Here is a 144179-nt window from a genome sequence, read left to right on the forward strand (position 1 = left end):
AGAACTGTGATTCTATCCTCCATTGCCTAAAATTTAATTTAAGCCAGCATTTTGTTGGACTTACACATTTTTCAACTTTTGTCAGTCAATTAAATTTTTCTAAGTCCAAAATAAAATTATAAAATTATTCTGGACTTAGAAAATTTTTCAGCTCTTTTAAATCCATTGAATTTTTTTAAGCCCCAAATTTTTTCTTATATATGTTTATTTTATCCTGAAGGTTTTGAAATTTCAATTAAATGAATATTTATTTGATCCAATCGATATTGCACGCCTCATAAGCGAAGCGTTGAGGTATATATACATATAGTGCTCTACTCTCAACACGTCAAGGTCAAGCAATTTTCTGGCCTTAAGATGACTCTATTACGTTGATATTTCATCGATAGGATAATATGAGTACACGTATATCAAGAAAAGACTTGAGAAAACTTATTTTATGTTTTTTAAAGAACATTGGTTCTGCTACTTTAAAGAAAAAACGAGTTTGAAAAAAATTTTACTTGGACGTCCGGATGTCTTTATGTATTAACTCTATTGGGATGTAGTCAGAATAACTGCCGAAAAAATTATCGTATCGAGAGCGGTTTTGTTTTATTTTGTTCAGAATTTTCTTAAGATGAACCCTTTCGATATTCACTATCGTAGTTTCTATCGTTTTTTTAATATTAAATTAAAAGTGATGACTGATAGCATTTTTGTATACAAAATCCCGTGTATATTTTTTTCCACTGATGCTACCTCTGACGGATATTTTTGCAAACCTCATATATATAGATATATTCTGTTATGAGCCTTTTACCGGTGCTGCATCCAGGCGGCTTTTTTTTTGCACAACTCTTTTTTACTTTCTTTCTATTTTTTTGACGTCAAATGTTGACATAAACCGTAGCGTGATAGTAGCAAAAAAAATTTTTTTTTTTTTCGTTTTACTCTATAATTGAGGGATACAAGTTATTTGGACTTCAAAATTAAATAAGCGTTATGAGGCGTGCACTTTTGGATTTTCCAAACTTTTTAAGTATTTTCTTAATAATATAACTATTTTGAATTAACAGTTTTTTATATTTTTCCAAAGTTAGTAAAAAAGACAAAAAAATGTCGACTATGGTCTAAATAAACTATTGACCACACTCTTATAAACCAACAAAAAATTGTGTTCAGATAAAAATTATGAAGATACGTTGACTTTTTAGAAAAAGTAATTAACTCATCAAATAAAGTAAAGTAATTAACTCATCAAATTTATTTTTTTTGATTTAATAAATTTTGATAAATTAAAATAAATAGATATCTAGAACGATGGCTTAGTTAAAATGTTTATTATTTATTGTTAATATATTTTAGGGCTGTACATCTAAACCGGCTTAACCGATTAAAAAAGTTAACCAGGTTAATTAGCTGGTTAGCTGGTCAGCTTAGCTAATTTAACCGGTTAACTTCATTAGCTTGGCTAAGCAGCCAAAGGCTTAACCGGTTAACTCAAATTAGCTAGGCTAATTAGCTGAGGGTTTAACCGGTTAAATGGTTAATTTTTTTTTTTTTTTCATCTATTCGCTACTTTATCTTAGAAAATGTATAGGAAATATCATATTTCTTTAATTTTAGACCGAAAAAGCTATAACAAAAAATTTATACTATTAGTTCAAAAAAAATTCTCTACAATTTTTTGAATTATTTAACTAAAAATAAATCGCGCTACTAATGCCAAACGGGCGTATCTCAAAATATACGCCCTTTTGGCTCTGTAGAACCAAAAAGGCGTATTAAAAAATTTTTTTTTTCGGATAAACTTGGGAATGTTACAACAAAATATATCCAGAAAAAAACGAAAATAAAATTTTTTTTGACATACGTCCTTTTGGCTTTAGTAACGCGATATATATTTAATTGAATAATTCGAAAAATTGGAGTGATTTTTTTTTGAACTAATAGTATAAATTTTTTGTTATAGCTTTTTCGGTCTAAAATTAAAGAAATATGATATTTCCTATACATTTTCTAAGATAAAGTAGCGAATAGATGAAAAAAAAAATTTAACCATTTAACCGGTTAAACCCTTAGCTAATTAGCCAAGCTAATGAAGTTAACCGGTTAAATTAGCTAAGCTGACCAGCTAACCAGCTAATTAACCTGGTTAACTTTTTTAACCGGTTAAGCCGGTTTAGATGTACAGCCCTAATATATTTTAATACAATTAATTTATTCAAGCTCTTCAGTATTAATTGACACAGGTATAAACATACGATCACCAATTTCCATTGAAATCCAAATTGATGTTAGAATCGATTCTGACATCAATTTTTTTTATCTTTTGCTAACGTGATTGTTTATACTTGTTTTATCTTTATACTATAAATTAATTTACAAATATGTGTAACGTTTTTTATTTAAAAATTCGCGACTATGGCATGTCAATTGAATCGGATGGATCCAGGTTCAAGCCCAACAGTCACCGGGATTTTTTCATCAATCATAATCATGTATACTTCCTCCAAGTAATGATTCTAATACATTAGATCACATTTCGGATCTAATTAAAAATGTGTTATTTTTTTCGCAATATAATTTTTTTTTCAGCAATCCAATCAGTGGATTCTCATATTCACTTTTCAATTTAGTGGATTCTTATAATCACTTATCAATTCAGTGGATTCCCATATTCACTCATCAAATCAGTGAATTCTAATATTCACATATTTATACAGTGAATATTCACTAATTCTGCGTGGTACGATTGTAGCATTGACAAAAAGTGGATATCCACTTGAAATTAGTGAAAAATTACTAATTCTTGTTTAAAAAGTACCCTCTTACATTTATTGTTTGATATAACGTTTAAAATATTTTTAGATAAGACTATTTGCTGACTTACCCCCTTATTTTCTTATTGCATACGAGTTGATCCTAGCCTTTCCGGGTTCCAATTGGTTCTATTTCTTCAACTTTATTCAATATTTAGACAATACGGTCAGGCTGCTACCAGCCTACTTTGACCCTGAATGAGTGGAAGGATCTAAGAATGATGTTAAGGTTTTGGGACTTAAAACACAACTGATCTTCTTTGGGCTTCGTCGCAGGTCTCCAAGGAAAGAAAGGGCAGTTCCCGCATTTCTCTAGATGGCGAAAAGTTCTACACCAACGTTTTTCCATTTCTTTCCAAAAAATCGTTGTCTCGAAGCCGTATACTATCCCTTCCTCAATAATTTTCTATGTTGCATTTGCTGCGGATCACTCCTCCTTGACCCACCGTAACTGACCTATCCACCTCAGTTACTATGCTTGTTAATAATAATGCTTATAACTATTCAAAAAATTCCTTATTCATTGTTTAAATTTTTACTTGTTTATTTAGGTTTACTGTTTACTTTAATTATTATCTATTTTAATGATTATTTATTTAATAATTTTCGTTTTTCATTTCGATTACTATTTATTAGGGCTGTACATCTAAACCGGCTTAACCGGTTAAAAAAGTTAACCAGGTTAATTAGCTGGTTAGCTGGTCAGCTTAGCTAATTTAACCGGTTAACTTCGTTAGCTTGGCTAAGCAGCTAAAGGCTTAACCGGTTAACTCAAATTAGCTAGGCTAATTAGCTAAGCGTTTAACCGGTTAAATGGTTAATTTTTTTTTTTCATCTATTCGCTACTTTATCTTAGAAAATGTATAGGAAATATCATATTTCTTTAATTTTAGACCGAAAAAGTTATGACAAAAAATTTATACTATTAGTTAAAAAAAAATCACTCCAATTTTTCGAATTATTCAATTAAAAATATATCGCGTTACTAAAGCCAAATGGACGTATGTCAAAAAAAATTTTATTTTCGTTTTTTTCTGGATATATTTTGTTGTAACATTCCCAAGTTTATCCGAAAAAAAAAATTTTTTAATACGCCTTTTTGGTTCACCAGAGCCAAAAGGGCGTATATTTTGAGATACACCTTTTTGGCACTAGTAACGCGATATATTTTTAATTAAATAATTCGAAAAATTGGAGTGAATTTTTTTTGAACTAATAGTATAAATTTTTTGTTATAGCTTTTTCGGTCTAAAATTAAAGAAATATGACATTTCATATATATTTTTTAAGATAAGGTAGCGAATAGATGAAAAAAAAAAATTAACCATTTAACCGGTTAAACCCTCAGCTAATTAGCCTAGCTAATTTGAGTTAACCGGTTAAGCCTTTGGCTGCTTAGCCAAGCTAACGAAGTTAACCGGTTAAATTAGCTAAGCTGACCAGCTAACCAGCTAATTAACCTGGTTAACTTTTTTAACCGGTTAAGCCGGTTTAGATGTACAGCCCTACTATTTATTTAGTAGTTTTACTTATTTTTTAAATTACTCTTAATTTCAATAATTTGTACTTCTTATTTTAATTTTAATCTGTATTATTAACAGAATTAAAGATAATAGAAAAAATTTTATATCAACATAAGCGCTGTTTTATTGCGAACACGTTGATATAGGGTTGGCTGCAAAAAATTTGGTCCTAATATAGGTTTGCGAATTTTAAAGATTTAAATTTCAACGCGTGTGGAAATGAGTGACAGAGAGATCCGAAGTAAGTATACTATGTAATAATAAAGGACCCAAAATTGCAGTCGTGTCTGATGGGACCCTGAATATAAGAATGTGCGCATGCTCGGTACGTAAACTATGGGGGGTAGAGGTACCTCTACTACCCTCTATATAGTGAACAAGCAGAAATGTTGGGTCCTTTATTATTACAGTAGACTTACCTCGGACCGCTCTGTCACTCATTGCCACACGCGTTGAAATTTAAATCTTTAAAATTGCACGGGAAAAAATGCTGGAGTAGAATTTACCACACCAAACTAGTAAAAATTTTACTACACTTTGTGGTCGCTGCAATGACAACTGTAGTAACATAAGCTACAGTGTGCGTGATATTTTACTACTATAGGAGTTCTGCTTACTACTGTAATGTGGTAAAACTTTGTAGTTTCCACAACTACTCAAAGTAGTATAAAATACTTATTTTGTGGTTTTGGGAACCACACAATTTTATATGAATTGGTATCTGTTACTATTTTTGGAGTATACAATACCAGATTACTTGTACAATCTACTCCAATATGTGGTAAAATGATTGAAAGAAGAAAATAACAGCGCCACCTATAACTTTTTTACTCCATTCTGTAGGTATTCTCAACTTGTGTCATTGTATTTATTATTATAAATAATATTATAAAACATTATAAATAATAATATATATAATTAAAAATATTTATACACATAATTAAAAATCGAGGCGTGCAATTATAATTTATATAATTTAAAAAAAATATATATATAACAAATATAATACAAAAAAATTTGTTTTGTATTACCTGTCATTATTCCTTTTGCTTACCTCACCTACAACTTCTATTAAATTTTATTTCTATGCTCTTATCAGTGAATCGTGATTTTAATGAAATTTTTCTAATCATTGCCTATTGAGTATTTGTTATTTATTAGAATTATAACTTTTAAATCGATGTTTTTTATATTTTCTATTAATAAAAATTAATACTTAATTATTCTAAGTCTATGCTTATACGAGAATTTATTAATTACAAATATATTTTTAAAATTATCATTATCGGGTATTGATAAAAAGTAGGCTTTTGAAATTTAAGTCCTTATTATTTTAAGTTATCCATTAATAAATTCATTTTTATATCATTTTAATTTGATATACTATAAGTCTGAAGAATCTAAGATTAATTTTTATATTTTTATAACGTTTTCAATATCATAAAAACTAATGATCGTTATCTAACAGATATTTAATTAATACATTACGAATAAAATATATTCTACTATGTTGTGGAGTAAAATGAACCACAGTGGTTGTTTAATGCTAGTTCTTATTACTACTTACTGTAGTAAATGGTACTACAGGTTGTGTACCACAGTGTACTAGTAACTGTTACTAAACGTGTAGTTATCCTATATATTACTAGTCAGTGTAGTAAATGGAACTCCATTTGTAGTAAATTTAACTACACATTTTTTTCCGTGTGGCAAACCTATATTAGGACCTGTTTATACCTGGCAACCTAGTAGTTTGTCCACGTAAATAATAGTCAACCCAACGTCTGCACATTCTGTATGTTTTATACTTCAAGTCAGAATAAAATTTTCTTATTATTTTGATGTTGCAACGTTTTATGAAAAATCATTTTTTAAAAAATAATTGAAAATATTCTGTCCAGGATTTTTTTAGGCAACCCATTTTTTATATATTTTCTAATATACTAAATTAATTATAAAATAAGTAGGGGTGTGCGAATCTTGTTCGAATCGAATCGAGTCGAATAGTTAGATTCGATTCGATATTCGAGTCGAATATCGAATAGTTCGAAAGATTCGAATAGTTCGAAAGATTTGAATAGTTCGAAAGATTCGAATAGTTCAAAAGATTCGAATAGTTCGAAAGGTTTGAATAGTTTCGAAACTTTACCGAATCTTTGGTAAATAGGGGAGCCTGGGGCACGAAGGCCCTCCAAAAAAATTCGGTAAAATTTTTTTTTTATCTTCCGTCAAGTTATGACCTCTATAATGGTTTTATCATATTTTAGGCCAATATGTGATATGTGGGGTAAAATGGACCACTCGAAAAATAAAATTGTAACGAAAAAATTATACTGTTTTTCATTTTCCATCAAGTTATGACCTTTAGAATGGTTTTATTATACTTTAGGTCAATATATGATGTGTGGGGCAAAATGGACCACTCGAAAAAAAAATTGCAACGAAAAAGTTATTTTGTGTTTCAATTTCCGTCAAGTTAATTTTTACGTTACAATTTTTTTTAAGGGGCCCATTTTACCCCACATATCACATATTGGCCTAAAATATGATAAAACCATTATAGAGGTCATAACTTGACGGAAGATAAAAAAAAATTTTTACCGAATATTTGAGGGGGGCATTCGTGTCCCAGGCTCCCCTATTTACCGAAGATTCGGTAAAGTTTCGAAACTATTCAAATCTTTCGAACTATTCTAATCTTTCGAATTATTCGAACCTCTCGAACCATTCGAACTATTCGAACTATTCGAACATTTCGAATCTTCGAGGCGAATCTCGAATCGAATTGTTCGATTCGATTCGCCTCGAATAATTCGAAGTTTCGAGTATTCGCACACCCCTAAAAATAAGTTTTATTCTACTATTAGCTCGGTGAAGGTCGATTTTAGTTCGGATCTTAGACTATTCGTAAGCCGTGCTGTCAAAAAGCAGTGGCTGAATAAATAGTCCTAATTCTTATGGAAGAGCTAATTAACTTAATTGAAACTCGAAGCTTTCACTAAGGTGAGATGAAAAATATGATGTGTGGCTCGGAATAAAAACACAATTTCAGATTCCGTGTGATGTCGGCCCTCCGTCTCGACTAGGAAAATCAACTTCACCCTCGTCGATAATTATGGTGATCACAGATTTTTGAAACTGAAATTCTTTGATTTTCCAGGTATTCCAGTCAAATAATTAAAAAATTCCCTGACCATATGTAGTAATATAGAATCATTGGAAATATTTATTTAATTCAAAATAAAATGGTATAAGTCAGTTCGATAAATAATCAATCGTTGTCGTTAAATGAAACTTTATTTCATTATTTGTCAGTGATCATGGGTTGTTTTTATTTAATGAATGAATGATTTTTTATTTTTTATTTCAATTCTGTTTTTATATAACTTACTCTACAATGAAATATAAATAAATTTTTCATTATCACTAGAATAAATTTCATAAATAAAAACGTTTTATAGAATACTAATAAAATATTAATCAAGTACGCGAATAAATATAGTGAAACTTATTAGTTCGATACTTATGTAGGGAGCCTGGGGCACGAAGGCCCCCCTCAAAAATTAGGTAAAAAATATTTTTTTTATTTTCCGTCAAGTTATGACCTCTATAATGTTTTTATCATGTTGTAGGCCACTATGTGATATGTGGGGCAAAATGGACCAGTCGAGAAAAAATTGTAACGAAAAAATTAACTTGACGAAAATAAAAAAAAATAACAATATTTTCGTTACAATTTTTTTTGTGGTCCATTTTACCCCACATATCACATATTGGCCTAAAATATAATAAAAAAATTATAAAGGTCATAACTTGACGGAAAATGAAAAAAAAATCTGTCTATCGGTTGACCCTGCGGGCCAGCCCTACAACTTCCCGCTGTTTTCGAGCTCCTTGAGCTCGAAAACTTTGTCGTGAATACATTTTCGAGCTCTTCGAGCTCGAAAATACTTTTGTATGCCGTTCTTTTCGAAAAAAATAGTTTTTTACCGTTTTTTCTCCAACGATATCTCTCAAACGAATAAACCGATTGAGACGGTTGAGGTGGCAATCGACGCGTTTTATCAAGTTCTAAAGCTGGTCAAATTTTGAATTCGATTTATAGAGTCGTTTATGAGATATTTAAAAAAAAAAATTTTTTTAATTCTTTCGACAACGGTTTCTCTTGAACGAATGAACTGATTTTGATGGTTGAGGTGGCGTTCGACGCGGATTTTAAAGCTTTAGAACCCAGTCGATTTTGAAATCAATCCATCGAGCACATTAAAGGTTATCAAAAAAAAAAACATTTTTGAAAAAATTTTATTTTTGGAATATCTCTGAACGAGCCCTACCGATCAAATTAAATTTCTCACAGCTTCAAGATACTGACAAGCCGCGTCAAATAACACCTTGAAGATCAAAATCGGTTCATCCGTTCAAAAGATACAGGTATTTACATACGTACGTACGTACGTACATGCATACATGCATACACTCGGAAATCATCTTGAAATTAGTCAGAATAGCTTCCTAGGACCTCAAAACGTCGACATCTGATAAAAACTCGATTTTCGAAAATCGGGGTGAAAACAATAACTCCGAATTTTTGAAAATTTACAATTTTCTTAGCGGGAAGCTAAAAATATTTCTGCAATTTCTTTTTTTAAATGACTGCATCCTTTAGTTTTTACCTGTATCGAATAAAACATTGATGATTTACACAAATTTGTTCGAAGAAATAATTTTACATTCCGAGGCAGACTGTCTTTGTCGAACACAATATCACTCTTGAGGGATTTGAGGGTAAAGAAAATGTATCTTAGTATGAGCAAAAGTTGTAATTACTCGATTACCCCAGGTAGAATTTCATTAAGGTAGTTGTCGGGTGATGGACATAGTGTCAGAAAGTTCTAAAATTTTTTATACTTGCTAAGGGTATTAAGATACAATTAGCATTAAAATTTGAAGTCGATTGACCATCTTTAATTTAAAATATTTACAATCAAAGTTCGTATTATTATCATTGGGGAGTATGCGTTTCAAAAAGTAATAGTACACGGAAAGAAAATTCTAACAAAATTTACGATGTTAATATCGTAATCGTGGACTAGACTTTTATTAGCGTCAATTTTAAAATATTTTATTTCAAAATTTACTATGTGGGTTATATTTTTTACTATTTAACATCGCAACTTTAACAAAGACTTTTAGGATTAAAAATTACTTCAAAAATTACAATTTAACATCGTAAAAATAAAAGAAATAAAAATTACAATTCAAAAACTATATTTATTCCTATATTTATCTTTCTATGTACTTTTGAGTAAAATAAATATTACAGTGCTGCCTCTGTTATAATACGATGTAAGCTATAAAAATTACGATATTGTATCGTAATTTTTAAATATTAACTGCGTCCTCCGCAAGAGGCGCTCTCATGACTTATGAATGTTTATTCAAATCGTTTATATGAACCTTAAAAACCATGTAAAGTGTAGGCTCTTCGGTGGCCGAGTGGTCCAAGGCGTCGGACACCTCGCACTCAGAAGGACTCAGGTTCGAATTAGTGTTGCAACAATCGCATGAAATAATCGATTGTTGACAATCGATTATAATCGAACTGAAATAATCGATAGAGCCGATTAATCGTTTGCAAATAATCGATTTTTCGAATAATCGATTATTTCAAACTCAAAAAAAGCGATTGTTTCTTGAAACAACTGTATAGTTGCACAATCGAGTGTATAACAATCGATTATGACAATCGAATTTTTGACGAATTTGAATAAATCAATTAGGTTATCAAAGTAATAATCAATTAACATGTAAATATCGAAGATAATTTTGTTATGAACATAAAAAATTTTTTTGACAATTTTTTTTTAATAATAGATTTTTTAAACCCAACTTTAAAGTTGCAAAATCGTATAATAAACAATCGATTGTGAAAAAATCGATTTCGTGTTTTTAAAATATCAGTTTTGGAAATGCTAACAATAAATTTATTGATAGACAATGGTTTTTTCATAATTTGTTTTAAATATTTAAATTTTTATTTTTTTAATAATTGTTTTTGTTTCTAGGATTTTAAGACAATCGATTGTTCAATAACTCCAACATTAAAGTTGCGCAATCGAATCGCTAACAATCGATTATTGTAATCGATTGTAGAAAAAAAATTTTTTTTTAATAACAATAAATTTCCTCTAGATATGTGTTTAATGTGCTCATTAAAGTAATTGAAAATTATTGCAGGTATTGATCTACGAAATTAAAAGAAAAACAATTTTTTTAAATATTTTATAAAAAAAAATCGATTTTTAAAAATCGTATTTTAAAATTTTAATCGATTTCCAATCGATTAATCGAAGCACATAGAATCGATTTAAAAAAATCGATTGTTGAAACTAAAAAATCGATTATTCGATTAATCGATTGTTTTTTTGCAACACTAGTTCAAATCCAACGTCCGAACGATTATTATTTTATTCTTTTATTTAAAATTTCGCTTCAAATTTTACGATATTCACATCGTAATTTATATTGAAGAGCTTAAGACTTCGTATTATTTGTCTGAAGTATTATTTCTTAAATGAAATTTCCAACGCTACATCGTAAAAATTACGATTGTAAAAGTCTAGTCCACCACTACAATAATCAATAGGACAAATTACGATATTATTATCGTAAATTTAATTAGAATTTTTTTTCCGTGTATATTACACAACTAGGGCAGTAAAGTAAGAAATGTCTCGGATCACATGTAATTGTTGGCCGAGGCGAAGCCGAACATGTGATCTGAGACATTTCTTACTTTACTGCCCTAGGTGTGTAATATACTATTTCTAGCTTTATAACGAAATTTCATGACTTTTCCCTGATTTTTCCAGTACATTTATAATTTTCTGACAATTCCAGGTTTTTCAGAAATGTAGCCGACATGAGTAATCGCATTATTTTATCCCGTGCAACACAATATCCTATTATTTTGTAAGTCACTTCACTAGCTATTTCTCTAAACTATCCTGCTATTATTTTCTCTGCTATCCATTATAATCTCATATTAGAAGAGTCTTAATATTCTTAAACAATTATTTTATTAACTTTTATTACCTACATAATTACAACTGAAAATTAATCAATAAATTATATATAGTTTCTTAATTTTATACTTTAATTAGTTGCAGATTGTTTGAATTTTTGCATTCTCTCTTCAATCACAGGCCTGAAATGTCTAATCAGACCTTGTACCGGCCATGCAGCACCATCAGCTAGAGCACAAATTGTATGTAATTCGATTTGCTTTGTGAGCTCCCAAAGCATATCAATTTCATGTTCTTCTGCGTTTCCTTGGACAAATCTAGAATAAAAAAAAAGTGAATAAATACAAAAACTAGACGTAATTCAATTCGTTCTGCCTTCAAATTATTCATTTAATACAAAATCAGTCACACACGTAAAATAATGTCGGTGTTAAATTTACCACCTAAACTAATAATAATTGAACTACACTTTGTAGTAATCGTATCGACAAATGGTGTAGCATAAATGACAGTGTATAAGATTAATCCCTACGGTAGTAGTTTTATTTACGATTGGACTGGGGTAAAAATTCGTAGGCTCAGTAACTAGTCAATGTGGTATGGAAAACTCATCCTGTGGCTTCTTTAACCACACAATTTTATAAGAATTAGTTGGTATTAAATTTTTAGAGTAGACAATTTCACATAATTTGTACAATTTACTCTAATGTGGAGTAAAATGACTGATAAACTAAAACAACAGCACCACTAGGGTGTGCCATTTTGAGGCGGCTTTTTCTTTCAACAAAAAACAGGCTGAAAACTTGGGAAGGTGAGATCATGACGTATAGAAAAAAAATCTCCAAATTTTGTGCGTTTGACATTTTGAATTAACCCTTCAGCACCCGCGCTATGAGTTTTTCTCTCACACTTGCCTTCAAATATTTTTTTCTAAGTAATTTCAAATGGAATGACCTAGTGAAATTTTTTTTATCTTAATGAAATTTTATGCTTTTTATGATTTTGAAATTTAAAAATTATTTTTAACATAAAAAATATTTTTAAAAGATTTATTTTAAAAAGCAATGAGACTTTTTCTCATCACGCGAGTAATGTTTTACGTTGTTCTAACGCGGGTGCTGAAGGGTTAACTGCTTACAAATCCATTTTAAATATTCAAAAACTCTTTATGCAAACAATATGATATAGATCTAAAAATTTTTTAAACTTTTTAAATAGCATGAAAAATAATAATTTCTAAGTAATATATATTTAATAAATAAATAAAGGATAAAAAATTAGAAACTATGATGTGGAGTAACAAAAACCACTGCTGTCATTGACCAAGGAGTTGTTTTAACCAACGACAGTAGTAGATGTGACTACAGTTTGTGTACCACAATAAGCTAGTAGTCACTACTAAATGTGTAGTGGTCCTTAGACTGGGCTAAAAAAATTGACTATTTTTTTTTTCTTAGCTACATCGAGAATATTATTCAGAATGATAAAAAAAATATTTTATGAAAGTTTGAGCCCTTAATATTAATTTTAAGAGGTCTATCATCGCTATTTTTAATTTTAATTCATAATTTGATGATTTGCGTCAGAACTGCTAAAACATTGGAGTAAAAAAAATTCATTTCTACTTATTCTTATGTAAAATTAAATTCCCTACAAAAGAGGTCTGATTGAAAATTTTTGTCAGACAAGCCGTTTTCGATTAATTAAGCTTAATAAATTGATATACTTTTTCGATTTAACATTTTTACTTTTGAATTTTGTAACTGACGAATCAATAAATATCTAAAAAAGACCATGACAGATTTTTGAAGGAAATTTAATGCTTTACAAAAAAGGTTTCTTTACATTTTTTGCTAAATTCACTCCTTCGAAAGTTATTTGAAGTTGAAGTTGAGTCAAAACGATTTCAATAACCTGAATAACTAAAAAATAATTAAATGGTTTAATTTTTAGCTTATATTATAATACAATATTAAAAACTGAAAATATGTTCTTTTCCGTAATTTATTTGATTTTTTATCACAATCGATTGCCTAATTATTTTAATTTCTTAAAATTATCAATAAAAAAATAATAATATATTTTCATTGCAACTATTTATTTATTTATTTGCTTACGAATAAACGTCCTTTTATGCCAAATTATATTACATTAATACTTTTGTTGGAATAAATAATTTTATGGAAATATTTTTAATTTTGTTCTAAAGTATAAAATGTATTATTTAATTATAAGGTAATTTTTATTAATAATTTTAAGAAATTTGAAAAATTAGGCAATCGATTGTGAAAGAAAATAAAATAAATTAAGGAAAAGAAAATATTTTTAATTTTTAATATTGTTTGAAAACATTTAAGCTAAGAATTGAACCATTTAATTATTTTTTATAGGAATAAAAATTTAAGTACTATTTAATTTTTTCGTTAAATGAAATATTAATGACTTTCAGCTAGAAAATAAAAAGTAATTTTTCAAATTTTAAATGTCCCGAACGAGCGCGCGAGCAGCTTCGTCATACATCGTCACACTTCGGCAAGTTTCGGCGTCGGGACAGCTGAGGTATAAAAAATAACATCGAGTTGACGAGAAAATTAATTAACATTTAAATAATTTACAAATTACAGCTCGTAGGAACTTAAATGAGGGCTCATTTTATTCATTATTTTTTTTCTTTAAGTTTTATTAAGGGTTTTTTTATCCATGTGCTATAGTTTGTTAGATATTTGCGTTAAACCGGAATTTTGACCATTTTGTTATAAAAAAAACATATTTGCGACGCACTTTTTTGTTGGATTTTTTCGGTTGTCGTAGTTTAAGCATATTCTGAATTATTCTGTGGAAAAATTAGTCGGCCAGGAATTATCACCAGCAAGAGTTACTTTTTGGACCTAACTCGACTGGACTACTTGTCTGACGAAAATTTCCAATCAGACCTTTTTTGTAGGGAATTTAATTTTACATAAGATTAAGTGGAAATGAATTGTTTTTACTCCAATGTTTTAGCAGTTCTGACGTAAAACATCAAATTATAAATTAAAATTAAAAATAGCGATGATAGACCTCTTAAAATTAATATTAAGGGCTCAAACTTTCATGAAATTGTTTTTTTGTCATTCTGAATAATATTCTCGATATAGCTAAGAAAAAAAAAATTGTCAATTTTTTTGGCCCAGTCTAGTGGTCCTATATATTACTAGTCAGTGTAGTATGTGTATTCCCGATTGTGGTAAATTCAACTACATCTTTTTTTACGTGCAATGAATAAATGTAAATTACTAACCGATTCATTATTTTGTACATCCAACTGATTCCCTCGCGGCAAGGAGTACATTGGCCACATGATTCATGCTTATAGAAGCTAATGAGTCGTGCAATCGCCTTGATTACATCAGTCTGTTTATTCATCACGATTACAGCTGCAGTACCAAAAGAACTTTGCACTCTGACAAGATCATCAAAATCCAAAAGAACGGTATCGCAAACACTATTATCAAATTCAATGAATTATAAATTATTTAATTTCTATTTATAAAGTTATTAATTGTTTTAATATTAATGTTACTTCTTTGGAATAATAGGAGTTGACGATCCGCCGGGAATAACACCTAGTAAATTATCCCAGCCTCCAATAACACCACCAGCATGCCTTTCTATCAGCTCCTTCAAAGGTATTGACATTTCTTCCTCTACCGTACAAGGGTTGTTAACGTGACCTGAGATATTAAACAATTTCGTTCCGTGATTTCTTGCTCGGCCAAATGAAGCAAACCATGTACCTCCTCGACGACAGATAGTCTGAAAATAAATTTATTGTTAAATTATCTGTTTCAGTTTCATATTACATTAAAATAACTTGTAGTCCAGTCGAAACTCCGAAATATGATGCCTATAATATCAGCCTTAAAATATAAAAAAAAAAATAATAACACCGTAAAAAATATATTTTTCGCAAATATCTCATAAACAAACAAAAATTGTAAAACAAACTTTCAAACTAAACTTGTAGAAAAAATATATTCGCATCAAAAAGCATAAGAAGTTTTTTTTTGATCTACAGAAAATAACACGTAACAAATTTTGTAAACCAGGTATACACTTTTTTTCTACTTCAGTGGCATGTCCTTATAAAAATTCAATATATTTAAGCTTAGAAATTTCAAAAATCTATTACGGATTATTTTTTATAGATATAAAGAAAATTTCTTACAGAAAAAGATTTCTTGACGCAAATAATTTTTTCTTGCCCCGAGAATTTTTTCGCATTATAAGGTAAAAGACCCAGTTATTGACCCTGGCCCCGTTTCTGAGCTTTTCAACTTTTTTCTTACTTACTTAAAAAACTATAACTTTAAAAAGAAAATCAATTTTTTCTTAATTTATTGTAATTTATTCTGAGCCTAATTAATGGCAATTTAAAAAACATAGAAAATATTAACTGAATAAAAACAAATATTTTAGCCATAAGCGGCTGAGGAAGTCATTTTTTAAGTAGAGTCTAAACAATTTACGTTAGAAGGTACGAAGATTGAATCTTTGCACTAATTATCATGTAAGTAAAAAAATTTAACTAAAAATAGATGGATGGATCGATATTTAATTTAAATTTATTTTAATACATTTATAAAACATATTAAAACGAGTTTTGTTGTTGAAATTTGAGGGTCAATAACTATGCTTAATTTTAAAGGTATGGTGGAGTTGTTGACCCTAAAATTATAACACTGCGAGCAAAGTTGTTTGTTTAACTACATGTCTATAAAATGTAAAAAAGATATTTATAATTTTCTTAAATTGTTTTCTACTATTATTCACAATACAAAAATAAATTAACATTTAATATTCATTTTTAAAAATAAAAGATCATAATTAGATCTTGAAAGTACATATTCTTTGAGTGATAAAATTATTGTAAAAATAATGTCGATTTCGATAGTATTTAAATTGTTATAACTCTTTTAGTTGAATAATATTTTTATTAAGACAAAATTAATTTTTTTATTGTTTTTTTATTCAAGAGTTTAAACAAAAAGACAACGAGCTACGATGAAAAATAATGAGAACAGGCGCTAGCTAAAGTGACTTTAAATATTTATATTTTAAATATTGAAAAATTATGTTTTTGTAATAATAAATATTTAATGTATTTATCTAAACAATAGTTTTAGTTTATTGAAACATGGTAAGTACTTCATAACCTAATCGTGGTTTGTGTAATGTGAGGGTCAGAAACTAGGCCACTGTGAGGTTCAGAAACTGCGACCTGAAAAATTCTGAGGGTCAGAAACTAAGTCTCTGTGTCAATTTTTAAAACGTCGATTCAAATTATTAATTCAATTGAAATAATTATTTTACGCGCATGACTTCATTTGAAAAATCATAAACTTGTCGATACAATTATTGTTTTTCTCATTAAATTAAATCTTACATCAATTATTATAGTATAACCCCAACCGGCACTCTAAGAAGGTCAGAAACTGGGCTCCTTACCTTGAATTGAATAAAATAAAAACTTTTTTGGGGCGAGAAAAAATTTTTTGGGGTGATAAAAAAATTCTGGCGCTACTAAATTTTTCTAGTCTTAAAAAAATTTTTCTCTTCAATTTATAATGCAAAATATTTCTTGCGCCAAGAAATATTTTTTTCTATACATACTTTTATATGTGATTTTTTTTCTCCACAAGTTTTTTTTTAAAGATTTTTCCAATTTTTTTTTGTTTAGCCAAATATTTGCGAAAAATCCGTTTTTCTTGGGGATACTTTTATTTTTTTCCCATCAACCCTTAGGATGATAACTTTTATATTTTGAAGGGTGTTTGTGGGTGACATCATAAACCTCCAACCAAATTTGCACCCTTTCAAAAACGTCTCCTCTTTCGTAGTTTCGACTGTACTATTTACATATATATACATACCGGCGCAACAGCAACGGTTTCTACATTTGTTACAGTAGTAGGGCATCCAAAAAGCCCAACATCTGCTGGAAACGGTGGTTTCAATCTTGGTTTACCTTGTTTTCCTTCAATGGATTCAATCAAAGCTGTTTCTTCACCACATATATAAGCCCCAGCTCCTCGCTGAACAAAGATATCAAAATCATAGCCCGATCCGCATGCATTTTTTCCTATTAGACCTGCTTGGTAGGCTTCAGCAATAGCCACTTGCATGTTCGAAGCTTCATTGTAAAACTCTCCTCTAATATAAATATAAGCCGCACATGCTCCCATGGCACGACCGGCTATCAAACAACCTTCGACCAATTTATGAGGATCATGACGCAAAATTTCACGATCTTTACAAGTTCCTGGTTCCCCTTCATCTCCGTTTATCACCAAGTATTTAGGTCTTCCATCTGAAGGTTTGTTCATAAAAGACCATTTCATTCCCGAAGGAAAGCCAGCACCTCCACGTCCTCTTAAACCAGATACTTTTATTTCATTTATAATCCAATCAGCTCCTTTAGAAATAATTTCCTTGGTTTTGTACCAATCTCCTCTTTTCAATGCTCCCTTTAATCTCCAGTCATGTCTACCATATAAATTTGTGAATATTCTATCCTGGTCATTTAACGGACTTCCAAATTTCTATAAAAAAAAAAAAAAACATTAATTGATAATTTACAGAACAGATGTCACTTAAACTGTATGAGTTTTTTAATATATAATTAATTCAATAGTTAATTAATTGTAAATAATTACCTTCCCCTCTGGCGCAGCATCCGCAAAACTTTTAACTTGTTGGTTATTTAAAACAACACCAAGAAGACCTTTTAAAAAAAATTCAAATTAAATTATGTAACTTTAAAATGTCAAATTATTAAACAAATATACAATACAGATTAGAAAAAAAATAATATATGTGAGTTGAATAATTTAGGTATTAAATAAGAATTTTTGTGAATAATTTATAATAGCAATGACCATAATAATAATAATGATGATGATGATGATAATAATAATAATAAAAATATTATTTACTCACTTAATTGTCTTCTTGGAATCTGAGAACAGCGAGTGATAACACCCGCCATATTACAAATACCAACGAATACTGCTGCACTGCTGTTGACTGAAATTACGTTTCAGTGAAATTCATGGTTCGGACGATGCTGCCCCCTATAGATGGTTTTTCATACTGATTAAGACAGAAACAGAGAGAAGACGGAGAGGGCTAAGCCCATTAAAATTTTCGTGTCATTACTAGTGATGCCATCTACTCCGAATAGGTTTTTGGAACTATTTCTAAACGTCAAATAGTATTCCGAGTAACTGTTTGAGAGAAGAGAGAAGTGATTCGAGTGGACAAATATCCGGTTATTAACCGGTAAGTTATTTGGCTATTTAACCGGTAAAATATTAATTTAAATGATAAATATCTACTTGCGTCGAATGTGTATATAGTTTAGTATACTAAGTTTTAAAAGCAATTTGGTGTACTGAATTTTTTTTTATTGAAAAAATTATTACAAAAAAATAAAAAATAAATTGTATTTTTAAAAAACTTGATAAACTTTAATTGCAATTTAAAAGAAATGTTTTTTGTTCAAATTTAATTATTGAAAACAAATAAAAAAAAATTAAAAACGTCGGCTAACTTCAGTAAAATAAAAAAAATAATAAATTGCATGCCGCAGATTCGAACCTGGGTCGATGAATCTCATATTCTTCTGTTCAACCAACTTTGTTATAACAGAACTCTACAGAAGGTCGTATTTCAATACTAAAGCTGCATTTGACAAGATCCGCGAATAACCTTGATCAATGTTTCACTTTTATCATTTTTAACTATTTATTTATCAACTCAATAATATTGAAAGATAATAGATAATTGCTAATAATTTTTAGTCTACATTGTACACATCTTCAATCGCACATCAACGCCACCCACGGAACAAAATTAACTACTTTTGTTATTTATCCGGTAAATAACCTGCTGAAAATTGGCAAAATAAGTAAAATATTTATTTTACCGGTGAATTTTCTTCCCTAGAAGAGAGAATGAATGAAGTAGGTAAGAGAGAAAATCATTTATAGTTGTGAGTTGCCCTGATCTGATAGCCACACCTTACTCTGTAAGGTCTGCAATAGAGTGGGCCGAAAATACGCTTTTTTTGAATTTTCATTATTAATACCAAAAACATTTTTCTTTGTACAAAAAAAAAATTTTTCGGAAATCAAAAAAAAATTTTAGCTCAATATCTTAGGCTCGCCAAATCCCGCTAAAGTTTGAAGTTGATTAAAATTTTTTTTTCAACACATTTTGATCGGAAATTTAATTCTCTACATGAAAGGTCCTATAATAAAATTACGTAAAATTGATAGTTACTGAGATAATTGCAATTTTGTTCTAGAAAATATAATTTTTCAAGATATGATCACTTTTTCAGAGTAAAATATAAATTTTATCATATAAATTTCATGCAAAATCAAATTCCGGTAAGCTTGGCTGGATAACCATGATTAAAAATATTTATTGAAAAGGATTGAAAATTATTTCAATTCTTTTCAATCCCACGGATGTTTTGGAAAGTATTGAATGGAATTGAAATTTCGATCATTTGAATACTTTATAATTCTTAAAATGGAATTCAAAAGTATTGAAAAGAATTCAATCTTTCATCATTTCAATACCTTCCAATATGGAATTATTTTGGTATTAAGAAGGATTCAAAAAGATTCAAAAATTTCGATTCATTTTAATTCTTTTCAATCTTACACACGATCCGAATTATCGGACTGTTTTGGTATTAAGAAGGATTCAGAAAGATTCAAACATTTCAATTCATTTGAATTCTTTTCAATCCTGTACGGGACTCTAAAATTCGAAACTTTTTTTGTATTGAGAAGTATTCAGAAAGATTAAAAATATCAATTCATTTGAATCTTTTCCAATTCCACGGAAGTTTAGAAAAATTCTTATATTATTTTGGGATTGAAAAGTATTAATTTTATGTCCAAATGAAAACCTTGGGGTATAGAAAGTATTCAAAAGGATTCAATGCTCATCTTTTTCAATACTTTTCAATTATTATTTTTAATCAGGGTATACTTTCCTTCAAGTTGGCTTCAGAATACGGCAGTAGCTTGAAGTTAACTTACGGTTAGGGTGGTTATCAGGGTGATTTTCAAACAGAAAGTAAAATATTATCGACAGTAAACTGAACAATAATTCTCGATTGTAGGCCTCATTAAACCAAATCCAATGAGTAGGAATAAAAAATATATTTGCCAAGTACTCCCTGCTTAAAAAATCCGATAGATTCTTATAGCTGCATGTATAAGGCCCTATACAACTATAGCACTTCTCATAGAACTCATTCATCTTTATACAATTTTCTATAGGAATTTATGAGAATTTAATGGATTCTATGAGATTTTCTAAACAGGGCTACGATTATTGATATTCATAGATAATTTTGAGATTACGAAGCCTTTTTAGTATTGAATGTACCAAAACAAATAACAACCCTGATTAAAGAAAGCGATTCACTCAATAGTGAATTTATATCTATATAGTAGTAAAATTGAATCATTTTGAATTATTTTGAATCATTTCTAATCATTTTGAATCGTTTCTTTTAATCAAGGAAAAGATGTTAAGAAATTTGAAAATTCAAACTGGTTAAGAAATACGGTTGGAATTCGATTAAGTTTAATCGGAATGAATCGGTTCAAATCGGAAAAGGATGAAGAAATTAAAATATAAATATTTTTAAAAATATAGGGATTAATTTTTTTGTTTTTGAGGTTTAAATAATTGGATGAATGAATTTAAAAGTTAAAAAATAAAAAGTATATATTTAATTTTATCAGTGGACAGCATCGTGAATCATAGTTTCAATTATACAAGAAAATTAGAGACAGCTATCAGTGTTTGCTTATGATTCTATAATAATTATATAGCTAATTTTTATAAATAATAATATAATAATAATAATAATAATATACAAATTATCATAGTACTTTTTTACAAATTTTTTAGATTTTTCATTTTTTGGCTTAACTTTTTACTTTTATTACTTGTCTCTTTGCGAGCTTCTCTATTATAAAATCTCGTGATAGCGAGACTTTGCACCAGATAAAAGATCCATTTTATCAACGATTTTTATGACTGCTGATTTTTGGTCGTTAAAACTTTTTTTTTTTTATTAATGATTTTCGAATCCTGTAGGCACTACGCGAATTAAGAATTTTTTTCCTATACGGAATTCCTTGAAAGCTTTTGAAACGTTTCGAAGCTTTTTACGTGTTCTCATAAGTTTTTTTTCTAATTCCCTATTTTTGTTTAATAACTCGATAATTTTTTGATCACTTTGAGTACATGATTTTGAACCAGAATCAGTAAAAGATGATGATGGTACTTGAAGTTGAGATATTTCAGAAGGATCTGCAATTGTTGTTGAATTAGAAGTAGATGGTTGTAGCGCTGAATGAAGTGCACTATTATTTGGAGAGATAAGTGAAGTGGCCAGTGGTAGTATTCGCTTTGTAGATGTAGCAGTTACATCTATTGATCTGTCATCCAATAGTATGTTATTATCATTATTGTTATCAGAAAGATAATGAACTGGTACAACATTTTGACGTTTAAGAGATTTTTTGTCAGGCCGGGTGAAATCGCTATCAGCAAAATGGTTTCTACAAATTCCGTGCCGTATAAGTGTTTCGTGAGTCATTTTATCCAGCGCTGGATTGCCTAAAAATTGATATTATCTTTATCGATAAAAAGTCGATTTTATTGAATAGCCTCAGTCAACTATTAGTCTAAAGGCGACAGAGAACTGTTCGTAAAATAGTTTAGTCAATGAGATATTTAAGGCTTATTTTATGTTTTTTGGTATGCTGATTACGAATATCAAGATTATTTTTACCGACGTCCACGCATTCAAATGTTATAAACTAATTTTATAAACAATTAAGAAAAACTAAATTGCTCGAGATGAAACAATAATTTTGTTTAGGTAATTTGACATATTTTAAGAAGTGGTCTTATAAGTTTTTCGAAAAATCAATCATTTCAAAGTTATAAATTTTTGAAAATTAAAAAAATTCATTACAAATATTTAATTGTATAGGACAAAAAATGATTGAGCGTCTGGTAGAATTGAAATATCACGCTGGCCTTTGACGAGAACTTTTTTTTATAACTTGTGTGCAAATGTGTGCAAATTTGTGCGTGTGTGCAAATTTGTGCATGTATGCAAATGTGTGCGTGTGTGCAAATGTGTGCGTGTGTGCAAATTGGTGTGTGTGCAAATGTGTGCGTGTGTGCAAATTGGTGTGTGTGCAAATTTGTGCGTGTGTGCAAATTTGTGCGTGTGTACAAATGTGGGCGTGTGTGCAAATTTGTGCGTGTGTGCAAATTTGTGCGTGTATGCAAATGTGTGCGTGTGTGCAAATGTGTGCGTGTGTGCAAATGTGTGCGTGTGTGCAAATTGGTGTGTTTGCAAATTTGTGCGTGTGTGCAAATTTGTGCGTGTGTGCAAATTTGTGCGTGTGTGCCTAAATATGTATGTGTGTATGTGTGTGCATATCAGCTGATCAATAATGTAATACGCGAATTTTTATTTCGATTTTATTATGTGGAGTTATATTTTATTAAGAATATTTTCAAAACTCCGCTCCGGAGTGAATTTCACTCCGGAGGGATTAAATTAATAGAAAATTATCTACTCCGCGAAAACTCCCCTGCGGAGTGAATTTCACTCCGAGGGAAGTGAATAATTAAAAATTCATTCCCTCCGCATTCACTCCACGAATTTTTTAACGTGTAATAATATGTATATATAAAAATTATTAATACAGTTTGAAATATTCTATGAAATGAATTTAAATCTCATTTTAAATATATCATATGCATAAGAAGAAGCAGGATCGTACTATGGACGCGCATGCGCAGTATCGTAATTTCAATCCGCCGTAGTCAACGTTAAAAAGCTGTACCGCAAAATCTCGATTACGTGTAATTAAAAGGAATTTTTTACAAATTTAAAATTTTTTAAATAAACTAGACCAATGAAACTTTTTAAAATAACTAAAATAATTTAAAAATCTCAAAACTAGATATGTGTAATGAATTTTCAAAAAATAAGAAAATCGAATATTTAAATTTAAAAATATTCTCAACTTTGAAATGATTGATTTTTTGAAAACTTTATAAGAACACTTTTCTTTCATTTATCTTTTTTTAAAGATGAAATAAGCCTTAAATATCCCACCGACTCGAAAATTTTCTGGACAGAACTCTACCGCCTATAGGTTATATATAACGTTACAAAAAAATAATGTTATTGAGGTCTGTATGAAAAATTTACAACTACTGAACTTACTGACTCAAATTTAATCAGATTTAGAATATAGCGATCAAATAACGCAAAATTTACAACACAAGCTATTAAAAAATTTAGATCAAACTTACCGCAGTTTTCTATCCATTGTTGCTGACGAGTAAAATTAGATGGAAAATGGAACAATTTATCAACATTGCGACGAATCCCATTACTACATCCATAATAACTGCAACGATCTATCGATCGTTCACCAGGTAAATTTTCACTCATCGACTTACTTTGAAACAGAAGCCAAATACAAGAAATTAAGGTTCGCGAGTCAAGATACTTTGAGGATAGAAAAGAAAACTCTTTTGACCGCTGTTTCCTTCGGTTCGATTTATATAAGTTGAAGGTGTCATGACAAAATACCCCCACTTTTGGTGCTTGTCAAAACAGAGGTTGAAGTTGTCACGACAAAGGTATCTCTTGTCATGAACGAGTAAAATGCATATGAATAATAATTGAAATAACAATAATTATAACAAGATGGAAGTTCCTATTGATGTAAAGAATGTATATATATACTCTCAAAATAACAATAATTTTAGATAAATTTTAGTGTTTCAAGATTCTGTTATTTATCAGAGATAATAATAATAAAAAAAAACTAAGTAAATGGGCATGTTCGGCCGAACTAAGTCCTGAGCAAATTTCCTAAGGACTTAGTAAGATTTGGTATAGTAAATATACTTTTACTACACAAAATCTTACCAAGTTTTCTCAGGACTTAGTTCGGCTGAACACGCCCAATATTAAACTTTTTGTTTTACAATTCCGTTATTTATTGAAATGAAAAAAAAAAAAAAAAAAAAAAAAAAACATTTAAAAGCAATTTAAAAAGGACAACAGAAAACGAAGCTAATAAATAAGTATTCAAATTAATTCATTTAAATAAAACCGCTAAAAAAAAAATCGACCTTATTAGCTCAATAATTAATGAATTTATCATAAAATATAATATAATGTGAACTAAATTAGTAAAAATTACCGTACGGCTGTTTGTTAACTTCCCGCTAAGAAAATTGAATTAAAGGCTTAATACTAATTTACTCTCTGATATTTTGTTTATTTACAATATCAATTAAGTTCAATAAGACAAATCTTGTCCATTAATTCGCAAATTTATTGATTACGATGATTGAGTAATCATAATAAGATTCTTAAGAAAAATCTACGCATGGTCAAAGTTTTCTTTTACTCGACTAAGATATTTATGTATAAAATATCCCTGATTAAAAAATCCGATTGAAACCAATGAATTCCGATTGAAAGTCTATCGGATTTCAATCGGATTCAATCGGAACTCAGCGGTTTCAATCGGAGTTTTTAATCAGGGTATCGCAACTACGATGAAAGATACAAAAAATTTATTAAGTTTTGAGGGTTCACCAAAGGGCTGTTGTCTTTCATTGATTCAAAGAAAAATTCAGTATCTAATCTCAAAATATTTACAAATTTTTGTCAGTAATTTTATAAAACATTGCTACACTGTAAAAAATCCGGAGTGAATCCGGAGTTTTAAATAAAATCATTCCGCATGCGGAGTGAATTGGGAGTTTTTTTTTTAGCGGAGTGATTGCGGAGTGACGCGGATTTTATTTCACTCCCAATTCACTCCGGTCCGGAGTTTTAATACTTAAATAAATTTATACTAATTTATATTAAACTGCTAAACAATGTGTGTGTGTGTGTGTGTGTGTGCGAGTGTGTGCAAATGTCCGCGTGTGTGCATGAGTGCAAATGTGTGTGTGTGTGTGTGCAAATGTGTGCGTGTGTGTATAAATGTGTGTGTGTGTGTGTGCAATGTGTGCGTGCGTGTGCGTGTGTGTATAAATGTGTGTGATGATTTTAGATGATTTTAGATTAAATAATTTATCTTCATAAAGAATACTTCTGATTTCGTGGTATCACATAATTAATTAGCAGAAAAGAACGACAAAATTCTGTTTACTTATAATTACTTATTATACATGAAATAGATTCACTGTATAATAGAGTAGAGTTGAACCGAATACATAAATAAAACGCAAAACGTTGATAGTCTTATAGCGAGGTTTCTGCGCAAACGCTGTTAAGCACAATAGTAGGGGTATCTCAATTCCAAGAATTTTTTCCCCTACAGCCCCGAACTAGTCTTAAAACGAGGTCTTACTGTATTTGCGCATTTTTAGCTCTACGCATGACACCTGGGGCAAAATGGACTAGCCGAAAATTCTGAAAAAATGATTTTTTTATATTTTTATCGTCAAATTATAAAAAATTTAATATACTTATCCATTTTTCGGCTGATTCTCTATAGCTGGGGCAAATTTGGCCACTAAAAATATTCAAAAATAATAACTTTTTTTTTTAATTGATAAATTTTTAACTAAAAAGGATCGGGCATCAGAGATGAGAGTTAAAAGTACTTTTGTTCCAATTGTTATAATTATTTTTGATGAAAAAAAATAACGTTTACTTTAACTCGAAATCTAGATACGTTGATAGGATTTTCGGGAATCTTTTACTGTTTGTATTCGATACTTTTTCAAAGGATTTAAATACTTGAAAAATAAAAAAAATCTATTAGCCAGGTACGATTTGAGAAGGGTTTTTTTTGTGATAGTTTATAATAAGATAGTAGAAAGCAAATATTGTCGGGCACGGTCCTTGAAGAAATAGCACCTGCTGCAATGTAGATAGCAGATTTCCCTTAGTTGTAAAATTTTATGGATTGGAGACATCAATGGAGTTCAAATATTGCTGAAGGAACTCGTTTTTTTTTTTGTATTTTTTTTTTTTTTTACAATTTCAAAAGTGCATAAAGTGAATAGACAATTTTTCAGTATTACTTGCAATACCGTATAGCATAAATTTTAACAGGCTAAGAGATTTTACCTAAAATTTAGAAAAAAAAAATCTGGGCGTCGGTTGGCCCTGCGGGCCAGGCCCAAAACTTCCCGCTGTTCTCAAGCTCAAGGAGCTTGAAAACATCACTGTGAATATATTTTCGAGCTCTTCGAGCTCGAAAATGCTGTTACATGCAATCATTATATTATGAGCCTTTTAAGCTCTAACAAGTTACGTTTTATGCTAGAGTTTGAAATGTTAAGAATCGAAAATCATTAATGAAGAAGCGGCTTTTAAATTTTTATCATCGATTATGTTCTCTGAAATAAATGTATTGAGGCAGAAATCAATGTCAGTGATCAAAATCGTGATTTGAATAAGTTTTGACTTAGGTCAGAGCAATAATAGATAGAATATCCGAGAAAAACATTAACGATTGGGTTTTTTAAATTTTTTGCTGACGATATCTTTAAAACTAAGGAACAAGTTTTATGACATTATCTGATAATCGAAAGAGACTATAAAGAGAAAGAGTTGGTATGATTTCACACATTTGAGCACATTATATTTTGATTTATCCGGTAAAAATAACATTTTATGTTATTTTTTTAACTTTTCAGCGCCGATATCTTTTGAACTAATCAACCGATTTTGACGTTTGAGGTGGCAATCGGCGCGTTTTCTTGAACTCTACAGCCGATTAAATTTTGAAATTGATCGGATACGTCACTTCAAAGATAATCGAAAAAAAACGGTTTTTACCTTTTCTTTCGCCATCGATATCTCTCGAACAAATTAACCGATTGAGATGGTTAAAGTGGCATTCGACGCGGCTTATAAAGTTCTAGAGCTGATTAGATTTTGAAATCAATCGTTCAAGTCGTTTCTTAGAAATCACTAAAAAACTAAAAAAAAAAATTTTTTTTTTTCATTAATTCGCCAATATCTTCGATTCTACTTAATCAAATGATCTGAAATTTTCAGGAAAGTTGCGGGCCAACAAGCTCTTTCGATTGCCACATCAACCATCCAAATCGATTCATTAGTTAAAAAGTTACAAAGAGTTTACACACACACACACACACACACACATACATACATACATACATACATACATACATACATACATACATACATACATACACTCGGACATCATTCTGAAATTAGTCAGCTTCCTAGGACCTCAAAACGTCGACATCTGATGAAAACTCGACTTTCGAAAATCGGGGTGAAAACAATAACTTCCCAATTTTTCGAAAATCGTCGATTTTCTTAGCGGGAAGTTAAAAATGTGTTCAACAAACTCTACTTTTTCTTTTTATTTATACATTTATTGTCATATACAATTTCAAAAAAGATAAAGATGGAAAATGTAAACTGTCAAAAATTCTCTTAAGTGTATCTTAGACTTTTGAAGTGGAAACAACTTTCGAAAGATAAGTGAAGTTAATAAGGGTTATTAGGGTTTTTAAATTATTTAAAAAAAATTTTTTTTTTTTAATTTTTTTTCTGAATAAGCAATATGTCAAGAATATTGTGTACAAATTTGAAATCAATTCGAGTAAAACTAACGGACTTACGGCATTTCAAATGACCGGCCGGTATATCTGATTCTTATACCTGCCCGACCTGCCCCTACATACCCCTAGTAGAAATCAGCTGCAATTTTCTTTGTTCTTCCGAATCCCTTTCTCCGGCTGTGTGTCTTTCAAAGGATGTAAACTGATGACTTAATATAAGTATAAAAATTCATATTCTTTGATTGATAGTTTATTTCAAATTTTCACGAATAAAAAACTTTAAATGGATTTTCCCGAAAACGTTATTTTTAAAGTCCGTGAACATCATAACTCAAAATGTACTGAACCGATCCCTTTGAAAATTTGAACATTACTTCTTCACATAAATCAACAGGTAACTACGAAGAGTTTTTTTTTGTTTTTCATTTTTTATATTTTTTAATAACAAATTAACCGCGATTTTTTTAGCTAAAATCGCGTTTTTCACTTCCAAGTGCTGCAAAAAATCGAAAAAAAAAAAAAACTCTTCGTGGTTGCCTCGAGAAATACATCAACTTTAAAATGCATATCAATTTTTTTTTTCCAATGATCCGGTAACGAGTTATGATGTTCACCGCAAAACGACTTTTTTTCGAGGCGCCTCCGGAGATTCAACGTCACCAGCTTATTAATCAATATTTTTCATTGAAAATTTTTTCTGATATTCTTTAAAAGTTGTACAATAATATGTGATTAAGTTTAATGAAATTATATTACTCATCTCGCCGGGAAAAAATCACAAACATATGCTTTTTTTCGCCTTTAAAACCCTACCCCCCCCCCTTAATACTGCGTTCGACGGAAACATTTAACGATAATTGTACTTTCTACAAATGCAAAAAAAAATCCATACAAAAAAAGGGTACTTGAATTTTATAGCTGAGATGAAAAATGGTAGAATTTTTGAAAAGTTGCGTAATGTTGGGGACAAACACAATAGTTAGATTTCTATGAAATCTACTAATAAAAAAACTTGGAATGATATTGCCGTTGGTGAGACTCTAAAATAATTTTTATTGCGTGAAATTAACCAATTATAATTATATTTATACTCTTATTTTTCAACCAATTTCATGCACAAAACCTCGTGAACGTGTACACGTATTTTATTTTTCAATTTAAAAAAAATCAACAGTTATAAATACTAGGGTGATCCAAAAAATAACAATTTTTTTTTTTTCTCGGAAACAGCTTCAAAAGTTTCATTCAGATAAAAAAAGACGCCTGTGAAAATTAGAGCTCTTAACATTACCATTAAGAGGTTCCTCATCGCACTTTTCTATTTTCCATAAGAATAACATGGAAAACATTTTTTTTACTACTTCTGATTTTTATAAGTAGCTAACGATGTGTCATATGAATAATTGGCAGGCATATTTTGCTAGGGAATTGAATGCTCTACGAAAAAAGTTTCTTGTTATTTTTTGATAAATCTGTTTGTTCAAAAGTTATTTAAGGTTGAGTTCAAATTCGTATTGAATTTTGAGATCGTTTTACTTTTCCAGCGAAACTATCAGACTTATTACAAAATCTCACGAGAACTTTTTTGTAGACAATTTTATTCCCTAGCAGTTATTTCCAATAAAGTTTTTTCGAATTCCGTATTGTTTTCTAGTTATTTTCATTTTAATGTCAAGCTCTTAAAGTCTATCAGAATACTATTTTTTTTATGAGCATGACATTAAAATAAAAATAACTCGAAAACAATGCAGAATTCGAAAAGCTTTATGAAAAATAACTGCTAGGGAATAAAATTGTCTACAAAAAAGGTCTCGTGATATTTTGTAATAAGTCTGATAGTTTCGCTGGAAAAGTAAAAAGATCTCAAAATTTAATATGAATTTGACTTCAACCTCAAATAACTTTTGAACAAATAGATTCATCAAAAAATGACAAGAAACTTTTTTTGTAGAGCATTCAATTCCCTACAAAAACATGCCTGCCAATTATTCATATGACACATCGTTAGCTACTTTTAAAAATCAGAAGTCGTAAAAAAATGTTTTCCATGTTATTCTTATGGAAAATAGAAAAGTGCGATGAGGATCGCCCTAGCAGACCTGAGTTACCGTAAATTCACCGTATTTTTACCGTAAATCTACCGTAAAATACCGTAAAATTCGAGTAGATTTACCGTAAATTACGGTAAATCCACCGTAAATTACGTTAAATTCACCGTAAATTACGGTAAACCCACCGTAAATTGCGGTAAATCCACCGTAATTTACGGTAAATCGGTACTTTACGGTGGATTACCGTAAATTACGGCGGGTATACCGCAAATTTACCGTCGAATACGATAAATCTACCGTAAAAAAATTCGGGTGGATTACCGAATTACCGTAATTTACGGTGGATTACCGTATTTCCGTATTTTACGGAAAATCCACCGTAAATTACGGTAAAACCACTGTAAATTACGGTAAACCCACCGTAAATTACGGTATTTTACGGTGGATTACCGTAATTTACGGTGGGTTTACCGTAATTTGGGTCCGTTAGGGCGAACCTCTTACCCTAGCGGATCCGAATTACGGTAAATACAGTGATTTACCGTAATTTACGGTAATTCTGCTAGGCACCGTAAATTACGGTAAATCACTGTATTTACCGTAATTCGGATCCGCTAGGGTAATGTTAATATTAAGAGCTCTAATTTTCACAGGCGTCTTTTTTTTATCTAAATGAAACTTTTGAACCTGTTTCCGAGAAAAAAAAAATTGTAATTTTTTGGACCACCCTAATAAATACTGTAAAATTGAGATCGATGTATAAAATTTTGATTGATTCAACATTTAACCACATTTTTGATATTGTTATATATATTAATTTATTGATAAAAAGAATTTGTGAAAAATCAATCATTTTATAACACTGTAAATATTAAATTATGTTCAATAGGTCTCTTTATACAACAAATAATTACAAATTTTTATAATATACTTCATTGGCAATAATTATTTTAATGTTAGTCTTATATTTTTTACACTATATTCATGAATTTTCAAGATATAACTTTATGACTTTTTTTTTTACATATTTTTCGGCTTGAAGTCTTTAAATTTAATATATAAATTATAATTTAAAACAAATCTTAAGCTTATCAGATCTAGAAACGCAAATTAAACTTCGAACTTAGTATGACGACTAGTTTCTTCTTGTTTTAATTTAATTACATTGTCAGTTGCCATCACGAATTCAAAATTATGAGTATTAAGTAAATATGCAAACAAAACTTTATTCGTTAACATGAACATTTTTTAATTACAATAGTCTGGATAATATACAAATATTTTAAAGGGAATATAAAAATAAAAATATCTGGAGACAAGTGAATACTTTTTTTGCTAAATTACAAGTTACTGAATAATTAAAAAAAAAAAAAAACTCATAATCTTAACGGGACATTCTGCTGTTAAATTGCAAAAAGATTTATAAATTACTTAAAGTTTTTAATATAATGCTAGACTTTTTAAATATGCTTAGTTTTTTTTTCTTAAAGAAACATCTGAAGGGCCAGTTTTTCAATCCGATATTAATTTATCGTTGTTAGTATATATATGTACTTTGCTATAGTACACGGAGAGACATTTATGGTAACCTTTACAATATATTATGGGAATGGTTCCCATAATGCCCCGATGAAAAAAGATTTTATACAATTGTATAGAATTATATACCAATTATATATGGACTATATATAATTATATATAGACTATATATAATTGGATAGAAAAAATGGCCCGATCCAATTGTATACAAGTCTATATAGAAATTGTATACAATTCTATATAATTATATACAATTCTATATATTGCAATTATATAGGATTGTATATAATTTGTATAAAATTGTATATAATTATATAGAATTGTATACAATTTCTATACAGTTGTATACAATTGGATCGGGCCATTTTTTGTATATAATTTTATACAATTGTATAAAATCTTTTTTCATCGGGCATGGTAACCGGTTTTCTTGAAATGTTGATTATAGGAACGGCACCCATATATTGTAGTTATCATTACTATAATATTATAGTAATTGTTACCATAATTATATGGTAACCGTTCCTATAACATTATGGTAATCGTTACTATAATATTATGGTAATGATTACCATAATATTATGGTAACCATTACTACATCATTATGGTAACAATTACCATAATATATAGTAATGGTTACCATACATTATGGTAATGGTTACCATAATATTATAGTAACGTTTACTATAGTATTATGGGAACGATTACCATAACAATATGATAATCATTACCATAATTCTTTCACATGCGATATGGGGACTGTTACCATGATTATAGGAATTATTCCCATACTTACGGGAATTTTTCCCAGAAAGTATGGGTCTGTATTCCATAATTTCAAGTAATCATTACCATAACGGTATGGGATGATATTTCATAAACGTACTAGGAACGGTTACCATAAATTTCTCTCCGTGTACCGGAGCCTTATTATAAATATAGTACTTTAGCCTAGTTATTTGAAACAATAAAAATAAAGAAAAAAACATTGTTGCCGGAGAAAAGATCCTGCCCGGCTATTTTGCATATACAAAAAATGCGTTTCTAAACTCTTATTTTAAAGAAGGATCGTAGAAACTGTGTACCAAATTGCAAATCAAAATAGTTAGAACTTTCAAAGTTATTATTAAAAACGCAAATTTTCAAATAATTGGCCATAACTATAACAATTATTAATATTTTTATATGAACATATTTATATGTAGGGAATAAAAAGACACATTTTTTGAGCTCTTGTTAAGTTCGATAGTTCAATTTGCAAAGAAATAATACATGCAACAATAATAATAATTGTTCTAGTTATGGCTAATTATTTATAAGTTTACGTTTTTGACTTAAAAAATTAATAACTTTAAAAGGTTTAAGCATTTTGACATAAAATTTGGTACAAAGTTAAAAATCAGAGTTTAGACGATTAGATCTGAGCTGTTTGTTTACGCGGTCGCATAGTTTTTTTCCGGTAAGAATTTTTTTATTGTTATTTATATTATTTCTAACAACTTCACAAAATTTCAAAATGTTACAATCTTTTTGACGGCAGCATGTGCTTGAAATCCTTATTGGACTTTACTATTACATGTAAATCTCGGATTGAAAAACTGTTGCTAAAGCTTTGAATATTTTGTTCTTTTGTAAACATACTCGAAATGTACGATATTTTTTGCGTTATATTCGACAGCTAAAAATATTAGACATGACACAGTGGGTAATAAAGATACTCAATCGTTCGAATTCTGACGTCAGCGTGCGTTAAAATGTATTTTAGTCATGAGGAAGCATGACTATCGTGCAAAAAATATTGAAGTACATTGTTGAGCCACCTCTTGACAAAATTTTTTGTACGCGCTCTTTATTACCTGCCGTCTGTGGACGCTCATTGGCGTACTTTTCGAGTATTGCATACAAAAACTTATTATGTATATAATACATTTTCGTACAAGACGATTGTATGTTAACAACCTCTCCTCCGGCTCGGGTGTCAATCGTCACAACTTACATCTTATACACAATTGTACTAGACATATAAACTACTATTAAACATGTGTTTTCAAATCATCTTGGAATTTTGACTAAATTAAATAACAAATAGATTTTATCATTGTACTGAAAAATGATCAATTTTTAAATCGGTATCAACTTGACATTTCATGAAATTAGTGTACAAAAATAGTTTAATCCCGTGTAAAATAATTTAATAAAACCGTACGCGGAGAAATTATTCTTATTTGAAATTCTGTGGTGTCATAGTAAAGTCAGACCATGTTGGCCACCTGACGGAAATTTAAATAAGCACATGGGAAAATTACTATGGCCACAGTAAAACTGACTGATCGTATGCCAAATTACTGTAACCATTGTCGATTTTACTGTGGCCATAGTAATTTTTGCATGTGTTTATTTGAATTTCCGTCAGGTGGCCAGCATGGTCCGGCTTTACTATGACGCCATAGCATTTCAAACGAGAATAATTTCTTCCTGTAGTATATTGTGTGACCAGAGATAAATCAAAACGATTTCAGACCAGAGTAAAGTTGACTATCCGAGTCCTAGGCGAGTGCTGACATTACCTGCAGTCTAAAATCGTCTTTCATCTTGTGTCACTCACAATATTTTTCACGATTACCTGCATTGGAACTTCAACTTTCAGTCAGCAGCTAGTCAGAAACAAATTAATTTAAGACCAATGGTGTCATCAACTAATAGCGTAAGCGTAAATTGTGATTTGCAATTTATAATTAAGCGAAAACTATAAATACTATTTATTATTTACACTTATTTTCATAAAACGTAATCACAAAGTCAGAACTTTCAGTTACACAAATAAAATTTAAGGTCTGAAATTACTATTAAACAAATGACAAGTATCAGAATTTAAATTACGAATGCCTTCAGTTAGAGGGCAGTAACATTATTTGTTTCTTCCCAAGGGACAAAACTTCTTCCCGAATCTTCTGCCCGCTGACTGAAAGCATTTTCAGTTTCCGCGATTGCTAATATTTGTTCGCGGCATTGGACTGAAACCAGCTTGTCTCGACTGACTGTAGAGTCACCGAAACTTACGTTCGATGCCAGCGATGGTATCATGAAAAATATTTTTTTATCAATTTTGAATGGCTACCGCAACTTAAAATGAACCTCGGTAACTACAACGCATCGTAATGTGCAAAAAAATTAAACTTTTATGTACTTGAACATTGAATATAAGCAGTAAGAAATAAAATTTTGAAAAACTCTTTAAGCTCAAAAAACTGCTAGACCGACAAAACATACCTTCACTGAAAAAATAATTTTTGTCCGACGATATCTTTGGAACGAATCAACCGATTCGAGCCTTTTGGTGGCAATCAAAGAGCTCACCAAGATTTAGAATTGATTACATTTTGAGGTGAATCAGGCAAATGGTTTATAAGTTATACAAAAAAAACCTAAAAAAAATGTTTTTCAATTTTTATTTTTCGTATAACTTGTAAACTACACGGAAAGAAAATTATGGCAGCGGTTCCCATAATTTTGTGAAATTTTTTCCTATACCATCATAGGAATAACGACCATAAATTATGGGAGCGGTTCCTATAATTATAGGAATGTTTCCCATAATTATAGGAATAGTTCCCATAATTATAGGAATAGTTCCTATAATTATGGGAATGATACCCATAACACTATTGGAATGGTTCCTATAATTATAGGTATGGTTCCTATAATTTATAGGAATACTTTCTATAATATTATGGCAATCATTCCCATAATTTATGGGAATGGTTCCTATAATTTATAGGAACCCTTCCCATAAATTATAGGAACCATTCCCATAATATTATGGGAATGGTTCCTATAATAGTATGGGAACTATTCCCATAATATTATGGGAATGATTCCCATAATGCAATTGGAATGGTTCGTATACCATTATGGGAATCATTCCCATAATATTATGGGAATAGTTCCCATACTATTATAGGAACCATTCCTATAATATTATGGGAATGGTTCCCATATTATCATGAAAAAATTAATTTAAAGAAGTGTGGTAATCACTTCTACAATACACAGAAATATTTTTAAACATAAAAACAAAAATTCAAACATTGAAAAAAAAAATCGTATTTGGCAAAAAAACATTAAAATTTTTAACAAGAATTTTTTGTGAGCACAAAACATTCAAGAAAATTCAAATTTTGGGAAATTTCTACACTATTGTGCAAAAAAAAAATTTTATGATATTATAGGGATGGTTCCCACAACATTATGGGAATAGTTCCCATAATATTATAGGAATAGTTTCTATACCAATATGAGAACCATTCCCATCATAGTATGGGAATGATTCCCACAATGGTATGAGAACTATTCTCATACTATTATGGGGATGGTTCCCATAATATATGGGAACCATCCCTATAGTAGTATAGGTACTATTCCCATACCATTATGGGAACCATTCCCATAATGCATAGCAAAACTTCCTATAATTTTTTTTCCGTGTACTCGACCGATCGACTTCAAAATCTCATCAGTTCTAACTTTTGGTGAGCTCTTTCGATAGCCGCCAAAAATGCTCCAATCGGTTGATTCGTTCTAAAGATATCGTCGGACAAAAAAAGTTTACACACACACGGCCGGATGTCGACCCGGAAATAGTCGGAATTGTTTTCTAGGACCTCAAAACATGGAGGTCTGATGAAATCTCGATTTTTTCAAATCGGACCGAAACCAATAATTTCCCTTTTTTTGAAAATTTTCAATTTTCATTGCGGGAAGTTAAAAATAAGCTTTATTTTATTTAGTTACTCAAATTAATGTTCCCAATAAAATTGTATAATTTGAGCATTTAACAGTCGAATGTCCTCTGAAATGATAAACTAATTTAACGATGGCTATATCACAAAAGTAAAAGGTCAACTAAATTAGTACGCGGTTGTGTAAGTTTTTCGGGAAAAAATTCCATTAGTTGATCGAATAATTTCGTACGACGTTGATGAAATTCTTTCGCTAACATATCTGAACTACTCGTATCTAATGAAATGTCGGATGATTTTGGTGTGTGTCTTAAAAAGTCTTGTTCGTAAAAGAGCACAGATGTCAACAATTGAAAATCCTTGGTTTGTTCAACATCACTATGGTCAACAATTTCGGAAATATCTTTCTGTAAATACTCAAGTGCCTTCATACTATTGCAAAGAGCAAGTTCTTTAAATTTATGTTTTCTAATAATGAGTTTGCATCTCCTGAGAATTTGATCTTGTTTTGGTCTACAAAGTTTCAGTTGCCAAAAGTCATCAAGTCTCAGTTTCGGGAAATAAGTACGTCCAGGATTACCACCAAATAAATAGTGAACTTTTTTGACGTTATCATAAACCAGTTGATGAGCAAAACGAGGACACGGCTCAAAGTCTTGCATTTTATTCCAATATTTTTCACTGACATTTTCATTGCGATAGACACATGTCCAAGTATTACTTTTTATTTTATAAACCCAAAATGAATTTTGAACATTTTCTTCGCGCTTTTCTTTGTTTTTACTTAATCCTGATAGAACATAAATTTCCCCTAATGTAGAATCGATTGTTGCTCTTTGAGTATAACCCGCTGCTGGAATATGATTAGAGTCGTCGCTCTCAAAATCTTGTAAGCTGATGTGTTCTATTCTACTGGTATCAACTTCAAATGTAAAAAAATCATTAAGATATTCTTTACTTCTCTGACCAGCGAAAATATACAATTTTCTATCGATCGGATGAAAAAGCATTGAATGGCCCACTCTTGACTTAATCATTGGGACATTTAACGGACTTGGTCTAGCGATATCACAGGCTAAAAGTTTCCAAGTATTAGTTGGTACGTGATAAGAAAAAAGGTCAGAGAAAACAGGTTCGGCTGGACTCAACGACATCCCGACGGCATGATCATCAACCCCACCAGACATTGTAAGAATCCGACCACCAAATATATAAATTATTCTATCTACAACATCCATACACATTTGATGATCAAATATAAGTTTCGGGCCTCCACTAGCACTTGTGTCTTCAGATATTTGAATCCATTTATTTGATTTTATATCGTAGACATAAAAATCACTTTTTAAATTATCAGAACACCGGTATTGTGTATCTAAATACTTTCCTAATGTGAACAATTGTTTTCTTTCAGGATCAAGGCACATTTTATGACAAGACCGAGCACCCGGTCCCCCTACACTTTTAGTATCTTGGCAAATAAGAGTCCATTTGTTTTCCTTTACATTGTATGACCAGAAATCAGACAAATCTTGATTTCCATTCCATCCACCAAATAAATATAAAATTTCAGCTGCCGAATCAAAGACCATTTGATGACCTCCTCTCATACCTGGTTTCGGATCATCGCACTTAACTTTTTTCCATACTGCGCAGTAGGGTTGATTGTTTGTATATTCATCTACTAATCCAGTCGAAACAGCATTAGTGATAAATCGTTCAGCTTCAAGATAATCTCCTTTATTTACTAAAATATCGTATAAAGCTGATAGTCGTTGATCTTCTAACTTAACATTAGTGACTTTCCCAAGAGTTTGAACTATTTCTGGCTGTTTTATACAACGGAAATATTTCATACAAAGTCTTAAAATTTCATTCTGGAGGTACTGATTAACCCACATGAGGCTGGGATCAACTACTTCTGGATCATCGATACCAGTTAGACGAACGTACCAAATACTAAAATTGAAACTCGGTCCCCATGATTGAATAGGCATTATTTTTATGTATCTAATCGGGTAGTAAATATCGTCCATTCCAATTTTATGTTTTATTTCAAATGTTTCTGCCACTGAATCATTTTTTAAACTTCTATAAATAATCAAAAGAAATACAACTTTTAAAATTATAGTATATTAAATGAATATGAATTAATTGAACTGTACTGAGAAAAAAAAATATATATTTTCAAGAAAAAATTATTGATTTGAGTGTTTTAGTTACTTAAATATAGTCAAGCAATTATTTTCTTTAATCAAGTAAAATAATTACTTTAGTCAAGTATTTTATTTACTTGTTTAATACTAAGAAAAAAATTTGTTTCTGCAAAAAAAATATTACTAGACATAGTTTTTTTTTCTAGTTTTATACTTTAGTTTTATACCTTAAGGGGAGGAAAAAGGTCTGAGATACAAAAATAAGAGCATACTTTTGTGATTTTTTTTCAGAGTACCTTCTTTTTAAAAATTCTTAAAATTTGTGACATTATGAAGCATCATTCCAAAAATATTTTGCTAAATTTTCATAAAAAAATATTGAAAAACAAGCCAGTGGTAGTGGGGAGAACCGAGTCACTTAAAAAAAAAGTCTCCATCCGGTAGTCAGGATAACTCATGACTGCTTCATCAAAAATCATAAAACCCAAAAGATTTCTTAGGTTCATAAGTTTATCTTGGATTTGAACAAAGGATTTTTTTTTCAATTACTACTTATTTTTTAATTAAATAAAAGGAGCAATTTTTGGTAATAGTCAGAGTTTTTTTTATTGCACCTTTACCAAAAATTCAAAAATGAATATTTTGTTTATTCTTTCGTTCAAATCCAAGATAAACTTATGTACTAAAAGCAGTCATAAACTATCCTGACTACCGAATGGAGACTTTTTTTTTTTAGGTGATTCTCTCCCCACTACCACTGGCTTGTTTTTCAATATTTTTTTATGAAAATTTAGGAGAATATTCTTGGAATGATGCTTAATAATGTCACAAATTTTAAGAATTTTAATAAAGAAGGTAAAGTAAAAGACCCAGTTATTGACCCTGGCCCAGTTTCTGACCTTTTCAACTTTTTTTCTTACTTAAAAAACTATTACTTTAAAAAGAAAATCAATTTTTTCTTAATTTATTGTAATTTATTCTGAACCTCATCAATGGCAATTTAAAAAACATAGAAAATATTAACTGAATAAAAACAAATATTTTAGCCATAAGCGGCTGAGAAACCCCTTTTTTTAAATAGTGTCTAAACAGTTTACGTTAGGAGGTACGACGATTGAATCTGTGCACTAATTATCATGTAAGTCAAAAAATTTAACTAAAAATAGATGGATAGATCATTATTTAATTAAAATTTACTTTAATACATTTATAAAACATATTAAAATGAGTTTTGTTGTTGAAATTTGAGGTTCGATAACTAGGCTCAATTTTAAAGGCATGGTGGAGTTATTGACCCTAAAATTATAATTTACTGCGAGCGAAGTTATCTGTTTAATTACATGTCTATAAAATGTAAAAATAGCAATATTTATAATTTTCTTGAATTATTTTCTACTATTATTCACAATACAGTGATAAATTAACATTTAATATTCATTTTTAAAAATAAAAGATCATAATTAGATCTTGAAAGTACATATTCTTGGAATGATAAAATTATTGTAAAAATAATGTCAATTTCGATAGTATTTAAATTGTTATGACTCTTTTAGTTGAATAATATTTTTATTAAGACAAAATTAATTTTTTGATTGTTTTTTTATTCAAGAGTTTAAAAAAAATGACAACGAGCTACGATGAAAAATGATGAGAACAGGCGCTAGCTAAAGTGACTTTAATTATTTATATTTTAAATATTGAAAAATTATGTTTCTGTTATAATGAATATTTAATTTATTTATCTAAATAATAGTTTTAGTTAATTGAAACTTGGTAAGTACTTCATAACCTAATCACGGTTTGTGTAATGTGAGGGTCAGAAACTAGGCCACTGTGAGGTCCAGAAACTGCGATCTGAAAAATTCTGAGGGTCAGAAACTAAGTCTCTGAATGTCAATTTTTAAAACCTCAATTCAAATTATTAATTCAATTCAAATAATTATTTTACGCGCATGAATTTATTCGACAAATCATAAACTAGTCGATAGAATTATTATTTTTCTCATTAAATTAAATCTTACATTAATTATTATAGTATAACCCCAACTGGCACTCTAAAAAGGTCAGAAACTGGACCCCTGACCCTACTCTGAAAAAAAAAATCACGAAAATATGCTCTTTTTTCTGTATCTCTAATCCTTTCCCCCCTAAAGTAAGTGATGCTTCTAAAAATTTATTACTAAAGTGAAGCAACTGTTTTCTTAAAATAAAAACTATTAATTTAATTTTAAAAAACAATTACTAATTTTTAGGGCTGTACAATTAAGCCGGTTAAGCCGGCTAAAAAAGTTAACCAAGCTAATCAGCTAGCTGACTGTTCAGTTTAGCTGGTTAACTTAAATTAGCTGAGCTAATTAGCTAAAGGCTAAGCCAACTAAATGGCTAATTGAATATTTTATCAAATATCTATATATTGTATCTACATTCAAATATTGTAATGGTAAAATTCGATTGGAAATTGGTTTATCATTTATTATTTAATACCAGCAACAAAAATAAACAATTTAATTGAATACATAATGTAGATCTAAAATTTTTGGAATTCATTATTTCAATGATATCTCTGTTTTGATAGAGAAAAATCAATAAATTCGCATTTTCTAGCGACAAACAGCTTCTTTTCGGAGAAATTAAGTTGCCTGCAGTTGAAAAGACCTGTTCCGAAGGTGTGCTGGAAGAAGGAATGCCTAAAAATTTTCTCGCAAAACTGATCAAGATCGGAAATTTGTGCCTTTTCGAATTCCATCAAAGTAATGGATTGTTTGCCTTCGGAATGGTAGTCTCTGATGGTATCAAGATAAGATTAAAGAAAAACTGATGGAAATGACAGAACGAGTTCCAGTAAATGAACCTGATTCTAGTAAGAATCGAAGAGAAAATGATTTGGAGTAACTTTTTGATCCTGTACGCGGGTTGTCTGGAAATTTACAGAGAATGGCAAGACTGCTATTAAGAAAGAAATAGGAAAATTTAACCGAGAGCCTACACAGAAAAAAAAAATTCTCGACTGAAAGTAAATATTCTTGATTCAAGAAAATTTTTTTGGAGACCTAAATTTTTTCAGATAAAGTAGAAATCTTCTCCGACCAAGACGAATTTTTTTTAACCAAGACAAATTTTCTTGGCTCAAGAAAATCTTGACTAGGTTCCCGAAAACGTTTGTCTTCAAAAATATTTTCTCTACTCAAGATATCTTTTTTTTTCTGGGTACCATTCCGAAGGCAAACAATCCATTACTTTGGTGGAATTCAAAAAGGCACAAATTTCCGATCTTGGCCAGTTTTGCGAGAAAATTTTTAGGCATTCCTTTTTCCAGCATACCTTCGGAGCAGGTCTTTTCAACTGCAGGCAACGTAATTTCTCCGAAAAGAAGATGTTTGTCGCCAGAAAATGCGAATTTATTGATTTTTCTCTATCAAAACAGAGATATCATTGAAATAATTAATTTAAAAAATTTTAGATCTACATTATGTATTCAATTAAATTGTTCATTTTTGTTGCTGGTATCAAATAATATATGATAAACCAATTGCCAATCGAATTTTACCATTACAATATTTATATGTAGATACTATATGTAGATCAGGGTGATCCAAAAAATAACAAACTTTTTTTTTTTCTTCCAAACAGGTTCAAAAGTTTCATTTAGATAAAAAAAGACGCTTGTGAAAATTAGAGCTCTTAATATTAACATTAAGAGGTTCCTCATCGCACTTTTCTATTTCCTATAAGAATAACATGGGAAAAATTTTTTTTACGTCTTCTGATTTTTATAAGTAGCTAACGATGCGTCATAGGAATAATTGGCAGGCATATTTTTGTAGGGAATTGAATGCTCTACAAAAAAAGATTCTGATCATTTTTTGAGGAATCTATTTGTTCAAAAGTTATTTGAGGTTGAGGTCAAATTCATATTAAATTTTGAGATTTTCTACTTTTCCGGCGAAACTATCAGACTTATTACAAAATATCATCAGACCTTTTTTGTAGACAATTTTATTCCCTAAAAGTTATTTCGAATAAAGTTTTTTCGAATTCCGCATTGTTTTCTAGTTATTTTTATTTTAATGTCATGCTCATAAAAAAATAGTATTCTGATCGATTTTAAGAGCTTGACATTAAAATAAAAATAACTAGAAAACAATGCGGAATTCGAAAAAACTTTATTCGAAATAACTTTTAGGGAATAAAATTGTCTACAAAAAAGGTCTGATGATATTTTGTAATAAGTCTGATAGTTTCGCTGGAAAAGTGAAACTATTTCAAAATTTAATACGAATTTGACCTCAAATAACTTTTGAACAAACAGATTTATCAAAAAATGACAAAAAACTTTTTTCGTAGAGCATTCAATTACCTACAAAAATATGCCTGCCATTTATTCCTATGACGCATCGTTAGCTACTTATAAAAATCAGAAGACGTAAAAAAAATTTTTCCCATGTTATTCTTATGGGAAATAGAAAAGTGCGATGAGGAACCTCTTAATGTTAATATTAAGAGCTCTAATTTTCACAAGCGTCTTTTTTTATCTAAACGAAACTTTTGAACCTGTTTGGAAGAAAAATAAAAAATTTGTTTGTTTCTTGAATCACCCTAATAGATACTATATATAGATACTTGATAAAATATTTAATTAGACATTTTGCTGGCTTAGTCTTTAGCTAATTAGCTCAGCTAATTTGAGTTAACCACCTAAGCCGAACAGTCAGCTAGCTGATTAGCTTGGTTAACTTTTTTAGCCGGCTTAACCGGCTAAATTAAACCAGCCCTAGTATTTATGGAAATCCAATAAATAGTTACTTGAATTCAATTTTTTTTTCTCTCAGTGTATCCATAATTAATAACAAAAAAATTACCCTTTCAAAAGTTCTGTCATATTTTCATGTTCCATTCCACCAAAAATAATAAATTTTTTTATGTTGCATACCAGAGCTTTTTCAAATTTTCCAAAAGTAAGTGATTTAACGATTGACGGGCGAGGAAGCTTGAGAACTAAATACTGAAAAATTAAATTTAACATATGTAATTCATAATAAAAGTTATAGTTACGTTTGTAAACATACTCATTGACATGACAAAGTTATTGTTTACCTGTGGATAATGATCATGATCAGACGACCAGCGAGAGGATTGATCTTGAGGTTTATCAACTAGTATATTCCTACATAAATTAGAAATAAAAAAGTAGAATTATTTGACAGTAAATTACCAGTCGTTAAAGTAAAACAAGTTGCAGCAAGAATTGAACTAAGTGCTAAATTAAATTCCAGCAAAATAAACTTACTCAGGTAAATATGTCGGTGAATAACTTGAACTTTTGAAAATTCTGTACTCCAGAGTTTTCCAATCGAACCCATCATCAGATATATCGGAAGACGCCATATTATGTATGTGACATAACTTAACCTTCGATAACTACAAGTAACTAATTACTGATAACTTGTTCGAAACTTCTCGACTTGAACAGTTAATTCATTCGGCAAATTCTGAATTCGTGTTTTTAAAAATATTTTAAAATTACTATCAATTTATTTTTACAAATGTTAGTAAATTTCTCCCAAGAATCACCTGACACACTAAGTTAGAAACTAGTCTTTAAATAAAATTAACAATTGAATTAAATTTAAATATAATGGATGTTTGTTAAACGAAGAATGAAAATAATTGCTTATTATACATTTTGAACTTTTATCATTTTATGAAAAACAGTTTAGTAAATACTGTATAATAAATAGAGTGATAAAAAGAACAATCATGAACGGTGTATACATATATGTATAGATTATTAGGATTATTATCAGAGCGCTGAGCGCACCCAAGTGACAGCTCTTAGAATTTTGTTGAAATTTAAAAAATAAAAATAAACAAAAATACAAATCACACAAATATTGGCTGTACGAGTTCTAATCAAGGGCCAGCTGGGCATTAAAACCTAGCAAGAGGAAAAAAAAAATGTTGGAAAATCCAAAAGCGCACACCTCAATCACTCATTTTATTTTTAATCATTACTTTTATTACATAATATTAATGTATTTTTTTTTCTTATGAACTTTTATTCAACTTACAAATTATCAATTTGATTTTTTATTTCGTATTTTCAGTTTAATATTTTTTTACTAACATTTTTTTTAAATATCCCGCCTTTTGTCTTCTATGTGTCATTTTTTTTCAAATATATTAATACGCTAGTGCTGCCATCAGTAGTTGATATAGAGAAACAATGAAAAAAATAATAACAACAGTAAAAATAGCAGCTAAATTTTTCACGAATAATCACTTTTACGTCGTTAATTAATTACAATTAAACTAAAAGGATTCATATAGTAATTTTCATAAGGGTTCTTGTGATAAAAAATACAAAGACAATAAAAAAAAGTTAGGCCGATTAATGGTGTCTATCGAGAGTTATCGTGCTTACGAAGATTCATACGTAATAATTGACAGCACTAGTTTCTTGGATTAAAATAATAAATTTAAAATCAATGAATTAACAAATCGACTCAAAATTGGGTTTAAATTATTCCTTAATAAATTATCTGCACGCGAATACATAATTTAATCTATTTTTGGGCTATGAAAAGAGTGTAGAAATGTTTTTGTATGAGTGAAATTGTCAACGTGGAAGAACCGTCAGTAAAGCACCCCTAGCGCTTTCGCGCTTGAGGTGTGCAATAATGATAATATATTTCCATATACTTATATTCAATTAAAAGTTTTATTTTATTTTAATTATACAAGAAAAATTTTTTAAAAATGATTGTTCCCAGGCAGCATTCTAGTCGAAATGACTGCTTTCCCTGATTAAACAACTGAATTCGACCGAATTAAAAATTTTAATTCTGTTATATTCTGTCGAATTTTGCAAAACAGAATTCAACTGAATTGAAAATTTGAATTTGAATTAAACAGAACAAAACCGATTTAAAAATTTCAAATTCGTTTTAATTCAGTTTAATTTGGATTCAGAACCAGAAATTGGAGAATTATTTTCGAATTAATCAGAATTAAACCGAATAGAATTATTTAAATTCGTTTTAAGGAGGTTCATCGGATAATCACTTTTTTTACAATATCTTTCAATTTTTAAATACAAACACTTTGAAGTGTCCTGTATACGTAGGAATTTTTAAAAATAGTCCTTGCGGTACTAAATTTTGAAATATTAACAATTAAAAATCGTACATTTAACATGCATTCCCTATGTTGACCGTAGTTAGAGTGAGAATTTTATTAAATAACAATCATACTTTTTTTACAACATTTTTTTAAAAGTTGAAAATTATTAATTCAATTTATAACAAGAAATTTTTTTCAATAAAAACATAAACGAGCGGTATTCATTTTTTTGTAATTAATTTTTAAAGTTTGTTACTTTTAATGATTTTCAAGCTTTTTCCCATAACCTGACAAGTGAGAGATAGTGACTTGGCAACGTTGCAGTGCGCGGGAAGTTTAAAACACAGTAGAAACCCAACAGATTTAAATAATTATAAAAACTTTACGGATATAGGTCAAACATAAGGTTACCGTATAGGGAAGGGTAAATATATATTATATTTAAAATAATAAAAGGTATAAATTATAAATAACTGCAATACAAATATTTATTATTTGTTATCTCCAACTATGTATAACCTCGAAATTATTCAAAACACTTTCTTCAACACATGCTCAAGGGAAAAAATATTCTAAGTTAGAATGCAACGTAGCCAAGTCTGAGAAAAGACGCAATGGGATCATTTTTATACTTTTGCGCATATAAGAGGATGCACAAAAGTGTACTGTATCTCAACCACTTCTTATTGTACTTAAAATGTTTTACACGAGAGAAATCGTTCTAAAAGTTGCGAACTACTGCTACCGATGAACCTCCTTAATTTGGACAAATTCTGGTTTTCCTGCCGAATTAGACAGAATTCATTTTTAAGTTAGGTACCGAATTAACAGAATCTATCTGAATTAAATAGAATGAAAAAAAATTTAATTCTGTTTAATTCGATCGAATTCAGTTGTTTAATCAGGGTTACTTGGTCTTGTTGACGGTGTCCTCAAGAAGTCTTATGATCACTTCTTGAAGATGTCATGTTTAAGAACTCTTAATTAAGAGTTCTTGAAGACTTCATAAATAAGACGTCAGTTTTGTGACGTCTACATGTATTCTTTTTTTTAACTTCTTTATGAAGTCAAAATTAGGAGCTCCTTAAGACGTATAGTAAATTCACACAGAAATCTTATTTGCAAAGTCAGAAAAAAGAACTCATTGAGAACTCTTTTTAAAGACATCTTACTGAGTTCTAAACTAAAAGGGTTCAGATAGTAATCTTCATGAGGGTTCTTGTGATAAAAAATAAAAAGACAAGAAAAAAGTTAGGCCGATTAAAGGTATCTATCGAGAGTTATCGTGTTTACGAAGTTTCATACGTAACAATTGACAGCATTGGTTTCTTGAGTTAAAATAATTTATTTTAAACGAATAAAATAATGAATCGACTTAATATTGGGTTCAAATTGTTCCTTAATAAATTCTCTATATGCTAGTATACAGTTTTATCTATCTTGGTTTAATAAAAATAGTGTAGAAAGATTTTTATGTGAGTAAATTAGTCGAATAAAATTAACCGTTCATAAAGCACCCTCAGCGCTTTCGCGCGTAGATGTCATCACTTTATTTTATGACCGTCATGCCAATTTTATTTTTAGTACTTGTTAGGTAGATAGATACATGGAAAAAAAAAGAGAGATAGATAGAGGCAGTCAGCTGTTAGAAAGAAAAGAAGCTGGAACATTTCATGTATACATGTGAATTTAATGTCAAATTATCTGTTTTGGAATTCGTTAATTATAATTAAACGGGAAGGATTTAGACCGTGATTTTCAAAAGGGTTCTTGCAATAAAAAATACAAAGCTAATAAAAAAAATTAGGCCGATCAATTACACAGGTCTACAAAAAAAAATTTTTTGTTTGGTGCCACTAATTCTAGGTTATATTTTGGTTAATTAGCCCACAAGATGTCGTGCGATGCTGTCAAAATTATGAAGCTACGTTCAGGTTTGTATCGATCGATATAATAACCTAAAAAACGTATTTTATCATAATTAATGTCATTATAATCAATAATTTTTTTTTTAAATTAATACTTTTGATATGCCGTCGATATGCCACCATTTAAATATAGTGGAAACCTAAACATGCAAACCTTCTCAATAAGACAATTCATCGATAAATTGAGAAAAATATAGATAGCCCGAACTGGGAATCGAACCCAGACCAATTCGGTATCGCGCCGAGTGCTCTACCAGTTGAGCTATCCGGCACTATAATGAGAACGTTTTCATCAAGATTTAAAGGTGATGGAAGATAGATACCAAGGTCGCTGGGATGAGCATATGATGGCAGATTACTGTTGGAGTATTACACGGGAATGTCCTGAAGACATCCATCGGAGAAAATCTAAAAAGAGAAGCTTCTAACCTGTGAAATAAAATGTGTAATTAAATGTATTTAACTGTTTTGAATTAAATGTTCTTTTGTTTTTTAATAAATGAAAATCTCGAAAACTATACGTAGCATTAAAAAAGGAAGTATCACGTTTTTATCAGGGTTACCGAATGTACTTGAAATCAGTTTTACTTTTAGCAGCACCAAAATCATTGTAGACCTGTGTTTTGTTTATTGAGTTATCGCTCTTACGAAGATTCATACGTAACGATCGACAACACTGGTTTCTTGAGTTAAAATAATTAATTTAAAATCAATGAATTGAAAAATCAACTCAATGTTGAGTTTTAATATTCGTTAATAAATTCTCTGTTTGCAAGTCTACAATTTAATATATTTTTGTGACAGACACTTGAAATGTACGACATTTAGCGCCTACAGCCGGATGCTAAAAATATTAGATAAGATACAGCTGGTAAAAAAGATACCTAATCGTTCTAATAGTGACGTCATCAACGGATCAAAAAATATTTTTTGGTTACACGTGCGATAGCACGTAATAATTATGAACACTAACCACTCATACAAATAATGGCAGCATTTACAATAAGTCACCAGTCGTAGACAAAAAGCTAATATTTAAATATCACAAAATGTTCACCTGAAATAGACAACGAAACGTTAGCTATTTGATGCTATTTTTTCCTAATTGTCTGCTATTGATTTATACAAATAGAGAGGTTATACAATCTTAATATTTAAATTTATTTTTAATTATTTAAATATAATCTTAAGTCATTTTAAGGCATTTATTATTTTTTTGAGCGCACTTTGATGCATAACAATCAACATGTTGAACACGCGAATGACAACAACAAAAATGGCAGCGTAAATAAGATAGTCATCAAAATGCTGTAAACAAGATACTATAAAGTAATACAAACAACAATGACAGCATTTTTCAATTGTCAGCTGACAAAATAAAGCTAACATTAAAATATAAACAAACTAACAACTCAATGTTATCTTTTAAATAACATAAAAAAGTCGACATTAAATTAACATTTTAGGATGACAAATTGTCAATTGACATTAAAATGGTAACGATTATTTATTTCCAAATAGTCATGATGTATCACTTCATTTTATGATAACTTATTTACTGAATTTTTTATAATACGTTTTGTTAACATTTTTTTGGTAAATATTAAAAGTTGACTCTTTAAAAATTCCATTTGTCATCATTTTATTAACATTTAGGAATACCCGAAAGTTGACTTGGAATGGGCAACTGAAAGCTAATAAAAAGCGAGCCAGCCACTTGGAAATTGGGATAATTTCTTGGAAATGAAATTTTTATGTTTCGAAGCGGGAAATTAAAAAATTTCAAATTAACAATAATCAGTAATTTAATTTTAATGTATTGTAATGTAATAATTATGTTTAAAATGGAATGTAGAACTATGCCCTGATTAAAAATACTCATGGAAAAGTATTGAAAATTTTTTCAATTCTTTTCAATCCATACGGAGATTTTGAAAAATATTAAATGGAATTTAAATTTCGATCATTTGAATACTTTCTAATTCTTATAATGGAATTTAAGAGTATTGAAAAGAATTCAATCTTTCATCATTTTAGAAAAAGATTCAGAAAGATTCGAAAATGTGAATTTATTTTAATTTATTTCAATTCAAGTCATAATTGGAAATATTTTGGTATTGAGGGAAATTCAGAAAGATTGAAAATGTCAATTCATTTAAATCTTTTTCAATCCAACTCTTAACCCGAAGTATGGAACTATTTTGGTATTGAGGAAGATTTAAAAAGATTGAAAACTGTCAATTTGTTCGAATTTTTTTCAGAGCTACTCGTAACTCTAAAATTCAAAACTTTTTGGTTATTGACGAGGATTCAGAAAAATTAAAAATATTAATTTATTCAAATCTTTTTCAATTCTTTGAAAGTTTAGAAATTCTTATATTATTTTTAGATTCAATATAATTAAAAAGTATTAATTTTATGTCCAGATGAAAACCTTGTGGAATAGGATTTATTCAAAAGTATTCAATTCTCATCTTTTTCAATACTTTTCAATGAGTATTTCTAATCAGGGCAACCTTAACGATATTTTGCAATATTTTATAAAATATTATTTATTAAAACCGATGTCTTTATTCGCAAATACTTCACATAAATTTATCAAGAAAAATGTGCTCACTTTTCTACAAATTATTTTTATTAGATAAATATTAATTTGAAAAATGATATACTTCTAATGAATAACAATTGACGTAAATGTAAACACCTCAATAAAAAACAAAAAATAAAGCATATACTCATAAGTCCGTATTTGTACACAAACGTTCTCATTTCTACGAAAAAAAAATTGAAAACAAAGTCATGCGGTATTTAAACAAACAACAAAATAGTTGACTGTAATTGCACCACTTATTGATTAAATTAAATCTATTTACACATTAGATTTGTAGCGTATATTAGAAAAGAGTAATACAACATCCTAGAATACGCGTGCCAATTACGCGCGTCACAACATATATTGATATCGCGTGATATTATTTTCAAATATTGAAAACATTGCCAAAAAAATAAAACTATAAAAGACAACGTTTGCATTCGTTTAAACTCAGTAAAGTAAAAACAGCAGCAACAATTAATATCTTATTTAAATTTTTAAAAAATATTTTTTTACAGTTTTCATTGTTTTGAAAATTTGAAATATTTGTTTATAATTTTAATAGTGATTTAATTTGAAATTAATCATAATATTTTTCAACATATTGTGTTTTTTTTTCCAAGTGAACATTTTTTTTATCAGCATTAATGAAAACAAAAATAATTAATAGAGATGTTGGAAAACTGATTTATTTATCATTAAATAATAAAATGGTGTTACGTAAAAATTTTAGATATTACAGACAAGGTGTAACGTTGAAAAGGTAATAAATAACAAAAAGATACTTGTGCTATATACAACTATATATATTCATGCATATATATAAAGAATTAAGAAGTCAATTTAGTTGGTTTCACTCTCAATGACGAGATAGTTAATTTTATCTTTTATCTATGATTGTTATTACTAACATATTTAGTAAATATGTACAGTCACTTTTGTAGTTCTACGAAACGTTTGATAAACATTAGGTTACACAGTAAAAAATATTGTGTTAAATTTTTTGTGTTGATTGTTTTGTGTTAAATTGCCATATTTAACTGTGTTACTAAAAATTTTAAATCGATCTACTATTTAACACTTTAAAAGTGTTACCTGGTACGCAAATTGAATTATCAACATTTATTAAGTGTTTCTTTATTAAATTTATGTTGGAAACTCAATCGATAGTCACGGAAGAATTAGAAAAATGAAAATGAAATCGACGTTTTATGAACGTCAAAATTTAACTTAAAAGTTTTTTTTATTAACATATTAAAATTACTATTTACTAAAAGCTGAAATGTTTATCATAGTAATCAAAAAAATTTAGTTATAATTTCGAATTATTTTGTGTAATGTAAAGATTATTTTTTCGCTAAATAAAAATGTGTTTTTGTTTTTTTAAAATAAATTAATTTTACTATTTACTCCTGGTATGAAATATTACGTGATTTTTTAAAATCTTTACTTTAATAAGAACATTGTTTACAATAAAGAAATAGTTAAATGTTAAATAATAATTGTTGTCACTTTTGATAACCTCAAAATAATATATATATTATTTTTAAGGAATATCTATAGTGCAAAAATATGTAAAAGTTAACATTTTTTTTATGTTGCCACTGACATTTAAAAAGTGATGAATTTATTTCTCGTATTACCCGAATTTTGTATTTAAATTTTAACACAAATTTAGTCTTTTAAATTTAACACAAATAGTCTGTGTTAAAAAATAATACAATTATTGCGGACCGTTTCTAATACAGATTATGTTTATTTTAACACAATATTTTTTACTGTGTAGGTGATATTTAAAATGAAAACTGCCCTGTCAAAAAAATCCATATGGAAATTTAGCTTAGATTCTTATGTGGGTTTACATATGTGGCGTTTTCGGATGGATTCCCATATGGTTTCCTTTAGGAATCCAGCATAGGTCCCCCCTGATTAAAAATATTCATAAAAAAGGATTGAAAATTATTTCAATTCTTTTCAATCCCACAGAGGTTTTGGAAAGTATTGAATGGAATTGAAATTTCGATCATTTGAATACTTTCTAATTCTTAAAATGGAATTCAATATTGAAAAGAATTCAATCTTTCATCATTTCAATACCGTCCAATATGGAATTATTTTGGTATTGAGAAGGATTCAGAAAGATTCAAAAATTTCAATTCATTTGAATTCTTTTCAATCCCATACATGACTAAAATTCAAAACTTTTTTGGTATTGAAAAGTATTCAGAAAGATTAAAAATATCAATTCATTTGAATCTTTTCCAATTCCTCGGAAGTTTAGAAATTTTTATATTATTTTGGGATTGAAAAGTATTCATTTTATGTCCAAATGAAAACCTTGGGGTATAGAAAGTATTCAAAACGATTCAATTCTCATCTTTTTCAATACTTTTCAATGAGTTTTTATCAGGGCCGATATAGATTCTCACATGGGTTCCTATGGAAATCCACATGGAAATCTGCACTATGTCAAAATAAAAATCCAGGTACTTACAGTTTCCCATGTGAAGTTCCCATATGGGAATTCAGATACCCATATGGTTTTCTACAAGGATTCCCATAGGGGAATGACAGTTTTTTATGTGGGTTTCTTACATGGGAATTTCGAAACCCACAATTTCCTATGTGGATTTTCCACATAGGAATTTAGATACGCAGTTTCCTATGTAAAGTTTCTATGTGGAAATCTAGGTACCCACAATTTCTTATGTGGATTTCCCATATGGAAATCCAGAAACCCATGGATTCTTATTTAAATCCATACACTCCTATATTAATTCTTTTGGAGTCTTATATAAATTCATACTTTCCTTTATGGATTCCTATGAGTTCCCATGCAATTCCACATAGATTTTTTTGATAGAGTGATTATTGAAAACTTCTATTGGACTGCTGTGTGATTGTTTGTAAAAACTACATTTTTTTTTTTCACACAAATTTACAATAATAATTTAATAATAAAAAATATTTTTTACAGAAAGCTTACAGATGGTGTAACAAATCGAAATGATAGTAATGTAACCGAAAAATTATCACATTCTCTGAATATTTTAACTCAATCCAAAATCAGAATGCAAAATCAGTGGAAATCATTAACTAATTCAAAAAACTTTTTATCTATTTTGGAATACAATAAAAATGTTCAGTTAATATTCAATAAATACTGGATGGATGTAACTAAGAAATTAGTTTACCCTTTTATAAAAAATAACAAGAGAAATTTTTCTGATAACGAATTGACCAACAAAAATATTGATCATGAAAAGAAAGTAGCTATCGTTCAAAGAGATAATAAAATACCAAAAACAGTAAACCAAGAAACTGATGATAAAAATATCGATGGTAAAAGACAAGTTTTACAATCATCGGTTGTCACGTCAGATCAATTATTACAAAATACCAAAGACCAAATATTAGCATTACCCCAATTATTGAGTGATTTCTTTATAAAATTAAATCCTCGAGTAAAAGAATCCTTGCCATTGACTACGATTCCTAAATGGAAGACTTATGTCAAAAGTAATATCACAAAAGATAGTATTCTATCAAGAACAAAACATATATTAAATAGTATAATTATCGCTGAGTCAAATACTTCGCAAATAAAAAGAATAGAAGATTTTTTAGCGCATGTAGAGCAGTTTCCAGAAGCAAGATATCATGCTATCAAAGAAGGCGCAGTAAAAACACTGTTGCGAACGAGACAGAAATCGAAGGATGAGAAAGTAAATGGTAAAGCGAATAATAAATTTCTTTTTACTTATAATTATTTAAATAATAACAAATAATATATGACAATATATTTTTATTATAATTAGCATCTATCCGAGAAGCTCTTGCAGTAGTGGGATACATCGATCCTCTTCCTTGCCGAGGTATCAGAATTCTTTCGATTGATGGGGGTGGTACGAGAGGACTACTTGTCATTGAAATGCTTAAGAAATTGGAAAAATTAACCGGACGCAGAGTACATGAGATGTTTGACTACATGTGTGGAGTCAGTACGGGCGCAATTCTTGCAGCAAATTTAGGTATTTTTTAATATATAAAATTATATAATTATATGATTAATTTTAATGAATATACTGCTTATTCATGCTAACAGTCATAAAATGGAATGACCCTAATAACGGTACTTATTAAAAATATATAAAATAATTATAGTAAAAATTATTTCATTTTATTTTTATAACAGTTACAAAGACTTTTAATGATGATACGTTTTAATTAACAGGATCACCGAAACGAAAATCTTTAGATGAAGTTTCTGATTTGTATAAAGCACTCAGTATGAAGATTTTTAATCAAAGCGCACTTCGTGGAACAAGTAGTTTAGTATGGAGTCATGCATATTATGATACTGCATTGTGGGAACAAATGTTGCAAGAACAATTGGGAAATGAAGATCTCATAAAAACGGCACGTGATCCTCATTCACCGAAGGTAATTATTCTCTATAATAACTCATTGAAATAATAATTTATTTTTTGCACACCTCAAGCGATTAATTCACTCACGTTAAATCATCTTTACACTTTTTTTATTACGCTCTAAAATGGGTTAAATTGTATACTAGTACAAAGATAATTTATTAAACAATAATTTCTACCTGGTATTAAGTCTTCATTATTCCATTGATTTAAAATTAATTATTTTAATCCAAGAAACCAGTGCTGTCCATTATCGTGTATGAAATCTTCGAAACGACGATAACTCGAAAAATATAATAAATTGGCCTGATTTATTGTTACTAGCTTTGTATCTTTTGTCGCAAGACCCCTATTAAGAATTATTAATAAAATTTTTTTTGTTTATTTGTAATTAATAAAAAACTTACGACCGGTAGTTCACGAAAAATTGAACTGAAAGTCAAAACTAAAAATAATGAAACCAAAAAAAAATTAAATCAATAAGTTAAAAGTTAAATAATAATTAAAGAGCAAGCTGCAGTCACTATGTGACTGCCCAAATATCGCTAATAAATTTATAAAATACTCAGAAAAAAAAGATTTCTTGCCGCAAAAACTTTTAATTTGCACCGAGAAATTTTTATGCATTATCAATAGAGCCAGGATTTTTACGTTAATTTAAAAATAATTAATAATTAGTGGTGTGAAATTTTTGATATTACGGGGAAAATATTGGTCTTATGAAAAAAGTTTTAGAACAAAAGTTGTGGGAAATTTAATTTTATTAAAAAAATGTCTCTTATGATTTTCTTATACGATTAATATTTTCACCGTAATTTCAAAATTAAGATTTTCATAATTAACAAAATTTTGAATCATTCATTATGAATCTTAATTTCTGAATTACAGTGAAAATATCGATCGTATAAGAAAATCATAAGAGACATTTTTTTAATAAAATTAAATTTTCTACAACTTTTGTTCTAAAACTTTTTTCATAAGACCAATATTTTCCCCGTAATATCAAAAATTTGAACTGTTCATTTAAAAAATAAGGCAAAAATCTTGTCCCTAATTATCAATTAAATACAAAAATTGTCTTGGGGCGAGAAAAGTTTTTTTTTGGTCAAGAAATAATTCCTTGCACTGAGTAATTTTTTCTAGTTCTAAATAAATTTTTGTTTTCAATTCACAATGCGAAAAATTTCTTGGGTAAGTAAAAGTTTTCTTTAGGCGAGTAAAGATTTTTTGTGTCAATGAATCCTTTTTTTTTCTATGCAGACTTTTTTGGCTTTGAAAAGCTTCCTAAAACCAAAAGGGAGTTTAAAAATCTGTCATTACTCTCTTAATAATATAGATTATCATGAGCGATTGAGGTGCATTTTTGTTTTCCAACATTTTTTTTTAATGAATTATTTTAGTTTTCAGCTATCGCAACTATATTCAATGATGCGCAAGTAGCAGCATATATATTTAGAAATTACACTCTACCACCACGTGTAGAGAGCCAATATATGGGCTCTTATAGACATAAGTTATGGGAAGCTGCAAGAGCATCAGCAGCTGCTCCGACTTATTTTGAAGAATTCAAACATGGAGATTATATTCTAACTGATGGCGGAATAATAGTTAATAATCCTTGTGCAGTAGCTATTCATGAAGCTAAACGTTTATGGCCAAATACTCCCATTCAATGTGTGGTATCGTTTGGAACTGGTAGAACGCCACCAATTATTCCGAACAGTGAAGGCAAAATGAAAGAAACTGTTGCGTCTAGTTGGAAAGATAAATTTTATAAAATTTTAGCCAGCGCCACAGACACAGAAGGTAGTGAATTAATTTACATTATAATTCAGATGGTTAATCAGGATAACGAATCAAAAATTAATTGTCTTTTTATTTTAGGAGTCCATATAGTATTGAATGATCTTTTACCAGATGACGTTTACTACCGATTTAATCCTTATTTAACGGAAATGGTGTCTATGGATGACGTAAGACCCGATAAAATGGCATTATTGGAGCAAGATGCGCAGATGTACATTCGAAAGAACGAAGATAAATTTAATCAAGCTGCGACAGCGTTAAGTCAAGAGAGATTATTGTCCCAGAAAGCTATGGATTGGGTAAAACTTCAAAAAGAGATAATAGGATTTTAAATTTATTTATTATAGAAACAAATGAAATTGCATTTTCTTTATAAAATATTTATTTATTTATCATTTATTTGGCCATTAAGTCGAAGTTTATAAGGCCATTTATAATACAAAAATAATAACCATAAGTTATTCTAACTGTGATATTAATCAGTACGTTTATACAATTCAACTTCTTATTTAGAGTCTGTTACTTTAGATTCGAATAATATATATATATATATTGAGTTATTGAAAAAAGTTATAATATAAAAATAAACTTATCAAACATTGTGTATTATATTAAAACCATTTGCTCGATTTTTTATTAATCCTTACTCTGTATATTCGGATTGTTTTTTTGGGCAATAAAAAGATCGAAAAAATTATCAAGTTGGAGTTCGAAGGTATTATTAAAAATATTTTTTTAATGATACCTTGATACAGCCTGTCGAATCAAGCTGCGAACGAGTATATTACACACCACGGAAAAAATATCAGTGGAAAAATTACAGTTTTTAGTACAAAAACAGGACCCTCGTATAAAAAACTTCAAGTACAATAGAACCTCTATAACTCGAACTCCAAGGGAGAGACAAAAAAATTCGAGTTATAGAGATTTCGAGTTAGGCAGCAGGAGCTGTCGAAATTGATGTGTGTTGCAGTGAATCCTAACTAAGTCTAAAGGTATGATAATTTTACAATCGCCAACAGAAAACCTGACGTCAGCTATAAATTCCATTACCATTTTGTAGAGCTGGTAATCCTAATAAGATACTTACGGTAATAATTTTAAATTCGAGATAAAGAGGTCCAAGTGTATTCGAGTTATGGAGGGTAAAAATGTACAGAAATAGCTTGTAGGGACTCACTAATTATTTCGACTTATAGAGGGTAAAAGTTTCGAGCAACGGAGGTTTTGGGGCTTGGAGGGAAGGGGATGAAACATTTCTTCGAGTTTAGGAGGTTTTCGACTTATCGAGGTTCGACTTACAGAGTTTCTACTGTATTATACTTTGCACTGTAATAATGGAGACAACTTCTTGTTATAAAGTAATTACAAATATAGATACCAAATTTTATAGCTTCTAATGTATTTTTTGTTGAACGAAACTTTACTATGCATAAAGCGTTATTAAAGACTGAAAAAAGTCTTATGTAGAACTGTAATAATTACTTATTTTTCACCAGATCTGTATGTGAAAGTTTAAATTTTTGCCTCTGTGCGAATAATGTTTCTGTCCGTTAACTGAAGGCATTCGTAATTTAAATTCTGATACTTGTCATTTAGTTAATAATAATCTCAGACCTTTAATTTTATTTACGTAGATGACAGTTTTGACTTGGTGATTAGGTTTTATAAAAATAAGGGTGAATAATAATTAGTATTTATAGTTTCTGCTTAATTATAAGTTGCAAATCACAATTTACGTTTGCGCTAATAGATGATCACTAGAGTGGTCCAAAAAAAAAAGTTTTTTGGCTATCATTCCAAAAACCTCTAAGGTATAAAGAAAATTTCCTCCAAAGCGCAGCTTGATATCTTAATTCTTCAAGAAGGGTCATTCCATGTCAAATCGACCAATAATTGGAATCGACCCCTTTCGATTTGGACGAATTTTGGTCAGAAGTTTTCTCTCATCATATAACGAAGTTCTGCCAAGGGAAAAAAAATTAAAAAAATTTTTTCAAAAGTTATGCAATTTTGAAAATTTCACTAATTTTCCTGTTTCTTAAACTTATTCTTCCAAGATCTCGAAATGTATTACAATTACTCTAATGATCTGAGCTAGGTTTTAAAGAGGATACTTAAAGGTACCAAAAAAAAATTTTTTTGAAAAAAATTTTCAAAAAATCGCTTTTTGGGAAAATTTTGAAATTTCCAAAATTGCAAAAGTCGATGACCGCCATCAAATTTTTCGCTCAAATTCAAAAGATAGTAAATCACGTCTTAACTGATATAAATGTACATTGACTATCAAATAAATTTAAACGACAATTTTACTATCTTTTGATTGACTTTTTTGCCTTAAAATAAATTTTTGAGCCTTAAAATTAAAAATTACAAGTGAATTTATCATTTTTTTTATTCAGTCAATGCCAAAGAAAGAAAAATTTTTTTCTGTATTTTCCATCAATCAGTCTTGTAGGAAATTTAATTCTCTACAAAAAAGTAGTTAATTAGTTTTTTCGTAATCCTAATAGGTAAAAAGGTATTGAGCTTTAAATATTCGCAATAAAAAAAAATTTAATTACATATGAAGAAAATTAAATTCAGTATCCATCCGCAAGTACTAGCTTTAATTGAAAAATATAATGAATTTGGGACAAAAGATGAAAAACAGACTACGGATTATTTCAGCCGACTTCACCTTGGTCTGAAATCGTTTTGTTTCATCCCTAGTCACACAATATACTATTTCGTGACAAGAAATTAGATATTGTCTTTTTTAGGGCACGTTGAAAAAATCTTTACGCAACTTTGTCAAAACTATAAAATTTATTAATATAAAAATTAGAAATTTTAAAAAATTAAAATGTATACTTAATTAATAATTCGGATAATATTTGCTATAATATCATCCAAGTCACCACGCTCATTAATTATTTCTAAATCCCAGTCATTTACATCATCTAAATCGCATTCAGTTTCGCAATCGTCAATGCCTGTAAAAATAAAATAAATAAACAGATAAGAAAAAAATATTATAAGTATGATTTTATACTATGATCAAATAAAATTCACCTGGTGTAAATTTCCACCCTCGCTGAGATCTTATGTCGTCATTACATTTGATTCGGATAGTTTTACAAAGTTCTCCATATACTTCTTTGAACCATTTAATGTCCGTTTTACGTCTAACGTCGCTGATTATCCAGATTTTTTTACTTGGTGCTAAACAAATCTTAATATCTGTCAATACTCAATTCAAATAATTTTTTATAATAAATTATTTATAGTTTGTTACCATTATACATTTCAATAGCTGCTTTACAAAAATAACCGTTATCTTCACGTCTTTTATCTTCGCCCCATTTTATCATTTCGAGTCTATACTTTTCTTTATACTCTCCGTCACTAAGTAATTGATTCATGTCTAAATTGAATGACTTTGCCCAATGACTTTTTATGGGACCCGAAAGTTTAATGATAATACTTTTTTCAGAACCAAGCCTGCATAACCAGAATTACTTAAAAATTATGTATTCATAATTACAATAATAATAAGACAGTGCCCTCCACTTTTTTAAAATTTTAAATGGCTTTCAATTGTCATAAGCGTATCAAAATTTAATCAATTGATGAAAAAAAATTAAAATCTTAATTGAAAAAAAGACAACGTAATAATTTCACCGAGGTATAGATTTTAAAATAAATTTCAGTAAAATCTATGAGTGTAAATGTAGCAGACATCAGAAAAAATTTTAAATTATAAATAAATAATTTAAATAAATTGAAAAATAATAATTGTAAAAAATGCACTTATTAATTTCAAAATTTTTTAAATGCACATTTTCAAAAATTTTATTTTTTAAATTATTTACTCTATTTATTTATAATTATAAATTTGTCTAATACATTCACACTCATTAAAAACTTCATATCAATTTTACAATTCAAATTTTCAAATTTTTTAGACTAAAATTTATTTATTTATTTATTTAATTTTAATGCCAAAGCAAAAGCCAAAGATATACATAATTATTTATAATAAAGTACACGTGTATGAAGTTTAATAAACATTATAATTTGAAATGATTTAAAAAATAACAATATAAACTCTGTAATAAACTAATGATAGAAAGAGAACGAAGTCTAATCATTTAGGAATAAACATACTAGGGTTTAAGAAGATAAGTTTGAATGCTCAAAATTTAAATGGCTCAAAAATTAAGTACAAGTTTAATAAATCTGTAGCACAAATTTTTAGTGGCCAGGTTCATATTTATAGTAAAATATCACGTTCCAATTTCACAAAAAATTCAAAAGCTTTACTTTATTGAATAAATTTTGTTTAACTCCTAATTGATAGCTCCCTGGTGAAAATTTTTCGGACTTTTCTCTGAAAAACTCTGGAGTCTTTAGAACTTTGGAACTGAGTTTTTCAGAGAAAATTCCGAAAACTTTCCATCAGGGCTGTAATTATTTTTAAATCCTATATCTCGGCGAAATTACTACTACGTTGTCCTTTTTTCAATTAAGATTTCAATTTTTTTTTAATTAATTAATAAAATTTGAATACCGTAATGCTAGTTCAAGGTCATTGCATATTTTTAAAAAGTGGGGGGGGGGGGGTATTGTCTGAGAATGTCCTTAATTTTACCTTTTCTGCAAATTATCAGTAATATAATCTTTCCCTGATTTTCTTTTTCCACAAAATAATAAAATATGATCTGGATTATTTGTCATAATTGAACCTAAATATTTTTCCGTTGATGTTTATTTCAAAGTTTAGATGCAAGAAGCCTGAACGCAGTAATAAAAAAAAATGGGTTAGATTTTTTGTGAGCCCAATCTTCCATCGGTAGAGTGCGTTATTTTTCAGAAAGTACTCGTTTAAATCACTACGCGGGAACTGTCGTTTTGTTAAATTTGAGGTGAAATGTCTTTTCTTTTCCCCATACCTCCCATACTCAGAGAAATTAATGTAACTATCCTTGTTGCATTCATACAGTAAATAGGAATTCAAAAACAATTACTCTCCGAGACGGAAATAATAATTTTTTAAAATACTAAATTTTTAGCTCTCTTTTAAAACTTGATAAAACACTACTCTATTAAAAAATCCGTGTAAGATTGCATGGGAACCCATAGGAATCCATGTGGAAAAAGTATGTATTTATATAAGAATCCATTAAAACTAATATAGGGTATGGATTTATATAAGATTCCCATATAGGAATTCATACAGCTATGGGGAACTGCCAGGAATTCCAACATTGAAATACTCCAGCGATTCCAGTCTAAAACACTAAGAACTATAGTTAAAGCGCCATCCCTGATTAAAAACTCCGATTGAAACCAATTAATTCTGATTGAAAGTCTATCGGATTCAATCGGAATCCAGCGGTTTCAATCGGAGTTTTTAATCAGGGATGGTTTGTGTCAAACAAGATAATACACAGAGATCTCGGAATTCCAACCGTAAAATCTGAAATAAAACAACTCAGCATCAACTATGAGACTAGATTACTGTATCACCCCAACACTCTAGCAACAAACCTACTGAACGTCGAATAAATTAGCTGAAAATTGAAAAGATATAAACTGTCAGATCTGAAAAACCGATTCAACTAATTAAATACCTCGCAAGCCATAGAGTTTACCTCTAACACCTGTAATATATGTATCATCCCAGATAGCAAAATGACGTCTTGAGAAGTTCTGAATGAGTTCCTATTTATGATTTGGACGTCTTAAAATATGTTAAAGAAGTCTTTAAGAAGTTCTCAAGATATCGAATGCGCCACCTAGCGAACTCAGTAAGACGTCTTTAAAAGGAGTTCTCAAAGAGTTCTTTTTTCTGACTCCGCAAATAAGACTTCAGAATGAACTTACCATGACGTCTTAAGGAGTTCCTAATTTTGACTTCAAAAAAGTTAAAAAAAGCATACAATAAGACGTCACAAAACTGACGTCTTATTTATGAAGTCTTCAAGAACTCTTAATTAAGAGTTCTTAAAAATGACACCTTTAAGAAGTCATTATAAGACTTCTTGAAGACTCCTTTAAAAATACGTCGTAAAGCAGTCATTCTGACTTGAATGCTGTCTGGGATAGAAATTACTTAATGTTAATTGGCAGATTGTAGTATAAATTAATAATAATAAAAAAATATAGGAAATCCACATAGGGAAATTCAATCACCAGAGCAAAAATAAATAAAAGATCGAACTGTTTTTACATTCCACTTTTTATAAATGTAACCATATCATACAAACTTTCTTCTGGATCTAGTAGATTTTTAATGATACTGGAGTTAGCCGACGTCTAATAATTTTTGGATTTCTTACTTCTTCAATGTTCTTTCAATGTTCTACATGTATATATTTTTTTTTGTGATTGATTTGTTAAAAAAATAAAAATTCGAATTGTTAATCGCTACTAACTTCAAGATCATGATTTTTGACTAGTTAGTTAGAGCAATAACAACTATGAACAAAAAACCCATCGTGACCACAGATTTTGAAACTGAAATTCCCTGACTTTTCTAGGTATTCTAGTCAAATAATTAAAAAATTCCCTGACTATATGTAGTTATATTTAACCATTGGAAATATTTATTTAATTCGACCATGATGGAAATTTATTTATTTATTTAAGTAAAAAACGCCAATCGGCAATATACATCAAAAGTTAACAATATTAGAATTTTTAATAAAAATTTTAATATAAATATTGAAAAAGAAATGAGGGTACAACAAATCTATGTATGCTGATTGAGATGCGCTAATGGAACCGCAGTAGACGCTGTTTAATCGCAGATATAAATGTGTTTATAGAACCGCCCTGGAACACTATTTCATTATGTAGCGAGTTTATAAGATTGGCAATCCGATTATGTGGGCCATTAACTACATAACTCTTGTTAGACTTAGTTGTTTTAAGCAAACGGTTTCGCCTCAAATGTAGACCCGTGACCACTAGTTCGAAGCAGCTTCTAATATCAGGAGTATCAGTTAAGTCGAAATTTGTCGGACTTTTTTCTGAATAGTTCTGAAAAGTCTTTAAAACTGAGTTGTTCAGAGAAAATTCAGTTCAGTTCAGTCAGTTCAATAAATAATCAATCATTGTCGTTAAATGAAACTTTGTTTTATTATTTGTCAATGTTCATAGTTTTTTTTATTTATTAAATGAATAATTTTATACTTTTTATTTTAAATCTGTTTTTATATAACGTACTCTAATAAAATATAAATAAACTTTTCATTTTCACTAGGATAAATTTCATAACTAAGAAAGTTTAATAGAATAATAATAAAGTATTAATGAAATACGCGAATAATAAATATAGTGAAACTTATTAGTTCAATATTTGTGTATACTTTTAATGTTTATGGGTTTTTTACTCGTCAATATGCATGTTAATAGCTTGAGGATCCTGACGATTGGTTTTTACCAAGGCTTTATTTTTCTAACAGCCTCTTTACTTCTAACTGCTTCATTTTTTCGCTATTTGACAGAAAAAAAAATTTATCGGATTTTTTAAATAAAATTAAAAGAAGGTAAAAATTTTTTCAGCTTGCGACGAAAATCCCTGATATTTCCAGAAATGTGACTACCATGCTGGCAATCTAGACTTGATTTCAAGAATGGTGTAAGTGAAACAAAAACATACCGTTCGTTTCTCAGAACCACAAAGAAAAAAGACCGTACTGTTTTCAATTTCATTACTCCTTCCATTGAATTTCTCGTTAAAACTTTTTCATAAATTTATGTAAATATAAACATATCATACAAACTTTCTTCTGGATGCAGTAAATTTTTAATGATACTGAAGTCAGCTGACGTCTAACATTTTTATGATTTTTTTCAAAACGATAAATTATAGAAAAATCGTATTTCAAAAAAATGCACTTATAGTTTTTTTAATTTTCTGTATGTGCCTTTTTTTTATTCAGTTGTTGAAAAAAAAAATCCGAATTGTTAATTGTCTGCTGACTTCAAGATCATGATATCTGACTAGTTTGCACAACATTTATGAACAAAAACCTCCCTTAGAACAACTTGCTCACAACAATCAATATCTCAGCTGATTTGTATGATGATAAAGAAATTGCAAAGGAATTTAAACACTAAAATGAAATTCTTACCTGTAAGAATATTTAATTGTAATAAAATGGATAAAAGAATGAAACTGTAAACAAATTTGATGGATTTCAAAGTTTATTTTTAATTATAAACATATAATTATTTTCCTTTTGATTCACGAAGAGCTTTACGTTCTGCTGCTCGTTTCAATTGTTGTTTGGGATTTAAATTATGCTTTTTAGCAAATCTCTGGTTCCTTAAGAACTTCAAATCCATCTGTAATATAGACATAGTATTTTAGTAATGATTATTTATGATTAGGACCAGGATTTTTGCTTTTATTTAAAAATAACAATCAATAATTAATGGTGACAAATTTTGGAATTACAGTGGAAATATTGGCCGGACAAAAAAATTTTATAAATAATAGTTGTAGGAAATTTTATTTTCTAGAGAAAATGTCTCTTATGATTTTTTTATACGACCAATATTTTCACCGTAATTTCAAAATTAAGATTTTCATAATTAATAAAAATTTGAATAATTCATTACGAATCTCAATTTTGGAATTACGATGAAAATATTAGTCGTATAAAAAAATCATAAGAGAAATTTTTTTTATAAAAATGAATTTCCTACAACTTTTGTTTAAAAAGTTTTTTTATAAGACCAATATTTTCGCCGTAGTATTGAACATTTGAACCATTCATTTCGAAGTTAAGGCAAAAATCTTGTCTCTATTTATGATACTCAAAGTAGCCGGCATCCGACAATTTTAAAATTTTTCTACACAAAATTTTTTAAAATTCTTCATATGCATTCCTGGTTAAGAATTCCGATTGAGTATAATCGTAATGAATCGGTTTCAATCGGAAAAAGTGCATAAAAATAAAAATACTATTTTCCGATTGAATCCCATTCAAAATTTTTAATCGGAATTAATCGGTTCCAATCGGAAAATAATATATTTTTCGGAAATTTCCGATTCGCTCCAACAAGATTCAATCGGAATCCGATCAAATCCTATTGAAGTGAATCGGGTTTCTCAACCAGGGATATTTTTAAATTTCTGTCTGTCAGTAATTATTTTCTTGGTGGAACATAATAAAATTTTTAAATGTCTGCTACTTTCAGTATCGTGATTATTGTGTGATTTAAAAATGATACTGAAGTTAGCCGACGTCTAGTAATTTTCGGATTTTTTTTAAGCGAGAAATAATAAAAAAAAAAATATTTGAAAAAATTGCACTTGTAGTCTTTTAAATTTTCTACATGTGCATATTTTTAGTTTTTTATTTTTCTTGAAATTTAATTGGTAAAAAAAAATCAAAAAATTTTTAATTGTCCGCTACTTTCAGGATCTTCATTTAAAATAGTAATTATATAAATTTACCCCAAGAGTTGATTCGTGTCTGTAACGCTTAGGTTTCTTGATTCCATTTCTGTGAGCTTTACGGTCTGTGAATAAAATAAATTTATTAGTTAGAGGATCAATTTAAAAGATTTCTTAGCAACATGTTTCCACTTACTCTGATTGTGATTTGTGTGATTCTTGGACTTTGCCATCTTTGTGGTTTTTTATTTCTCGCTGCTGTAAAGAAAATTTAATGTGTCAATTTTACTTTGAAATCGGTCGTTAGATTTAGAGGTTATAGCGTTTAAAAATTTATGTAGGAAGAAATTTTGAAAAATAAAGCGACATTTTTTTGATAATATGAAGAAAATTATTTTTTTAAATACATTCCGATGAAAATTTATCAAAATTTGTGGAATTTAAGTTGTTTTTTTACAATTTATAAAATTATGACAAAAATACCTACCACGTGAATGGAAGCGGAAGCTTGAAGAGTGCGAAAGAGCGTGAGTGGCCGAGAGGACAACTAAGAACTGCATAGAGATGAAAAATGACCGTCATTTTTGTGTACAGACAAATCACGAGAAGTTTACTGGTAATTTCTCATCGATTGACGTCAAAAAATTTTTGGAAGGTTTCTGATCTGATAAAATCATTTCCTTGATAATTTTTGACGTAAGCATTTGTAATTGTCAGTAAACTGCAAGTCGTATCACTCAACATAACGACCGATTTATATATTTAAAAATATTCCTAAAAAATTTATCTTCATTCTTATTTAGAAGCAAAAGAGCGGCAAAAATATTTCCGATTAGTTTTTCATAAAATGACTTTCTGAACAAAATTAAGTTAGCGCGGGAATCGCCATTAAATTCAAAATGTACCTTTCAAAAATAGACGTAAATTTGCACCAATTTTCCAAGTAACTTTTTCATCTGCTTGTGAATTGACGTGAATTCTGAAATTCAACTTGACCGAAATTTACTCTTTCAGTATCAGATGACAAAATGCCAGGAAAAGTTAAAGAGCGGAATTTGCGGCCAACTTATTGTTAATTTGTACTCATATTACAGTTAGAAAACTGAACATTAGAAGTTGACGTATATTTGCCGTCAATTTGAAGGAGGTTAGGCTTCGCAACTCTCATAGCCACTTTAGTTTGAAGCAGTATGACAACCGTACTCCGAATTTCTCTGCTTTATGTCAAGTCTACTCAAAATGGATGTTTAGATGCAGCTATAGTTTTTAGAAACTCTATTTTTTCTTTACTCAAGGAGAACTACTTCATGTAAACTCTCCTAATAGCACAGTTTGCTTTAGCCATAGTTTACTTACAAAATTTTCCTTGAATTTTTCTTCAAATATCCGTCAACCGGACTTTTCCGTTTTTGACGACAATTTATACACAACTTGCTGTATAACTTGACGTAAATTTACTACATAGGGATGTACGATTCAAGATCGATTCTCACTATGATCGATTCATTTATGAAGACTATTCGATTATTTTAATCGATTCTTTTCATAAAAATAATTCGAGAGATCGATTCTTTCAGTTGAAGATTGATCGACTGAAAACAAGATGGCGGATGACCGGGAATTTTAAACTATAAACTTTAATTTAATAAATAAATTTTTTTATATTTAAATAAATATTTTTTGATTAAAATATTTAGTTTTTATCAATTAATTTTATAATGACAATCAAAATAAATTTATAATTTCAAAATCGATACTATTGTAAATCAAAGAAAACTCGTCTGATATCACTGCCCTGGTGGAAATTTTTGGAAATTACCTCTAAAAAACTCAGTTCCAAAGTTCTAAAGACTTTTTCAGAATTTTTCAGAGGAAATTCCCAAAAATTTCCACCAGGGTGGATAATCCCCCGTCTCGATGAGATCGAGAATGAACGATAAAGCATAATTATATATAAAAATTTTAAGATAACTATCAATTTGGTGTAAGAAAAGGTGTTAAAAAAAATTTCTTTTACCAAGAAAATTTTTCTTGATTCGAGTTAACTTTTTTCTATGCAGTTATAATTCGCAAAAACATCAGAGAATTGTAAAATACATTTAGGATGAATATTAATAGCTAGAATTATTTTATAATATAAAAATTATAAATTTGCTTCAATATAAACCGCATTCATGCATGTAGTTTGGGTATTTTGCTACAAAAGTTTTTCCTTTAGTTTATAAGGTTCTTTATTTGTACTTGACGTAAACCTAAATGCGTCTTTCAAATTTTAGTTTCTCTACTCTGCGAAAAATTATTGGACTCGGTATAATTTAAATGACAGTGCAAAAATTTTGGTATGAAAATTACACCAAATATCGTGTTAAATTTAGGCGGTGTGAATTAGAAATTTTCACACCATTAAGCGTGTATATGTGTATAAGTTATGATAATTTTGCGTTAAAGGACAAATAATCATAAAAGTCTTAAAATGTTCAAAAACCGAGTTGATATCTAAATAAAATGAGTATAGTTATTAATTTCGTAGTTACAAATGTTCAATATTCGATGTTTGCACAGTAAAAACACTGAGTATTTTTTACACTGTTATTTCACACTATACGGTACAAAATTTTTTTAACGATTCGGGATATCAAAATGTTCGTGCACCAAGTAATTCATTATCCTGAAATTTTTATTCTGAATAAAAATTTTTTTTCCAAAGCTCTACATATTTTTACACTGTAAAAAAAGTGGTGTTAAAAATGGACTCGTTTTAACTCCGCCCGATGTAAAAATGAAATTACACCGGTGTTAAAAATACCGATGTTAAAGCGGGGTAAACTGCGTCCACTTGGAGTATTAACTTTAACGATTATAAAAGACAAAAAATGTCAGTTTTTTATGAAAATTAATAAACAAATATCATTTATTAACAAGTATAGTGATCGAGTAAGTAAAAATATTCACCCCTGTTTAAAAATATTGATTGAAGAGAATTAAAAGTGATGAAATTCGAATTCTTTTCAATAATTTCAAATGATTTCAATTTTTTTGTTTGTATATATAGATATACAGTTCGCATGGAGTGACCGCTTCTCAATTATTTTCAATCAATATTTTTAATCAGGGACAAAATAAAATATTTTAACACCGGTAACGAATATCTACACCGGCAGCGGCGTTATTTTAACACCGGTACAGAATATTTACACCGGTGGCGACGTTATTTTAACACCGCTTTCGGGGGTAAAATTAACACCGATAATTTTAACATCTACACCGCTTGGACTTACCCCGGTGATTTTTTACAGTGTATGCTTAAATCGAACAACTTTTACTTATTTTGAGAAGTTTATTTCTTAATATGACAGATATTTTTTTGAAGAGAGTTGTGTTAGTTTTTTATAGCAATGTCGATCGTATACATCAAAGTGCGCACAAAAAAATGATAAATGCCTTAAAATAACTTAAGATTATATGTCCCTGATTAAACAACTGAATTCGATCGAATTAAACAGAATTAAATTTTTAATTCTATTTAATTCAGATAAATTCTGTTAATTCGGCACCTAACTTAAAAATGAATTCTGTCTACTTCGGCAGGAAAACCAGAATTTATCCAAATTAAAACGAATTTAAATAATTCTATTCGGTTTAATTCTGATTAATTCAAAAATAATTCTCCAATTTCTGGTTCTGAATCCGAATTAAACTGAATTAAAACGAATTTGAAATTTTTAAATCGGTTTTATTCTGTTTAATTCAAATTCAAATTTTCAATTCAGTTGAATTCTGTTTTATAGAATTCGACAGAATATAACAGAATTAAAATTTTTAATTCGGTCGAATTTAGTTGTTTAATCAGGGGTAATTTGTATAATATATTATTAAAAATAAATTTAAATATTAAAATTATATAATGTATATATTTGTATCAACCGATAGTGAACCATTAAGAGTTAGTAGATAAATGAAACACTTTATTGTAAAATGAGAAATCGTTTTTGGCTGTTTAATTTATAGAATAAATTAAATCGAAGTAGTAATTTTTTCAGTTTACAATAAAATATGCTAAGTCTTTCTTTTTTGTTTATTTACGTATTTTTAATTCCATTACTATTTATCCTATCCACAAGCCCCCACAAATTTAACAATTTTCTAGCATTAAGTCAACATAAAAATGCTTAATTTGTTAACATAAAGATAAAATTCTGAATCTTGTATGTCAACACAAAAAAGTTGTCAATTTGTTACCTTCTTGGTACCAAAAAAACTAATTGCTATTTGTCAACAAAACGTTACAAAGTGATATCAAAAAGTTGACAAATTGTTACGTACACCATAAAGTTATCTTTTTGAGATATAAAAAGTTAACTTATTGCTGGGCATTAGGGGTGATATTTGTTTGAAAAAATCTGCCTTTTTACATCGCTAAATAAATGCTAACATTTTTTTTGTTAACTTTTTCGATACAAAAAAGTTAACACTCGGCCACTTGGGATAGGGTAGAGGTACCATTTGTGGCCACTGCTCCATTTTTTGACATTTAATACTTTATTTTAATTAATGAAAAAGAGTAAAATAAAATTTCCATTTTAATAGTGGGACAAAAGTATTTCTAAACACATTTAAAAAATTAATTATCTGATTGTGACTTTTACGAATTAATTTATTTAAATTTTTCACGTGTCCAAAACTGGCCCTTAAGTGACCAGAAACGGTACCTCTACTCTATATAAATATGAATCGCAAAAAATTTAAAAATAATAATCATGATACTGAAGTTTGCCGACGACTAATAATTTTTGGATTTCTACGAAAATGACAAATTATAAAAAACATTTTTTTAAAATTGCACTTATAGTTTTTTAAATTTTCTTCATCTGTATATTTTTAGTTTTTTTTTTCTTCAAATTTAATTGTTGAAAAAACCCGAAAATTTTTAATTGTCTGCTAACTTCATGATCATATAATAATTTTATTTGTAAGTTCGCGCTTTTTTCTCTATGGAGTACATGCTTTTCACGTCTACAACTAACCTTTGTTTTGCGACCGTGTTTGAATATAAATTTAAAATAACCAAAGTAAATGTTCGACGTATACCTAAAAATAATTTTAAAAAATCATAAATTTACTAGTACCCGTAAGTTTAAATAAATTTTTTTAAAACTTAAAATAAAAATCTCATGATTTAAATTATTTTTTAAGCGGAATTCATTGAAATTTAATTTAGCGCTTGCGTTGCGCAGTAGTTGATATATAAAGATGGTTGTGCGCATAAAGTTAAAGTGACTTAGGCATCATGTTCCGCTAAAAACAACGCTATTTTCCGCATGAAAATTGACATATCACGGAAGATTAATTATATAATCATTTTTTTGCCACCACAAAATTATTATTGCTACCAAATAATCATATATTTATAATTAGTACGTATGTATAAATTTCCACAAATTTCTCATAGTTATATCAAGTGCACTTGTACTCTTTATTTCACCAAACAAGATGGCTACTGTTATTTTCGTCTTGTTCAGTTCATTATTATTTTTAATAGAGCGCGCAATTTTATTTTTTTATAATTAACTGCAGATGTACTTATGTAATTGTAATTACTTTTTATTTATAATTTTATTTTATGTTAGCTAATGTTTTTTATGTCTTTAATTTACAGATTAATTCATAATGTCCAGCACTTTTATTATAGAACCTCATGATAAGGACACAAAAAAAGACGATAATCTTATTATTGTGATCAACGATGATGGAACTATGGCTGTTGATCAAGAGACTTTACAAAATTTATTAAGTTAGTTACTATTTTTTGTGTTATCATATAGTTTTAGATGAATTGTGTGTGATATATATTTATGTTATTTTCAGTAAACAAATCAAATGCAAATGTTAGTGTTGTGAGAGTCGGGCCAACAGACAATGATGTGGTCAATGGTAATTTAACATTCACTGTTGATCCATCGCATTTTGAACCTATTGGTTCTCAATCATCTAATACGGCCTCCAGTACCATTGATACTGCTCTCGATGATCCTTTTATGGAAATGGATCCTGAACAGTTAGAGAAGCTTGAAACAGCTTTACAAAGTGAAGAAGCTAAACAAATACTTGGAGAAAATGTTGCTGCAATGCTCGGTTTGTTAATTATCTATTACTATTATTTTATAAGGTAAAGGTCCCGGTTTCTGATCTTTTAAAGAAAATTTGAATTGTGATTAGAAAACTTGAAAAAAAATTGATGATTTTATATGATACTGAAGTTAGCAGACGTCTAATAATTTTTGGATCTTTTTTTAGACGATAAACCATAAAAAAAAAATATTTGAAAAAATTGCACCTGTAGTTTTTTAAATTTTCTACATGAGCATATTTTTATTTTATTTTTTTGCAGTTGATTTGTTGAATAACAAAAATTCAAAAATTTTTAAATGTCTGCTAACTTCAGGATCATGATTTTATCGGCAAGTTCGGGATGTTCTAAATAGAATCTTATAATTTTAACAAGCAACCTGCGGTCACCACGTGACTGCCTAAATATTAATACTAAATTTATAAAATACGCAGAAAAAAAATGTACCTGAAGATCAGAACGTTTTTCGCGCAACGAAAAAAAAAATTGGACAGTGAAACATTTACTGGATCACTAGATTTCCGAAATATTTCGCATATAATTGTCAGCCGAAAATCTTAAGCCACCCAACCTTGGGATCTATCCCTTAAGCAGTTGAATTACATAAATTCTTTTCATTTTCGTTGCGCGGAAAACGTTCGGATCTTCAAATACATGAAAAAAAGGATTTCTTACCGCGAAAAAATTTTAATTTGCACCAAAAAATTTTATACATTATGAATTAAATACAAAAATTGTCTTGGAGCGAGAAAATATTTTTTTGGTCGAGAAATAATTCCTTGCACTGAGTAATTTTTTCTAGTTCTAGATAAATTTTTGTTTTCAATTGACAATGCAAAAAATTTCTTGGGGTCAGTAAAAATTTTCTTTAGGCGAGTAAAGATTTTTTATGTCAATGAATCCTTTTTTTTTCTATGCAGACTTTTTTGGCTTTGAGAAGCTTCCTAAAACCAAAAGGGAGTATAAAAATCTGTCATTTTGGAATAAGTAACGCGATATAAATTATATAGCTATATATTCAGTGACATTCAGTCATATTTAGTGACAGAATAATTAAAGTATTAATTTAGTTGAAGAAATTAAATACGATCGTCTTTTTTCTCGCGTAATTTAAATGTAATTCGTATGATATAGATAAATCTATTTATCTCAATACTAGGCAATTAAAACGAGTCTTAACTATGAAAAGGCACAAATTCGAGTCAAAACCTATCTAATGATACCAATTTCAATAACATTAACTAATTCTATCATATAGATATGACGGGGAAAAAATTTTCCATATTCTTTTAATAATATAGATAATTTCGTTAATATTTAAATAAATATTTTAAAAATCGACGTTCGTGGACTCGGTTTCTGATCCTCGTTAATTTCTGAGTTGCAGTTTTTGATCCTTAGATTGCAAGCAATTTATCACTGTTGATGTTATTTATAACAATTTAGAAATAATTAAACTTTATAGATATTAAAATTTAAGTAGATAAAGAAAATTTATTAAGGAATGAAAATTTTCATTGAATTATTTTTTTACTCTTGGCAATTTTTTTGGAACTATTCAATAATAACAAATAAAATGTGATATTTTTATAAATTCAGTAAAGTATTTTAATTATAAATATTTATTAATTATTACTACAATAATTATTTAAATTCTAGCAAAGTCTGAATTTTTTTAACAATTATTATCTCATTACACGAAATAATTTTTCTTAAATCACAAATTTAAAATTGATCGATTCAAAATAAATGTGTAATAAAATTTTAAATATTTATAACAGAAAGTAATACAAAAAACAACAATCAATAATACAGTAAATTTTTAATTTTTTTGGGTTTTATCGGTATAATAATACACAGATAATTTTATTTATAATGGGTTAGAATCTTAGGTCAACAATTACAACAAGTGTGAAAAATTAGGCCCGATTATCGACCTCCATATTTTAAAAACAATTTTTTTATCTTAGTATTTAACTTTAATTAATTTTTGACCTGCCCATGTGTGTATTATTGCATTTTTATATTTATATAGAAAAAACTCGATTCAATCTTTGTACACTTTTATATGAAGTACTTAGACTACAAGTGAAAAACTACTCTTGCAGTGTCTTAAATCTTTTTTTATCTAGCTGTTATCTATATTATTAACAGAATAAGGAAAATTTTGTTCTTGCCATATCTATATGATAGAATTAGTTAATGTTATTGAAATTGGTATCATTAGAAAGGTCATGACTTGAATTTTTGCCTTTTCATAGTTTAAACTCGTTTTAATTGCCAAGTATTGAGATAAATAGATTTATCTATCGTATATCATTCGAATTACATTTAAATTACGCGAGAAAAAAGACGATCGTATTTATTTTCTTTAAATAAATTAATACTTTAATTATTCTGTCACTAAATATGACTGAATGTCACTGAATATATACCTATATTATTTATATCGCGTTACTTATTCCAAAATGACAGATTTTTATGCTCCCTTTTGGTTTTAGGAAGCTGCTCAAAGCCAAAGAAGTGTGCATAGAAAAAAAAAAGGATTCATTGACATAAAAAATCTTAACTCGCCTAGAGAAAATTTTTACTTACCCCAAGAAATTTTTTGCATTGTGAATGGAAAACGAAAATTTATTTAGAACTATAAAAAATTACTTGGTGCAAGGAATTATTTCTTGACCAAAAAAATATTTTTTCGCTCCAAGACAATTTTTGTCTTTAATTCATAATACATAAAATTTCTTGGTGCAAATTAAAATTTTTTGCGGCAAGAAATTTTTTTTTTCTGCGTATTTTATAAATTGATTAGTGATATTTAGGCAGTGATGTAGTGACTGCAGGTTGCTCGTATTTGATAAATTTGTAATTGCACTGAGAGAAAAAAAAATAAATTCAAGTAATTATTTCTCTTGGTTCTATAAATACTTAAAATAAGTAATTTTTTTACAAAAGGAAATTGATAGTTTTTATTTCAAGAAAACTATTGTTTCACTTAAATAATAAATTTTTGGAAGCATCAATTACTTAAAGCAAGCAAATATTTCGGCAATTTAGTTGATATGTTCTCTAATTTATTACAATTAAAAACTTCAATAAAGCAATTATTTGGTTAAATAAAAAAAAGGAATTGAGGAAAGATATAATCAAAAATTAGAAAAAAATTCTTGCACTAAGAAAAAAATTTGTTTTTATAACAAAATGAAATATCTCATTGGTATTGATATAAATATAAAATATATTAATTTTTTCGAGAGCTACTTCTGTAATGTATTAAATATTTAAATTTTATAATTTAGTTGTGTAAATTAATATTTAAGATGACAATCATCGATGAATAACTTGAGAGTTTATTAAAAACATGATTTCCAATAAGCCACCGTGACTGAGCGTCATAAGTCTCGCACGATCAGTCTAGGTTCCAATCTTAGAAAGAGTAAAATTATTTATTTATAAAAAAAATATTTTATAAGGTACAAAACTAATACGAACAACATTAGATCAAAAAAAGGCATGTCTAATAATATTTTTTTGACAAAATCAAATTTTTTTCTTAGTATCAAGCAAGTAAATAAAACACTTAAATAAAGTAATTATTTTATTTCATTGAAGAAAATAATTGCTTGGCATTATTTAACTAAATTATTTAAATCAAGTTTTTTTTCTTTAAAATTAAAATTTTTTGCTCTCAGTGTGCTACTAAATTAAGGGTAGAATACAACGTTATGGTCTCGTATAATTAATTTCATTATTTGAGCCAAAAATATTTTTTTAAATTTCGATTAAAGCTGAAAAGGTCAGAAACTGGACCACGGTCAATAACTGGGTCCTTTACCTTGTGGTATTACAATTTTTAATTGTTAAATTTAATAAAAATTTTTTTACATTTATTTTAAAGATATGTTGACAGTAGAGGAGCATCAAAATTCTATTAAATTTGCTATAGAATTAGATCATTGCTATACCAGCCGATCATCACCCTTGGATCCAGAACCGTTAGATCCTCTACCAATAGTGAATTCACCTGAAAATAATCAGACTGACACAATAATTTCGACGATACACCACCAATCACAATTGTCAGCATCAGCAGTAACAGAAGATGGAACTCAAACCGCAGTATCTCCAGTAAAAATAACAATAAAAACTAAACAACCTGTTGGTCGTCCAAGAAAAATACCAGTTTCTAGTGTCCAAACATCAAACATTTCCAAGTCTTCCACCACAAACAGTTTTCGAAGTTCAATTCCTCCTCAATCAGAGACTCGAAAATCAGTGACAAGAGGAAATGAAGAAGAGGAAGATAAAACAGAAGATTTATCATCTTCTACAGAGTCTTCAGACTCTGAATCATCAGACAATGATTCTGATTTTGGACCACGTGGACCCAGAAGGTCGGGTATTAGAGCTCGTGGAGGTCGTCGCGGACTTACGACTCGTGGTGGCAGTATGTCAGCAACACGAAGACGCGGTACCAGCAAACGAATGGATAGTGATCAAGTACGCAGGCTAGATATTGAAATGGCTGCAGCAGTTGATGCAATGAAAAGTCCTGAAAAATTGGAAAAAGATGATAAATTACCTTCAAGTCAGTTTAGAAAACAAATTAAAGCTGCTCCTAGTCGAAAAAAAGATGAAGTTCCGTTACTACGTCAACCTTCCAGTGAATCGTTAGTTGTTCCTGAAAAAATATTACAAACGACGAATCAAACAAAGGCAAATCTCATAAGTGCTAATATGATAAAAGGTGATATGATTTTAACAAAACCGGGTCAACTTAAAAACCAAAAAGTTTATTTCATTCAAAAAAAAGTTATTGTTAAACCTGAAGAAATAACAAATCTTGAAATAAAACAAACTCCTGTAATTACAACTAAGGATCTTATTAAGCCTACAAATCAAATCCAAACGAAGCTCATAACTTCACAACATGGTAAATTGGTGGCAGTGACACCAAAGTCTACATTTACAGTACATACCCAGCCACAAATCACACAGTCAGATACTGATGTAAATACGATAGCGCCACTAGTGACACAATCTCCAGTACAAAATCAACTTGTGCAAAAACAAATACTTAAAATTTCCCCTGTAACACCGTCGTTTAAAATAAAACCGTTAATAGAAGTAAAGAAAGAAAAAAAAAAATCAGAAAGTAGTTGCGAGCCTTGTCCAAAAATTGAAGAATCTTTAAAACCACTGGATACTAAACCTTCTGATGGAGTTAAAAAACATATTAAAAAAGAACAACGAAAGAGTCCTGGTAATTTGGCAAATACATTAGAGCCGGCGTTATTTTCTACCCCTGATATAATTAGAAGAGTTGGTTCAAATGCTGAACTAAATCCTAAAGGATCTGATTCAAATATGCCATTTACTTTACCCTTGTCTGGTTCTAATACTTCCGAAGCAGCTGCAATGCCTTCAAATGTCGTTTCATCGGATACTGCTCCTAAATCTGATGCTCCCACTATTAATACAGAAGTACAACCTGAAACGAATAGTATCATGTCCCAATCCTTAACTAGTGCAGACGATCAAGCTGTGATGTTTAATTCTGAAGAACAAGAAGAAAAAAGTGGGCCAAAATTATCCGCTGCTGACGATCTGTCTTCTTTAGACCCTGGTAGTTTACAATTTAAATATTTACATTTTTTTTTATTATAATTTTATTATTTTAATTTGTTAAAATACAAAGCATGGAAGTATATAGCGAGTTTTTTTTTATTTTTTATTAGCATCAAATGCAATTGTTAATGAAGAAATTGGAAAATCTGATGATTCTGTTCAAAATATTGTTTCTGATCAAAGTAAGTTTTTTTTTTTTTTTTTAATTTAATTTTTTTGAGCTTTTACTTTTATTTCATTAAATTTAATTAAGGCAAAAGCTCTTGTACCTGCTCACTGTTCATTGGAGTGAGATTAAATCACTCAATATAAATTAATAAATAAAATTAAAAACCAAATTTTTTTTATACAGGGTGGCCACAAAAAAATGGTTTCAAAATTCCCTGATATTTCCCGGTTTTCCAGTAAAGTTTTTCACATTTTTCCCTGGTTTAGAAATTTGATTTGTATCATTTAGATATTCAAAGTTTTTATTATATTTTCATTTTTAATAATTAAATTTGATAATTAAATCATGCGAGAAACCGGAAAAAAGGGCAATAAAATAAATGAATATTACCTACTTTTGATTATTCGATGTTAAAAATGTATAAGTTAAAATATTTAATAAGAAATTTTATGATTTAAATAAATTCAACATACACTGGTTACAAAAATTAAGGGATATTAAAAAAATTTCAAATTTTTTAGTAATTTTCAACAGTTTGTAACTCGAAAGAAAATGGTCGTACAAAATAAAAACAAAAAGTCAAACTGTAGCTTAAGTGTCTAGTTTTCTGATCTGGGTCTTAAAATTTTTTTATTTTACACGGTTCCGGAGCAATCAAAAATCAATGATAATTATCGAAAAAAATTTATTGAATCTCGAAGACCGTTTTAGAGACGAGCAAAAATTTGGTAAATTTCTTTTTCGATAGTTTTCTTAGAATTACTCCGGAACCGCACATAATAAAATAATTTAAAGACCCGATCAGAAAACTAGACACTTGAAGTTACAATTTGCCTTTTTTGTTTTTGTCGTATGACCATTTTCCTTCCTGTTGAAAATCACTTTAAAATTTGAAATTTTTTTTAATATCCCCTAATTTTTATAACGAGTGTATAATTTAAAATTTTTTTAATTTTGAACTGTTACAATTTAATTCCCGGATACTTTTCGAAATTCCCTGACATTTCCATGAAATTTCCCGGTTGCATCAAATTTCCTGATAATTCCCGATATTCCCGGTTTTCCCGGTTTGTGGCCACCCTGTTATAGTTATTTTTTGAATTTTCGAGTATTAGAATAAAATTTTAGTTTGAAGAATAATCTTGATAATTAATTATTTTTAATTTTTTAAATAAGGCCCTTGAGTGGACCCATAGTCGCTCACTAAAAGTTGTGATGTACCATTTCTTGATCAACACATGGCCCTATAGTCGCTCAAAGACAATATCAATTAAACTATGATAAGTTTATTGATTTGGACAAATAATTTATAAATTATATCACTCTATTCTTTCATAATATAAAATTTCATGAATTTTGTAAATGTATTTAATAAGATATAGTTATAAAAATTCTTAAAAAATTTGACGCAACCTAAATTTAATCTAAAGAATGAACGTAAAAATAAAAATTGCCCGGCTGAGCGCGATTTTGAAAACAGTCACTTAATTTAAATTTATAATCAATTATAAAATAATTTGATACGTCATATTTCAATATATTTAGATTCACAAATAATTATTTATCAATGATAATATTTTTAGTTGTAATTTTTTTTTTTATAAAAATTAGAAAAAAACGCCTTAAACAGTTAAAGGAACGATTAATGGTACTGAACGGGTATAGGGACTTTTACCTTACACTGGAAGAAAATAATGTAGATTATTAAGAAAAAATACTTGATTTGAGTATTTTAGTTACTTAAATAGTCCGTGTAAAAAAATTCGTTCCAAAAAGATTCTAAATAAGTCCGACATGTAAAACTTCTAAACTTGAGACTGATTGGAACTTTGAGTGGAACTTCTTTTAAACTTTTGTAATTTTTATGGTAAAGAAAAAAGTTTACCTAGGATTTCATATCAACGAATTTTAAGTAAAAAAAGAACGTTTTTTTTTTTATTTATTGTCATCTTAAATATTAATTTACACAACTAAAAAATAAAATTTAAATATTTAATAGATTACAGAAGTAGCTCTCGAAAAAATTAATATATTTTATATTTTTATCAAAACCAATGAGAAATTTCATTTTGTTATAAAAACAAATTTTTTTCTTAGAACAAGAATTTTTTTCTAATTTTTAATTATTTCTTTCTTCAATTCTTCTTTTTTTATTTAACCAAATAATTGTTTATTGAAGTTTTGAATTGTAATAAATTAGAGAACATATCAACTAAATTGCCGAAATATTTGCTTGCTTCAAGTAATTGATACTTCTAGAAATTTATTATTAAAGTGAAGCAATAGTTTTCTTGAAATAAGAACTATCAATTTAATTTCAGAAATAAATTACTTATTTTAAGTATTTATGGAAACACGAAAAATAATTACTTGAATTTAATTTTTTTTGTCAGTGTACTGATAAATTTTCCCGCTTCAATACGAGTAAATTTTTTATAAATTTTTTTTATAGATGGAATAGAAGAAACAGAACATCTTCTTGCAACATTAGAAATGGAAGCTAGTAAACATGAAGAAGAATTGCTTGCAGAGGCATTGCTACTTCAAGAACAACTTGATGTGGATTTAACAGATCCTGTAAGATAAAAAATCTAAATCTAAATAAAATTTCTTTAAAATAAATAAAATTTTTTTTTGACTTATTAGAATTTACTTTAATTTTAAATATTCTAGACATCATTAGATGAGTCGACTAATGCGGATCCGGAGTCGTTGCTGGCAACGGCGGCTTTCAACACTGAAATGTTACCAGCTATGAGCACGGAATCTCCTTTAGTTAAACCAACAGAAGCACACTCGTCAATAGATAATTTAGTCAACAGCCACGACTCTGAACAGCTGAAGAAGAAAAGCATAAAAGAACAACCAGCACAAATTATTCGCGGTGGACGAATAATAACTTTGCCGCCTATCGAGGCGCCAGCAACACGCAGCAAAAGGTTACAAGTTAAATTTGAGCCCTCGTCTAAACTTGATGATCTGTCAAAAAAAAGTGACAAAGTCAAAAAACAAGTTCCACAAATCAACCAAATAGAGGATATGGAATCTGAAATAGATGATGATGATGAAGAAGAAAATTCCGACTCTGAAGATGATCCTAACAGACTATGGTGTATTTGTAAACGCCCGCATAATAATCGATTTATGATTTGTTGTGATGTTTGTGAAGACTGGTTTCATGGAAAATGTGTTCACGTGAGTAAAGCTATGGGCAAACAAATGGAGGAACAAGGAATAGAGTGGGTCTGTCCTAACTGTTCTAAAAAAAAGGTTGAACAAGTACCAAAAGTATCTAAACCACCAACAATAAAACCAATTAAAACAGAATCTCCAACACCGACTCAAAATATTGAAACTCCATCACCACAACCTTCAGAAAAATCAGGCAAGCCGACACCTAGTGTTAAACAAAATGTTTCGTCAAGTCTTGCAGTAACTCAGTGCGTTGTGTGTAAAAAAGAGGCAAGATCGTCCAGCATTTATTGTTCAGACGCTTGTATTCTTACCCATGCCCAGGAAACATTAATTAAAGATAAACAAGTAGTTCCATCTCCTCAATCAAAACCCAAAAGTGACACTTCAAAATCAAATTTAGATGCGAGAGTGATTGTTTTTGAGAAAAAAACAGGAAAAGTTTTGACGGGTAATGATGCGCCTCTAGCATCTAATTTGAAAACTTGGTTAAAAGAACATCCGACATTCGAAGTTGTTCGCTCGAGTAATTTAAATACTTTACAAATCGGCGGGAAAACTCTTTCGGCGATTCAAACACAAGGATCAGGAAAAATAATGAAGGCTGATCAACAATCGCCAACAGTTCAACCGAAAATGGTTTTTGCAAAAGTTATTGGCTCTAAACAAACAGTATTAGCATCAAGCAATAAAAAAGTAACTGTGATTTCAAACTTACAAAATTCAAATATCGTCTCAAAAAGTGGTCCGGTAAAACAAATAATTGTTGGTTCAAATAAAAGTCCAACGATTTTAAAACAAACGACGTTAAAAAATGTTGTAAATCAAAATAAAATTCCTCCGATAGTAATTAAGCAAAGTTCAGTTAAAAAACAGGAACAAAAACCTTTGGCAACACCAGTAAAGACACAACAGAAATCTTTGAATTTAAAAAAATCCGAACCTGAACCAATACGATTAAATGTTCGTAAAACTTTGGCGGAATTGTTAACAAGCAGAATTAAGGAAGCAGATGATTTGAAGATAAGTAATGAAGAAATTGAAAATCTCGCTTTAAAAATAGAATTAGAAATGTACAAATATTTCCGGGATACTGGTTCGAAATACAAAGCTAAGTACAGAAGTCTTTTATTTAATATAAAAGATACTAAAAATTTGACATTATTTAGAAAAATAGCCGATAAATCTTTAACGCCGGATGCTGTTGTTAAATTAAGTCCTGAAGAAATGGCGAGTCAAGAATTAGCTGAGTGGAGAGAAAAAGAAACACAGCATCAGTTGGAAATGATTAAAAAAAATGAATTAGATCTTATGGCTCAAGCAAAATCAATTGTCGTTAAAACTCACAAGGGCGAACAAATAATTGAAAATGACGGCAATATTGAGGCTGTCGATCCAAAAACTCCTGTCCAAGATATTGTAACTGTTTTAAATAACGTAGATAATACGTGTTCAGATATTTTAGATGAAAAAGAGGATACTTTGTCTTCATCAATTGAAGATTTTAAAAAAATAAAACGCAGTGATGACAAAAAAATAAAAGAAAAGGATCGCGAGAGAGAAAAAGATGGCCATAGATCGAGAAAAAATAAAGATTTAAGGGATAAAGATTCAAAAAAAGATAGAAGTACCAGTAGAAGTAAACGGCATCGTAGCAGAGATCGAAGTCGGGGTCGGAGAAAAAGTAAAGACGAGAAACGCGATAAAGAAAAAAGTCGCGAGCGTGATCGTGAAAAAGATAAAGAAAAAAGTAAAGATAAATCAAAAGATAAAGATCGGTCGCGAAGAAGCAGCAAAAGCAGGAGTAGTTCGCACAGCAAAAGTAGTCATAAGGAATACAAAGATAAGGATAAGAAACGGAGTGAGCATGGGGATGAATTGAAACGAGATAACGATAAAAAGAAAGAATCGATAGTTCAAACCGGCAAATTAATTGAAGATCGTTTGTGGAGACACGTTGAGGAAGAAACGACGACCAACACATTAGACGGCAATGATTCAGACGTTTCTGACAGAGAACCGAGTTCGACAGTAAATATTGAAACTCCAGATATAAATGATGAGGTGGAGAAAGAAAAAGAAGCTGCGGTAGAGATTAAACCGACAATTATTACTAAAGATCCAGTAAAAAATTCATCTCTGACAGTTTGGCGTGGGTTCGTTAATATGGTGGATGTTGCTAAATTTTTTATAACAGCTCAAGAAGTAAGCGGGCATGCAAAAGAACTCATGGAAGATTTACCAGATACTTTTGACGTCGTTGGAAGAATCAGCCATGAAACTGTTTGGGATTACATTTCTAAAATGAAGAAGACTGGATCTAAAGAAATAATAATAATACGATTTACAGCAGCTAATGACGAAGAAAAAATTCCATACATAACTCTCTACAGTTATTTAAATAGTCGAAGTCGGCTAGGAGTCGTTGGAAATGTCTCGAAAAATATAAAAGATTTTTACATAATGCCTTTTTCGAGTCAGAGCCAAATACCGCCTGTATTGCTGCCTCTCAACGGCCCAGGTTTTGAGGAACAACGACCTCATTTATTACTGGGTATAATTGTACAAAACAAACGGAAACGCATATCTCACACCCCACTTCCAGTAACAATTTTACCTAAAGTACCGAAGAAAGATTCTGATCGCAGTTATACTCCACCGCCTGTCATTGCTAAAGATAAGATCGTAAATTCAACAGACAAAACGCAACATTTAGATACTCTTGAAAAATCAATTACCAATCCATTGACATCAAATTCTTTTAATAAAACACACGTCGGAATGCCGAGAAAAATAATGGACAGTGCGACTATTTCTAAAATAGTTCCTGAACTTTCAGCTAAAATCGATTTGAATTCTTCTGAAAAACCACTTATGGAAAAAGATGATGATGATGAACCATACAGCCCTGGTGATATTGATGATGACGCTGATGATAAATTATCAAATTTAACTTCTTCTAATAGTTTAATAAAAACAAATAAAGATTCAAATGAACTTCAAAGAAAAATGGATGAAATAAATCGTCAAATTGAAGAACAGAAGCAACAGATACAAAGTATTAGTTCTTCTTTTCGTAGTGACCCTGTTCCTACGTTACCTGGTCTTGGACTTGATCCTTCTGACACCAATGACTCAAATGAAGCGTACAGTCCTACGGATGTACGTTCCTTTACTCCACCTCCTCAAGGTCTTGCTAAATTTGCCCAACCGATTCTTGATAAGGTCTCAGATATCACAATACCACCGAATCTCCAAGAAATTTTAGCTAACGTTAAGCGCCAAGAATGTTCGAAATTTGATTCTTATTTACCTTCAAAACCAAGTGCGTCATTTTTGACTTCAATTAATTCATTGAATTATCAAAAACTCGAAAAAGCCTACACCCCAACAGCTGTTGCTAAAGAAAATAAAAGTACATTACGATCGTTGAGTGATTTGGATCTTATTAAGAAAGCCGAAGAAGAACTTGCCGCAGTTGCAGCAGCTTCAGTAACCTCAGTACCAAAAATACAGAGCTTCAATCCTGTTCAGCCACTAGAAGTAGGCAGCTCGGAATTTTCCACATCATCTATGGATTCCTCAGACACAAGTTATCCTACTAAAGTTATTGAATCAGTACAAATAAATCGTATTTCGGAACAACCAAAACCTCCGGGGCTTGAAGATGAAGACCTTCCGACATTCCCTTCTACTCCACCTACGTCTGAAGTTTCGCGATTTATGCTGGCATCTCAAAAAGCTATACCGCAAACTGGTACTGCTCTGTCTATAAAACGTAAAGTTAGCGATGATGATAGTTCTCTGTCACCTTCCAAAACATCTAAAGTAAAGTCGAGATGGGGTCAAGGACCTTCGGACTGAATATAAATAAGTTTCATTTGCTGTTTAAATTTATAAATTATTTAAGTAAGATTATTTTTTTAAAAATTGGTCGTTTTTCATATCAATCATTTTTAAATGAATCATTTATATATTATCATTGTAATTATTTATACCAGTTTTATAAAACATCAAGTACTGAGAATACCACGAAACTTGAATAATGTCGGATCAAGTATTTTTTTCTGTAAATATTTAAAAAAGCAGCGGGAAAACATAAGTATGATTTACTTATTACTCTTAACTACGCTTGCGATAAGATTATTTTTTGTTTGTAAATAATCTAATTAAAAAAAAGAATCAAAAAAATATGAGGATATAAATATTTTTCATGTATTGATATTTAATATTGAAAATTAATGAAAATAATAAACGACCGAAATTACTGGGAAGAAAAATTTGATGTAAATTAGCGTAGGGTATTCTGAGAATAAAACGTGGCTGTGTATATATACTGAATAATATTTATATATTTGAATTTAATTATCGATATTTGCTTATTGATTATGACAATAATTTGTGTTTAATCATCGGTTTTTTAAATTCATTAAATTCATCCATGCGTCATTATCTAGAGAAATTAATAATAAATTTTTAATTAATTGAACTATCATTTGCGTTACCATTTTATTTTAACGTAATGATATAATAGCGTATGATATAATTAATATAATAAATATATTATAATAAATGTATAAATAAATAATTCCAATTTAATATTGCTGTAGTTTATGTATAACAAATTAAGTGACAATGTAAACAAATAAGTTTAATTTACATATTGTAACTGTAAATTACTTAATTTTTTTTTAAATTAGTAAAAAAATGTGAAATTATTTCAATTACGTTTGTTAAGCTAAATAGTTTAGATAAAATTATTACAGTGTCATTCATTTTAAAAGCATTTTTAATTTTAATCTTTCGTTTTTTAATAATCTATAAACGAATAAAAAATAATAGTTTAAACATATATATTACTGTTAATTTTATATAAAATACTTCCATTTAAAAATAGTTCCCTTAATTTTCTAACGACTTTATTTCAAAAAATTTTTTTTTAATATTTAAAAAGTCTGTGTTATAACTTCTTATGTAGTCATTTAAAATAATTTACGCAATTTGTATTAATAGAAAATAAAAAAAATTATAATTAATTCAAGTATCTATAACCCTCTCGATCCTGATGTCCCGTATAGGGGACAATTTTGCAACTAGCCGCTGTTTGCTGAACCATAAAAATAATTATTGCTACAGCTTTAAAATAGAAGGCTTTAAAAACTATAAATTAGAAAAAATATAAAATATGTTTTTTTGCTTCTTAAAAGATCTACACGGAAAGAAAATTATGGGAAGTTTTCCTATGCATTATGGGAATGGTTCCCATAATGGTATGGGAATAGTACCTATACTACTATAGGGATGGTTCCCATATATTATGGGAACCATCCCCATAATAGTATGAGAATAGTTCCCATACCATTATGGGAACCATTCCCATAATGGTATGGGAATCATTCCCATACCATTATGGGAATCATTCCCATACTATTATGGGAATGGTTCCTATATTGGTATAGGAACTATTCCCATAATGTTATGGGAACCATCCCTATAATATCATAAAATTTTTTTTTTGTACAATAGTGTAGAAATTTCCCAAAATTTGAATTTTCTTGAATGTTTTGTGCTGACAAAAAATTCTTGTTAAAAATTTTAATGTTTTTTTGCCAAATACGATTTTTTTTTTCAATGTTTGAATTTTTGTTTTTATGTTTAATAATATTTCTGTGTATTGTAGAAGTGATTACCACACTTCTTTAAATTAATTTTTTCATGATAATATGGGAACCATTCCCATAATATTATGGGAATGGTTCCTATAATAGTATGGGAACTATTCCCATAATATTATGGGAATGATTCCCATAATGGTATAGGAACCATTCCAATCGCATTATGGGAATCATTCCCATAATATTATGGAAATAGTTCCCATGCTATTATAGGAACCATTCCCATAATATTATGGTTCCTATAAATTATAGGAACCATTCCTATAGTGTTATGAGTATCATTCCCATAATTATAGGAACCGCTCCTATAATTTATGGTCGTAATTCCTATGATAGTATAGGAAAAAATTTCACAGAATTATGGGAACCGCTGCCATAATTTTCTTTCCGTGTATAAGTATACTTATAAAAAATTATTCAAATCGCAAACAAAATGATGCATCGGGACTGAGGAGAGTAAATATTAATAAAGGAGAAATAAACTCGAACCCATGAACAAAATATCAACAACTAGTAGCATAATAATTTGGTGATCGATCTAATGAACTTTGAAAATTTAAACTTTTGTAAATCGGACCCTTTAATATTATGATTTTATTGTCAAATATTGAGTCGAAGTTTAAATCGTAGATTGAAAGTACTAAGTGAAAACGTAAGTTCAACCTTTGAAGATGTAAATAGACGTAAGAACGTGTTTTAGACGTAGTTGACGTACGAAAACGTAAATAAGACTTTCGTAATCGTAAATCGTGGATACAACTTTTCCAAACTTGCAATAAAAAAATTAAACTACATCGGAAACATTTCATTGACAAAAACACATGTCTAGTAGCTAGAAGACGAGAACTAAAAATTTTGAGCAGCGGATGAAAACTTTTTTGGGTCTTACAGGCTACTTAATAGCTTGGAGACCAAAAATAAAAATTCTAGGTAGTCTGTAAGATCCAAAAGAGCACAAGAAATCAGCCATCGGTAGAGTCATCTCCTAGGAGCTGCAAGGCCCAAATATTTTTCAACAGCTGCTGAGAATTTTTAATTCTCGTTACTCTGATTTAGCCTAATTTTTATTGAACCCATGGAGAATAGAGTCTCTATTCTCCATGATTGAACCCAATAAAATCTAATTGAACATATTTTCATCGGATTCAATCGGAAAATAATTGACAAAAAAATATTGTTTTCCAATTGAATCCGATAAAAATATTTCAATTGAATTTAATCGGAAAATAATGAATATTTTTTTTCCGATTGAAATTCAATTAGATACGCTCCCGAGTAATTCTGATTGAATGTTCGAACCAGATTGAATCTGAAATAAATCCGATTTTCAAGCAGATTCAATCGGAGTTTTTAATCGAGAATATATCCCTGGTGGAAATTTTTCGGCCTTTTCTCTGTCTCTCTGAAAAAGTCTTTAGAACTTAAGAACTGAGTTTTTCAGAGAAATTCCGAATAATTTCCACCAGGGATGTTTTTATCTAAATTTTAAAAGACCCGAATTTTTACGAATCCTTAGTTATAAGTATCTAGCTGTTGTTTTTTAGAGATATTTATTTCTTAATACGTTTTTATCAATACGTTTATGTAACTTTATGAATTATTATTTTTTTATTACACTTATTTTTTTTTAAATATCTTTTCGTTCATATATCTATTCATTTTTTATCGTATTATGCAACGCTACTAAAGCTCGGTCGTACTCAACAATTTCTAGAATTTTAGATTGCTATTAATTTATTAATTGATTATCATTACAGCAACCCTTAAAAATGGGCAGAACTTACCGAATTTTCAAATTTTACTTTTCTAACAGGGTGGCCACAAAGAAATGGTTTCAAAATTCCCTGACATTTCCCGGTTTTCCAGTAAAGTTTTTCACATTTTTCCCTGGTTTAGAAATTTTATTTGTATCATTTAGATATTCAAAGTTTTTATTATATTTTCATTTTTAATAATTAAATTTGATAATTAAACCATGCGAGAAACCTGAAAAAAAGGGCAATAAAATAAATGAATATTGCCTACTTTTGATTATTCGATGTTAAATAATGTATCAGTTAAAATATTTAATAAGAAATTTTATGATTTAAATAAATTCAAAATACACTGGTTACAAAAATTAAGGGATATTAAAAAAATTTCAAATTTTTTAGTGATTTTCAACAGTTTGTAACCCGAAGGAAAATGGTCGTAGAATAAAAACAAAAAGTCAAACTGTAGCTTCAAGTGTCTAGTTTTCTGATCTGGGTCTTTAAATTTTTTTATTTTACACGGTTCCGGAGCAATAAAAAATCAATCATAATTATCGAAAAAAATTTATTGAATCTCGAAGACCGTTTTTAAGACGAGCAAAAATTTGGCAAATTTCTTTTCCGATAGTTTTCTTAGGATTACTCTAGAACTGCACATAATAAAAAAATTGAAAGACCCGATCAGAAAATTAGACACTTGAAGTTACAATTTGCCTTTTTTGTTTTTGGCGTTTGACCATTTTCCTTCGATCTACAACCTGCTGAAAATCACTTTAAAATTTGAAATTTTTTTTGTATCCCTTAATTTTTATAACTAGTGTATAATTTAAAATTTTTTAAATTTTGAACTGTTACAATTTAATTCCCGGATACTTTTCGAAATTCCCTGACATTTCCATGAAATTTCCCGGTTGCATCAAATTTTCTGATAATTCCCGATATTCCCGGTTTTCCTGGTTCGTGATCACCCTGTCTAATTGCGTCTTGAAAATCTATTTTCTTGGAAGCTGTGAAAATTGCTATACTAACAATTAATTAGTAGAATTAAACAATTCAAAATATAAAAACAAAAATAAATGCACATACTGATTTTCAAATTCTATAAATGCGCATTTTTTAAATTTTATTCGATTCACGTTTAATTCATCAATTTCAAAATTTAAAAAATTGATAATCATCAGCTACATTAACATTTATAATTATGATCCTAAAGTTGGTAGACAATTAACAAATTTCGGATTTTTTTTCAACAAATAAAGTACAAAAAAAATATTCACATGCAGTAAATTAAAAAATCGATTTTTTAAAATATTTTTTTTCATAATTTATCGTTTTTAAAAAAATCAAAAAATTATTAGACGGCTAACTTCAGTATTATTTAAATTTGAAACAAAATATTTTTAAATTTTCCCGCCAAAATGCATACTACCGGAAAAACGTATTACGTATATAGTGTACCAGCTATTTCCTGTTAAATCAGACCCTCTCCGCATAATAAACGCCATGAAGACAGAGCCATTTTGTTTGAGAAGCCGACGTGGCTGCCGGCTAACTAATAATTCGTTTCACGATGAAAATATGTAAGTATTATTAATTAAAATTAAAATTGTATCAATATTTATATTAAATTAAAAGATTTTTAATATCTATCAATTCTGAAATTAATTTTTTTTCCACAGTATTATTTTAATCTGATGTCGGTTTAAAAAAATTATAAATATTTATCATATTATTTTAATCAATTTTTTTTTATCTATATCTTAAAAAGTTTAAATTAAATTTACGTAATAGCGTATTATTTTATTATTATTTTTAATTGTAATATAATAGCAGAGAAAAATAAAATTTTTTTTTTTTAGCTCAATGGATTGTCGTCGTGGCAACCCTATTGGGATTGAGCTTCGCCGTTCCAGATATTACACCTTCAACAAGTTCGTATTTAACTGACGATGATAAAAATAGACTACAAAAAGTCCTTGAACCAGGATTCAAACTATCTGATGTCCAGTCTACTTATTATGCTGTTCTTGGATATAAATTACTAGGAAAAGCGATTCCTAATTCTGCGGTAAGAAAATTTATTTATTTGTTACTTTCAGTACCTTTAATTATTTGTATTTCAAAATGATGAAAATTGCACATATTGATAATCTATGATTGTATGATTAGTCTTACTGAAGAAATACTTTTTTAAATTTTAATGCGATTATTTTATGAGCGCAAAAGTTAATTTATATAATTTCTTTAATTGCAGGAGATATGTAAATATTTAATTAAAAACGCCGGAAATGATGCTGATATGAGTCCTGAGAATATTTTTTACGTCGTATCTACGTGGCAGAGTATAGGATCTTGTCAATCGCTGCCTGTATCTTCATTGTCAAAAGTGTGTAGAAAATTAATTTCTTATAATATTTGTAAATATTGGAGACGACCCTAAAATTGGTAGACAATTATAACCAGTTTCGGATTATTTTTTAACAAATCAGTCACACAAAAAAAAAAATTAACAAAATGCACATTTAGAAAATTTTAAAAAATAGGGAGGCAATTTTTGAAATATTTTTTAAATATAATTTATCGTTTTAAAAAAAAAATCAAAAATTATTAGACGTCGGCAAACTTCAGTATCCCTGATAGCCAAGTTGACGCGAAACTGGCGTCAAACTAACAGCCGAAACTAGACGCCAAGTTGGCCGCAAAATTTAGTACTTCCAAAGTTGATAGACACTTTCTGAGAAAGTCGGCAATCCATAAGTTGACGGAAAGTTGCCTTCAATTTTCTCAGAAGCCTGCCTTCGAATTGCGGCTCTTCCCTGGCGCCAACTTTTCAGAAAGTTAGCGGTAACCTTTCGCCAAAAATTGCAAAAGTTAGAGTTGTCGTCAAGTTGGTCGCAAACTAATGAATACAAACTTTTTGACGAGCAACTCGTGCTATCAAGAATCATATTAGGGTGTTTTTAAATTTTCTTAATCAAAAAATTAGTTTTTGCATATAAAAAACCTCTTGCAAAGTAAAAAATATTGTGATAAAATCAACATAATCTGAATTTTAGAATCAGTTCGTAATATTTGTGTTGTTTCATAACACAGATTAGGGTAGAGGTACCGTTTTTGGCCACATTAGTTCCAGTTTTGGACACTTGAAAAATTCCAATTAAATAACTTGCAAAAGACGCAGTGAATCATTTTTTAAAATGTGTTCAAAGATACTTTTATCACACTCTTAAAGTGAAACTTTTATTTAACACCTTTTCATTAATTAAAATAAAGTATTTCATATCCAGAAATGGAGCAGTGGTCACAAATAGTACTTCTACCCTATTTGTGTTAAATTTGTATTAAAATTTCAACACAAAATTTGGGTAGTAACACAAGTTAATTCAACACTTTTTAACGGCCAGTGGCGTCACAAAAAAATATCTACTTTAACATTTCACTTTTTTATCATGGATATTGATTAACTATAATTTATATATTATTTTGAGGTTGTCAAAAGTGACAACAATTATCATTTAATATTCAACTATTTTTTGATAGCAAATAATGTTTTTATTACAGTCAAGATTTAAAAAAAAATCACGTTATATTTCATTCCAGTTAATTTCATTCCACTTAATCTCTTTACTAGTACAATAAACATTCCGGATTTCAGTAAATGGTAAATTGAATATATCAATAATAAAAATTTTCAAGTTAAATTGACATTCATAAAATGTCGATTTCACTTTGAGTTTTTCTAATAATTCTTCCGTGACTATCGATTGAGATTCCAAGATAAATTTTCTGTTGATTTTAAGGAGGGTCTATAGTAATTTTTGTCCAAGCTTTTCTCTCAAACTAAACCTCTAAACACAAAATTAAGAACGAGGCTCGATTCATTACTCTATTAACTAGCAGTCTACGTTTCGATTTTTGAAAAATATTCATTTGTTTAAGAGAAAAACGTGGATAAAGTTTCCATTTACTGCGCAAGTGCAACAAGGATAGTTCCGTTTGTTGACTTGAGTGTGATAGAGAAAAATTTCAGACCCCTCTTAAAGTAACACTTCATAAATCTTGAAAATTTGGATTTTTTTACTAGGTTAAAATTTTTAAGTAACCCAGTGAAATGTGTTAATTTAACACAACATAGTCAACAAAAAAAATTTAACACGGACGATTTTTAACACAGATACATAATGTTTTTAATTATATGAGTGGATAGTTTGATATTTTTATTTAACTGCGCGCTTCTCTAGATTTTTTTTTTTTTCATATTCAAATGGCACCAAATAATTTTTTCCTTTTTTCTTAAAAATATGATGAAAAGTATTTATTTCAATTTACAGAAATGTGTTCTTATAAAAAATTTAATTCTGAACGAAACTTTTTAATTCATAACATAACCCGTGTAAAAAAAATTCGTCCGAAAAAGATTCCAAAAAAATTCCGCATGTGGAACTTCTAAACATGAGACAGATTAGAACTTCGAATGGAACTTTTTTGGAATTTTTTTATGGACGTTTTTTTTAGTTCTTTAAAAAATTCAAAAGTAGTGATTTCTGAACTATTTTGGCATGTTTCTAGAACGTCTTTTTTCTAGAAAAAATGCAAAAGAATTGATTTTGGAAGGTTTTTGGAACGCCTTTTCTAATCCATAAAAAGTCAAAAGTGGTGATTGTGGAATGTTTTTGGAACGTCTATTTTAGTTCTATAATAGTTTGTAAAGTAATGATTTTTGGACCATTTTTGAATGTTTTTGGAACGTCTTTTTTAGCTTTCGAAAAAGGTCAAAGGTGGCGATTATGGAACTTTTTTGGAATGTCCATAAAAAATTCCAAAAAAATTCCAAGAATGTTCTTTTTTGACTCTAAATTTGCTCATAAAAACTTTTTTTTTACCATCAAAATTACTAACGTTCTAAAAAAGTTCTACATGCGGAACTTTTTTGGAACGAATTTTTTTTACACGGGAAATTGGATGCATAAAAAGTTAGGCTTTTAAACGTATAGAATATTTTATTTTCGTTGTATTTTTCATCTAGAATATTCTGGAATTCGTACTTCCACTAATACTTTACCAACAATTGATTAATTCTAAAAAACTGACATAAATTCCACTTAAGTAAAAAATTTTTAATTACTATTTCTCAATTTAAATCTCACAGTATTAGACTTGTCATTTGATTCCGTTAATCAATCGAAAAATAATTTTGCTAATTTAAATTTCATAAAATTACCAATTTTTTAGTTTATTTTTTTGTAAAATAAGACGAAGATGTATTTTCACGTATACTAAGGTTTGGAAATCAATAATTTTGCTGAACATTCCTGACTTTTTTTTCGTAAGGAATTAAATTTCCTTTTTTTGTAAACAATTAAATTTTCTGTTCAAACCCATCTTCGTAGTTGTATAAAGATATCAATCTGTGTCCTCACAATTTTTTATACATCGAAAATTAACTTTTGAGACTAGGACGATCATCATTAATTTATATTTGTTATTCCTATTAGATATTAGCTGCTGTGATAGAGAAAGATACGTCCACGATTCCTGATTTGTATCATGCAGTATCTGCCTATGTATCTTTGTCACAAAAATTATCAGAATCTACGATATCAAAACTAGTCAAGTTATTACAGGCTGCGTTAAAAAAAGATGACAACTTATTAAAGTGAGTTCGAATTTTTTAAGCATGAACATTTTTCTTTTGAAATTCGAAATTTTTTTCAACAATCATTAGTAATTTTTTACCTCAAGATTTAATCATAGTTAGCTACTAAAAAAATTAACAAATTAATTATCGTTACATTTTAGTTTGGTTATAAAAACAAAAAAAATATTTTTTAAACTTCTCCGACACTTTTAGAACATTTCCCCTACATCCTCTAGACCAGACTTATGGCGGGTAGTCGATTGTGTTTGATTTAAGTTACTACTTTTTATTTTCCCAATCATTTTCGACTTAAAAGACAAATGTTTTCTTAAAAAAAAAAAAAAATAATTGCTCTTGATAAGATATACGAATGTACATATAAATATTAAAAGATTCGGATTATCACATTTAAGTTTGATAGGAAATAATTTAATTGAAAATAATTTTTTTATTATAAGAATTTAAATCATTTAAAAATATTTTAGTCTCGGCTACATCTATCACATTGCCGCAGTTTTAGGACCAGCTGGTGACTTTGCTTTAGATAAAATTGAAGATACTATTGTTCAAGCTGATGAAGTAAACGGTCGTTCTCTGCAATTCGAAGGTGGCCTTTCAGTTACTAGTAAGTTTTTTTTATGTTTTAAACAAAAAGTACTTTGATTACTTATTTTCTAAATGATGTTAATTAAAACTTTCGTTCTTCTGCAATAATAATGGAGAAAATTTATTTTACTGATGATTCATTAATTTTTATTTATATATTTATTATTTGTACCAAGTGAATGATAACTAAGTTATTTTCTTTAATTACAGGTCTTTTAGTAACTGGAATCGCAAAATTATCAACTTCGAGGCAAAAACCTCCTTCAGTAACTTCTGAACAAATAGTAAAAATAACAAATTATTTACTTTCAAGACATTTGGTACAGTCCGTAAAAGGTGCCGCCATGTTACTGTCCGCGTTAAAAACTCTAGCAAATAATGAATTCAGTAAACCCATTTGTATCACGCTCGCTGAAGGGAAAAATGCCATTTCCGTTAAACAACCGTTCGTTAACATCAAAGTATGTGATATTTTTGGTAACGCACTTCCTACAGTTCCTACTGTGGTTGCTAATTCAGCAACAAGATTGGACGATGACGTTGTTGTAATCAGCAAACAAAGCTTTAAACCATCTCCCAAAGACAAGTAAGTTGATATTAATGATATTAAATTTAATCAGTTGAACTCATTGTTGGAAATTTCGGTATGGTGGCCGTGAATTAAAACGAATCAATTAATTAAACAAAGGACTAATTATCTTAATTGAAAATGTGCGCTCCAGAATATGTCTGAACTATCGAGAGATTTGGTTTTTATAGTTCAGTCGAAACTCCGAAGTAGAAAACATTTTTTAAAGTTGGTGCAAATTTGGTTGAAGGTTTATGATGCCACCCACCGTCACCCCCAAAATAAGAAAGTCATCACCTCAGGGGTTGATAAAAAAAAAAATTAAAATACCTTCAAAAACAGTTTTTTCGCAAATATTTCATAAACAAAGTGTTACATTCTGGCTTCTGCATTTACGAGACAGAATAATTTTTAATTAACCAGGTTGACGGCGTTAGGGTATCGATAGATCCCAGGTGCGTCGGGTCGTCAATTATTTGATTTTTTTTATAAATTTTGATTATTTTTCGCGATTTAAAATGTATCTCGAAGCCATAGCTGCCTTAATCCTCCATATAATTATATTTATAGTAACAGGTGAGTGGTAGGAAAATCGGTAGGAAACCCGAACTGCTACTGAGCACTCAGGGTTATAGGACAGGGTGGAACTGCTAATAAGCGCTCGCCCCTGGGTATTAATAGGGTTATGGATATGACATAGTGGGGTGCCAATTGGCACCTCAAAATAAGGTTAGATTAATTTAGAATTAGTCATAGGTTTATTTTATAATTATTGGAGTGTAAAAAGCAGACTGATAGATTCGGATTCAGCAGAGTACTCGTCTCTGCTGAGTCCTCCGACTAACTGAACTTCTTTTTATCATTGCATAATTATATATTAAAAATTAATACAGTGTTGCACCTCAGGTTCCTTATGGGAACAACGAGGCAGTCCAATTCTCATCTACGTAAACACTTCGTTTTGTCTACGGATGGACATAAATTAAATTTATTTATTCAATAAATGTTACGGGAACGTAACAAAAGAAAAAAAAATGTAAAAAACTTTCAAACAAAACTTGTAGAGAAAGACGATTCACATGAGAAACTATACATAGAAAAGAAGGATTTCTTGGCGCAAGAAATATTTTGTACTATTAATTGTAGAGAGAAATTTTTTTTGGTCTAGAAATAACTTTTTCGCGCAAGAATTTTTTCCTCGCCCCAAAAAATTTTTTCTTGCTCCAAGAAAATATTTCTTTTCAAATTATAATGCGAAAAATTTCTAAGGGCAAGTAAAAATTTTTTGCGAGAAAAAATCCTTTTCTTCTGGGTCTAAAATTTTTTTTGTATCTATAAAAAATAACACGTAATAGATTTTTGAAATTTCGAAGCTTAATTGCACTGAATTTCTATGAGGACTCGCCACTGAAGTAGAAAAAATTGTGTACCTATAGTTGCACTTTTTACCCTCATACCACAGCTATATGTACACATTTTTCCCACCAACCCCTGGGGTCATGACTGATATTTTGAAGGGAGTTTTTGCATCCTTTATATTATTTTTTCCATATCGTAAAGAATATTTTTGAGCTAAAAAAAAAAAAAAATAGTAAGCCCGAAATAATTACACATAAATACATTTTGAATTTCGCGCAAAAATAAAATAATTATAATGAGTGATTCGATTTTTCAACGTTTTTTTGAACAAAAAAAAGATAGTCTTCATTTTTGTTTTAATTAAATATTCAAATTATTGAACATTTGCTTGTAAATGATGTGACTTAAAACTTTCGTTCTTCTGCAATAATAGTGAAGAAAATTTATTTTACTGATACTTATTTAATTTTTATTGATATTCAAATTCGTAGAAAGAGAACGACAAATGATTGTAATTTTTTTCTACTAACAGGACTATATTTTCGATGAATTTCATGGATATTAAACCACATCGTGGATTCTATAAAGTAGCCGTACTTGCAGGATCAGCTTCCTCCACTGTAACAGTAAAAGTTTTATCTGAAGTAAAACTTGATTATTTGGAAATCGGTACTGGTGATGCTGATCAAACAACTCAGTCGAAATTAGTCAAGTAAGTAACTGCCAATTGCAATGGTTATATTTATTATATAAATTCAAATGAAATTTATTTATGGGTAATTTATATTTCTAGAATCGCTTATCCAAAAAAATTAGATCAAAAAATAGAAGCTGATTCGCAACAGAAACTTGTTATGAAATTTTCCTTAAGGGATATTGCAGACAACAAGTCAATGCGTGTGCATCAAGCATTCGTTAGATTGTCGAAACTTATTAAATCTGTTGAAGAGAAACAACTTCATGAAGTTATTTTTGTGGCAGAACCAGATGCTTCTAATGTTTACAAGTTCGAAATGCCAGTAGGAAGTGAAGCTCAAACTTTTGGTTATTATTCTGGTGAATATGAGGTCGATTTGATTGTTGGTGATGCGGTTTTAAGTAATTCATTCCAATGGCATGTAGCAACTGTAGATTTGAAATTCCCAGAGCAAACAGGAAATGAAGTTGTTAATATTAATAAATTTATTGGATACAGTAAAAATTCTGAATTGTTTACACCAAAGTCGGAAATAAAAGTAAGAACAATTTATAAATTATTTATAAAATTAGTATTCATGGGCGACAATTATTCATATTTTTGTTACTTTTAAATTATTGATAAAGCAAAAAACTTAATTTTTAATATCATATTTGCATGAAATCATAAATTCAAGTGAGCGTTTTTAAATTTTCCAAACAAAAGAAAAATCTTGAAAGATCCCAAAGTGCACCAATCTCTAATGATTGTTATTAACGTTTATTTTTTTATTATTACTTTATTTTAATCGTTTTTTTCACATTATCAATTATTATTTAAATTTTAACTTATTGATTTTATTTTTTCTTTCACTTTAAATCTTATTATTTAAAATTACAAAAATATCCGACTGATCAAAACTTTTTTAAAATGTTTTTTTACTTTAAAAAAGTTTTTTTTTTTTTTTTCATTACTTGAAACTACTTTTTTTGGTTAAGAAAAATTGCCAGTATCGTACCGTCAAGAAATATTTCGTGTTAATTGAGCAGATTAAATATTTTTTTAGCTTTAAAAAAAAATCCATCTTTCGATAATTTATAGAAGTGAATTAATTATTTAAAATATAACATGAGCGTTAGAGTTGTGTTTTTTTGGATTTTCCAAACATTTATTTTTTTAGTGTTTTGCGTAACTATTTCTACCAGCGACAACATATATCTGTAATTATTTTTAAACTACTTCCTATTTTAATTAAAAATTTTGTTGAGTAAAATAGTTGAAAAAACAAAAGTTAAATATGTTATCTCTCATGGATGTAATTTGAATTAATTTTTTAAAATATTTAGAAAAAAATCAGTGCCAAAGTTTGATTGAAATTATTTGATAATAATAGTAATGACAATAACAATATTTTATTTAATTTCAGCACATGTTCCGTGAGCCTGAAAAAAGACCTCCAGTTTTTATGTCAAATGTATTCACTGGTCTTTGTTTAGCTCCAATATTGCTTTTATTCATTTTATGGGTGATGTTAGATGTCAATATTTCTAAGTTTCCATACTCACTCAGTGCAATCGTTTTTCACTTTGGATTGGGAGGTAAGTTATTTTTCAAAATATATATACTAATACTAGTAAATTAAGTTCAGTAGGGGAGAGGTGCCGCAATTGTAACAAAAAATTTTATTTTTTCTATTTCAATTGTTTTTTTTTAAGATAGTAAACTTAAAAACTGTCAGAAAGTTAGTTGATAGTATCTTTTATGTGACTGACTTAGTTAATTAGTAAAAAGTCAATGTTAACTTATTAAAAAATTAATTTATTTAACTAAAGTCAGGGACCAAGATGGCGGCGCGCATGGGTTGCAATTGTAACACAGTGCAGGGGCAATTGTAACACGGAACGAAATAGATATTTTTCATCAAATTGCTTTTATTATTCAGTCTTAATACATACTATTATACTTTATTAACTCTTAAAGTCAAGTATTAAACTTATAGTATCACATATATTGGGATTTTTAATATAAATTATTAAACATTTATAAATATTGAAACAATCAAAAAATTACACTATCCCAGAGTAGATTTGTGGCGCATCCAGTTTGCGCGGATCCCATACATGACTGAGTGTTAATATTGCTACTCGTTCAAGTGTTACAATCGACGCTCACTCTGAATTGTTGATAAAAATCTAATTATAATAACAAAAATCAGTAAATTGATATCAAATTCGATTTTACATTACTCTTGATATGTCTCTTCAAGTATTAAGACAAGTTCACGTCATAACATGAGAAAATAAATTTGTTATTAAAAAAATTGCGAAGCATACAAAAAAAAGTTTTCACGCGTATTTTCCACAATTCTCAATATTTTGGTATCGGAACAAAATTAAATATCCCTATAAGGTAACAGCTCCTATACCCGCTCAGTACACTGTGAAAAATTCCCAACAAATTTTACTATGGGTGCATAGTAACACCGGGCTATAGGAAAACTGGAACAAAATTTACAAGTGTCCCATAGTAAACGTATGCGCATAGGCCACAATCATGTAGTCTGCGCATACGTTTACTATGGGACATTTGTAAATTTTGAATCAGTTTTCTTATAGTCCGATTAAAAAACCAATTCCCAACAAATCTCTCCAGCGTTACCTCGTAAATTATGTACAGAAATAGTGTTCAAAATTTCAAAAGGATCGGTGCAGTAGTTTTAAAATTATGAGGGGCACCGACTTTGAAAACGTGAGTTGTGGGAAAAACGCTACAAAGTTTTGAACACGAAAAATTCTGGTATAACACATCGATAAGCGAATTTTATCGGCTTACCTCACACTGAATTATCAATGTCACGTTGAAATTTCTATAAGTAAAACTGGGAGGTTAGATTAGGTATTTTACAGAGAGCGAAACATCTGCCACTTAACAAGCGGTCGGGTCGGTTAGGTATAAAAATCCGACAGGTATAAAAATACTGGTAACTTCGTCAATTTTGCTCCAATCGACTTGAAATTTTGACACAATATTCTTGAGTTGTTATGCATTAAGTTTAAAAAATAGAAAAAATTTAATACCTACCCCCCCCCCCCCTAATATAAAAGAAATGAAAAATATGTGAAGCCAAACTGTTCGTAACGTGATTAGCTAAGAGCTCAAAACAGTATAAAAATATACACAATTAACACAGCAATACAAATTAAAATAAATATACGAAAAACAATACACGCGTTCTTGCTCATGAAACATGTATGCTAGTAATTTATATATTTTGAGAATATCAAAAGTGACAACAATTTCATTTAACATTCAACTATTTTTTTATAGTAAACAATTTCTTTATTAGAATTCAGATTTAAAAAAAAAAATCACGTAATCTTACCAAGTGTAAGTAGTAAATCAGTAATTTCTTATAAAAAAACAAAAATATATTTTTATTTAGCGAAAAAATGATTTTTACAGTACATAAAATAATTCGAAATTATAACTAAATTTTTTTGATTAGTAGGATAAACATTCCAGTGTATAGTAAATGCTAAATTTAACAAACCGATAATGAAAATTTTTAAGTTAAATTGACGTTCATAAAATGTCGATTTCACTTTCATTTTTCTAATAATTTTTCCGAGATTATATCGATTGAGTTTTCAATATAAATTCTGTAATAATTTAAAGTAACAGAGTGAAATTTGTTGATTTAACACAAAGTAATCAACACCAAAAAATTAACACAGATATACAACATTTTTTACGGTGTATATTTGAATGAATCCTAGTATAAAAGTTTTTTTCAATGACGACTTTTTTTTAAATTTATTATTATTATCGTAGCCTAGAATTTCTCTTACTTGAGCTCTTTTAAAAATTCTGTGAGTTTAATTTTAACTTAGATTCAGTACTTAAAAGGACATCGTCTTCAAGGTTTAGTTTTAATATTGAGAACTTGTTTCAGTGAATCTAGTTTTTTTTTCTTATTCCGCTTTACGATATAAATTAGTCGTTTTAAATGAATTGTGCGGCAATCGAGAGTTTATGAAAGCTTGGATTTGATCAAGTTTTCAAATCGTTTAAACAAATGATTTAAATTATTTACTGAAAGTAAAAACATAATTTATTGAAAATTTTTTTTTCCCATTAAACGAAATCTATTTGTCCGATTAATCTCAAAATTGAACCAGATCGAAGTCTTCATAAATAGTTTCGGTTGATAACAGATTTTCATCCACATCAATCAATTTAGGAAACGCAAATGATACTAAAAGCAACAGACATCAGATAATTTTGAAAAAATTACTTATTTTGAGTATTTATGGAAAAAAGAATAATAATTACTTGAAATTAATTTTTTTTCTCTCAGTGTATAGATTTAGTAGTAAAGAGTAAAAGTATAATACATTTACTCATTTGCAATAGTATTTTTTACTAAAATATATTTAATAATATATAACATATTTTCGAGACTCGTTTTCTCCCTGTACTAATCGGGCTTAAGATTTTTTACTTAATATTTTTTCAAACAACTCTACACAATTTAAAAACGTTACAAATTTTTGGACCTCACCGTTCCTCTCAACCTCCCCTACTAGTACTGCCCCTTTTTTTTTAATTTTAGTGTGTTTTATTATATTTAATTATATATGTAAACTTTGTTTGTTTCAGGTATTTTCGTACTTTTTGGTATATTCTGGTTAAGACTCAACATGTTCGTGACACTACGGTACCTCCTTGGACTTGGCGTTGTCACGTTTTTAGCAGGCAGCAAACTCCTATCTCATATTGCACATAATCAAAAAGTGTCACGTTAATTATTTACGATCACTAACTGTTATTTTTACGTCACTCATTTGCATTTACCACTCAATTTACATTAGATAGGAATGACTATTTTATAAAAATTCATAAATAAACATTTAAGTATTAACTTATAAACTAATAAATTACATAGTAATTTGTTATGTAATAAAGAAAAAAATTATTTTTTACGTTCATTGTTGTAATTTTTTTTTTTTTTTTTTTATTTATATATTTTATAATAATACAATTGAAAAAGTTCTAAAGAATTAAAATGAGTTGATTCTTTAACATTAAAGTGAACTTTTTTTGTACAGGCTTAAATAAATAACTAAAAAATTTTTTTATGTTGATTTTTAAAAAGGTTTTGAATTAGTTCATTATTCGAAATTTTAAACATTTACATAAATGCTCCCATTCTTGAAGTAAAATTATTTTTTCTTGCTTTAAATTATTCATTAGTACGATTGCCGTATTAACTTTGTACCAAAAAAATTCAAAGTAATTCAACTGAAATAAATAAATAGAATTGATATTACACTGAGAGAGAAAAAAATAAATTCAAGTAATTATTTTTCGTGTTTCCATGAATACTTAAAATTAATAATTGTTTTCTAAAATCAAATTGATAGTTTTTATTTTAAGTAAACCACTGCTTCACTTTAATAATAAATTTATACACGGCAAATTAAAGGGCATAAAATTTCCTAAAAGAGTTATAAGGTCAGATTATCAAAAATAATTTATTGAAGCCCATAGACTTTTTTTAAGACGAGCAAAAATTTGGAAAATTTTTATTAGTGTTTCCTCTGAAGATTTAAAAAAGATCCGTCAGAGGCAGCAGTAGTGGGGGGTACATATGTTTTGAATTCTCTATTGACAGTAACGTTAAACGCATGTCTTATTATTAAAATAAATAAATTAATAAAGCGAATAAAAAATATTAAAAAATAAATTATCATGCCGACCAACTATTGTGCATTTGCGAATTGCACTCCTGACAGTCGATACAAGCTAGATGTTATAAAATTTTTTATGTTTATAAAACCTCAAGTTGACACGAAAATAATTAGTCGGTTTTCTTAAGATTACTCCGGAACCGTGCATGAAAAAAATGTTTAAGGCCAGATCTGAAAACTAGAAATTTGAGGCTACAATTTGATTTCTTTTATTTTTACTCTACGACCATTTTTTACCGAGGCACAACATGTTGAAAATCACTCAAAAATTTGGAATTTTTTTTATGCCCCTTAATTTTTGTGACCAGTGTAGAAGCATCAATTACATAGTGCAAGCAAATATTTTTTCAATTTAGTTGATACCTTCTCAATTTTATTACAATTGAGAACTCCGATAAAGCAATTATTTGGTTAAATAAAAAAAAAGAATTGAAGAAAGACAATTAAAAATTAGAAAAAAATTCTTGCACCAAGAAATAAATTTGTTTTCATAACAAAATGAAATTTCTCATTGGTATTGATATAAATATAAAATATATTAATTTTTCGAGAGCTACTTCTATAATCTATTAAATATTTAAATTTTATTATTTAGTTGTGTAAATTAATATTTAAGATGATAATCATCGATGAATAACTTGAGAGTTTATTAAAATCATGATTTCCAATAAGCCGTCGTGACTGAGCGTCATAAGTCTCGCGTGATCGGTCTAGATTCGAATCTTATGTAGGGTAAAATTTTTTATTTATAAAAAAATGTTTGTTAAGGTACAAAACTAATTTGAACAACATTAGATGAAAAAAAAATCATGCCGAATATAGTATATTACGTTGCTAGGGAGGGAAATGAGACATTGCAACCCGGATTTTTGTTCCCCGAGCCGAAGGCGAGGGGAATAAAAATCCGAGGTTGCGATGTCTCAATTTCCTCCCGTGTAACGTATACAATTTTTTATAACGCTAGGATTGAAAGTTCGGTTGTAATCAAAATAGATAAAATAGTAATTATTAGGTTTCTAAATTAATTTACTCATCCATTTGATATTTTCGATGATGTCGCGTAGCCTAGCAACGCGTAACTAAGCAATAGAATGTTTATTTATAGTTGTTATAACACCAGTATAAGCATATGAAATTAATTCATTAAGTGCAATATAAGTTTATATAATATTAATTTTTTAAAAATAATATTATAATCACAATGAGTTCAGATGAATCTGACACTGAACTTACCGGAGACGAGATTGTTCGTAATTTTGATGATGAAGCTAAATTAATAACTGACAATTTATTGCCTGAGAAATCTAAAGCGCGCTACGTTTTCGCGTATGACCAATTTATATCATGGCAAAAAAAAAATAACTCGGAATCATTCAGTGAAAGTGTATTTTTGGTGTACTTCAAAGAACTATCGAAAAACCATAAGCCACCAACTTTATGGGGCCAATGGTCTATGTTAAGAACCACGATCAACTTAAGGCATGCAATTGATATTAATTCATACCATAATTTAAAATCTTTTATTAAAAATTTGGCAAAAGGCTATCAACCGAAAAAAGCTCAAGTTTTAACTTTATCGCAAATAAATAATTTCTTGAACAATTTTGATGATTTAATCTACCTAGCAAAAAAAGTAAGTAAAATACAGATAAAAATTATTATTATATTATTTACAATTACTATTATTTACAATTAATATTATTTACAATTATTATTATTTACAAATTATTTACAACTTGAATTGGATTGTTGTAATAAAGTATTTTTTTAATAATTTTTAAAGCATGTATTATCCCCAAAGTATTTATATTAATTAATGATTTAAATTATAGGTCATTCTTATTTTCGGAGTTTTTGGAGCAATGAGATCTAGTGAATTTTGTCAAATGAATGTCCAAGATATCGAGGATACTGGAAACCAATTTATCGTGACAATAAAAGATAATAAAAACTATTATCCTCGGAATTTTATCATTGGAAAAGAGTATTATGCAATTGTTAGAAAATACATTGATCTACGCCCAAAAGATATCGATACGAGAAGATTTTTCATCAACTATCAAAAGGGAAAGTGTACGTGCCAGGTAATCGGTAAAAATAAAATCAGCGAAGTACCGAAAGTCGTAGCTATTTGTTTACAATTGGAGAATCCGGAGACCTACACCGGCCACTGTTTGCGACGTTCAGCCGCAACAATACTTGCGAACTCTGGGGCAAATATAACAGCTCTCAAACAACTTGGTGGATGGCGATCAAGTACAACGGCAGAAGGATACGTTGAAAATTCATTGGCAAATCGACAAAAACTGTACCAGAAGTTAATTAGTTCAGTTCACAACGCACCATCTACATCTACTGCTATTCAAACACCTTTACCTCAATTGGAAGAGTCACGACCAGGGGAAACTCATGAAAAAATGTCACCTGATTTACTTGATAACGATTCTTTTATCATCATTAAATCCAATGAGAACCCTGAAGTTAATGAAAATTCATCCCTATTGCAATCTACTAAGCATAATAATTTTGATAGTACAGCTGCCGCGAATCCGAAAAATATACCGTCAGCAAAATCATCGCCTCAAATTAAAGAACATAATCGCCATTATTTGCAAGAAATTCAAAATTTCAGTAGTAACAAGAAACCAAAGACTGGTCGTTTGAAACCACAAATTAGCAACAAAAATTCGAATGCAGCAGAAATTGAGAATGATGATGTCAATGACATCACTGTCTATTCATCATTCGTCACAATGGAAAACAATACCATTAAGAAAGTTATAATAAACAAAAATTATTATTGTAACTGTAATGACAAAAAAAATGATTAATTTTTTTTTGTCAATGTTTAATTCGATATTAATTGTTAAAATTCACACCGTTTTTAATATACTTGTTAATTACTAAGTTTATTTACATTTAATTCAAATTCAAATTGTTTGCTATTAATATAATATTTACATGTTGTATACTTTTATTATATTTAATTCGTTGTATTAAAAAATAAAATATTAATTTTTTTCAGCCAATATTCTTATTCTATTTAATTATAAAAGGTACGTATACGTGTATGTATTATTGATTTATTAATTTAAGGATCAGTGATGTTAAAAAGAGTATTATTTAGTCTTGATTTATTTAAAAGTCTTTAAATAACCAATAACTGTAAAATAAGATATTAGTGTTATTCTATGCCACACACAAATTATTACAAGGAAATTGTGAGGTTAAACTATGCGATCTGTCATAACTTTGACATTTAAAAAATATATATTTACATGGGGACGAAAGTTGACACATGCGCTCTAAGTTAATTCATCATTTGGCCGGGAAGCAATGTGGCACTTTCATCTCTAAAATTACAATTGAAAATCGAACTTTCAATCCAGACGTTATAAAAATGTTTTTTTTGACAAAATTAAATTTTTCTCTTATTAAGCAAGTAATTAATATACTTCAACCCTTAGCGGCCACATGGAGTAACTAGTTACCCCAGGCCCAAAAAAAGTTGAATCAAAGGTCTAAAACCTTCAAAATTGATACAAATAACGACATTTGCTGGTAGTAGACAAGTGTGAGATGCGACTCCATTACATAGGAAGCCGAAAAACTGGTCTCATATATGACCAGTTTTTAGAATGTCATCTATAAATTGACGATAAAAATCATTATAAATGTTGAAGAACTTTTCAACAAACATGAAACAATCGGTTAGAAGTCTTAAAACACCCATATATCTTGTACAACTAGGTTTTTCCACTTATGGCAATGAGTTACCCCATGTGGCCGCTAAGGGTTAATAAATTTATTATTTTACTTGATTGAAGAAAATAATTTCTTGACACTCCCGTGTAAAAAAAATTCGTTCTAAGAAGAATTTAAATAAGTCCGAGATGTGGAAGTTCTAAACTTCTGACAGATTAGAACTGAGTAGAACTTGTTTTGAACTTTTGTTATTTTAATAGTAAAAAAAAAACGTTTATCTACGATATCAAATAAACGAACTGAGTAAAAAAAGATTGTTTTTTAAGTCATGTTCTTCAGAACGTATTTTTATTACATTTTACCCTGGATCCGAAAAAGTTCAAAAACCTAAAATTTGGAGCTTCATGAACGTTTTTGGATTCTTATGGGGCTATTGGTTTCTAATGGGAACTTTTTCAGAACGAGGGTAAAATGTAGTAAAAATATATTTTGAGAAATATGTTTTTAAAACGTTATTTTTGGCTCAAATTTCACGTATATAAAATCTTACATAAACTTTTTTTTTTATTAGTAAAATTACAAAAGTACAAAAAAGTTCCACTCAAAGTTCTAATATGTCTCAAGTTTAGAAATTTCACATGTCAAACTTGTGTGAAATTATTTTTATACATTTAAATATTTTCTAGTTACTTAAGAGGGACCACTAGTGTGATCGCCTGAAAAAAAGATGATTCTTGGGAATTTTTTGAAAGGAAACTACTGCATGGAATGTTGCAATGTTTTAAGGATATATTAGTGGATATATAATGAATATAAGATAAAATTTTTGTACCAAAAAATTCAAAATTCAGCGAGTAATTCACAATATCTCAACGCTCCAAAAAAAAGTCCCTTCACTGCTGTAGTGATAGCGATCTTCATAGTGCATGAAATAAAAAAAACCAAAAAATTCATTAAACTAGAAGGTATTTTTCGTACCATGACCCTCAGGCTAAGAAAAAAATTGAAATTTAACAAAACGGCGGAGTTTTAAAAAAAATTTTCAAATTTTGCCCGAAAATTTGATGATTTCTGGCCTGCCAAAATTACATTTTTAATTCGATCGGAAAACTGGAGGTTCATGGTACGTAGAAACATGTATATAAGAAGCTGCAATGCGAATCAAATCGATGGGATGATTCGTCTTCGAGTTATAACTGCAGTAATTTTGAAAAATGTATTTTCGAGAACCGATAAGCGGCTGCTCTTCAAATGGCTGTAACCCAAAAAAACTATTCGAGATATGCACTTTAAACTTTAGTATGTTACTTTTTAAGGTTTAGACTATTGAAATATGAAAAAAAAAAAAATCGGTTTGTATGCCGTTGTGTTCGAAAAAAACCTTTTTTTACCATTTTTTCTCTAACGATATCTCTCAAACGAATTGACCGATTGAGACGGTTAAGGTGGCAATCGACGCGTTTTAGCAAGTTCTAAAGCTGATCAGATTTCGAAATTGATTCATCAAGTCGTTTTTGAGAAATTAAAAAAAAAACTAAAAAAAATTTTTTTTTCAATCCTTTTGTTAACGGTTTCTCTTGAAAGAATGAACCGATTTTGATGGTTGAGATGGCATTCGATGCGGCTTATAAAGTTTTAGAGCCCAGTCGATTTTAGAATCAATCCATCGATCACATTACAAGTTATAAAAAAAAACATTTTTGAAAAATTTTTATTTTTGGAATATCTCCAAACGCACTTTATCGATCAAGCTCAATTTTCCACAGTTTTTAGATATTAACAAGCAGCGTCGAATGACACCTTGAGGATCAAAATCGGTTCACCCGTTCAAAAGTTACAGATATTTACACACGTACATACATACATACATACACTCGGACATCATCTTGAAATTAGTCAGAATAGCTTCCTAGAAGCTCAAAACGTCAAGATCTCTTAGAAATTCGATTTTCAAAAATCGGACCGAAATTTCAAATTTTCTTAGCGGGAAGTTAACAAAAAAATTGATTTTTTCAAAATTTCACACAAGTGGTCCCCCCCGTAAATAGCTTTTAAGTAACTAAAATATTTAAATCAAGCATTTTTCCTTGAAAATATAAATTTTTTTCTCTCAGTACAGCGATCAACTCTATGTTAGCGTATCTTACTTGGTTGCATTGAACGGGAAGTAATTTCTCTGAGTTAACTTGAAACTTTCTACATGCCCGAATGAGGAATAACATATCGTGACTTTTCTTTGTTAAATTTTTTAACTTTTTCATAGTGCAATTGTACTGTTTTACTAATAAATTTAATTGAAGTTTATCCAATTTCCGCTCTAGTAAATTAATAAATTTCAATTTTGCTTATTAGATTTTCAATAAAATTACTTACCTTTAATAAAACGTTTTTCCATGAAGGCATAATCATTAACGAGCAAATTTTTTTCGAAAATAATTTTTGAAATTTTTTCATGGGAATGAAACTTTATAAGTTTACTTTGAAATAAAGTGATGAAATCAATTAATTCAGTGATTTGTATAAATTGCTGAACAATTATTTCTTTACTTTTTTTATCTTTTTTATTTAGATTTTCATAAGATAGGTAACGGTATTGGTTATCTATTAAACGAATATATTTTATATGAATATTGAAAATGTAAACTAAAAATATTTATTTTAAAACTAAAATACCCTTAGAATAGTTTGAAAGAATCGTCGTTAAGAAGTTCCAGGCTGAAGATACTTTTTTTTCTAAATGGACTAGAGCTATTTTCGATCTGTCGTCACCGTTACGTTTAATATTTTCGAGTTTGTCTAAAAATAATAATAATATACATTACGGTGTTTCAAAAAAATCGACTTTTGTTATTTATTCAAATGGCCAGCAAATTCTTTCAGAGAATGCCAAAATAAGGACCTCGTTAAAGTAAGAGTTCTTAATTTGAAGATTTATAGGTCGCGGATCGTAATTTTTTATTTCCCATTTAAATAACATGGGAAAAAAAATTTTTTATTTTTTTATTTTTCTAGCTCAGCATTCGTACCTCATATAAATCAGTCCATAGCATATTCTTGTAGAAAATTTAACGCTCTACAATAAAGATCTCTTATCATTTTTTGATAAATCCATCCATTCGAAAGCTATTGGAGCTGGAAGTCAAATCTACAACAAAATTCTAGATCTTTTTACTCTTCCAGCAAAACTATCAGACTTATCAAAAATATTGTAAGATCTTTTTTATAGACAATTTTATTCCTTACAAATTATTTTTCTTGAATTTTTTTGAAATTCCGCATCGTTTTCTAGTTATTTTCATTTTAATGCCAAGCTCGTAAAAATGATAGTCTTCTAATCTATTCTGAGAACTTAACATTGAAATGAAAATAACTAGAAAACAATGCGGAATTCAAAAAACTTCAAGAAAAATAATTTGTAGGGAATAAAATTGTCTATAAAAAAGATTTCATAATATTTTTGATAAGTCTGATAGTTTTGCTGGAAAAGTAAAAAGATCTGGAAATTTATCATAAATTTGACTTCCAGCTCCAATAACTTTCGAATGGATGGATTTATCAAAAAATCATAAGAGATCTTTTTTGTAGAGCGTTAAATTCTCTAAAGAATATGCTATGGACTGATTTATATGAGGTGCGAATGCCAAGCTAGAAAAATAAAAAAATAAAAATTTTTTTTTCTTATGTTATTTAAATGGGAAATAGAAAATTACGATCCGCGACCTGAAGATCTTCAAATTAAGAACTCTTACTTTAACGAGGTCCTTATTTTGGCATTCTCTGAAAGAATTTGCTGGCCATTTGAATAAATAATAAAAGTCGATTTTTTCGAAACACCCTAATATACATTAATTTTATTTCAATGGTTTATAAATTTCGACAAACTGTACAGCTTATAATTATCTGACTATTAAACTATACACGAAGAGAAATTTATGGTAACAATTACAGTATATTATAGGAGTAATTTCCATAACGTATGGTAACAGGTGCTTTGAAATATCGATTGTAGGAATGGCACCCGTACTAATTATGATAACCATTCCTATCTATATGGGTTTCATATTATCTATACGATATCGGAATAGTTCCTATAAAACTACAGTACTAATTACTATCTCATTATAGTAATCACTTCCAGATTACTATGGTAATCGTTACAATATTACGGCGGTTAATGTTACCATGTATTATGGTAAACGTTACCATATATCATTACCACTTTATTATGGTACACTGATAGAAAAACTATCTTGATTCAAGAAAAATTTTTTCTTCAAAATGTGGTTCTTGTTTTAAATTTTTTAATTGTTTTAATTCAAGAAATAAGTCCTTGAACTAAAAAATTGAAATTCTCGGATAAAGAAAAAAAATTCTTTGTTTGAGAATTTGATTTTTCGATGAAGCCTTTTTTGTTTTGAAACAAAATTCTGACATATTTCGTTCAAGAATTTCTTGCTCTTGGATTAAGATAGGCAAAATGTAGGTTTAAGACATTACCGACTCGTTTCGAGAATGGCGCGGTTTTTAAATCAAGATATCAATTTACTCAGCTTGAAAAAAACTTTTTTTTTTATTTTAAAAATAAAAAGTTTTAAAGTGATTTTTTAGGACTACATTCATTTACTTCAGATATGTTAAAGTAGAAATTTATTTAAAAAAAAATTTTTTTTTTCATTACTTTAAAAACATCTTCTATCAAGGAATTATTACTTGAACCAAAAATTTAAAGTTCTTAAAATAATAATACGACATTTTTAGTTGAAGACAAGTGGTCTTGCTTGAAGAATTCGATAGTATCGATTGAAGATAATATAGTTTCGGGTCAAGACACGAGAGTTATTCATCGAAGATACAAAATCTATAGAGCCAAGAAAATCTAAATCAAGACAAGAATTTCTTGAAGCAAGACAATTGGTTTTCTTCAGAAATAAATTCTTGGCTCAAGAAAATATTTCTTGAGTCAATATAAATTTTCTATCAGTGTAGTGGTTACCATACTATCATAGTAATGGTTACCATATTATTGTAGTAATGGTTAAAATAATATTATAGTAATAGTAATCATACCATTATGGTAACTATTACCATAATCAATGGTAACGATTACCATAACATTGAGAAATTCCTCACTTTACGGGAATCATTACCATCATATTGTGGTAATGAATACCATTTTACCATAATAATTGTACCATATTATTATGGTAACCATTACCATAATAGTGTTAAGGCAGTTATCACACGGTAAGAAATATTTTGCGGATATCACTATGCCATTATGGGCGTGAACGCCATACTGTATGGTATCGAAGATTTTTATAGGTTGCAAAATTGCATGCATAAATGATTCGACCATTGCGGGAATAGTAACATTGGCGATAGTTGTCGCGGATGCCGCAATGTCAGTATGGCCGTCAAGCCCACACTGCGTTGCCATATCCACAATGTTCTGGCAGATAAACCTAGTCCAACGACATCTATATAGTTTTGGCGGTAATACGATAGTGTACATTTTATGACACCCTAGAAATTATAGCAGGAAATACTAGTAGCATTGTGCCCTCGGCATTGTAGTATGGGTCTCAGGGCCATGCTGTTTCGCCGTGCCTGCTATGCATACGTGTGAGCAATACAATAGCTACAGTACTATACAGTATAGTAAATAACGCCATACTTCTGGGAATCGTCACAATACTGTCTTGGAATATTTCACATACTATTTTAGTATCTGTCTTGAGACCATACCAGCATGGTGTTGAACGCCATGCATTTCTTATCGTGCATGATGTATAGTACTTATTCCCTCCCTGGTTAAGAAAAATAATTGAATCCATGCTAAGTGTATATCTATATATTAGCCGATTCAAATTGTTTTAAATCATTTCAAATTATTTTGAATCATTTCAAATAAATTTTCTCAATCAGAGATACGCATCTAAGAACCGTTCTAATGTGGCTATAAGATTTATCACTATGTGACTATGGGAGTTTTTTCTATGAGTATGGTAGTCATTACTATAATTCAATTACCATACGATGTCGGGACTATTATCATAATTATAGGAATTAAAGGAACATTTTCAAGTAATTATTACCATAACATTATTGGTTGATATTTTATAAACATACCACCCTGGCATATCCAAATAACGGTAAATTACGGTAATTTACCGCATTTTTGCTGTGATTTACCTCAAATGCGGTATTTCCACGGCAAATTCGCCGCGATTTACGGCAATTTACAGTAATATACGGTGTTTTACGACGAATTACGGTTAAACACGACAATTTACCGTAGTTTGCGGCATTTTCATCGTAAGCAACATATGCTTTTTTATTTTTACATTCTTGACAGTGCAATAGTTTACTTTGAGGTCAAATACCACAGGTTTCCCGGGAAAAACGAATTATATATGGCCATATATAGAAATTGGCGATATATAACAATATATAATTTTATACGGCCTTATATAGCTTGATATGGCCATACATGACTTGATATGACTATGTATAGAAATTTTAACTGAATTCAAAATTTTTTTTTTTTTTTTTTAATTATTTTGGCAACGCAGAGATTATCAGACCTGCGAATAATTGAATTCCTAATCGAATTAGAAATTTTAATTCAGAGAAAAAACGCTAGACTTATTAATGACCGCACCCGCTTCAGTAGGATTCGAACCCGGGACCTTCCGTACGAGAGACTGACGCTTTGACGACTAGGCTATGCGACCGACAGTTACAACGAAGTTTAGTTGTGCTACTTAAGATTGAAAGAATATAATCACTTTCGAAAAAGCAAAATATGATATTGGTTGATTGATTATTGTTATTACAGTAAAAATTGGTTGATTGATATTCGATGTGCATGATATCGACATGTAAGAAATTTCCATGTTCACTTTTATGTATGACCATATATTACTATATATAGTTATATATATTCACATACAATAACAATCGAAAACTATATATTCCCATGTATCGTTATATATGTCCCATATATGATCTATATATGACCATATGTAATTCGTTTTTCCCGGGTTACCGCAATTTTACGGTAAATTATCGCTCTCTTAATGCAAATTTGCTGTAAAAATACAGAACTTTTGCCGTGAAGTACCGTACGTTTTCCGTAAAATGCCATAATTCTTCCGGGTACCGTAAATTACGGTTATTACCGTAATTTACCGTAATTCGGATCCGTCAGGGCAGGAATGGTTACCAGAATTTTCTCTTCGTGTACGGTTCATAATTGTAACAAATCGTACATACAGAACATTTCACTTTTCGTATCATGCAGAGTTATTTTCATTTTATGTTGTTCTTCAAATAAAATAGAGTGAATAAATATTTCATCATCATTTTGTAAGCTACATAATTTTTCAAAGCTAACCCCGAATTCTTCAATGAGCAAATTCAAAATCAGTCCATAATTATTTAGCGCTGTATTCAATTTATATTCATGAATACTCTCAAGCAATCCAATTATCCTTAGATGCTCATTGACATTTCCTTGATATTGTTTTTTACATTCATTTAAACACGACAATAATAAATTCTCCCTGCATTAATTTAAAAAAAAATCCATAAAACGTTTAAATTAATTTATTTTTTATCACAAAAAATTATGATGTTAAGAATGCGGAAAATAAAGATTTTATTATTTAGGATGTTTTTTATTTTTTTGAATAACGTATTTTTACCGGTACTGTTTCATGTCCAGGGCGTGGTCAAACGTGTTTTTAATGACCTCGACGTTGTCTTTCATCTCAAGCATCTTTAGTTTCATAATTATATTTTTCCAATTCCAATAAGAAGGTTTTAGATTTTTTATGGCCATTATAATTTCTCGAGTTAAATATTGTTGCTCTGTCAATATTGTTTTTTTATTTTTCACGTCTTGTTTTTTATTTTTTTTCTTTTTCATTATTTTATCGTTTTCAAATTTTGCTTATCTGTCGTAAAGATTTTTCGCTGACAGAAAATATAAAAAAACAATGAAAAATTATGATTTAATGATTGTCAATCTGAATCGAAAAAACAGAAAAAAAAAACAAATGACAGTGATGTCATAGATATTGCGACATAATAAACTCGAATCTCTGATATTAAATAAATAAAAAAAAACAAGTTTGGTATACAGGTATAGGTGTTCTCTAGTCAATACCCATGTAAAATCACTCATTCGTATTCATTTTTATTGTTGAAATTCAATGTCGATGAATAAAGCTAAAATATTCGGATACTTCTTCGGTCACTTACCTTCGGCATATATAAGATGAGATCATCAAAAACGCTACTAAATATAATATTTTTTATGAATTACTTTTTATCATTTTACAAAGTTTAGTTCATTGAGGGTATTCTTAGACCGTGCCCCCCCCCCCCACCTCTTAATTTTGTAATTCATCCAATGACCTTGAGCTGTCGTAACCGTATTAAAATTTTATTAATTGATTAAAAAATGAAAGCATTATTTGTAAAAAAGAACGTTTTTCAGGTAAATTTTCTTAAAAAAGTAAAACATGTTTTATTTTGTCAAGAAACACAGAAAAAATATTTTCGGTTCAAAAGTGGATATTAGTGTTTCAAAAAATCGACTTTTTTTTTTTTCTCGAAGAACATTGAAAAATCGACAGAGTATCTCTAGACAAAAACCCTGTTAAAATATGAGACCTTAACATTAATATTTAAAAGTGGCGATTCGCGATTTTCTATTTTCCATTTAAATAACATAGGAAAAAAAAAAATTTTAAGTTTGGAATTTTATACTTCGGCGATGGATTATTGAACAGATAAGTTCGGGATATATTTTTATAGGGAATTAAACGCTCTACAAAAAAAGTCTCTTATCATTTTTTGATAAATCCATCTGTTCAAAAGTTATTGGAGCTCAAAGTCAAGTTAGAGTAAATTTCGAGATCTTTTTACTATTCCGGCGAAACTATCGGACTTATCATAAAATGTTGTGAAATCTTTTTTGTAGACAATTTTATTTCCTACAAATTATCATGAATAAATTTTTTCAAATTCCGCAATGTTTTTTAGTTATTTCCATTTTAATGCCAAGCTCTTAAAATCGATCAGAACACTATTTTTTTAGGAGCTTGGCATTAAAATGGAAATAACTAGAAAACAATGCAGAATTTAAAAAAAATTTATCAATGATAATTTTTAGGAAATAAAATTGTCTACAAAAAAGATTTCATAACATTTTATGATAAGTCCGATAGTTTCCCCGGAAAAGTAAAAAGATCTCGAAATTTACTCTAACTTGACTTCGAGCTCCAATAACTTTTGAACGGATGGATTTATCAAAAAATGATAAGAGACTTTTTTTGTAGAGCGTTTAATTCCCTATAAAAATATGTCCTAAAATTATCTGTTCAATAATCCATCGCCGAAGTATAAAATTCCAAACTTAAAATTTTTCTTTTCCCATGTTATTTAAATGGAAAATAGAAAATCGCGAATCGCCACCTTTAAATATTAATATTAAGGTGTCATATTTTAACAGGGTCTTTGTCTAGAGATACTCTGTCGATTTTTCAATGTTTTTCGAGAAAACAGAAAAGTCAATTTTTTGAAACACTAGTGTAATTTAGATTGATTCAAAAAAATTGACTATTTTTTTTTAAATTATACGGAAACTATTGTTCGAGATGACGAAAAAAAATAATGTTAAGGCTCGGTCGTACCTAACGAGATCTCGAATTTAAAAATTCTAATTACTTTTTGAATATTTATGGGACTTGGATGATGAAAATCTTCCCAGGAAGTTCGTCTTCTCCTTTCAGTCGGAAGCTACGAAAATTGCTGTTATGATAATTATTTAATAAATAATTAGAATTCTTAAATTCGAGATTTCGTTAGGTGCGGCCCAGCCTTAAAGTTTGAGCTGTTAAAATTAATATTAACAACCGCATAATCCCAATTTCCGATTTCTCATTTGAATAACATGGGAAAAATTTCTTTCATCGTTTGAAATTTTATCACTCATCAGCGAATCAGTGTATCGCAAAAATCAATAAATAATTTTGTTAGGAATTGAACGCACTACAAAAAAGGTCTCTTACTATTTTTCGATAAATTTAATTTTTAAAAAGTTATTTAAGGTCAAAGTTGAATTCATAGTAAATTTTAGTATTATTTGAATTTTCCGGCGAAACTATCAGACTTATCTTAAAACGTTATAGGACCTTTTTTGTAGATTATTTTATTTCCCACAACTTATCTACTACAAAGTTTTCAAAATTCCTGAAAACTTTTTAGTTATTTGCATTTAAATGTCAATTTGTTTCAAGAAATCGTATTCTGGCAGATTTTATTTAATTACTTTTAAATGCAAATAAGTAAATAGCTCAAAAATTTCGGCAAATTTATGATAGACGACATGGGAAATACAATGATCTACAAAAAAAAATCCTACATCTTGTGATAAGTTTGATAGTTTCGCTAGAAAAGTCAAATAAAACCGAAATTTACTATCAATTCAACTTTGACTTTAAATAACTTTTTAAAAATTAAATTTATCGATAAATGATAAGAGACCTTTTTTGTAGAGTGTTCAATTTCCAATAAAAATTTTTATTGATTTTTTCGATACACTAATTCGCTGATGAGTGATAGAATTTTAAGCTTTAAAAAACATTTTTCCCATGTTACTTAAATAGGTAATTGAAAATAGCGATGACGCGGTTGTTAAAATTAATATTAAGAGCTCAAACTTTAATAGTATTTTTTTTCGTCATCTTGAACAAAATATTCCGTATAATTTTTGAAAGAAAAAGTAGTCGATTTTTTTTACACAGTCTAATATAATATATATGATTATGGCTACAATTTTTATCGGATCGTTATGAAATTTGGTCCGCGTTTTCTTTGGGCGGTTACCTTGATGAAGCTCGTAGATGAGCAAAATCGATCAATTAGTTTAGAAGTTGTGGCTGTTTGAAATTTTTTTTGATTTTTATAAGAATGATCTGTTATCGCTTTATCCTTGAATAACTTCTAAACCGGAAGTTATAACTCAATTTTGTGAAATGGATTCTACAGTTCACGCGATTAGCTATAACTTCCGGTATATAGCTTATTATTTTAACGATTTCTTCTAAACGTTTGATGGTCTTTAAATTTAAAAAAAACATCCAAAAAATTTACTTTCGCAGCTTTATCATCAAATTACTTCTGAATGATGACATAACTCAATTTTATAAAATTTATGTGGTAGCTTATGAAATATGCATTAATTTTTACTATTATAACTTTATTTTTGATTGATTAGTTTATTTTTTATGGCGTTTCAAAGGTATGATAATCGATGTCGTAAGATCGCAATAAAGTTTATGTGATTCTTGTTAGAAATTTCGAAAGTTAAAGATGGAATTTTAAATAAAAATTTTCCCAGCAGACATAGTGGCATCGGTAAGTTAAAGAATAAAAAATAAATTAACACTCATTAATTATTATTTGAATGCTATCGTAAAATCACCTTGAAATTTAAGTTCTGTACTAGAGTGAGAAATAGAATATGTAAATTTCTTTATGAACTCTCTGAAAAATTAAATTTTTAAATTGATTGAAATAAGATATAATGTATCTTTTTATTCCGGGTATGGCCAGGTGGCACTTAAAAATTTCGCTAGGATATAGATTTAAAAAAAAATATATATACATTTACAGTTGTTTTAAATTTGTAAATAAACGTTATTTAATAAATAAACTCCCATAAAATATTCATGTCAAGATTATAATCTTGATGCTAAGATTTATAATTCGAAATTTAAATTTTATTCGGCTAAAACTTAATTAACAAATTTTACTAAACAGGTAATTTAAAACTGTAATTTAAGACTGCAAGTATTTTTTTTTGTAAATCTATATCCCAGCGAAATCTCAACTACCCCCATGAAAAAAAATTATAATCATGTACGAAAATATAAAAAAAATATAACAAAATTATATACATTTTTTTTATTTTTATGCATGTTTTTTTATTCATTTTGAGATATATTTTAATGTATTTAAATTATATTTAAAATATATACAAAAATCGGCCAAAAGTTAGTTATCAAAAGTATATTTTTTTAACATATTTTATTTATATTTATATATTTTTTATGTGTTTTTAATATATTTTTTTAATAAATTTTTTTTATGGGAGTAAATTGTTCTTTTTTCAACTAAAAAGTAGAAATCCCGTGTACTTAACAAGTGGATTGAGGGGGAGGGGGTTGAAATTGTCCTTAGCGCTTGATGTGATCTGTAAATCAGAAATAAAAGATTACATTAAATCGTAAATAAAATTACAAGTTCGTGATATTTAAAAATTGTTTTTTTAATTAATATTTTTAAATTTAGATAGTGAATACATCAGAGTATTGATAATTTTTAATAAACTAACATCAACTTGTTGAAAATTTATTCATAGTATGAATTCATATAAGACCGGATCTAATAGACCGCCCTGAAATTCCAAGAAAGAATTTTTTCGGTTTTAAAATTAGTGGGGAGAATTATCAAGTTGTGAAGTTGAATGGCTCATTTTTAAGTTGTAGAATCGCATCGAGTATGTGGGTAATCTTGTCACACTTGTCCTTATACATGTTGATTCACAGAGTGGAAGGGACATTGAGCATATTCTATAAAAGCCACCTATGAATTCCTAAACTCGTCATTTTTTTGTACGTCTCTATAGGTTCATAAAGGTCTGTATAGTCTCTATCTTTAGTAACTGTATTTTAAAAATAACAACGATCTTTTAAATAAATGTAATTTAACAAATAATATAATTTAGATGAAGATTTTACGGATAATCATTTTGCTCATTACTTTCCTGTCAATGGGATATGCGTCTGTTAGACCGCTAATTATTGATGGAGAAGAAATAAACAGCTTGCAAGAACATACCAGGCAGAAACGTGGATTGCTTTTAGCTAAAGCAGGACTTTTGGGAGGAGCATTACTTGCAAAAAAAGCTCTTATTTTAGGCACTGGAGCTGGATTAGGAGCTGGTCTTATTGGTGGTGGCCTTGCAGGTGCTACAGTATATAAACTCAAATCGTATGTAACTCATTTATTTACAATTGCTTTATTTTTTATATTTTTTTCATTCGTGTAATTATTTTTAAACATTTTTTAAGGCACGCTCCTAACGGTTATTATGGAGGATACGGACATCCTGGTGGATACAGTGGAAATTATGTAGTTCCCCAAAGAGGATACGGATACCAGAGTGGAAGCGAAGGAAATTTGTATCCTTCGTATCCTGCGTATCCTCCAAATACTTACGGCCCACCTTATTATACCAAAGGATCTAATGGGTAAATTAACTTATTCTAATATATCAAATAGTAATAACAGTGAAAGCTCTATAACTTTGACAATGAGGCATGAAATTCCGGGAGTCAAAGTTACAGACTGCACGGCAGTGGACGGACACTTCTTTCACTTCTTTGTAAGAAATAGTGGGGATTCATAGCTAGTGAGTGTAATAGTTGAAGATTTCACTGACTTTGATTAATTTAAAACGTCAATTCGGTAAAAATTTAGTAATAGAACTTGACCAATTTACGGTTTGATTTTTTCTTTTATTTAGAAGATTGATTGGAAATAGAAAACGCTAAAATCTTGATCCTTGTATAAGTTATAGAGTTAAAAGAATAGAATAGTCTGAAAGTGGAGCATTACCTACTTTTATTTTCGGTTATTTTTAGACTTTTTTTAACACTCTTCAAAGATGAATTAGTAAAAATAAGTGAATATTTGGTAATTACAAGTGTAAATCGAACCACTAATTTCAAAAAGTGGTTCGGTTGGCACTGAGAATTAGTGAGCATTCACTTATTACACTTATTCATGTTTAGAGAGCGCGCGTTTTTCTTGGATTAACGAAAACCCGTGAAAAAATCTTTTTATAAAATTTTATAAAATTTCATAAAGTTTTAGGAAATTGTATAAAATTCTGTAATATTTTGTGAAATTTTATAAAATTTTACGACATGAAATTTATAGGATTTTATAAAACTTCATAAAATTTCACAAAATTTCATGAAATTTGTAAAAATTCATAAGTTTGAGTCCAGTATTAAAAAAAATGATTTTATGAAAATTTAAATTCAGTGCTAACGATAATTTTTTTTTTTCATTTTACAAAGGGTTGTGAAATAGTACGCAATTCTGTAAAATTTAATAAAATTTAATAAAACTTTAGTGCAAAAAATTTATGAGTTTATAAAATTCCATAAAGTTTTATCAAATTTTACAAAATCCTTAGAATTGGATAAAATTTAATTTATTTTATGTTATATCCTCTATTTATGAAATTATCAGCACGTTTGAAATTATATAAAATTTTTTAAAATTTATTATGAAAGTTTAAATCTTCATTTCTCGATGATATATACTATTCATTTATACGCGATCACGTATGTAAGTACGCGCAGTGATTATCCGTAAAAAAATCTTTTTCTAAAATTTCAGAAAGTTGTATGAAATCCTCTAATAATTTATGTAATTTTGAGATATAAATTCTATAGAATTTTATAAAATAAGATTTCATAAAATTGTATGAAATTTAAATTCAGTGATAAAATAATGATTTTCAAAAATTTCATAAAGATTCATAAAAATTTATGAAGTTTTATGAAATTATATTTAATTGCATAAAATTTAGCTACACTAAATACACGAAATACTATATAATATGATATTGAATTGCGTAAAATTCCAGTAATTTTTACAAAAATTTATAAATTTGAATCTAGTATTAGAGCGAATAATTTTTGTAGTTTTGGAAAGTTTCATCAGAATTTACCAAATTTAATGTAGTTTTGCAAATTTAAATGAAAAAAAAAGAAGTTTGTAGATAAAATAAAATATAAAGCGTGCAATAATCACACAAAAATACTTTTTGGATTTCGTACTTTTGGGGCGGCCACTAGATTAAGTGCTCTGCACGTAGTACATCATATGTACCGCAAATAATACTGTCACATCAGTTAGATTAGTGATAGTATATCTCGTGAGAAAAAAGAGTACACAAACAAAAGAGGGTTTATATGGTGGAATTGTAGGTTTTAAGTTTTTATTAGTTATAACTAACTGACTAACCAACGATAGTTGACAAGGAGTTTCAATAAGGTTCTTCCTAGTAACAAAATCGAGGTATTCATAGAAAAAAAAAACTGTGTTAATTAATGGTTTTTTTTCAAAAGATATCGTTCACGAAGTTTCATACATAATAATTTATGTAAAAGGATTTTTGGGCTGAAATCTTCATTTTAAATAAATTTATTGATAAATCGATTTAAAACTAAGTCAGAATTAAAGTTGAATAAATTGTCCTCGAGAAAAAAAATCTTTTTATAAAATTTTATAAAATTTAAGTAAATTATATGAAAGCCTGTAATATTTTATAGAATTCCCGACATAAAGGTAATAGAATTCTATAAAACTTTATATAGTTCGATAAAATTTATTTTATTTTATGAAATTTTATAAACTTGTACGAATTTTTCGACATTTAAATTCAGCCACAAAATAATGATTTTATAAAATTTTATAGTTTTTTAAAACTGAATAGTTTTATAAAATAGTATAAATTCTATGAAATTATATCAAATTGCTAAATATCTTTATACACAAAATATATAAAATTCCATAAAATTTTGTCAAATATCATGAAATTTTATAGTTTTGTAAAATTCTATAAATTTTCAGAGAAACTCATAAATTCGAATCCATTATTAAAAGGAATGAATTAATGAAAATTTTTGCAGTTTTGTAAAATTTCATGGAATTTTATAAAATGTAACATAATTTTACGAAATTTATGGAGTTCTGTAAAATTTTATAAAATTAAATATTCAGTGCTAACGATAATATTTTTCCAACATTCCATGAAACTTTGTGAAATTGTATAAAGTTCTGTCCAATTTTTTAAAATTTCATAAAACTTTACTGTACAAAATTTCAAGTTTTATAAAATTTTATTAAGGAAATTTCGAAGAATTTTTTGAAATTTTATAAATATATTTTTCCCGGGTCTACACTAAGAAAGAAACTTCATTTCACGTGATTATTCTTCTTGTTTCTATAAATACTTCAAATTAGTAATTGTTTTTTAAAATTGAATTGATAGTTTTTATTTCAAGAAAACTATTGCTTCACTTTAGTAATAAATTTCTAGAAGCATCAATTCCTTAAGGCAAGCAAATATTTCTTCAACTTAGTTGATACCTTCTCAAATTTATCACGACAAAAAACTTCAATAAAGCAATTATTTGGTTAAATAAAAAAAAGAATTGAAGAAATATATAATTAAAAATTAGAAAAAAAATTTTGCTCTGAGAAAAAAATTTGTTTTTATGACGAAATGAAATTTCTCATCGGTATTGATAAAAATATATTAATTTCATCGAGAGCTACTTCTATTAACTATTAAATGTTAAAATTTTATCATTTAGTTGGGTGACTTAATATTTAAGATGACAAATATCAATGAATATCTTAAGAGTTTATTAAAAACATGATTTAGAATAGGCCACCGTGGCTGAGCGTCATAAGTCTCGCGAGATCGGTCTAGTAGGTTCAAATCTTTGGTAGGGTAAAATTATTTAAAAAAAAAAAATGTTTGTTAAGATACAAAACTAATCTGAGCAACATTAGATAAAGAAAAAGGCATATAATAATAATATTTTTTTGACAAAATAAATTTTCTTAACTTCCCGCTAAGAAAACCGATGATGTATGATGAAGTATGTGCGTGCGCGTGTTTCTATGTGTGTGTGTAAACTCTCTGTAACTTTTCAACTAATGAATCGATTTGGATGGTTAAGGTGGCAATAGAAAGAGCTTATTGGCCATCAACTTTCCTGAGAATTTCAGATCGTTTGGTCAAGTAGACTCGAAAATATTGGCGAATTACGAAAAAAAAATTTTTTTTTTTTTTAGTTTTTTATTTATTTCTCAGAAACGACTCAAACGATCGACTCCGAAATCTGATCAGCTCTAGAACTCAATAAAATCCGTCGATTGCCGCCTCAACCATTAAAAACAGTTAATTCGTTCGCGAGGTATCGTGGGAGAAAGAAATGCTGGGAAAAAAAAAACGGTTCTTTTCGAAAACAATGACATTCAAAAGTATTTTCGAGCTCGAAAATGTATTCGCAACATTGTTTTCGAGCCCAAGGATTATTAAGCGAGTAAATAAAATTCTTGAATAAAATCATTATTTTACTTGACTGATGAAAATAATCGCTTGGCACTATTTAACTAATTAAAATCCTTCAATCAAAAATTTTTTCTTTACTTTTAAAAAAACATACATTTTCTTCTCTCAGTGTACCGATTATTTAATGTTAGAAGTTCAAAATTATAATACATTTTTATTCTTAAATAATATATTGATTAAATATATTTTAAGATTAATTAAATACATTTTTTTCAGGTTGTGTTAGTGCATCAAATTCATAGAAAGTTGCTGCCAAGTGGACTCTAATGAAGTTTACGAGTCATTTAGATGAAATTTTAATTAACTCTTCTTAGTTTATAATTATTTTATAAAATATGTTTTAAAAATTTTTTTAATTAACGTATCATCAATAAAAACAAAATTCATAATTATTTTTAACTGGTTATTTATAATGTTATTTTCCTGATTAGAAAATACGATTCGTGAGGTTTAAAACTGTTTTAATCGTTTTGAATCGTTTTTAATCTTCATGCAGGACCAGAAATTGCTGTATATTATTTTACGATTAAAGACGATTCATGGGGATTGAAAAATTTTAATCCTCATGAATCGTGTTTAATCGTAAAATAATTGATCGTTATTTGAGAATTAGAGACGATTAAATGTGAAAAACCATGAGGATTATGACGATTAAAAACGATTAATGAGGATTAAATTTTTTATCGTTTTTAATCCTCACGAATCGTATTTTCTAATCCGAGTTAATTTGATAGCAATGAAAAAAGTTGAGAATGAAAAATCTCTATTATAAATTGAGGAGAAAATTGAAATCTCTTTGCATATTTTTTTAACTTCTCCTTATGAAAATTGACAATTAAATAAAAACAATCTGAAAAAAGTTTGACTCTGTGGGCTAACTCCAAAACTTCCAGCTGTTTTCGTGCTTGGAAAGCTCGAAAACGTAATTATTTGTCAATTTTCGAGCTCAAAAAACGCTTGAACCACAAAATAAAACCAATTTGCTGGAAAAAAAGTAATTGTTCTCCGATGATATTTGTGTAACAAATCGACCGATTCGCGAGTGCTCTGTGGATATTGAAAAGGCATTTCGATATTTAGATTTGATCAAATTTTAAAGAAAATCGGTCGATCGGTTGGGGAGTTATGTATAACGAAAACCTAAAAAAAATATTCAATTTCCCGCTAAGAAAATTGAAAATTTTTTACAAAAAGGGGAGGTATTGGTCTTAGTCCGATTTTCGATAGTCGAATTTCTTACAGATCTTGACGTTTTGAGGGTCTAGAAAGCTATTCTGACTAATTTCAAGATGATGTCCGTATGCATGTATGTGTGTATGTACATTTATGTAACTTTCAATGTCGAGCTCTTGAAATCGATCAGAACCACTTTTTTAAGAGCTTGAAATTAAAATGGAAATAACTAGAAAACAATGCAGAATTTGAAAAAACTTTGCTGATAATAATTTGTAGAGAATAAAATTGTCAACAAAAAAGACCTAATAACATTTTGTGATGTCTGATAGTTTCGCCGGAAACGTAAAAAGGTCTTCAACTTTACTTCGAGCTCTAATAACTTTGAAACAGATGGATTTATCGAAAAATGATAAGAGACCTTTTTGTAGAGCGTTCAATTTCCTACTAAAATATGTATTAGTCTATTCGATCTATTAATTTGTTTAATGAGTTAACAATACTTAAAGCTAAAAAAAAAATTTTTCCCATGTTGTTTAAATGGGAAAATCGAATTTTTCAATGAGCTAGGTCTGTAATCGACATAGAATTTTTTTTCATGCGCGAAAATTTTTTTTTTTGTGTTGAACTATGGTTTTTTCCACATGCACTTGAAAAAAAAAAATCTGGCTCCGAAATGAAGCACCCTAATGTATATATAAGGTACCCGCGGGTAATAAGGCCTGTCGGGTAATAAGGCCTTAGTGACAGAAATGATATTTAAAATAACCGCCTCCACTAAAGGCTACTCTAGTAGAAAAGTCTTGCATAGAGATGTTACGACAAGTTTATAGAGTCCCGATACCACGTTCCCTGTCTTCTATATTTTATCATCCGTCATATGATGTCGTAGCGCAGAAGAAATCATGAAAAACAATCTAGTCTTCTGACTCTTAAAAAGGATACTGATAGTTTTAAGTGCTGTTGAGCGAATCAATCTATTCTTCTGTCTTTAAAAAAGTATTGTTGCTAAATTTAAGTGATGATTCATCTCTAATACCAATTTTATTAAGTATAATTAAACTATTCCAGTTTGTTTAACCCGTAGGCCTTATTACCCTACCGTAGTAAAATAAGGCCTATCCGTATGGTTTTTGTAAAAGTTTAATTTTTTATTTGTTTGTGGTATAAATTGCCATTACTTCATTATATTTTATGGCTAATGTATTGAAATAAAGATTTATGATACATTTTGATAATTAAATGCAATAATTTCGATTCTATTCAAAATCTCCCTTAGCTAGGCCTTATCACCCACCGGTACCTTATATATTTAAAACCGTAAGATGGACGGTGGAGAAAAAGGTCTTTCATGATATAATGTAATTTAATTAGTTTTTATACTATAATAATTACATTTATCATTAAAATTGTTATTATTAATAAAATAATAATAATAATAATAATAATAATAATAATAATAATAATAATAATAATAATAATAATGAAAATAATAATAATAATAATAATAATAAAATTTATATATATTAGGGTGAGCCAAAAAAATCAACCTATCGAATTTATGTCTTAAAGGACCTAAATATCGAAAAAAAAATTCTCCCATTGGGCAAAATTTTTAGCTCAATTTTGAAAGGTGTCAGTAGCCATTTGCAATTTCCTATTTAAATAACATGCCAAAAAAATTTTTTTTGATTAAAAATATTATAACTTTTGAACCATGTGAGACAAAAATTCGGCTCTAGAATATTCTTGTAGGGCATTCAATTTCTCAAAAAAAAGTCTCCGGAGTTGAATTTGTAAACTTGATATTTCGTATACTAACAGGCTATCAATTCTGTAAAAAACATCTCAAAATTTGGACGATTAGCTTTAATTTTCACTGTAACACTTGATTTTTTTATATATCTTTTCTAACAATTTGATGATATCGGAAATTTCACAAAAAATAAAAAAAGCATATTTTTGCAGCTTAGTCTTCTAATAACTTCTAAATGATAAGGCATAACTCATTTCCTTGAAATTCATGTTTAAGCTTACAAAATAAGTATTAATTACACTATTGTAGCTTTATTGTATTTACATAAGAAATCTACCTTTCCATTCCGGGTAAGGCCGGATGGCTCTATTTTTTTTTATAACTTGTAATGTACTTGATGGATTGATTCCAAAATCTAATTACCTCTAAAACTTTATAAGTTGTCGAAAAAATTGCAATAAAATGTTTTTTTGTAATAAAATTGAAGTTGTTCAGCTAACTAATGAAAGTTTTCGTTTGAACGTCAGTGGCTAAGAAACTGGTTCAAATGACAACTCGAACGCCAAAATCGGTTCATTATTTCAAAAGATATTGGTGATTAAAAAAAAAAAAATAACGATTTACTTCACTTTTCCCGAATAAATCATACTATTACTTAATAGAATATTGACGTACAGCCGTACATACGTACATACACACATACATACACACATACATACACACCGACATCCTCTTGAAAATAGTCGGAATAGATTCCTATTAGTAGGACCTTAAAACGTCGAGATCTGATGAAAATTCGGTTTCCGGTAATCGGATCAAAACCAATAACTTCCTTTTTTTTTTTTAATTTTCAATTTTTTTAGCGGGAAGTTAAAAAATTCAACTAGATCTTATATACTGATCTAATGTATAAGGACATTAAAGTATTAGATTAAATATGTTTTCATTGACGAAAATATATAACATCCCGATGATTGCTAGGCGTGATCCTTCATTTAAGATGTATGACGTTGACGTTGACAATTTGTTTATGATAAACATTTCATAATTCAATGAAACCTATTAATCTCATTTATTTTACGTAAGTGCGAGGCCATTTTCCCGATAATTTTATCATAAAGTTCAAAGTTGGCTAGAATACAATTATATAAATACCAGTTCAACTTAACGATATCATTAGTTTGAGATAATAGATAAGCAAAACTTATTAAAAATGTCGAAGCTCATTATTTTAATATTTTTGGTTGCATTGTTTGCTTTCGGAGCAAATGCTTGTCAAGATGAGGGTCAGCGCGTAAGTTATAATTAATATATACAATTTATTTATACATTTCGTGTTGCAGGTGCTATAAGGGTGCCTTTATTAAAAAAACGATTTAAAACGATTATAAACAAAAACTTGTAAATAATTTTTAATGCTTTTGAATACTTCGAATACTTTTGAATCGCATTTCTCATGGACATTTAATATTGTAAATCGTTTCGAATCGTTTCTTTTAATCAGGGCGTAGAAAAATTTCTTTTTGTACCAAACGATGTACTTTTCATCAAAAATTATAAAAATATAAATTTAATCATAAGTTATCATCTAGAAGTAGCACAATAAAATAAAAAAGAAAATCTTTTCGATTTTTTATCTTTTCAAAATTAAAAAAACAATTGTCAAAAAAACTTTTTCTTTTAATAATTTAATAATATTTCTACTTAGACGTAAAAAAATGAATTAGTATCAATTTTTTTTCGTTTTGGATTTTTCTTTATACGCCTTTATGGCTTCTGACACCGACCTCGGGAGCCACAACGGTGTAAAAAATATTTAAAATTAGTGGAATTTGTATTTTTATACTTTCAAATAAAAAATGCATCGTTTGGCAAAAAACAAGAAAAATTTTATACGCCCATATGGTTTCCGGGTACCACAAAGACATGTACCTATCTATCTGCCCTTATGGCACCTGCAACTCCATATACAAGTACGACTAAATGGTTGTTATATATAATATATTTCAGTGTACAGGGGCTGCATGTTGCAGTGGGCTACAATGCACGATGAATTATTATGACGAATTTACATGTTCCCGCTAACACAATTCGATAGGCCGGAAAATAGTTTCAACTTGAAATAAAATTATTATTCAATATTATCAAAGTTATGTTGAGCTGATACCTTTAAATGATCTACTTATTCATTCTACTACAACCACTCGGTTTTATAAAATATAAAGAGTAATTTAATTAAAATTTTTGATTATTTAGAAAAAAAAAATAATAATTTCGTACTATTTTTATTATAATTAGTAATTATTAATCACATAATTTTTTACCTAAAACTTATTAAATTTGATCGATTACAAATCAATTTGATCTTACTCTACCACCATTTTTAAAAACGCCATTTATTTTAAAAATTTATGACTTATTTTTCAATTAAATTAATTTTTATAAGTAAAGTTATAAAATTGTGGTTGTTGATTACAAATAATGAAGAACTAGAAAATATTTGAATTATTCGTTGTAAACAACATCAATCGGAAAATTAAAATATTTATTAATTAAAACTTAGTTTACTTCAAAAATAAATATACGCTGAAAAAAAAATGCTAACTATCACCATCTTGTAATAGGGAATGATTACCATCTGTATGTGATAATCATTATCATGCTTTTATGTTAACTATTTGTTTCTAATATAGTAATAATTACTATTGCCGATAGTAATAGTTACCATCTAGATAGTAATATTTCTTATGTCTGAACAATTATTTAATTTTGCCTTCTACGATAGTAATGATGAGGCAGATGTTTCGACGACTCTCTAGTGTTTCTACATGAAGGTGCTACAATGCAGAAAGTACAGATGGTTCTAAATAATTTAAAACTACTTTTTTTTAACTTCCCGCTAAAAAAATCGACTGGTTTCACCGTGATTTTTAAAAATCGAGTTTTTATCAGATTTCGACGACTGAAGGTGCTAGAATGCTATTCTGACATTTGCAGAGATGTGTGTGTGTGTGTGTGTGTGTGTGTGTGTGTGTGTGTGTGTGTGTGTGTGTGTGTGTGTGTAAATGTTAACCTCTCCATACCCTTGTAGAAAACAATTTTTTTACGACGGGACCTGTCTTGGCACAATATTGGGCTACCGAGCCTTGGTTTTCTAGTCTCGGACTACGAGTCAATTTTCTATCAAATTTGTTCGATTTCGCTAATAATTTTATTTTTATTTGAGTTCAAGTAACTTTAAGCAGTAAGTGTCATGATTTTATGTTATTTTAAAATATTACATATCTTAAAATTATAAGACAGCTAAATAACAAATTGTACATCAAAACCTCCGGCTTCTACGAATAGCCTCACAGCCTAGTGGATAAGAGACTTACCTAGCAGCCATGAAGGATCAGGTTCGAGACCCAGCAAATGCAAAAACGATTATTTCCATTGGTCTACTCGATCTCTCTATGTCCAAATTCACCTCCATATGTTACCATCACGCACATATCTACCGATATAATTTTTTTTTTAAATTTATTTTTAATAAGTATAGGTGCTTTATTATTTAGTTACAGACTTGGCACAAGACTGGCACTCGATATTGGGCCAATACTTAGATGCAGTCTAGGCAAAATACTGGTACTCGACATTGGGCCAGGATGGAGTGTCAGACCTGGCATGAAGTTATCATCCCGATACTCCATCAAGCTTAGGCCAGGCGTGAATTTCTAGCTTGGCCCGGAACTAGTAAGTATTGGGCCAAGCTTCGACCAAGAGTGGGCCCATCGTCATTTCCTACGAGGGAATTCACCCAAAAACCATATTAATCGATTTATTCTTTCGAGAGATCTCGTTGGCGAAAGAATGGTAAAAAACGTTTTTTTTTCGAAAACAACGGCATACAAAAGTATTTTCGAGCTCGAAGAGCCCCCCCCCCACCCCATCCCTATAAATATATTATATAGCTACAAGAACCAACTGAATCGGTGGGTTAGTTAAAAAGTTATAGCGTTCACACACACACACACACACACACACACACACACACACACACACACACACACACACACACACACACACACACACACACACACACACACACACACACACACACACACACACACACACACACACACACACACACACACACACACACACACACTGCAGTTAGTAAAGTAGTTCAGAAAACAATTTTTTCTCTCAGTGTGATAATTGTTATGTCACACAGTTTAGTTTTTGAAATGTGATCTTAATCTTTGTTATGCTAGATTACGAATATTATAAATACAGAATACACTTACTCTGAAAAAAAAAAAATCACAAAGATGTGCTCTTTTTTTTGTATCTTAGACCCCCCCCCCTTAATCATGTAGCAGTTTTGATTTTATATCAAAAATTATACAATAAACTTTACACTGATTTCAAATTATAATTTCATTGTAACATTTTTTTTATTCAACACTTATAACATAATCTTCACCTTTCTCTAATGATATACAATTTAACTTATAAAAAATTCATTTTAACAGTAACATTAGTATATGTAAAATATTGGAGTATGTATAAAAACCTAAGATTTAAAAAAATATCTTAACAACGAGTATAAAATGAAACTGACCATTTCTTAAAATCTATTACTCTAAAAAATTACGGATATCCGTAAATGGGTAATGGTTCATGTTGTGGCGACCAGTGTTTTTCGTACTCGACATATGACTTCCCTACTGGTCTTTCCACTATTTTCTCTACGAATACTGGTTTTTCTACGTACTCGACATATCTTACGGGGGGTGGAGCGGCAACGTAAACGTGATGAACCTCAGGTGAGTGTTGATAACCAGCTTTATATCTAAATAAAGAGAGGACAATATTTCAGTGTGATATATAAATAAAAATCTTTTTAATGCACATTAAATTTTTTACCCTTTAGCAAGTCCCAGACCAAGTCCCAATAGTCCCGCGCCAATAAGCTTTTTTTTAAGGAATAATGTTCTTTTCTGTCGAACGTGAACTTCGTTCGAGCCACTTTCAGCTGGCGGGTTCAAAGATAAATCGTCCAATTCATTCACAGGCGTTGCTTGGGTCCGTGCACTGACCCAACAGAAACTTATTAGGATAAAGATTGGTAAAATGTTCATCTGCAATAGAAATATGTCATCTATTACTTTCAAATACATGAAACCAATCGAAACAATAAAAAAATTTATGTTTCCAAATTAGTGCTACTATAAATTTTTAATTTATGACTTTAAGTAAAAATTGACAGGTCAAGTGTTTTATCAAACATTGATATAAAAAATAAATTTGAGAAAAAAAAACTTAAAAATATTTGAATCGTTTATTTGAGAAACCCCATAAGTCATGTTTTTTACGAAATTAGGTTTTTTGCATTTTTGGGTTCTTTGGATGTCCCCCCATAGAAATCAATCAAAATATGCATCAAATCGGCGTTTAAAAAAAAATTAACGGGCTGACAGCAATTTCATTTAATTGAGAAACCCCATAATTCAATGACTTAAATAAGCATATGCAGTTTTAGTTTTACAGAAATAACTTTTTTTTTTTTTAATTTAAAATTCGCGCTTTTTTGGGAAATTAATTTCAAATGTTGTTTTATTGTTGACTGTTATATGACTAATTAAAATGTTTAAATTAATTATAATTTTTTGTAATTTCTGAGTTTCAGAGTTCAAATAAATATTTAATACTTCATTTTATCAGTGTAATAAATGATTTGAGTGAAAATATTTAAAAAAACAATGATTTTATAACTTTTTTTTCCGTTTCGTTGAGAAACCCCATAAGTCAATCAACTTTAAATAATTTTTTTAAGTAGTTTCAGTTAAAAAATTAAATTTTTCTTGTTGGAATCTTTTTCAGCGACGCTAACATTATTGTATTCAATTATTTATTTATTATTTTAATGTCAAGTTTTTCAAAAAAAAATGTTTTTTGTGTTTCCTGAAAAATTTTGTTTTTTTGACTTATGGGGTTTCTCAAATAAACGATTCATCTTCAAATGGTATTCATTAGGATATCAATATTTTTTCGACTTTTTTTTTGACGCTCACTTGAAAAAATGTTAGTTTGAAGTATTTAAAAACTGCTTTTCAAATTTCAAGTCATTAAGAAATTTTTCAAAAGTCACTCGAGAATTTTTAAACTCTTTTTTTTTCAAAATCTTTGGTTTGATCTTTTCTATGTAGTTCGCAGAGAAACATAATTGAATTCTAAGTCAAAATTTTAATATTTAAAGGTCGTTTGAAACGATTGAAAACTTCGTTAAATTTATTTCCAAAAATATTTACCGACCTTTAAGTATTAATAATTTGACTTAAAATTTTAGTATATCTCTCTATGACCTGCATGGAAAAGATTGAACTGGTAAGAAACCAAATATTTTGAAAAAATAAAATTAATTTTCATTTATTTTCGAACGTTTACAGTTCCTGAGTTCTAGAAAATTTTTTAAACTTGGAGAGAACTCTTGAAATACTTCAAACTTAAGTGTTTTATGTCAGCTTCTAAATAAAAAAAGTCGAAAAAAAAACTCCTAAGGGAAAGTGTTACAAACTTTTTATAGTTATTATATTAAATATCACAGTTATGTTAACGCGATAATTTTTCAAACGTTCTGTAGATTTTTATACTTAGTAAATACTGTCCATTCATAAGCTTAGATTATTTAATTTATTTGTATACCTTACACTTGCACTTGTCACTGAGTGTTTATGATTAAGACGAATACTACTTGATTTTATATACTCGACATTGCTACCCCTACCTTACAGTACATATGCGTAATTGTAACGAAATAATCAAACACGTATGATGGGCATAGTAGGTTGCGACAACTAATTCTTGATTTCGATTTACTGTTGCCCTCGTAAACGTACTTTTAGTGACAATGAAAGTTTAAGTGTAAGATTCACTTTATTTGTACAAGTAATTAGACTCTACAGGCAACTTTCGTTCGAAAACCGCTAATGATCCTACTTACTAAATGTATTGTTATGGATAGAGGATATAACTTAAAAAAATAATGTAAAATTATTTTGCTCTCTTAAATTTGAAATAGTGAAAATAGTGGCTATTCACTGTTTACTAGTGAAAAGTATGTCACTAATTCAAATAGTGGTATACTTTTCACAAGCAAAAAGAGACTATTCACTGCCAAATAGTGATTGTCACGTGATTTTCACTAATTCGTTTTTAGAGAGTGCGAAAAAGTAAAAATTTGAACATGCATTTGATTATTACTAGGAAACAAAAGTAACAATTGTGAAAGTCACGTAGATTTCGTGCGTACACACTTTCCATATAAAATAAACCTCAATCATTTTGTTCTCTTTCATTCAATTTTCACCAGTTTATTTTGTCATTCCAGACACGAGCTTATACATTTAACGGCATGCAATATGACACAACTGTGCTCATCGATTGCAATATTTGATGCTAAATACAAAAAAGAAAGTAAGAGTACATTAGGCAGGATAAAGATACAGTAACATAACGTGTTGCATGTCTTTGAAATATATTTTAGTTTAAGCATTAACTATTTTGATTTAAGCATTTATATTTAAAATTTCCCGCTAACGAAATTAAAAAATTTGAAAAGATGTGTGTGTGTGTTTCATAACTTTCAAACGACTGGATCAATTTAGATCAATTATGTGGCGATCGAAAAAGCTTGATCATCGATTCCAGACGGATTTTGCTCATCTTAAAACATGACAGAGCCCCGGGTAAAAACTAAGCAATCTATCGCAAATTTACCAAAGATCTACCGCAAATCTTTCGTTCACAGATCTGTAGTAGATCTGCGGTGAGTCTGCTTGGGGAGACAACATTTTCCAATGTTAAAAAATACATCACAAACTACTGGAAGATCTTTTGCAGATCTGTAAGCAATGGATGCGTGGTAGATCTTTGGCGAGTCTCATCATGATCGTTTCGTTATGTAAATAAATTTATTTATATTTAAATATTAGGGTGTTTCAAAATAAACATTTTTTTTTTTTCCAAGTCTTATAGTCTTAAAAGTTAGTTTAAGTATTCAAAAAATCCTCCCCAAAAAGCAGCTCGAAAGCTCAATTCTGCTAAGAGCTCAACGAGTATTAATTTTCTCATTTGAATTACATGTAAAAACAGTTTTTTTTTGTTTTTTAAAAATGAAAGTATTAAAAAAATTTTTTTTTGAAGATCGAAGTGCATTGTCTTGTAGGAAATTAAATTCTCTACAAAAAAGCTCATCAGTGTTTTCTTCGTACAACTAACAGAAAAAAAGTTATGAAGCTTGAAACAATAGTGAATGAAAAACTTAACGGAAAGATAATTTCCAGAATTAATTATACGTGTACATGTTTATACAGTGAATCTACATTAGGGTGGTCGTTAAAAATTAAATTTTCTCAGGCGTCCTATAGAAAGCTTCTTTTTAGTGAAAAAATACCTGGGGAATTTGGTTTTTTCGTTTTAAGTAAAAAGAACACGTGCCGCAGGACGATCAAAGTTCATTTTTCGATGCGATCGCGGTTTTTTTTAAATATCTCATGAAATATGCAGATTAGAGGAAAAAATCATAGGAACAATTTTGTAGGAAATTGAATTTTTGACAAAAAAGGTCATTTTCATTTTTGATATAAAATGTGTATTTACGAAGATATTTTAAAAACACTTTTTTAGATCTGATGAATTGAGCGTTTTAAGGATTACAAATTTTGAAAATAACATTTTTCTAAGTATATAGAAACTGTAACAAGCATTAATAATTGATATGTTACGAGTTACGAAGTTGTCTATATTTAAGAAAAAACGTTACTTTTAACATTCGTAATTCTTAAAATGCTCAATTGATAAGATCTGAAAAAGTTTTTTAAAAATATCTCCGTAAATACACATTTTATATCAAAACTGAAAATGACCTTTTTTGTCAAGAATTTAATTTCCTACAAAATTGTTCCTATGATTTTTTCCTTTAATCTGCATATTTCATGAGATATTTAAAAAAAACTGCGATTGCATCGAAAAATGAACTTTGATCGTCCTGCGGCACGTGTTCTTTTTACTTAAAAAGAAAAAACCAAATTCCCCAGGTATTTTTTCACTGAAAATAAGCTTTTTATAGGGCGCCTGAGAAAATTTAATTTTTAACGACCACCCTAATCTACATACTATGTATAATTATTGTTGGATTCTCTGTACAAAAATCAATCTTTATTCTTATATATACTTTATTTAATTATTTCTTTTTACTAAATATTCTGTTCGAAATAATATTTCGAACAGTGTTGCATTTAAGTTGTAGTATATATATTTAAGTTGAGTTCAAAATATGTATATGTTTACTTAAAGAAAAAGAAAGCTAGCATGGATCAAATTTTATGACCTTAGGTACATGGGTCGACGAGAGATTCCAAGTAAATGCAAGGCAATATGTTTTTCTTCATTTGCACTCATATATATATATTTTGAACTTAGAGATCTTTGTTATACAAAAAGAAGAGAGGTTGGTGGACCTCAGTGTTAAATAATATTAAAAGAATAAGTTTGTCTAAGCTAAATCTCTTACGAGTGAAGACATACCCTAGAGCGCGTATTTTTAATAAAAGATATAATATTCATTTGTTTAATAAATTGATTTGTTTCATTCACGATTACCATACCTAAATTCCCAACAGGTTATGGGCCCAGAATACGCCGTGTATTAAAATCGTGAAAGAAAGATTAATTTATCAAAAGAAAAAAATTGAATAGTATAAAAATTTGAAAATCATCTTACATCAAATCTTCTATCAAATTTTCTAATTTTAATATTGAAGTGCATGTGATTTTAAATGATTAAAATAATTAAACAAAAATAAATTATAAATAATCATTTTCAAATAAAATAAAATTAAATATAATTCTTGATAATAATGTGCTGAATAATAATTACATAATGAATAGTGATAAAATTTTGAGTTTAGTTTACTTTAATAGTTTGTGCCGTGATTATATAAAGTGATTATTGCTGAGCCTCAAATAAATTGAAAGAAGAAAAAAAAAAAGAAGATTCTTCAATTTTACACGTCTGATTGTCTTACAAACAGAGCGATTATTGCTCAAAGTTTTGATAGTCTCCAGAGACGAATCAAATTGTCCTGAGCAAAAGGCGGAGAATTTATTTTAGAAACAAAAGAGGTTTCATCCAGATGACAACAACCGTAAGCGTTCTAGGAGTGATAGAAGGGGTCATATACAGTCCTGTACAGCGGTGTCAAAGCTGTAGAAGTCAGGCATGGTGGTCATTTCAGATAAGAAAGGGGTAAAAATTAATAAAGGTGGTATACCCATCATGGAAGGTAAGCCCTCTAATAATTTTATTCAGATCGGCTCCACAGTTTAAATACATAAAGCTCATTCTGTCGCTCAAGAAATAATAAGACGAATTATAGTACATAGCATGAAAGACTAGGTCATATAAGTGAGCATAAATTTGTACAATCAAAGAATCATATTATGATTGAAACTTAAGGCAGATAATAGAAATCATTTGTAATAATTAAATATGTGAATTGTGCGTTAAAAGAAAACAAACTCGATTATCATTCAGAACGGCTAAAAATCGAGATCATATTAGGAGTTTACTATTTATTGTACATTAGGATATATCTAATCCAATCATTCCGACGGCTCTAGATAAGAAAAATTATTTTGTCCGATTTCTAAATCATTAAACTCATTACTGTGTATAGTATATTTAATTAAATATAGATTTAACTCAGTTACAAACGAGTTTATTGATGTACATTAAAATTGGTAGAGAATATTTATTTGAAGTTCAGATAAAATTTCTGGATAATGCAGTACTTACTACAACATATTTAATTGATAATGTTCCGAGTAGGGCCTTGAAAGAAACTCATATACCATATGAAATGTGGTATAATAAAAAGACTATCCACCAAGTATCTTAAAGTGTTTGGTTCATTGTGTATATACACAAGAAAACTAACAGAAATAAATTTGATGAAAAAAAAAAAAAAAAAAAAAATATCATCAAAGGGAATTCTGGTAGATTATGAACCAAACGGGTACAGAGTTTTCGAAATTGAGAGTGAAAAATATGTGGTAGTGAGAGACGTTATTGTAGACAAAAGAAAAATTTTTTTTAGACCGAAAATAAAATCTGGTCATGTTGACGAAATGTTAGGTCATAAAACTGGTGTCACTAACAAAATGTTAAACCCAGGTAAAGTAACTGTAGTCCCTAACAGTATGTTAAACCCAGATAAAATAACTGGTGTCACTAACGTAATGTTAAACTCAGCTAAAGAAACTGTAGTCACTAACTAATTGTTAAACTCAGTCAATCATTCGAGTAGTCACTAACGTAATGTTAAACTCAGCTATAGAAACTGTAGTCACTAACTAATTGTTAAACTCAGTCAATCATTCGAGTAGTCACGGACGAAAGGTTAAACTCAGGTAATGAAACTGTGGTCACTAACGAATTGTTAAACTCAGTCAATCATTGGCCTGGATGAATCTGATACGGGCAAATCAGATGGGTGAGTCAAATCTGGTCATGATAAACCAGATTGTGTGGATAAATCTGATAATAATAAATCAGATAGTTTAAATAAATCTGATATTGATAAATCAGATAGTTCCAATAAATCTGATATTGATAAATCAGATAGTTTAAATAAATCTGATGTTAATAAATAAGATAGTTTAAATAAATCGGATATTGATAATCAGATAGTTGGAATAAATCTGATATTGGTAAATCAGTTAGTTTGAATAAATCTGATAATGGTAAATCAGATAATTTAGATAAATCTGATATTAATAAATCAGACAGTTTAGATAAATCTGATATTGTTAAATCTGATATTAATAAATCAGATAATTTAGATAAATCTGATATTAACAAATCAGATAGTTTAAATAAATCTGATGTTAATAAATAAGATGGTTTAAATAAATCGGATATTGATAATCAGATAGTTGGAATAAATCTGATATTGGTAAATCAGTTAGTTTGAATAAATCTGATAATGGTAAATCAGATAATTTAGATAAATCTGATATTAATAAATCAGACAGTTTAGATAAATCTGATATTGTTAAATCTGATATTAATAAATCAGATAATTTAGATAAATCTGATATTAACAAATCAGACAGTTTAAATAAATCTGATATTAATAAATCAGACAGTTTAGATAAATCTGATATTAATAAATCAGAGCTTATATAAATCTGATCTTAATAAATCAGATAGCTTAGATAAATCTGATCTTAATAAATCAGATAGCTTAGATAAATCTGATATTAATAAATCAGATAGTGTAAGTTAATCTGGTTATGATAAACCAGATAGTTTAAGTATATCTGATAACGATAAATCAGATTTAATAGATAAAGTAAATAGTCATAAAGATAATAAAATTCCTAAGTTACACAATAGGAATAAATCAGAAGCCAGTTGTAGGAGAAGTAATAGGATCAGAGGCCGTCCTCAGATTTCGTATAGTGAAAATAGTTTACCTGACGATTGCATGCTATCCGCTCAATCAATAATACACAAAATTCCTAGTTCGTATTATGAAATTAAAAATAGGAATGATAGGGTTGAGTAGAAACGAGCTGTTAAAAGTGAATTCGATTCACTTCGTATTAATAATACTTGGACATTGGTACCGAGACCTAAACATAAAAATATTGTAGACTGTAAGTGGATACTTACAATTAAAAATTACGAATTTGGAAATCCACATAAATGTAAAGCTCGATTAGTTACTAGAGGTTTTAGTCAAAAATAAATGGTAGACTATGATGAAACTTTTGCGCCAGTTGCTAGAATGACTAGTTTTAGATTCATAGTTGCAATTGTCAATCAGAATAATCTGTTACTGCATCATATGGATGTGAAGAAAGTTTTTTTGAATGGCAAATTAAAAGAAGAAATTTATATGAAAATACCAGAAGGAGTCAAATGCGATAAAAATCAGGTGTGCAAATTGAACAAAGCTCTGTATGGTTTAAAGCAGGCTGCACGCTGCTGGTTTGAAGCATTTGAGTCTACATTAAAAGAATTAAATTTTCAAAATTCTTCTGTAGATCGTTGTATTTATATTTTAGATTTAAGGGGTTAGGGGTAGTCAGAATTTTCAAAAAATCGATTTTTTTTTTTTTGCATTTTCTTAAAGTATAATATTTTAAAAATATTGTGTGAAAATTTGAAGTGAATCCGACAAATTCTTTTCGAGTTATTTAACAATGACCAAAGGACGCTCGGGTGCTACGTGGCATTCGAGAGCAGGTAGCTAGAAACAGCTGCAAGCAACCGACTTTTCGGGTTTCATTGTCATGAATATCTCCCCATTTTAATGTATTTATAATTATATATATATATATATATATATATATATATATATATATATCCTTCTACATATATTCACAATTTGTAGGTAGTACAAGAACTGAAAAATAATTTTTGGTTGCCAGTATACCTGTAGTCGTTGCACTGATCAGTCGATAGTTTTGTGATAAATTATTTCTCAAGTGAATTAAATTATTAACCATGGGACGTGATTCTAGAAAGGTTTCAAGAGAACTTCGGAGTTCTGAAAAAATTAATAAGTCGCGTTCAGTCAAAAGAAAGAATGTTTTTAATCCGAAAACAGCCGAACGTGATGAAAGTATTCAGAGTACATCTTCTAAAAAATTAAAACAAAACACTGAAGATGATGTACCTGAAGACAGCAGTACTGAATTTCGAATAATAAATTTTATTCAGGTATTCACTGCAATTTCTGCTCTTATAAAATGTAAAAAATGTGATGGAAATGTAGTGTTTCAAACAGCAAGTACACGTGGGCTGGGATTCAAAATTGTAGTTGCATGTAATAACTGTGGAAATGAATATATTCCTTCCTGTTCTTTCGTTGGGCATTCTTATGAAATAAACAGACGTTTCATTTTTGTAATGAGAATACTAGGAATAGGATACGAAGGATTGTGCAAGTTTTGCGGCCTGATGGACATGCCGTCTTTTTTAGATAAATCTACGCATACAATTTTACTGAAACAGATTTTGAATTGTAGTAAAGCCGTCGCAGAAACCTTCATGACGAAAGCTGTGAATGAAGAAAAGCAAGCAATGCCAACAACTGAAAATGAAGATATAAATCATCTAACTGTATCGGGAGATGGAACCTGGCAAAAACGGGGATATACATCGTCATTTGGAGTTTCTTCTATAATTGGCTATTTTACTGGAAAGATTCTTGACATAAACATTAAAAGTGCATATTGTAAGCTATGTGAGTATTGGAAAAAAAAAACAAATACTGTTGAGTTCGAGGAATGGTATCAATCGCATGAAGATGTGTGTTCTGCTAATCATCAAGGGTCTTCTGGGAAAATGGAGGTGGATGCGATGGTCGAAATGTTTTCGTATTCTGAAACTAAATATGGAGTTAAGTATGCCAACTATATTGGTGATGGTGACTCCAAGACCTATTCAGGAATTATAAAATCAGATCCTTACGAAAATACAACTGTAAATAAAAAGGAATGTATAGGGCATGTCCAAAAGCGGATGGGGAGTCGATTACGTACGCTGAAGAGTAAACAAAAAGGTCTTGGTGGTCGAGGTAAGCTCACAGGAAAATTAATAGACAAACTAACTGTGTACTATGGTTTAGCAATACGCCGGCATTGTGATTCTATTGAAAATATGAAATCTGCTATAATGGCAACCTTTTATCACTACGGCTCGAGTGATGAAAAACCGAATCATGATATGTGTCCAAAAGGCGAAGAATCTTGGTGCTCTTACCAGCGCGCTGAAGCAAGAGGAGAGCTTGATACCTTTTCTCACGATTATTCTCCTTTACCTTCTGATGTTTTAAAAGCTATCAAGCCTATATACGAAGATCTTAGTAATGAAAATTTACTTTCAAGATGTGTAGGTGGATTCAATCAGAATAATAATGAAAGCTTTAACCAACTAGTATGGAAAATATGCCCAAAAACGGTAAATACTAGTTTTACTATCGTACAAATAGCTGCATACGTTGCTATGTGTATATTTAATGAGGGTATAAATTCATTATTAGTCTTGATGAGTACACTAGGACTTAATTGTGGGCCTAATTCTCATCGGTATGCAGAAAGAATGGATGCTGCACGTATCAAAGTAGCAGATAAGCGCGCTAATGATAACACCCGAGAAGGTCGATTGCAACGTAGGCACCAGCAAATCGATATTTTGGAAGCTGCTATGTCGGCTGAAGAGCTATTATATGGTCCAGGAATAGATGACTCAGTGTAAGTTATTAAATAATTCTTATAATTCGACATAAATCCATAGCAAAACTTTAAATGCGTTTTTCTCAAAACTATGTTTTCTGAACTGGTGATCACTGTAACTTAAAAACTGCTCGGTAGATTTCAATAAAATTTATTGTACTTTTGAAATACATTAAAAACTCGTGCCTGATCGAAGGATTTTTTTTTTTTTTCAAAATTTCGATTTTTTTTTAACAATAAACTGTCGGTTTTTTTCTCGAAAATTTGAAAAAAATTTCCTGAGGCCGCCATTTTGTTAATTTCGAAAAAAAAAAAAAAAGCTTCGATCAGGCACAAGATTATCTATTAATAAAACTAATTTTTCTTGTCCGATTGATTTTAGATGAATCTCCAAGGACTTATGATGATCACCGCAAAGGACTTCGGGAGGAACGGGCTCTACAAAAACAGCGATAACTTTTTGAATTATTAATTTTTTTTTTTGAAATTTTCGTGAAGTCAAATCGAAACGTGTTCTAATAAAGCTATGTTTTTATTTTTGTCAAATAAAGTAATTAACTACAAAAAAAAAATTATTGAAAATCATCATTTTTTCATACCCCTGAGTACCCCTAACCCCTTAAGAGATGTCTTAAAGAACATTTATCTAGTGTTATATGTTGATGATCTTTTTGTAGCAACTGCAGATATGAATACTATGAATATTTTTAAAGAGTATTTGATGAATAAATTTCAGATGGTCAATTTAAAAGAAATTAGATCATTTTTAGGCATAAAAGTTACAAGAAAAGATAATGTAATAACATTAGATCAAAATGCATACATCAACTCAGTCTTAAATAAATTTAATATGCATGATTATGAAAATTATGATGCGCCATGTAAAAGTGTTATTGGTTGTATAAAGTACATAATGGTTTGTTCACGACCAGAATTAAGCATATCAGAAAATATCGTAAGTAGATATATGAATAAAAACAATAAAAACACTGTGGCAGTATCTGAAAAGAGTATTAAGATATTTAAAAAGTTCTAGTAATATTAGATTAACATATACCCGTAATAATTATAAAGAAATAATCAGCGGTTATGTAGACGCAGATTAGGCAAGTTATAACAACGATAGACAAAGAATACAACCGATTATTTATTTAAGTTATTCGATCATTGTACTATTTGCTGGGCATCTAAACGACAGGCATCTGTAGCAGGTTCATCATCAGAAGCTGAATATATGGCTCTGTATGAAGCTGCACAAGAGGCACTGTGGTTACGATCATTAGCGGAAAATATAAAGATAGTTATATTAGGGTCAATAGTAATTTATGAAGATAAAAATGGTTGTATTGGTATCGCGAACAATCCATCAAGTCATAAAAGATCGAAAAATATCGATATAAAATATCATTGCTTTCGTAACAAAGTAGAGCACGGTTTATTAAAACTAATTTATATGTCTACAGATCAACAGATTGCTGATGCACTGACCAATTATTTGGCTGAACCAAAATTTGTGGAATTCAGAACACAAATGGATTTGAAATAATTTTAAAGAATATATTTATGTTGTATATATTGTATGTATATATATATATATATTATAGACTGTATAATTGAAATATTTAAGATAAATGGTCGGATTAGGTTTTTCTGGGTTTTCCTAATCCCTTTGCAAATTAGTTGGGCCATAATGTTCGCACCCCCAGATTGCGTGAAAGGATATGTCTTTACAATTTAATTTTAGAAGTTAATTGATATAATAAGTTTATTGTAAAGGTATCATTAATAATTAGTATTATGATTGTGTAAGCTAATTTAATCTTAATTTTATTTTATTTAAAGATTAATTTTTGAGGGGGCGTGTTGGATTCTCTGTACAAAAATCAATCTTTATTCTTATATATACTTTATTTAATTATTTCTTTTTACTAAATATTCTGTTCGAAATAATATTTCGAACAGTGTTGCATTTAAGTTGTAGTATATATATTTAAGTTGAGTTCAAAATATGTATATGTTTACTTAAAGAAAAAGAAAGCTAGCATGGATCAAATTTTATGACCTTAGGTACATGGGTCGACGAGAGATTCCA

At 28.9% G+C, this 144179-nt stretch overlaps 12 protein-coding genes and 1 long non-coding RNA gene across 25 annotated transcripts; 7 read left to right on the top strand and 6 right to left on the bottom strand.

Moving 5' to 3' along the window:
• Positions 1-11389: 11389 nt before the first annotated feature.
• Positions 11390-18476, bottom strand: LOC130669672 (NADH dehydrogenase [ubiquinone] flavoprotein 1, mitochondrial-like). Its single transcript, XM_057472695.1, has 6 exons — positions 18331-18476; positions 18048-18115; positions 17265-17933; positions 14915-15147; positions 14633-14836; positions 11390-11669 (listed from the first exon to the last, which is right to left on the bottom strand). The coding sequence occupies exons 1-6, from the start codon at positions 18377-18379 to the stop codon at positions 11483-11485; spliced, it is 1410 nt and encodes a 469-aa protein (XP_057328678.1). The 5' UTR covers positions 18380-18476; the 3' UTR covers positions 11390-11482.
• Positions 18477-36050: 17574 nt separating this feature from the next.
• Positions 36051-44310, bottom strand: LOC130669599 (muskelin). Its single transcript, XM_057472585.1, has 4 exons — positions 43802-44310; positions 43609-43678; positions 43374-43516; positions 36051-38449 (listed from the first exon to the last, which is right to left on the bottom strand). Exons 1-4 carry the CDS (start codon positions 43897-43899, stop codon positions 36502-36504), a joined length of 2259 nt encoding a protein of 752 aa, XP_057328568.1. The 5' UTR covers positions 43900-44310; the 3' UTR covers positions 36051-36501.
• Positions 44311-50461: 6151 nt separating this feature from the next.
• On the top strand, positions 50462-56904 carry LOC130670302 (calcium-independent phospholipase A2-gamma-like). 5 transcript variants are annotated; one of them, XM_057473652.1, is made up of 8 exons: positions 50462-50917; positions 53132-53673; positions 53770-53886; positions 53973-54185; positions 54260-54286; positions 54389-54597; positions 55985-56390; positions 56469-56904. In XM_057473652.1, exons 1-8 carry the CDS (start codon positions 50802-50804, stop codon positions 56720-56722), a joined length of 1884 nt encoding a protein of 627 aa, XP_057329635.1. In that variant the 5' UTR covers positions 50462-50801; the 3' UTR covers positions 56723-56904. The 5 variants fall into 5 exon arrangements, with proteins under 5 accessions (XP_057329635.1, XP_057329632.1, XP_057329633.1 ...); XM_057473649.1 differs by having other exon boundaries at positions 50465-50917; positions 53132-53886; positions 56469-56903; XM_057473651.1 differs by lacking the exon at positions 50462-50917 and adding an exon at positions 51064-51125 and having other exon boundaries at positions 53132-53886.
• Positions 56754-61608, bottom strand: LOC130670304 (phosphomevalonate kinase). The gene is made up of 4 exons (XM_057473654.1): positions 61024-61608; positions 59668-59873; positions 59445-59594; positions 56754-59365 (listed from the first exon to the last, which is right to left on the bottom strand). The coding sequence occupies exons 1-4, from the start codon at positions 61107-61109 to the stop codon at positions 59244-59246; spliced, it is 564 nt and encodes a 187-aa protein (XP_057329637.1). The 5' UTR covers positions 61110-61608; the 3' UTR covers positions 56754-59243.
• A 2960-nt stretch (positions 61609-64568) lies between these two features.
• Positions 64569-66348, bottom strand: LOC130670305 (60S ribosomal protein L29). Its single transcript, XM_057473655.1, has 4 exons — positions 66272-66348; positions 65981-66042; positions 65845-65909; positions 64569-64727 (listed from the first exon to the last, which is right to left on the bottom strand). Exons 2-4 carry the CDS (start codon positions 66015-66017, stop codon positions 64611-64613), a joined length of 219 nt encoding a protein of 72 aa, XP_057329638.1. The 5' UTR covers positions 66018-66042; positions 66272-66348; the 3' UTR covers positions 64569-64610.
• Positions 66349-70794: 4446 nt separating this feature from the next.
• On the top strand, positions 70795-85557 carry LOC130670301 (uncharacterized). 5 transcript variants are annotated; one of them, XM_057473647.1, is made up of 7 exons: positions 70795-70912; positions 71441-71575; positions 71650-71916; positions 75810-77537; positions 77650-77721; positions 80161-80285; positions 80382-85557. In XM_057473647.1, exons 2-7 carry the CDS (start codon positions 71452-71454, stop codon positions 84762-84764), a joined length of 6699 nt encoding a protein of 2232 aa, XP_057329630.1. In that variant the 5' UTR covers positions 70795-70912; positions 71441-71451; the 3' UTR covers positions 84765-85557. The 5 variants fall into 5 exon arrangements, with proteins under 5 accessions (XP_057329630.1, XP_057329628.1, XP_057329627.1 ...); XM_057473645.1 differs by lacking the exon at positions 70795-70912 and adding an exon at positions 71007-71202; XM_057473644.1 differs by lacking the exon at positions 70795-70912 and adding an exon at positions 71007-71198 and having other exon boundaries at positions 80382-85556.
• A 4238-nt stretch (positions 85558-89795) lies between these two features.
• On the top strand, positions 89796-102155 carry LOC130669552 (dolichyl-diphosphooligosaccharide--protein glycosyltransferase subunit 2). The gene is made up of 10 exons (XM_057472514.1): positions 89796-89906; positions 90186-90394; positions 90581-90712; positions 93822-93982; positions 94450-94589; positions 94781-95156; positions 97030-97209; positions 97291-97732; positions 98600-98771; positions 101833-102155. Exons 1-10 carry the CDS (start codon positions 89897-89899, stop codon positions 101976-101978), a joined length of 1968 nt encoding a protein of 655 aa, XP_057328497.1. The 5' UTR covers positions 89796-89896; the 3' UTR covers positions 101979-102155.
• Positions 102156-102250: 95 nt separating this feature from the next.
• LOC130669554 (dynein regulatory complex subunit 2-like) lies at positions 102251-114641 on the bottom strand. Of its 2 annotated transcripts, XM_057472516.1 has the most exons (6): positions 114335-114641; positions 113904-114193; positions 109302-109424; positions 109002-109229; positions 108776-108945; positions 102251-102474 (listed from the first exon to the last, which is right to left on the bottom strand). In XM_057472516.1, the coding sequence occupies exons 1-6, from the start codon at positions 114556-114558 to the stop codon at positions 102337-102339; spliced, it is 1173 nt and encodes a 390-aa protein (XP_057328499.1). In that variant the 5' UTR covers positions 114559-114641; the 3' UTR covers positions 102251-102336. The 2 variants fall into 2 exon arrangements, with proteins under 2 accessions (XP_057328499.1, XP_057328500.1); XM_057472517.1 differs by lacking the exon at positions 108776-108945.
• Positions 103890-105797, top strand: LOC130669553 (uncharacterized). Its single transcript, XM_057472515.1, has 2 exons — positions 103890-104556; positions 104756-105797. Exons 1-2 carry the CDS (start codon positions 104125-104127, stop codon positions 105752-105754), a joined length of 1431 nt encoding a protein of 476 aa, XP_057328498.1. The 5' UTR covers positions 103890-104124; the 3' UTR covers positions 105755-105797.
• A 4552-nt stretch (positions 114642-119193) lies between the features above and the next one.
• On the top strand, positions 119194-124222 carry LOC130669714 (pupal cuticle protein Edg-91-like). Its single transcript, XM_057472745.1, has 4 exons — positions 119194-119338; positions 119428-119693; positions 119774-119953; positions 124081-124222. Exons 2-4 carry the CDS (start codon positions 119428-119430, stop codon positions 124088-124090), a joined length of 456 nt encoding a protein of 151 aa, XP_057328728.1. The 5' UTR covers positions 119194-119338; the 3' UTR covers positions 124091-124222.
• A 3669-nt stretch (positions 124223-127891) lies between these two features.
• On the top strand, positions 127892-129046 carry LOC130670277 (uncharacterized). The gene is made up of 2 exons (XR_008990346.1): positions 127892-128087; positions 128804-129046. It is a non-coding gene; the product is annotated as an uncharacterized LOC130670277 (long non-coding RNA).
• Positions 129047-131207: 2161 nt separating this feature from the next.
• LOC130670276 (uncharacterized) lies at positions 131208-133761 on the bottom strand. 3 transcript variants are annotated; one of them, XM_057473601.1, is made up of 3 exons: positions 133484-133761; positions 131705-131919; positions 131208-131630 (listed from the first exon to the last, which is right to left on the bottom strand). In XM_057473601.1, the coding sequence occupies exons 2-3, from the start codon at positions 131917-131919 to the stop codon at positions 131429-131431; spliced, it is 417 nt and encodes a 138-aa protein (XP_057329584.1). In that variant the 5' UTR covers positions 133484-133761; the 3' UTR covers positions 131208-131428. The 3 variants fall into 3 exon arrangements, with proteins under 3 accessions (XP_057329584.1, XP_057329586.1, XP_057329585.1); XM_057473603.1 differs by having other exon boundaries at positions 133489-133493; XM_057473602.1 differs by lacking the exon at positions 133484-133761 and adding an exon at positions 133356-133479.
• A 6170-nt stretch (positions 133762-139931) lies between these two features.
• LOC130670275 (uncharacterized) lies at positions 139932-142642 on the top strand. Of its 2 annotated transcripts, XR_008990345.1 has the most exons (3): positions 139932-141812; positions 141913-142105; positions 142470-142642. XR_008990345.1 is itself a non-coding variant. In XM_057473600.1 (2 exons), the coding sequence occupies exons 1-2, from the start codon at positions 140355-140357 to the stop codon at positions 141976-141978; spliced, it is 1524 nt and encodes a 507-aa protein (XP_057329583.1). In that variant the 5' UTR covers positions 139932-140354; the 3' UTR covers positions 141979-142642. The 2 variants fall into 2 exon arrangements, 1 of the variants encoding a protein (XP_057329583.1); XM_057473600.1 differs by having other exon boundaries at positions 141913-142642.
• The last annotated feature ends 1537 nt before the right edge of the window (positions 142643-144179 follow it).

This window comes from Microplitis mediator, chromosome 6 (assembly GCF_029852145.1).
Source record: "Microplitis mediator isolate UGA2020A chromosome 6, iyMicMedi2.1, whole genome shotgun sequence".
In the NCBI taxonomy this organism is placed as follows: Eukaryota; Metazoa; Arthropoda; class Insecta; order Hymenoptera; family Braconidae; genus Microplitis; species Microplitis mediator.

Excerpts from the sequence above, each read along its gene's own strand:
- LOC130669552 (XM_057472514.1), top strand. Across the intron at positions 93,983-94,449 it reads AAAGATGACAACTTATTAAA|TCTCGGCTACATCTATCACA; the intron begins GTGAGTTCGAAT and ends AAAATATTTTAG. Across the intron at positions 98,772-101,832 it reads TTTTCACTTTGGATTGGGAG|GTATTTTCGTACTTTTTGGT; the intron begins GTAAGTTATTTT and ends TGTTTGTTTCAG.
- LOC130669554 (XM_057472516.1), bottom strand. The coding sequence starts at position 114,558 with ATGAAAAAGAAAAAAAATAAAAAACAAGACGTGAAAAATAAAAAAACA. Across the intron at positions 114,194-114,334 it reads CTGGACATGAAACAGTACCG|GGAGAATTTATTATTGTCGT; the intron begins GTAAAAATACGT and ends AAATTAATGCAG. Across the intron at positions 109,425-113,903 it reads TACGAAAAGTGAAATGTTCT|ACAAACTCGAAAATATTAAA; the intron begins GTATGTACGATT and ends TATTATTTTTAG.
- LOC130670301 (XM_057473647.1), top strand. The coding sequence starts at position 71,452 with ATGTCCAGCACTTTTATTATAGAACCTCATGATAAGGACACAAAAAAA. Across the intron at positions 71,576-71,649 it reads GACTTTACAAAATTTATTAA|TAAACAAATCAAATGCAAAT; the intron begins GTTAGTTACTAT and ends TGTTATTTTCAG. Across the intron at positions 77,538-77,649 it reads TCTGTCTTCTTTAGACCCTG|CATCAAATGCAATTGTTAAT; the intron begins GTAGTTTACAAT and ends ATTTTTTATTAG.
- LOC130669553 (XM_057472515.1), top strand. The coding sequence starts at position 104,125 with ATGAGTTCAGATGAATCTGACACTGAACTTACCGGAGACGAGATTGTT. Across the intron at positions 104,557-104,755 it reads TAATCTACCTAGCAAAAAAA|GTCATTCTTATTTTCGGAGT; the intron begins GTAAGTAAAATA and ends TTTAAATTATAG.
- LOC130669599 (XM_057472585.1), bottom strand. The coding sequence starts at position 43,899 with ATGGCGTCTTCCGATATATCTGATGATGGGTTCGATTGGAAAACTCTG. Across the intron at positions 43,517-43,608 it reads ATCATGATCATTATCCACAG|TATTTAGTTCTCAAGCTTCC; the intron begins GTAAACAATAAC and ends TTAATTTTTCAG. Across the intron at positions 38,450-43,373 it reads ATGACAGAACTTTTGAAAGG|AAGTTTAAAAAATGATTCAG; the intron begins GTAATTTTTTTG and ends GATTATTTATAG.
- LOC130670275 (XM_057473600.1), top strand. The coding sequence starts at position 140,355 with ATGGGACGTGATTCTAGAAAGGTTTCAAGAGAACTTCGGAGTTCTGAA. Across the intron at positions 141,813-141,912 it reads GGAAAATATGCCCAAAAACG|GACTTAATTGTGGGCCTAAT; the intron begins GTAAATACTAGT and ends TGAGTACACTAG.
- LOC130669714 (XM_057472745.1), top strand. The coding sequence starts at position 119,428 with ATGAAGATTTTACGGATAATCATTTTGCTCATTACTTTCCTGTCAATG. Across the intron at positions 119,694-119,773 it reads ACAGTATATAAACTCAAATC|GCACGCTCCTAACGGTTATT; the intron begins GTATGTAACTCA and ends ACATTTTTTAAG.
- LOC130669672 (XM_057472695.1), bottom strand. The coding sequence starts at position 18,379 with ATGGCGGGTGTTATCACTCGCTGTTCTCAGATTCCAAGAAGACAATTA. Across the intron at positions 18,116-18,330 it reads GATTCCAAGAAGACAATTAA|GTCTTCTTGGTGTTGTTTTA; the intron begins GTGAGTAAATAA and ends TTTTTTTAAAAG. Across the intron at positions 14,837-14,914 it reads ACTCCTATTATTCCAAAGAA|TGTTTGCGATACCGTTCTTT; the intron begins GTAACATTAATA and ends ATTTGATAATAG.
- LOC130670302 (XM_057473649.1), top strand. The coding sequence starts at position 50,802 with ATGAAAACAAAAATAATTAATAGAGATGTTGGAAAACTGATTTATTTA. Across the intron at positions 54,287-54,388 it reads ATGGAATGACCCTAATAACG|GATCACCGAAACGAAAATCT; the intron begins GTACTTATTAAA and ends TTTAATTAACAG. Across the intron at positions 56,391-56,468 it reads CAGCGCCACAGACACAGAAG|GAGTCCATATAGTATTGAAT; the intron begins GTAGTGAATTAA and ends TTTTTATTTTAG.
- LOC130670276 (XM_057473601.1), bottom strand. The coding sequence starts at position 131,919 with ATGAACATTTTACCAATCTTTATCCTAATAAGTTTCTGTTGGGTCAGT. Across the intron at positions 131,631-131,704 it reads GGTCTGGGACTTGCTAAAGG|ATATAAAGCTGGTTATCAAC; the intron begins GTAAAAAATTTA and ends CTCTTTATTTAG.
- LOC130670305 (XM_057473655.1), bottom strand. The coding sequence starts at position 66,017 with ATGGCAAAGTCCAAGAATCACACAAATCACAATCAGA. Across the intron at positions 65,910-65,980 it reads TCACACAAATCACAATCAGA|ACCGTAAAGCTCACAGAAAT; the intron begins GTAAGTGGAAAC and ends TTTTATTCACAG. Across the intron at positions 64,728-65,844 it reads GACACGAATCAACTCTTGGG|ATGGATTTGAAGTTCTTAAG; the intron begins GTAAATTTATAT and ends TCTATATTACAG.
- LOC130670304 (XM_057473654.1), bottom strand. The coding sequence starts at position 61,109 with ATGACAAATAATCCAGATCATATTTTATTATTTTGTGGAAAAAGAAAA. Across the intron at positions 59,874-61,023 it reads ACTGATAATTTGCAGAAAAG|GCTTGGTTCTGAAAAAAGTA; the intron begins GTAAAATTAAGG and ends CTGGTTATGCAG. Across the intron at positions 59,595-59,667 it reads AGCTATTGAAATGTATAATG|CACCAAGTAAAAAAATCTGG; the intron begins GTAACAAACTAT and ends AGATTTGTTTAG.